The sequence below is a fragment of the Myripristis murdjan genome, chromosome 19 (genome assembly GCF_902150065.1).
Source record: "Myripristis murdjan chromosome 19, fMyrMur1.1, whole genome shotgun sequence".
NCBI lineage: Eukaryota > Metazoa > Chordata > Actinopteri > Holocentriformes > Holocentridae > Myripristis > Myripristis murdjan.
In genome coordinates, this window is record NC_043998.1 from 4,743,385 (window position 1) to 4,850,608 (window position 107,224).

The 107,224-nt window shown below is 42.8% G+C and overlaps 7 protein-coding genes and 1 non-coding gene across 14 annotated transcripts in view; 1 reads left to right on the plus strand and 7 right to left on the minus strand.

Moving 5' to 3' along the window:
• tanc2b (tetratricopeptide repeat, ankyrin repeat and coiled-coil containing 2b) overlaps nucleotides 1–6,200 on the minus strand; it is a 144,742-nt gene extending 138,542 nt beyond the window's left edge. For all 3 annotated transcript variants that reach the window (XM_030077185.1, XM_030077184.1, XM_030077182.1), the window contains exon 1: nucleotides 5,825–6,200. The gene's annotated coding sequence lies outside the window, so the exon portion shown is untranslated. The remainder of the gene's footprint in view (nucleotides 1–5,824) is intronic.
• A 10,233-nt stretch (nucleotides 6,201–16,433) lies between these two features.
• cntd1 (cyclin N-terminal domain containing 1) lies at nucleotides 16,434–20,161 on the minus strand. The gene is made up of 7 exons (XM_030077755.1): nucleotides 19,923–20,161; nucleotides 17,772–17,847; nucleotides 17,515–17,686; nucleotides 17,243–17,405; nucleotides 16,975–17,119; nucleotides 16,751–16,847; nucleotides 16,434–16,547 (listed from the first exon to the last, which is right to left on the minus strand). The coding sequence occupies exons 1-7, from the start codon at nucleotides 20,089–20,091 to the stop codon at nucleotides 16,434–16,436; spliced, it is 936 nt and encodes a 311-aa protein (XP_029933615.1). The 5' UTR covers nucleotides 20,092–20,161.
• Nucleotides 20,162–20,303: 142 nt separating this feature from the next.
• coa3a (cytochrome C oxidase assembly factor 3a) lies at nucleotides 20,304–23,106 on the plus strand. Its single transcript, XM_030077756.1, has 2 exons — nucleotides 20,304–20,689; nucleotides 21,636–23,106. The coding sequence occupies exons 1-2, from the start codon at nucleotides 20,494–20,496 to the stop codon at nucleotides 21,737–21,739; spliced, it is 300 nt and encodes a 99-aa protein (XP_029933616.1). The 5' UTR covers nucleotides 20,304–20,493; the 3' UTR covers nucleotides 21,740–23,106.
• A 187-nt stretch (nucleotides 23,107–23,293) lies between these two features.
• Nucleotides 23,294–63,336, minus strand: wnk4a (WNK lysine deficient protein kinase 4a). 2 transcript variants are annotated; one of them, XM_030077753.1, is made up of 21 exons: nucleotides 63,178–63,334; nucleotides 62,243–62,905; nucleotides 46,862–47,034; nucleotides 46,359–46,579; nucleotides 45,554–45,711; nucleotides 42,856–42,944; nucleotides 41,647–41,866; nucleotides 39,933–40,293; nucleotides 36,635–36,786; nucleotides 35,959–36,032; nucleotides 34,376–34,511; nucleotides 33,773–33,889; nucleotides 32,184–32,357; nucleotides 30,332–30,386; nucleotides 29,904–30,035; nucleotides 27,733–28,586; nucleotides 27,397–27,484; nucleotides 25,440–26,055; nucleotides 24,739–24,944; nucleotides 24,540–24,634; nucleotides 23,294–24,404 (listed from the first exon to the last, which is right to left on the minus strand). In XM_030077753.1, the coding sequence occupies exons 2-21, from the start codon at nucleotides 62,870–62,872 to the stop codon at nucleotides 24,402–24,404; spliced, it is 4,554 nt and encodes a 1,517-aa protein (XP_029933613.1). In that variant the 5' UTR covers nucleotides 62,873–62,905; nucleotides 63,178–63,334; the 3' UTR covers nucleotides 23,294–24,401. The 2 variants fall into 2 exon arrangements, with proteins under 2 accessions (XP_029933613.1, XP_029933614.1); XM_030077754.1 differs by lacking the exon at nucleotides 29,904–30,035 and having other exon boundaries at nucleotides 62,243–63,336.
• Nucleotides 63,337–65,085: 1,749 nt separating this feature from the next.
• Nucleotides 65,086–68,569, minus strand: vps25 (vacuolar protein sorting 25 homolog). Its single transcript, XM_030078542.1, has 6 exons — nucleotides 68,435–68,569; nucleotides 67,207–67,352; nucleotides 66,511–66,564; nucleotides 66,312–66,400; nucleotides 66,061–66,136; nucleotides 65,086–65,956 (listed from the first exon to the last, which is right to left on the minus strand). The coding sequence occupies exons 1-6, from the start codon at nucleotides 68,479–68,481 to the stop codon at nucleotides 65,844–65,846; spliced, it is 525 nt and encodes a 174-aa protein (XP_029934402.1). The 5' UTR covers nucleotides 68,482–68,569; the 3' UTR covers nucleotides 65,086–65,843.
• Nucleotides 68,570–69,827: 1,258 nt separating this feature from the next.
• Nucleotides 69,828–96,500, minus strand: arhgap27 (Rho GTPase activating protein 27). Of its 4 annotated transcripts, XM_030078182.1 has the most exons (20): nucleotides 96,486–96,500; nucleotides 93,239–93,369; nucleotides 92,687–92,791; nucleotides 91,334–92,237; nucleotides 81,820–82,293; nucleotides 80,835–81,074; nucleotides 79,643–79,723; nucleotides 79,004–79,126; nucleotides 78,247–78,333; nucleotides 77,219–77,286; nucleotides 76,960–77,047; nucleotides 75,968–76,069; nucleotides 75,628–75,726; nucleotides 75,233–75,335; nucleotides 74,830–74,964; nucleotides 73,997–74,095; nucleotides 73,830–73,907; nucleotides 73,483–73,614; nucleotides 71,192–71,297; nucleotides 70,835–71,012 (listed from the first exon to the last, which is right to left on the minus strand). In XM_030078182.1, the coding sequence occupies exons 4-20, from the start codon at nucleotides 92,168–92,170 to the stop codon at nucleotides 70,835–70,837; spliced, it is 3,030 nt and encodes a 1,009-aa protein (XP_029934042.1). In that variant the 5' UTR covers nucleotides 92,171–92,237; nucleotides 92,687–92,791; nucleotides 93,239–93,369; nucleotides 96,486–96,500. The 4 variants fall into 4 exon arrangements, with proteins under 4 accessions (XP_029934044.1, XP_029934042.1, XP_029934046.1 ...); XM_030078184.1 differs by lacking the exon at nucleotides 96,486–96,500 and having other exon boundaries at nucleotides 69,828–71,012; nucleotides 93,239–93,459; XM_030078186.1 differs by lacking the exons at nucleotides 91,334–92,237; nucleotides 92,687–92,791; nucleotides 93,239–93,369; nucleotides 96,486–96,500 and adding an exon at nucleotides 85,584–85,836.
• LOC115378452 (U5 spliceosomal RNA) lies at nucleotides 94,283–94,398 on the minus strand. The gene has a single exon (XR_003930126.1). It is a non-coding gene; the product is annotated as a U5 spliceosomal RNA (small nuclear RNA).
• A 560-nt stretch (nucleotides 96,501–97,060) lies between the features above and the next one.
• mfsd13a (major facilitator superfamily domain containing 13A) lies at nucleotides 97,061–106,584 on the minus strand. The gene is made up of 9 exons (XM_030078241.1): nucleotides 106,436–106,584; nucleotides 103,822–104,084; nucleotides 103,295–103,374; nucleotides 102,369–102,818; nucleotides 101,796–101,916; nucleotides 101,096–101,192; nucleotides 100,438–100,609; nucleotides 99,101–99,294; nucleotides 97,061–98,369 (listed from the first exon to the last, which is right to left on the minus strand). Exons 2-9 carry the CDS (start codon nucleotides 103,987–103,989, stop codon nucleotides 98,119–98,121), a joined length of 1,533 nt encoding a protein of 510 aa, XP_029934101.1. The 5' UTR covers nucleotides 103,990–104,084; nucleotides 106,436–106,584; the 3' UTR covers nucleotides 97,061–98,118.
• Between the last annotated feature and the right edge of the window lie 640 nt (nucleotides 106,585–107,224).

Genomic DNA, 107,224 nt, shown 5'->3' on the forward strand with positions numbered 1-107,224 from the left:
AAGTGCTGCTGCTCAGGGGGGTCAGAGGTCACCGGTTGCTCCCGACAACACTAGAGAGCGAAGGGGGTTGGGACCGCAGCAGTTGTCCCAGCTTGGAGACGTAGCTTTCAGACCCAATGACTACTCTGCCATTTATCTGCCATCAGCAGCTGGGCCCGGCTCAAGCAGCTGCTTAATTGGCTAACAGGGATCCCAGGTCCCCAGGAGGAGAGTTTGAGTGGCAGACTGATTGATACAGCCGCTCTGCCACTCTTTGTTGCCGAACAGCTAAGCCATCTTGGTAGAATCAGGTAATGTCATGTAATGCAAGACGCAACAGTGAGCATGCATTCACATACACACACGTCTGCTTGTCCAAACAGTGGTGATTAGTTCATTTCAATTAAAGTAGCAATAAAAGCTCCACAGACTCTCCAGTCACATCAGTAACTATAAAATATGTTAGTGGATTCTATGGCTAAATTAGTAGCAATGAATCCCCACACATCCTGGGCTCACAGAGAGCAGATCTGTAATGTTAGAAGAGGATTTGTTAGACTGGATAACAAGAGGCAAAACGGATAGACTTAAACAAGGTTGCACAAAAGTAGAGCTGGGTGACATAGGCAAAAATCTAATCTGGCAACGTATTTAAATAAATCCCTTGGTGATACTTTAGGGATGTCTATACTGTGGGTGCTTTGTAAGATATTCATACACTAGATCTTTGCTAAACAATCATTAGTTGTGAGGATATGATGACCAAGCAGATAAGAGGCACAGAACAGCTACAAAAGTCAAACAAGTTCAGAAAACTGCATCCCTTTACTGTAATTGCTGTAAAAAAAAAAAAAAAAAAAAAAACGCTTATGCCAGGTCATAATTCTGCAATATTCAAAATCCCAGATGATATATAGTCCCATATCACAATTATGATATATGGCCCAGCCTCAAACCAAAAGCACATAGCAGAGCACCAAAAACCAACAGTTTAAGCCTCCTAGCAGCCTGAAATATTTTGATTTAACTTGGTAGTAAAGCCACACATCTTCAAGTACAAGCAAGACGCTGCTTGATCACGCTGTAATAACCATAAGGATGTATAAGGATGGATACCATCCGATTGGATTAACACACAAATTCTTGGAACTGCAGCCTCGCATAAATCTCCCACAGTTTTCTGTAGAGTGAAGTGGCTGAACAAAGTGGCCAGTGTTTAACACTCAGACAAGAACAATTTTCATATTGCCCAGTGCTCAAAGCTCATCCTCGGCCAGCAGAAACTGGTGTCATCTGTGAGTCATCTCCGTTCCGTTGAATTAGATTGGGACAAAGATGGTCATAATGCAAAGAGGCTTTGGGAAACCCTGAATGTGAGGCAGTAAAAAGAGAAGGTCAGAGTAGCTGGAGTGTGTGAATGTCAGATATATTGTATATAGTCGCCATAGAAGGCCATCTGCCCCATATATATCCTGAATTAGCACAGTAGTTCGTTTGAAACATCTCTTATGGACGGAAAAGCTGCACTTGAGCAGTGTAGCAGGCATGCAAAAGGTTATTCCATTACAATGATCTGTAAGCAGAGGCACAGGCACAATCGAGCGCCTGATAAGACACAATACTGTGAAAAGCATGCAAAATAAAGAGAAAACACAATCGGGAGTTATTACATATTGATGCTGCATGCCAATTTATTTTTATGAAACAATAACAAGGCCTACATATCATAATGGCCTCGGCTGTATATAGCAGGCAAACACTAAAATGCTTTGATCATGCGTTGTATTTTTGGTTGTGCTGCTGAATTCTCTCTTTAAGGGTGCAAATCCAACTCCTTTGATGGGAGACAGGCAACAACACGCACAAGAAATAGAAAAACAGCCTGTCGCCGGCAGCTTTCATGGAACTTCTTCTGGTTCAGCCACTTGAAACCATAGGCTTTTACCATACAAAGGATGCACAGCCAAAATGCTACTGCAACAATGCCATGTTTTTTTGTGGGTTTTTTTGTTTTGTTTTAAACACACTCTATTGCTATAGCAAAGCTACTGACAGCAACATGAACTGGTAACTGTGACAAAAAATTACCCAGGACAACTTCAATTGTCGGATATTGAATTGCAGCAAGAGAGGGCTGACTGCTAGAGAAAATACAGACAGCAAGACCTTCATCTGGCCAAAGGCTCAGTGATGCAAGTAGGTGAGACACGCGGTCGAAACACCTCCATCAGAACTCAATGAATGTCAGCAACTCCAAAAGTCGACAAAAGGGGACACCAGATCACAGCAGTCAACCACAGCATTATTCCTCTGACAGAGAGGCTGAAAAGCCGAGATGAAAAGGCCCCGCTTACCTCTGTGAGTCGGTTCACTAACAGGAAAGACTGAGACACTAAGAAGACGCCCTTTCCGCATCATTATTGCATAATCAAAGGGCCACACCGATGTGTGGAGACGCCTGTGGAGATTCCTTCCCTCATTAATGGGGTTCAGCACAGTGTCGCCTCTTCCAAATGAGGCTAATTCAATGCGCTTTACAGGCTATCAGGAATATCGTTATCCACTGATTTCACATGTTAAAGCTGCTTGGATTCCTCTGAAGTCACTTTACTTCTATTGCCACGTATGAAGCTGCGATTTCGCTGTAGTTCCCCTTGCCTTGCATTTCTAGGAAGACTGCCTTGCCCATTGTAAAACTGAACTATTGTCCAAGAAAATTATAAACAAAATATCCATTTTAATTGCCTTTACCCTGCATGTTTTGATTAGGGTATGCATACTGTGTACATACATACGCACATACATACATACACAGTGCACCCACATACATACATACAAAACTACCCAGCCAAGCATTTTATTATTTCCATGGCGTCCGACTGAGCTTTTCCGATTTCCTTGACTGCCTTTCCTGATTAAAATAGCATAAAGACTGCCATTTGCCTCAGCGCTCGGGGAAATGAATCAAAACATCCCTGAGGACGACACCTTTATTTCCTCTCCAGGAAAGCGTCTCACGTTTTCAGCGCTGATAACATTCAGCAAGCGACACCCAGTGCTGTCTGGCTTGGTGGTTGCTGCACACCAAAAGAGCAGTATTGACATATTAAATAACAAACATTCTCATATCTGAAGGAGTAGTGTAACATTCTTGTGTGGGCAGAAATGCCTTAATCAATTCCAACCACTTTTAAGAGGACCAACTGTGGTGATTGATGAAACACTCATTAGCAGTCTAAGCTTTATCAATCGGCCTATGGTAAGCCACTGGTGAAACCTTAAAAGAAAAATGAAAAATGCAGATACTCCACTACACTGACCGATCTGTAATGTAATGTAATGTTGTTTGTGCGGTATTTTGTGACGAAATGTTGTAATTTGCCTTTTTTTTAAATGCCAAACCTGCCTCGTCCACTTCTGGTTCTGTTATTGTTTTCATACATTTCTCAGAATATCTTTCAACAACCCACGGAGAGCATGCATGTTTCACCTGTAGGTAGACAAAACAATAACCACAGTGTAGTGAAAACCACAGGGCACGTTCGCATCACGCCCCTGATGCAAATATATCTTGTGGTTGAACTGAACTCTGGTCTGCTGAGGCCACTTTCAGAGGAGATACTAACATCACTGTCTTCTCTGCCGTGGATTTCTGCCCATATGACTGCTGAACATCTGAAAAACGGAGAGCCTGGAAATATGTTCTTCCTCTTTGCTTCTAAAGGAGCTGACACTATAATCTGACATTTATAGTTGAGGTTCTAGCGAGCTGAAAATTGTTCTTCCATCAAACTCCACTGTAGCTGACATTGTAGCTAACATTGTAGCTGCACTGGAAACATCTTGATGGGACATCACGTCATCTAAATTTGGTGGGATGACAAAAATATGCTGCCAAACACCGGAATGGACCGAGAGATACAAAATACTTCACCGGTAGCTCGTTTTTCACATTGTTAAAGTGTTTTAGGGTGGATTTTTTTTTCCTGTAATACCCTGCAAATAGCCTAGTGAGACAGTGCTGCCATGAAGAGCTGACTGCTGAGATACAATCCAAGATTTCCTGTTGTTAAATGATTTTTTTTTTTTTTTTTTTTCAGTTAGGACCAACTCAAAAATGAGATGGCTCATCTAAAGGGGATAATCCTGATGAATGAATTTCCATCATCATTCTTACAGAATTCCACTCTTATTGTGCATCAAAGTTGATATTTTTAATTTTTTAAACCTATGCCCATTTGGTATAGTCTACTTTTTTTTTTTTTTTTTTTTTTACAACCTTTGACCTGCCAGTCAGCCTGCCTGGGGTGAGTGGCTGTGTCTGGCCGGGCCTGTGGAAAACAGGGCCTTATCACTCCCCTGTGGACAGAGAGATAAGCACTGAAAGACAAAAAAAAAAGTTTAGGGCCTGTCTACAAAAACAAAGCAACAAAAAAAGAAAACCCAACAAAAAAACATAATGACCTCATAATGGAAAACCTCCACACTGTGAACGCAGACGTGTGTGTGAGAGGAGTGGGGTAGAAAGAGAAAAAGGGAAGCAAAACTAGTGCATGTCATTGATGGGATGAGAGAAACCTCTGAGGATGACTGACTTTTATCTGTGCCAAGCCGAGCTGACAACTAACTAGAATAGAACAGTACAGCGAGACAGCAGTCATCTCCACCCTCATACAAAAACCATGAGAACTGGAAACCAAATCTTAGCAGTGTGCAGACCTATTTTTTCAGATAAATGCTTTATCACAGCAGTTTTTGTTGCATGCCATAAATGGCTTGCAACTGTAAACGTGTGTGTGTGTGTGTGTGTGTGTGTGTGTGTGTGTGTGTGTGTGTGTGTGTGTTTACTACGCCCCTGAAAATTACATTTTCCAGAGTGAAGGCATTGCTACTGTGCAAATCTGCACAGTGTTAGCTCCTAATCAAACAACCGTGAATCCTAAAGCATCTAAGGCAAAACCACAACTTTCAAAGCTCACAACATCCATCAGACAAAGCCGACTTTGTGCTGAATGGTGATCACAGGGAAATAAGCGTTTTCTCCATCCAAACAACAGGCATTACACGCATTAACAGTCTTTGTTGAAACATATTATTACCACATAAGTCCCTGTCAAGACAGACCAGATGTCAGATAATAGGCTGAGCAGAGTGAGGTAGGTGCTGGCCTGGAGCCACTGAGCAAGTAAGAACAGCCTCTCTTTCCCATATAAACTGCTTCACTTATGGACAGCACCTTGTCTGGGCGAGCAACTCTGATGTTTCTTGAGATGATACAGCGGACAAAACACAACATCCGTGGCTAAAAGGGTAGAGGAAAACCTTACTGTAGAATTTGTCTATTCCACAGGAAAAAGACCACCCACCCTGCTACAAGCCCAAGGCCACGTTTCAAATCATCCGCAAATTGTTTGATAAACCAGCTGGCCTGTGTCTGCACTGCTTATGAATGACTACCACGAATCCATCAAAAAAAAAAAAAAAAAAAAAAAAAAAAAAAAAATCGTGTTATTTGAAAATAAATCTGTTGCATGGTCCCGAATGCATTAAGATACAGCCTACATGTTACAATGTACGCAAGGGTATGTGCTTGATTTCGTGCACAAAAAGCCAGCTAAGTCTATCTTATTAAACACCGCCGGGGATGTTTACTGGCTTAGCTGGCTGGCTCCAGCCTATGGACAGAGGCTCGGCAGGCAATAGGTTATTGATCGGCTGCTGCAAGATCATAGCCTGACACTTCGCACACGTATATGCTGTCAAAGGGATATGCAAAAAAAACTTTGATATGCAAAGGTGAGCAGATGACAGGAGCGATCGTTTGTACCAAGGAAGGAGCGATTACCTTTCCTAGACTTGGATCTTTGTTTTCCTGGCCAGCTCTCGCATCACCTCGGTGCCTCTCCTCGTAGCAGCCGCGGCTCTCGCTCCCTCCTCTGCTGCAGCGCTCCGTGTGGCTCCTCAAACGAAATTACCCGAATTGTCTGCACGTTTCCAGTCGGGTCCGAAATAGCTTGCGTGAATGACTCCTTGAAAGTAATTGCACCCGTTCAATGCGACCGTGCACGGTTCAAGCGCAGGAGGCTGTCACTGCAGCGACACCCATGGGTGTGCGCGACGCGGGCTCTGCAGGTAGCGCTGCGGGCTGACGGCTGCTTCACGCCGGCAAAAAAAAAATACGAGCGGTGTCGGGACCATTCACAACAAAAAGTCATGTGTGTGCGGTGCGGCCAGAGCCAGTCGGTGCCCAGTGCCACGCAGCGCCGCAACATGGAGCGCTGGACCGCCTACCGTTATGTCAAAGCAGACAGAATAAAACAACTTCCGGCTGCAGCTTTCAAAATAAATCTTCACTGACGAGCGTGTTTGCATCGTTTTTGAGTAAAATAAAGTGCCCTTGTGAAAGTAAAAAACGCATTTCTTCGGTTTAATGTGCAGTGTGTGGAAATACAACTTTTTACTTTTAGATATAATATGTTTTATTTTTTATTAATCCCTAACTTCCGGTGTTAATCTCTGGCTGGATTGGCGCAGCTGAATCTGCCCAGGCGGACCGAGGGAGCACAGGAACATACAGAGACCACATACACACACATACACACAGTGGGGGGTGGAAGTAGACCTAATGAATTATTTATGAGCAAAGGAGGCACTAATACCTAAATCATTAATAATTATTCAAAAGAGAGACAAGGTCGATGTCAATCAAACCTCAATTCCTCTCCTCCTAAAGACCAAGCGTTTTACATTAGCAGTGATAGATGGAGTAGGGGTCGGCTACACTACTCTGCCCCCCCAATCCCCCACCCCCAACCCCCATCCCTCCTTTCAATCAATCAAACCCTAACCCTAACTACAAGCCTATCAGCTAGAATTACAGTCGGGTGTACTGGAAGGTAAACCCACCTGGACACAGTGTGCTGTTTAATTTTGGAAGTGACTATGAGGTTACAGTCCCTTGTTGTAAGAATAAATAGATAATGCAGTTTTTTACATTACAATAAATAGCATTGAATTAGCACACATTATGCGGACTATTAAAAGAAAGGCATTATTTGCATGTTTTCAGAAAACATTTATATATATATATTTGCTGATTGTTTACCTCATGATGACTGCTTACTTATGTTTTATTTACTGCTACACTTTATTATCATGCCATTGACTGATTAAGCTCAATATCACCTGCCATAGAAAACTGAAATTTGATTTTCATGTGTCAAAATCTCAATCAGCATTCCAAATGTGACTTAATGAGGTGCAAACCCTTTATGCAGTCTACTGTAGTTAGTTACCTCCATAAACGAAATTCAAGCCATTGTGCAGTCACGGTGGCTGGGCCGTGAGAATACTGCTGAGGTGGGAATACTGTGATCCGGCCATCAAACGGGCCAAACTTTTCAATTACCATTAAGCAGATAAGAGGCTATGATGCAGCCTATTATGTCCAGAGTAAAGAGGTGGCTAGGCTATGCTTCATATGCATGCATTAACCCTCAGCTACACACTCTACAAGAAAGAGGGCAGTCTAGAGGCTACCAAACAAGGTGTAATTCAGCCATATTAGACACTTGGGCATGCTATGTGTCAGGTGGGGCTTCTTTGCGACATCACCGCCTCACCATGGAGCCTGTAAACAGCTGGATTTTATGAGTTCTCACTGATCTTGGAGAGCTGCACTGCTACCCTGGTAAACAGAGATGCAGAGGCACACACATACACGAGAAACAAACAGACATGGCAAACATCATACATCCCAGCTTGTGTATGATGTAGCTAAATATAGCCCATGTTTGCCAGACATACCATCAAACCAGACAAGCGAGGTATATGTAGCCTACATTATGAGGTTGCCTCTCTGTGTATAGGGGGAGAAATACCTCAGGGGAATCTTGGCAACTGACTTTGGTGCAGCAAGTTCAGTGACTGAGACGTGAGGTGGAGCACAGTGATAGTGAAGTGGCTGAGTGGTTAAGACCCCCCCAACACACCTAAATCCGGCCACAGCTTTCTGTGCTGTCACCCTCTCCGCTCTCCTTCTTTCTAAATAAAGGATAAAAACACTGACGGTGAGTGGACTGCCCAGTCTCCCTTTAACAGACAGGCAAGATTAATGAGGGCTAACGTGTGATTGCGGGGAGATCAGCAGAGTCATGGGGAGCCAGAGAAGTGCGAGAGCAATAGAGTGAAGCCAGGCCCTGGATCTCCTGCTAATCTACTGAAGCTTCAGCACCTCTGGCACAGCAAAGCTCTCTCCCTCTCCCTCTCTCTCTCTTTCTCTCTCTCTCTCTCTCTCGATCTATCCCTCTGCGTATGTGGGCATGCCAAAGCAAAGTCTCACAGTGGTGGCTCGACACCCTCCCTTCACATTCTGGCAGTCGTAATCTTTCATCCACTTAGATGTTACACTGCCTGTGTGATACTGAAGGATCACACTGTATATGGGTATGAGTATGTAGCCCCCACATCTTAATTAATTCATTACAGATCATAATTGGCCTTTCGTATCTTAGTGTGTTAAAATAAGGACAAATGGATTATCTTAGCCCATGCAGATTTTCCTTAGTATGGCCTGTAAGTGTGTGTGTGTGTGTGTGTGTGTGTGTGTGTGTGTGTGTGCCAATGGCCTATTCTCAATCTTGGCAAGCCGAAATATCACATTTGAAGGATTTATCATTTTGTTTGCCTGGCAGACGCTAGGTTCTCATCTGGTGGGTACACATTTGAAAGAGTTAAGTTACAGTGAAAACTAATGTGGCGCAGACTTGTCAGAATGAGTATAGCCTTTGGCTTTTCCAATGAAAACATTAAACCGAGTTCACATCTCAAGATAAAACATAACCAAAACAGGCAAGTGATGCAGTGTAGTGGCATGCTGCAGTAAAAGATGTGAGTGTAGCAGAGTAGCCCTGCTGGACACCTTGTTCTAAGCTCATTATCTCCCCTGCATGGCTACAATGGTTTTCCTTCTGGCACATGGGCTGATAAAGTAACATATGTGTCTATGTGTGTGTTTGATAAGTATGTGCATGGAGGCCTGAGCAGCACTTAAATATTGTTTAGGACTGTTTATGTCGTGACATTATCTTGGCTTGTGTTATCTGGAATTCATGGCAGGAACACTCTTTTTTGCCATTTGTATGTGTGATTAAAATAGGACGCAAGAGCTACGCACAGCCATATGTCATGATAGCAAGTATAGTAACAGCAAAGGATACGTTGATCAACTCTGAATCTCACAGTACATAGCAACAGTAAGCATAGCAACCGGTTGCTAGGGAGAGACAAAAGGCAGATCCCTAAAGAGCTGACTTGCCCATTTGGTAAGTCAGCCATATAAAAGGATATCCCCTCAAGACTCTGCTCCGCTAATATTTCCACAATGGTCATATTAAGAAAAGAGGGAAGCGGCAAATTGGGCAGAAATGCTAGTTATTCACAAACTAAGGCGAGCCCATTTACTCAAACGAAATAAAACATCACAGCCATGTTTGACACGATACACACTCTCGGCTCCTGTGAGGGAATTAAAAAGGTTGACACTATGAATGCGCTCGGGCGGGCGCGACCTCGACACATCACTGCGCCTCATACGGGAACGCGCGCCTCCATGGAAACGCGTCTTAGGATAAAAATACGAGCGGATGAAGTTGCTAGGTAGGATTTGTTTACAGAACAACACCCTGTAAGTAAATGGCATGTCTCTGATCGATCCGTGAAGTGTTAATTGGATTTACAGCTTGACAGATTTTGACAGTATTTTTTTTTTGATAATACTGTGCTGACCCGATGTCTTCCTTTGTATGTGAGACTTGGCAAACCACTTTGACTTCTGTCACCTCAGCCAGCAAGCTACAGGTAACGTTACCTTACATCACACCTTGTTGATAATTATGCAATTGTGCGGGGCTGTAACATTACCTTTATGGCTGTAAGGGGTAACAACATACAGTAGCTGCCACAGTGGATAGAGGTGCATACAGGTGTCAAAGTCTTCATCTTTCTTTCTGCAGGATTATGTCACGGCTTTCACGTCAGTGCCTGCAAATGAGAAAGTTTTCCACACCAGTTACAGCTGCCATCTGATCTGTTTGTCTCAGGCACTGTACTTTTGCATAGATAGAGAGAGAGATAACCTTTATTTTTAAACCAATTGAGAGCAAAGCTCATAATAAATGGTAAGTTGTACAGTAGAGAGAGTATATAGCAGAAAACCAACATTATTACACAAAACACACAAAAAATGGTAAAATAAGTACATTTCACAGGGACAAAGCAGACACAGTGAGAAAAACGGGAGCATTCACTATGAAAAGCATCTTTCAACAGAAGCTTAAACTGTTCTAAGGTTAAGAATTTGTCTAACTGTCCTGAAGCTTATTCCACGTATGAGGAGCATACTAGGTGAATGCGGTTTTTCCAGTTCTATATACATGTATGGGATATCCAAGGTGATGTAGTTTTGTGAATGAGTACAGTATCCCATATTTCGAATTCTCAAAAGTGATGATTGTCATGAACTGGCTCCAGTAGATTCCGGTACAAAGCTATTTACTTACAAACAAACAACCTAACAACCAAACTAATCTACAGACAAGAACAACAGGGTGTGTCACTCAGTAGCTTCAGTGGTGCCAGGTAGAATAAATAGAGTGGCCAATGTTTTAAGTGTAAACTGAAAAGAAAAAAAATGAATGGCAAAAAGGTCAGGCAGCAGAGGGACAGTGAGATGGCATAGCCTGCCAGTTTTCATAGAGCAGGCCAGCTGCAAACAGAGTGGGGGCATCACACAATCAGTTTAATGGTAGCTTATTAGGGATGGCTTTGTAAATTAAAAAAAACAAACAAAAAAAACAAACAAAACAGACGTGGCCTCCCTACCTTCTCATAGAGGATACAATGGACGGTTCTAAAACTGTCACATAAAAGTCTGTCAAAGTGAAAAAATAAACCTTTCACCAATTACGAAGCTGTCTTATTTACACAAAATAGCATGTATATTTGAAAAAAATGTTTTGAGACCGATGGGTGTGAGAGGACCAGCCGGTGCTGGTGATGCCAGCCTTCAACACTCCACTGCAGCATGTGGAGAGTGAGCCATAGAGGAAACAGCAGTATTCCTTAGCTTAGCTGTCAGGCTACAAACAAACTCAAAGCCAAGCTAGCAACAGCTGTCACTGATCGATTTAAAAACAAATCTTCTTCAAAGGTAAAATCAGTCATAAAACCAAAAACTTAAAAGAGGATCAGAGCAGAGCAGGCTGGCGTGGTGATGAGCAGTCATGTAATTCAGGTTCTAGGTTGCACATGCTCGCCCTCTAACAAGCTTCACTATTGGTTTACCCTGTCGAGGTATCGCCTCAACACCTGGGAAAAGATCATTGTACTCACTTTGTACTCATTTTGTACTCACTCCACCTGATTGGGTGGAAGCCTCTTCCACCCAATCAGGTGGAAGGTGCTTCTACCCATCCCCTTGAAAAACCCCTGCATCAACACTGCTCGCCTCCCTTTGAAACTCAGCAACAAAGACTGGAGCCAGCTGGGCTATTGGTAAAGGGCAACACGCATGCTCATAGAACCAGAGTTACAACCAGGCAACTCATATTTTAAGCATAGCAAATGGAGCCACTGGCAGCTGGGAGTCTAACCAAGCCTGAACACAGACAGGAGGTGAGAAGGAAACTAAATGTGGACTGCCACGTACTGTGGGCTGCAGTCTAGTGACAGTTTCACAGAGAATATTCTTGCATGTCATTCATTTTATCAGTAGATATGTACACAATACTGCAGCTAAGCACAGTTGCCACAACTAACTTCAGGCTGTGCGCACATAGACCAACATTAACTGAATTTGCTTGATTCTCTCCTATGTCAGAATCCCCACCGAAAGCAGGGAAGAGACAGGGCAGATGCAGAGGTAAAACGAGAGATGCTGAACATGCAGACACGTTCGCCACCATCATCACAGTCCACTAGGCTCAAAACTAGGACATATGATAGACCTTGGGCCCATGGTGTGGCAGCTGGAAACAAAGTCGTTAAGGTAAGAACCTTTTAAACAAACACAGGAATTAGAAATAAGTAATCTCTGAAGTAGAAATTACTGTAGCTATGGAATAATTTCAGGTACTGTCACTCTGTACGTGACAGCATTTTCTTCTTTCCAGAGAAACATGCAATTTCATCCTCAAATAACACAGCTTTTTTTCCACTACACTGCCTTACTTACATTCAAAACCTCTTTGCTTGCCACCTGCAGACGTCCCCCTGCAGCTATGGGGAAAGTGCTTCATCTGAGACAAGGAGCTCATGGAACAAAGGCTCTGTGTCCTGCCTCCCGGCTATCTCCAGCAGAACCCGGAGCAAGACTGCAGAGCTGGCAGTGACTTCAAAGATTCCCCACAGAGGAAAGGCCCCACAGGCATCCAACTGTAAGTTCTCTGAGGATTAATTTTTGTGTTGCAGGTTACAGAATGATACAACTGGTCAGTTTCTTCAGCACTGGTTATTGTTTTTGCTATTTTTGTTATCTTTTCTGCGATTACATAACATTATTTTCTCTTTACTTTCTGCTGTGTTGTTACTGCAAGTCGATATGTTGGTCGATGTATGATTTTTTTTTTTGTTTTTGGGTTTTGTAACATACCTTTCTCATCTCTCTCCTTCCAAGGTAATAAAGAACATCCTGCAGAGTATCAGAACAAGCACAAGTCTGTGGATGAGAAAGGCAGAGTTTTTAAAGTATCCACCCGTGGGAAGACAAACAAACCAGCACAAAGCCAAGACATCCTGAAGGGCAAGAACAAGATGAAACACCTGCATGACAGAGCAAACATTTCCACCAGGAAAGACCCAGTTTGTACATCAACATTAGAGAGACACCTCCTCCCGCTGCCTCTGATATCCTCCCATAGATACTCTGACACACGCCCCCCGTTCCTGTTGACGCTGCACCGCCGGCCCCTGAGCCCTGTGGATCATGATGAGCCTGCTCTGCAGCTGATATCTGATCCCTTTGAGGGCTTCTCAGAGGCCAGCAGTATAACAGAAGAGCTAGAGGACATAAGCAATGAGGACACTTACAGAGAGGAATTTTCCAGAGTTTCAGATGACACCACTGTATCATCTGTGGACTCCACAGACTTTGAGAGTCTCTGCAGTGTTGGGACTCTGGAGAACTTTCTTGGAGACTTGGACGCTGTCCCACCCAGAAGTCTTTTTCCCAGACTCAGTGGGCTGTCCAGCGATTCTGAAGGGGAGATGGTGGAAGAGGACTTATCAGCCTCCTGGCAGGACAAAGATAGAGAGAGCTATTATATCCCTGTTCAGCGGTCAGGTTCTCAGTCAAGCTCAGCCAGCACCAGCCCTCCTCATAGTGCTTGTAGCCTGCATAGCCTGCAGTCCTTCAGTTCACAGTCAAGTACATCAAGAATATCAGGCAGAGAATCTGTTAGTAGTGATGGATACAGTCACATGCCTTACACTACACCACTGCCCCCCATCGCTGACAGAGTCAGTAGGGGCTTTGAGGCGTCCCCTGAGCTGACAGGTCAGCGTCTCCCTGAGTTGGTGGGGAGGCCTCAAGCCAACTGGCTCACATCACAGACGAGGCTGGCCACCCCACCCAGTCTCTCAGGGCGGCAGTTCACTCTGCCCAACAGGCTGGAGGAAGCACAGACTGCTCAGGAAGGAAACAGCAGTATCGATGACTTGTCGCTATCTCCCCGTGAGGACTCAGGTTCAGTAACCTCTAGCGAGATGGATCATCTGACCTTGATGATGCTTCATAACATCCACGCGGACCTAGAGCACTTTGAAGAGAGTGAAGCAGGAGGGGGAGGGGCTACAGCGGCCGAAGGGAGCCATACAGCAACACATAGCAGCACAGAGGCCATACGCAGACTGAAAGAAAGGTGACAATGGATGCATACATGAGGAATATATTATTACTGGTTATTTATTTATCAGACCTCACAATGCAATACATTTCACGATACAAGATTATTAGCATTACAATACAGTATTTTACAGAACTGACTGAAAATGTATAAACAGCTGAAAGAACATCCTATCGCATAACGTCTGAGTATAATAATGAAAAGCACTAAATACTATATGATAAATTGGGTGACAAACTGGCAAAAAAAATTAACAACGTTGATACAGGGAACCAGAGAACTGATACGATATTGAGAAAAATGGTATCATCGAACTAAGCTGTATCAAGAGTATAAACAAAAGCTTAAAATGCAGCACATTATAGAAAATCTATAAAAGCTGGGTTTTAAGATGTCATTTAAAATATAATGACTCAGTTATGGGAGAGGCTTGCATCCTATAATCTTAAGGTAGAATCTGAATTACATTTTTTCCTACTACTTACAGGCTGTTAGAGGAGTCATCTGATGAGGAGGAGGGAGAACAGTGTCGGATCTGCCAGAGTGGTGCTACTTCCCCGACCAATCCACTGCTGACACCCTGCCAGTGTTCTGGCAGCCTGCAGTTCATTCACCATGACTGCCTGAAGAGGTGGATCCAGACAAAAATCCTGTCAGGTCAGTAGATAATCAGAGGTGATGTGCTGAACTTGCTGCAAGCTCTGAGCCATTTAGACATCCTCACCCCAACCAAAAAAGGAATGATCGAGAAGAAGTAATGTGTGTATGCACTGTACATTATATGCATTTTTTTCTTCAGGATCAGAGCTCTCAGCTGTTAAAACATGTGAACTGTGCAAAGGGAGTCTAACACTGGACCTGGATGACTTTGATGTGCATGATTATTACCGAAGACACAGCCAGCAGCGACAGGTAAACTGGGACAATTACTCAATGAAGAATGTTGACTGAAATGTATAATGGCTAGATGGTTGAACACCACTATTATGGGAAACATGCGTGTTTAGCATCAGTTACTAACTAAGCCAAACTTACTGTAGCACTGTGCCTTTCTCCCATTTCCTCCTAGGAGGGCATCATACACGACCTGAACATGCTGCTGATGCTTCAGCAGAGGTTTGCAGATCTGCTGCAGACGACACAGTCAAACACTGTCATGGTAGGCAGCTGTCTCCTCGTGAGGCCTTTACTCATATTCAACATTATAATGCATATATTGCAAAATGTAGGTCAACACCACCCAGACTAGACAAAGACATCAATTCATAGTTAGCTTTGTAGGCAGTAAGGATTAGCACTGTGCAAGGGGATGTCAAACTACCAAGAGAAGAAGAGACATAAATTTGCATCTCATAGTTGGGACTGAGCAGCAGGTACCTTCCAGTAAGTGACAGAATGAAAAGCTTTTTTAATTTGTCATTTAATAATTACTAATGCTGGAATGGATAAATATTTATTAGCCAGAGCTTATATTGGCCTCTTTGAAATGTGAAAGTAATTTCCTTGAGGCTATGATAGTAAATGTCTAGCCACATAGATAAACAGCAGCAATTTCTTTGGACTTAGAGTTATTATAAGAACATCATATTGAAATGGTCACCCTCAGTTTATTTATTTATTTATTTATTTTAATTTAAATATATCATTCACTATTTGGAAAAGGAGTGGCATATCTTCTTATGCAGTGATTGACAGCACAAAATTGTGGCAGTTTCAAAAGGCATTCAGTATGAGTTTTGTGCCAAAATAATTACACTTTTATATGCTCTATATTTTTAAAACATGAATAACTTGAGGGAATTATATCTTTATGTGAAAAGCATGAATACAATTCTGTGCTCTCCATGTGGTACTCAGTGGGTCTTTTCATTCTATTCTCAGATTTTGAGTCAACAATTCTCTTTTACACCGAGTGTAAGAGCCATCAGAGCAAGACAGAGGAGCAGCCCCTCAGCAGAGGCATCTGACACCTAATCCTCCACGCCTCTCACTGTTTTTAAATCTTGACTGACGTGAAATTTATCATTAATGCATTATGATTTATTCATTAAATGTTTATAACACAATGCAGTGCATCTAATTAAACTGAGCCATCTTGAGAGCGGATGAACTTGACAGAGGAAGGCAAAGGCAGTGAAAGTACTGAAGCTATTTAAATGAAGTCACTGTTTATTGCAATATTTATTACAGTTGTTGTTTGCAAAGTTATTGCTGTGAGAGATTTAGAACATCTTCTATACTGATATAGGTCAACGTGTTTAATTGTATTCTTAGGTAAAAGAAATGTTTCATTTAGTGAATGCTCTTTTAAAGACACTAACTCAACATTTATTCAGTTTAGGCATTAATATATGACAGCTATTTTAGGAGCTCAACTACTCAGGGAGCTGTAATAGCTTATTTTAGAGCCAGTTCATTACATTAGATAATTCAGAACACATGTATATCTCTGTCTTATGCCAGTCACCTCACTTAACTGCATAGCATATGTTGTCAGCTTATCCAATAAACTTCACTGTAAACAGAATAAAGACATTCTTTTGTTGTCACAACTCAAGTCGATGTTACAGCAGAACCGTTCTTGGTAATATGCATCAACGTCACACAGGCGAAATCTCTGATGCTCCTCCATGAGATTCCTGTCATGTGGCTGAGCTCTTGCACCACCTGTCATGCATGAAACCAAACAGCAAGCCTACATCAATGGAAATGAACAGAATGGCTTGTGCAGTATGAAACGCTTTCATTACAGATTATCAGGTAATAATGATATAGTTTGTCTGCGAGGCTGAACGTCAAACATGGAGAGAAAAAAAGGCTCCTGGAGTCATGCTATTGTGAATGTGATGCAAATACAATCTTTCTTTCACCTGCTCCCATTTGCTGATAGTCAGGATGTATGCAGCCACAGCGATGACACCAACACCAAGAAGCATGTAGTCTTCAGTCACCGGTACAAACTTCTCTCTGTTTAATGCAGGCTCATTGTTTGACCCACCAAGAGTTAAGGAGTCAGCCAGCTAACCCACTCAGTTAGAGGTACATAATCCCCAAACATCTGGAAATATGCTGTCTTTTAGAAAGATTAAATTACCTCTGCTCCCGGGATGGGCTGACACACTGAGTGGTGACTATTAACAAAGAGTCATAGATGGCAGACCTCTGCAGGCAGGTGAAGCGGAGAACATGGTGGCACAGATTATGCAGGCGTTCCACAGGGATGGATGACTCGTTGTATCCTGGGAAAGTAGAAATGTTCAAGAAATATGACTGGCTACCGAACCCCTTTCAATCAATTTTCCTAATTCCTTACATCCTAATACCTAGAATAGGTTGCTCTGTTTTGGTCTATGATGACTTACCAAGTACCTCCAGTAGTATTTCCACATATGTCAATGGACTAGGGACATTCAGTCTGAAATCAAGCCCTCTCAAGATCATCAGTTCTGACTCCAGAAGAGTCTGCTTGGAAACACTGCAGCCTATCGAGTGAAGGAAGTGCACAGCAATATTGTTGTCGATAATCTAAGTAAAACAAGACAAAGAAAGTGTTAGAATGATTACAGCATTAGAAAGCTTCTTTTGAACTGTAGGACGTTGAAAGTTAGTGGGTTGTAGGTGCCTCAAAACTTACGCTGCTGTGCAGAGACAGTTTGCTTGCAAGTTGCACACAGGAGAAGACAAGAAGAGGGAATTTCTCCCACAGCTTTTCAAAAACAAGATCTTCATAATTTCTTGGCTCTTTGGCCGCTGCGCCTTGAGGTGTGGGTGTGGTGAAAAAACTTTCAAGGTGCTTGATCGTGAACCTGAGGGGAGGATTGTCATTCAAGCGGATTTAACCATTACATCAGAGTTTAACAAGGGCGAGGCTATTGTGCAGCTCCCTCCTACCTTTCAAGCAATTCAACGGCATGGTAGCCAACCAGCGGATCAAGTCTCAGCTCTTCGGTTATCACAAAGATATATTCTAAAGAAAACCAAAGAGGGTTGTGCGGGGTCAGTGAGAGCAGAGCACAAAACAATAAATTGCTTTTCTGCGTCCCAGGATGAGCACAGTGTGTCCAAGCATTATTTAGGGAGGTGAGATGTAACCTTTGTATCTTGGACTGAACAGCAGAGAAACAAAGATGACAGCAGTCCCAGGCCACAAACTGGGCAATCCCAAAAAACATTTGCTGAAATGAAATTTTGTTCTACCTAGATATGAACAGGAATTTGTTACATCACACATACTGCAGGCATAATAAATGTAGCATGGTTAGGTCGTCTTACATAAGCTGATAAAGGGACAGACCTCATACTGGTAAATGGATTCCGCATAACAAAAGAAGGCAGACTTGAGCCAAAACGGTCCAGAGTTTATACTGGCATTTAGAGAGGCTTTAGATTCAAATGTGAACAGTGGATTGAGTTTCACATGAGGACACATATTCTCAAAGAGAACATAACAGATATTAGTGGCTATTCATACCCATTTATGAGCTCTGTGCAGGGACACTTAACCAAATTCGTTTAGAATTACAGACTTCATGGGCAAACAAAAATCAGAAATATTTTGCATCATTTATGAGGGATACAGACTTTCCTTTAGGTGATAAAAGAAAAAAAAAATCATACAGGTCATGGTGGTCCAATTAAGAATTTATTAGGAAGGGAAAGTCCTGCAACTGCGTGGCAATTAAAGGGTATTTCTGGAAATGTTTGTTTCTCTTTTCTTTGTACAAACTCCTGTCCAAAATGACAACTGAGATCTGTGCAAGTAAAACATTTAACACTGAATCACAAACATGGAGGGACATCAACACCACCCACCTGCCAAACGCTTGCAAAATTTTATCGTGACTGGCCTTTTTTTTTTTTTTTCCTCTTGACCAGTCAGTTTGGCAGGAGACCAAGAATGACTTGGAAGTTCTTCCTTACTTCCTTATTCTAAAACTCAGACTGGGTGATTAAACAGTGAGAGTGTTATTTAACCTTACAAGCTATCAGCCTCTGGTCAATGTATTAAAAAGTTTCCTGTCCTTATTCACCTAATAAATGCCGATCAGCTCAAAATGATATGTATTTTCACAAATGAAGAGATTTGACATATCATTCGTGCACCCTCACACATACACACACTCACAACTCATGGAAGTGTGTTAGAGGGTTAAAGAAATAGGCTGCACTACAAACAGAGGCATGATGATACATTTAAATCAAATAACATTTTTGTGGGACAAGAATGTAAACTACAAGAAAGCACATGTTTGTAGATTTGACATCATTCACTTTGCTTGTCATCGGCACTTTGTCTCTGGCTGGTTTTGTCAGCTACAGAGCCTCCATGGCCTTAGAAGCCTATGTTTTCATTGCATTCATCCCCTACAGCTAAAAGAGGCTAGCACCCTGAGGAGTTTATACTGACTCCTAGCGTCCTGGTTCAAAGCTCAGCAGTCCTGGTGTGCAAAGACCCAGAGAGAGATCTTGCAGGCTGGAGCAAAGCAGACCTGCTCCACCCTGAAAACAAACTTACAGTGTGTTCACAACCACAGATACTACAAGCATTGGAGTGTGTCTTAAATAAATCCATCATAAAAATACAGCTTCACAATATGTTTGAATAACCCATCCCACAGATAAAACGACTGATCTGACCCACGGTGAACTTTCAGTGCATATTTATAGGACCTACAGCTGTAAAATCACCATATAAACATACGTCTGTAGTGTCAACATAATGAAATGAAGACGTTATAAGCATTTCCATCAAGTTACACATTATTACCAAGCCGTGCAAGGTGTGTTATAACGTTATATCCAAATAACACAACAGGAAATAAAATAACTCAGCCTTATTTAAAGAATACAACAATTATGAGAAAAAAAATCCATATTTTAAATTGTGAGAGATTGTTTTAAGCCTCTCTGCTGTCATGTTTTACGTCCAGCTGAAGAATTTAAAATGCTGTCGGCAAATGAAAAATGAGCATCAGCTGTCAACCGGATGAACCAACCGTCAAGTTGAAATGTCAAGGCTGATTAGCTCTCTAACACACTCACCGAGCAGCCTCTTATCTTTGAAAACCCCGCTGCATTTTGATAAGCTGTCCAGTTTCTCCTTGTTACTTTTGTTGAGATTAATCAAAAAGTCGGATAGAAGCTCAAAGGAGGTTTGTCGAAACTTGAGATTTTTGCTTTGCCTCGGGTAAGACAGAAATCCCATCGCCATTTTTCACTAAATGGCAGTGATTAAAAATAAAGTAAAAAAAAAAATTCAACTGACTTTAATGCCTCAGTCGGATTCAATTACAGCTAATAACAAAAAAAAAAAAAAAAAAAAATGTGTCGAAATACCAGAGCTAGATTTATATTTTCCTGAAGGTGGCGATGTTGCAGCAGTTTCACTGCCAACTGACACTAGGAACCAATGTACGCCAAAGGGAGCGGGGAGCCGTTAGGCCGTTGCACAGGCGGGTTGGATGCGCTCACAGCATGGTAGATCTGACAATCATCTGCTAGGCTGTTCAAAGCGGGGCTTGACAGTACCACCACAGCGGCTCATTTATAACCCAGCTGTGCGTTTCTTCGAGAGCCAGGTGTAAAACAGCGTCTCGTTGACTGCAGCGCAGACATGGCCGACAAGACGCCGCAGAAGTCCGACGCCCCGTTCGCCACACGGATAGACCCGACCAAGGAGGCTCTGTCCCCGGAGCAGCTGCACTTCATCAGGCAGGTGGAGCTGGAGCAGTGGAAGAAGAAAACACAGAAGCTCAGGACGCGGAATGTAGCGACGGGGCTGGCTATCGGAGCACTTGTGATGGGTATTTGTATCCTTGCCGTTTGCAACACACACACAAGGTGAACGAGGGTAGCTACGTAACGTTAGCATGCTAATGTTTGTTAGCCAATGAGCTTGACACAGCACGGTGTAAAGTGAAAGGTTATTTTAGCGAAACCTCTTTAAAGTTAGTTTACAACTGAACATCTGCACTGTGTTGACAAAATGGTATTTGAGCAGATTATAGGCAAACAGAGACATCCCCATTCATTGACTGCTAGTATGTTTTCTATCTAATGCAGATGTGCATAAAGTTGAGAAAATCATGACTTCTTTAATCTTTGGATTCATTTTGACCCCTTTCAATGTTTAACACCCCTGCATACATGATTAACACCAGTCTTTGCTTAATTTTTTTTCCTAATTTAATGGGGACAAGTGGGTAAACATCAAATTAACATGATGTTTTCAATGTCCTGTGCACATTTTGTACGCTTTGGTGTTTGTGTGACCCAAGGCTCGTTTAGCTGCATGAAACATGAAAGAAATATCAACTTGAATTGATTTGGATGACACTGGAGAACCATAACATGCCATTTATAATCATCCAAAAATGTCCCTCTGCTTTAGAGGCCTAATCTAACATAACTATACCTGTAGTATAGTTATGTTTTATTTAAAGGACTATTTTGTTTCGGTAGTCAACGAGAAACAAAGTACCTGACACATAAACTTTGGTAACAATTAGTATTATAATATTTTTTTCTGGAGGTTTAAATTGCTGGTGACAAATTGACCCTAGCAACAGAAGGGTTAAACATCCTTTTGACTTTAATTTACAAGGCAACTATTAACTTTTTCGCTCTAAATTTTTAAGTAAGTTAAAGGGTGTTGAACTCCCTGGTCCGTCCTGGTGTGGCATGCTGTTTCCATCGTTACTTTGACTGTGTGTTTCCTGTTTGGATGTGTTTGCCTTGACGGTTTGCCTCCACTAGATGGCTACACATTTTACTCGGTGTCTCAGGAGCGAATCATGGATGAGCTAGACGAGGAGGCCAAGCTTGCGAGGACGCAGGGCCCGAAGACTGGTGCCAACTGAGATGCATGTGATCTGCTGGATCGCGTGATGGTGTTTCTCCTGGAACCTCTTGCACTTACAACGAGAGGAGGGACTTGCGAGGACACTGCAGCCACTCCGTCATGTTTCATGCTGGCCGCTGTGTCCCATGTTGTGAGGCAGCACTGGACTTTGTCTTGTCTTGATTGTAAAGGGTAATTGTGTTGTTCTGTTGCTAATATAAAAGTGTCTCGATTGTGGCTGACCTCACCTGCCAGTAGAAAGGACTGACCCACAAGCCTCAATATGACCTCTTTCAGATACAAGCAGCATTTTTATAAGATGAAGAAGCTCAGAGGCCCCAGACTGTAGAGTAATCAGTCATGATAATTCCTAGGGCATCCTGATCTGATGTACACCATGTGAATATGCTAAATCACAGTCAGCCATTAATATTGAATCTACAGTGGCCTTGAACACAAGGAATTGCCGGTGACACTGCTTGGATGACACACACACATAAACCAATTAAAGATATTTATGTCAATGAAGTGATAGTGTGTCTAAAAATGTATAATGTCTTCTTTTTATTATATAATGATGTCCCTGTGTGGAATGCAATGCCTTTTGCAAGAATTAGAAACCGACCGAGGCAGTGAAGACAATAAAAAATCAGTGTAATTACAATTGCATTTATTAATTTTGTCAAAATATGATTTATGCAGCCTGATCTAGCCACCAAATCTTGAGAGTAAAAATATAAAATAAGACATAGCAAGAGAAAGGCACAGATTTCAGCATGGCAGGACAGCAGCTTCAGAAAGCAATACAATTATATATTTACATTCAAAATTTTGACCTGTAATTAGTTTTCTTTGAATATATTATATACTATGGAAATCTCAACTGAGTTCATCTGCCAGAAAATTCAGTGTGTGTAAGGACTACTGTAATGGCTATGGGTTCACAGCTTTCACTGATTTCTATATCCAGCAGTGTTTCTGTTAGTTTGAACTTGTCGGAGGGCGGATCATTCGTTAAAGTACAAATATACATTTGATCCAGTAAGAAATATGGTTATAAAACATAAACTGAAGAGTATTCTCTAGCTCCCTTATGAAAAAGAACAGCAGAAATGCTACCCATACAGGAAATATACCAGTTCTTCCTGAAGTGAACACGAGTACAGTCTTATCCACAAAACAAATCTGTGTAAGTGACTGAGGACTAAAGTAGATTTTACTAAAGTGCAGAAGGTGCTTGATCTATGCAACAGGCAACACATTTTTTGATTTTGCTTGAGCAAGAATTACTTTTACCAAAATATTTAGTTTTTCTCATAACCTGTAAACATGAACTACAAATGCATTCTAATATATACACATTTACAATAAAAGGGAAAGCCAGTAGTCTAGGTGCATTTCTTTATGGATAATCAACATTATAAAAGCCCATGTTTTAAAGTGTGAGGCTTTGTTTTTGTTTTTTGTTTGTTGTTTTTCTTACAGCTATGATATTTGAAAATGGATGTGTGATGCTCCCTAAACCAAAACATTTTCTTTTGCACGTTTTTACTAAATGTCTTCCTATTCAATATTTCAAAAAATGTGTTTTGCAAAGATTTTTTTTTTTTTTTTTTTACATTTTATGATTATTTTCTCCCCTTGCCCATGATTTACATCTTCTAATGTTGGGAGAGCAGTTAATATCTCTTCATGCTGTCCTACAGATTTAAAGAAGCATCACCAATTGAAATCCTATTCAGTTCATCTAAAACTCTCTCTCTCAACTGTGAGTGAGAGAGTGTAGGTCATTCTGTCAGGCGATGTGTCGAAACAACTGAAGAACATCATGTACCGGAATATAATGTTTTCAAAATAAATGTTGAGATAAGCCGGCATCTACTAAACTGTACAACGATGCATTTAGACTGCTCTTGTCAGCCTCTGGAAGGCAGTAACCTCAGCTATACTAAAGGGTGTGTATTCAGTGTGCAGTCAGCAGGTGCTGAGACAATAAACTACAGCAAATAAATTGTGAGATTATCTTCATCATTGTCATGTATATGACAACTGTCAGTGAAAGTGTCAGAGCCTTGTTGCAGTTCACATTACTGTGCAAAGATAGATATGTGATAGAATGGCTGCAGGTCAAACAAGCAGGAAAACGATTTCCATCATTCTGGATTAAAGTCATAGTATCTGGTGCTGTGGCCCTGCAGGCCACAACTCTGTAGCACTTTGTGCCATCACTTGACTGTCCTATGCAAAAAGCTTGCTCAGAGAAAACATTTGCACCAAACTGTTGTGACATTTTGCAGAGTACTGTGGCATCCTGTTTCAGTGTGAACCGTTGGGTCTGACAGTCGTCTCGATCAAAAAGAACTGATCAGTTTCGAGCCAAACGAGACCCGGATCAGTTTGCATTCCATGCTTCACATACATTGAAATCACCAGATGTGAGTGATGTAGGGTTGAAAATCGGATGTTAATCCTGGGTAAATCCAGACTTGTGGCTGACAGTGTATATAGTCTGAGGTAAATGACCACTGGCAGAACCCTTGGACCACGGGCAGACGGAGGTGGTTTGCTTCTTGCAGCGCCAGTGAAAGGGTAAAAGCGTTCCTCGTACAGGATGGTTTGACTACTGCAGTCACACTTCAGATGAGGTAGTCCAAATATACAGCGTGCTTGGCTGAAGTTTCTTACTGGTGTCAGGGAGAAGGGGGAAAAAATTAAAACATGATTTCTGTTTTAATTAACAACAACAATAATGGTAATTTGAAGTTTTCTCATGACATATTTGGATTCAGTTTATGTGAAAATATGAAAATTACACTCACCATTCTACTAATGTCAGCGGCAAAGGTGACCCCTTTGCTGTGTTTATCCTGGGAGCTGCTGCTACTGCCCCCGAGAGAGTTCCTCCTAATAATACCTGGGAAGACAAACAGTAAGTTCAGAGTCAAATGCACATTCACATTTGGTGATTCTAACTCCTGTTAAAATACAAACTCAGAAATGGAGGTGGGTATTCCTCACCTTGGAGTGGCAGTATGTCCAAGCGCTGGAGACTATTCCTGCGGGAAGTGGGGAAGCCGCTACCCTTGGACAGGCGCCGCTGTCGACTGGACAGCATAGCAGCAGGAGAGACGATGCCTGGTGGAGGAACTTTCCCCATCCTCTCATAAAGCTCCTCAATCTCTCGCTTTTGGGCAGCCTGCAGGGTCTGCACCTCCGCCAGGTGCCTGATAGGAGAGAAAAAGTCATGTAAGCGGGCAAAGTTCTGTCACTGCTTTGAGAGTCAATGAAACAGGGTTCCAGTGGACCTTGAGAATCATCTGAAGATGGAAAAAAGGCACTTAAGTTGTTGAAAATGAAATGATGGCTTTGGAAGTATGTCATTAAACTAATGATAATATATAGCCAACAACTGATTTAAGCTTTCTAGACATTTCTCAATCTGAGAGCCAGCACTTCCTAAGGAAAAACTATGTCAGGGAAATATGCAAATGAAGGACTTCATAGCAATCACTTAGCATAAGACTATGAGTATCCTAGAAAATTTGATTTTGATCAATGTTTTACCTTACCTTAAAAATTTTGCCAAACAATACTTTGAAAGTCATGGAAAGTGCCTGAACTTGATGGGGAATCCTGATTAAAGTTCATAACTTTACAACATATTCAATCTCATCTAAGTTTCTTCTGTTAAATTGGATGGCTCCAGTGACGACACTTACTTCTCTCTGAGTTCCTCCAGCTCCTCCAGCATGTCTGAGTCATCGCTGTCTGAGTCATCGCTGCTCAGGTAGGGAGTGCTGCGGCTGTAAGTCATCATCCATAAATGATGCAGGGTATTGTTGTACTGTGGGCTGCCAGCCCCTCCATCCCACAGCCTCCCCTCCGTCTCAGCAGTCATCACAGAGAGTCCACTGTCTGCTGACGTTCCCATCAGGCTGAGGCTGCACGCCCTCCTCCGAGTCCTCCTCCTCGACCTCTGTCGCTCCTCTGCCCCTTTTTCCTCTCCCTCTTCCTCTTCCTCCTCTTCCTCCTCTTCATCTCTGTCCTGCTGCTGCTGCTCCTGGTTCCCAGCCCACCCCGCCTGACCGTCCAAGTCCTGAAGGAGTCCTGTGGAGCCTCTGTGTGGATTGGGATGAGGTGGGGACATGGTGAGGGAAGTGCCCAGACTTGTCTCCGACTCGCCCTGTTCCTCTGTGCTGCTCTCTGAGGAGGTGCTGCTGCTGCTCACTGACTGAGGCCTGGCGGGGGCAGCACCGCCCGGCACAGCAGGTACAGGGATCTCCATGCTGGGCGTCACCTGGAAGCGCCCAACAGTCACTGGTGCAGACTGGACTTCTGCGAGGTAGAGAAAGAAAGAGGAGCTAATCAATATAAATGCTATTATGTAGTGGTTTCAACCATTGTGAATGCATCAGGATGAACTTCTCCAAGTGATTTTGTTTGTATTTAAATTAATATGTATTTGAATAGTTCACTTCTGTTTATAAAAAACACCCATGTACATCACCTGATTGAGCAACTCAGTGCATTTCTAAATTGTCAGGTTTTTTTTTTTCCTTTTGGACAGAATCCTGCAATATTGGTTAACATCACTGCAAGTCAGTTGTAATATCTCCCTCTTGTAACTGTAAGAGCCTTGCAACCACCAGCAAGTTAGAAATGATGACGTCTAACGTGTAGACAGGCAGTTTATATGGGTGTGATAACACTGAAACAAGAGATCAATCATCAGCTGGACAGCAGCCACTGTTCTCTAATCTCATCACACTCGACTGATGAACAGAACAGAGCTCCATTCATTCCTCACTGATTGGGTGAGATTAAAGAAAATATGTTCATTGACTACCCACTGGAAAGAGGTGACAAACTGTTTCACCGTTTCATATGTCCTGATCTAATAATGTGTATATCCTCTATACAACATTTCATTTCATTTATCAGTCACAAACAATCAAGTGACACATACAATTTGAGTACCTGGAAGTACTCATTGTTGCAGATAATGTAAATTTAGGGCTTTGAGTCCTGCAGTGCCTCAGTCTGCCCACTAAGTGTCCCCCTCACAGCAGACACTGGAGCGGCTGGCTCCGTACCAGTTTCTTTCGGTACCCACTGAAACAGAGGGAACTCTGTTAAGTGTAGGCCTCTGAGGCGGGTATAAATACTGACAGGTGTGGATGTGGGGAGGAGAGGCCTATAACAAGCATTGACGCATTCTGATTGGTCGGTGCCAGTGGGCAGGACCGCCATCACACCTACGTTTGTGTCCCTATTCAATGGAACATTACATCCAGACATGCAGTTACGCAATGGCTCCTGAGGCACCACTAAGAGGTGATAATGTCACCAAACACCAAAGATAAAATGGAGAGAGGGAGAGAACTGAAAACAGCTCAGAAGGCAAATTGGCCATAACAGAATCATCAGACTCTATTTAGACCTAATACATAGTAAAACTGACATGCATGAGAGGGAAACCTTGAGAAGTATGGCGTGTATGTGTGTGTGTGTGCATGTGTGTGAGTTTGTTTGGGGTGCTAACAAAAACATCATATGTCATTTTCCAACACGCTCACAGCTCCTGGCTGGTAGAACGACATCACTCTGGACATTTAAGATCCATAGACGGAGGAGAACTAGTGGGAGAAATGTGAAAACACACACAAAATGTCTTACCAGAGTCATTGGAAGAGGCTTTCGGTTTAAGACCACTGGCATTCATCTCAGGTACTGGAGAACGCAACTGAGTGTTGAAGGATGATAACTAGACAGGATGCAGGAAGAGAAAACACATCATTCTTACACTTATGTTATATTAACAGCAGCTCTGACAAAAGACTTGAGTAGATAAGCCATATTAGATACATATGCAGTTTTCAAACAAAAAGTAAAGTAGATGTTGCATGCTATCTATGAGGCTTTTACAAATCTTTATTGTGGATAAGTTCCAAGTGTAGTTTTTAGTCTCATTAAGTATAAACTGTGAAATAAACACAACTAGTGATGACTCACAGTATTTTCAGGGCTCTCTGGGGGTGACGGGGAAAGATCTGAGGAGGAGTTTGAACTGGAGCCTTCAGATTTGGGTTTGGCCTGGGCTGGATCCGGAGCTGGGTACGGGACTGTGTAGTTGCGGAGTCTGTCGTCCTGGGCCAGGCTGGGGGGGTTGGACGATCCAGCCTGATGCAGAGACTCTTGAGGAACCTGCGGAGGGACGGAAGGCATGGAAGGGGGAGAGATGGAATGTGGCCAGCCGGGATGTCCGCTCTGAGGATACACAGATGGATCCATCTGCAGCGTGCTGTCAGGGCTGTGGTAGACACCAGGCTGTGCTGGGATGCCCCCTGTGGCATACGGGACCTCTGTTGGTGAGGTCTGGTAATGCGGTGGGTAGACAGATGGGTAGCCTGACTGTGGAGCCATGTGAGGTGGCAGCTGGGGATGGAAGCCTTGGATGGAGGGCATTCCCTGGGCGGGCAGGCTTGCAGGAGGAATGAAAGACTGTGCCATGCTCATGGCCATGGAGATGACATTAGCCAGGGAAAAGAGGGGCTGGGTTTGGGGGGGCCACATATTGGGATGCTGATGTGCAGGAGGGGACATGGAGGTGCCCTCGCTGCTGCCTGGGCTTGGGGTCTCCGTCAGGGGGCTAGGCGACCCTGGAGCTGGGGAATGGGCTGTAGGGATGGTGGGGTTGCTGGCTACACGTGTGAGGGGAGCATGGATCCCTGCTGCTTTGGGGGATCCAGGGGAGTTTGGGTACGGGAATGGGAAGTGTGTGTGGCCCATGAATGGCAGTTGATAGTGTTGGTGGTGAGGCAGGAGAGAGGTGGGGTGGTGGGGCTGTTGATAGTGGAGAGGAGACCCTGGGAAACAAAAAGAAGATCAACAATGTCTTAATTATTTGTAGCTGGCAGACAATAATTTGCTTAGCCTGGCATGGAAAAATTTTCACAACCAAACCTTGTATAAGAAAACCCAGGCATGCCATAACACCTAAGAAGGGTTATTTTAGATCGAACACCCCTGCACCCATGCAATGGAATATTGGACAGAGCCGACCTAGAAAGACAAGTTATATCACTCATTCTTCCTTTCTGCTCAGGTTTTAGTCCATCCAGTTCTTCCTTTTGCCCCCTGCCAAGGCATAAGTCATTTGGAGCATAAATCCCTCCTGTGCTTTAAAAAGATCGGTTTCCATGGAGAAAAGAGATGTTTTGCTTTAACACAGTATCTGTCTGTAATTGCTGTTGTAAGCTGGAACGGTTATACACAGGGCACACGCGGCGGTGAGGGATTCAACAAGGGACACTTTGCGCATGACACATCAGCTGTGTTTAAATGGCATACGTGTGTGCGTTTGTGCGCGCGAGTCTTCAGATTTGATTATGAATTTTAGAGCGGTATTTTTTTTTAAATCACTCCTTGGGGAATTGTCAGGATGCCAATAACCAGGCCCAATTCATTGATTTGACATTTGCTTCAACAATGGCTCTACAGTTGTAAACCACGCCTCCTGCTGATGAGGTAAACCAGCCTCCTCTCTTTCCATGCTGATGGAAACATAGGTTAGGCAACACTTTAATGACGGCGGGTGGCCACAGAGCCATTGCGACAGAGACCATGCAGTGGACGTCTTGCAGAGAGGGGACACGGACAACAGGGAATGGGGATATTCAGATGGCTTCTAAGGCTGAAGCTGGGGTAGGATGGGGGATGTGTGCTCTGTAATTGACTTCATATGCCCCTCCTGTCAGGAGACAGACTTTGGTGAGGGGAGGAGGCTTTCTTGGAAATTCTGTAGGAGTTTGTGCTGGCAAACAGATGTTGCAAAGTATCACAGCACTGGAGAAAAGCTCATGCTTCACAGGGACAGCATTCACGTCTCCCTAAAAGCCAGAAAGCGCCCTTCAGGTGAGGTAATTACCCAAGAGGCCCCGCTGCAAGGCTGACACAGACCCAGGCTTTGAGGTGTGGGGAAAGTGGTTGGCGCCATGCAAATGCCTGAACAATACCAAGAACGGGCCCGGAGGAGGAGGGGGCGAGCTTTTTATGAGGTAGCTGAGCCTACTTCTGAGTTATTCTTTGCCAAAACACTGTAACAGTTTTGCTGTGTAGTGAAACAGTAAACAATGCAAGGTCTCTTCACACAGGACCAGAGGGACAAATGGAGGGCTATTTACCTGGGCCGTTGTGGAAAGACTGGGAGCGTATGAGAGGTCGCCCAGGTGAAGTAATGTCTGCATTGAAGAAGTCTCCAGTGGGTACTGGGGGAGAGTCACGTACCCCTACACCCGGGTTAGCCACACTGAAATCTAAATCAAGACACGCACATGCATGAACGCATGAACATACACAACACACTTAACACACACATGCACCGGGACCATGCACAGACAAATGAACAAACAAGGCATGCAACAAAGACATGCATGCTCATATAACATGCTGCAGCAGAGACCTAATTTCACTTGCTCTAAGTCATGAAATGGGTATTTCATGAAATGGGCAAAGAAAAAAGACCAGGAAGCAAAGTCCTACGGAATCCATTCACTTTCACTTTCATATCATATTTAATCTTAAAGAGCATCTTATCAGACTTGTGACTTACCAGGCAGAGAGGAGGAGGAGTGTGTCCGAGCCAGGCTGTGACTATGCAGATTAGGCTGTAACAGAGAACATTTGATAAACCTCAGTATAAAACTAATATACATACATAATTGTCCTTGAGTTGAGTCTATTATTTAAACAAAATATGCATGTACAAAATGAGTAATACAGGATTTTCACCTGGCTACATAATGGGAAAGAACAAAAGAGAAAAGACAACATGGGCTATCTCATAATTTAGTTGAAGACTGACTGCCTCTGATTATACAATTTTTTTGGTACAGTACAATTCATCTGGTTTAGCACCAACAGATGGGACACAGCTCGACTGGAGAGTAAGTGGTACTACATCAATCATGCTTTCTGCTGCTACAGTGTCCTTAAGCAAACAGGATGCTGATTAAGGCTTGTTGCACTGCAGGTGACCCCAAGGTCAGACCTCTGAGGATGTTATATATGCATACGTGTACAATACATATTTTGTGTGTCTCTATTGATGCAAAATATAAACAAGCTTCAGTGGACCATAAAGAATCTCCAAGATGAGGCTCGCAAGACGTTACTGTTCATTTGGCAAGAAATGTTTCCATAATAAACACCATTTTATGGAGCAATTAAGATAACCATAAAGGCCTCTTTACGCATTCACACAAATTTATTTTACAGTGAGTCATTTAACCTCTATAATCTGAATAACAGGCCCTTTTAATCTGGCTCAATCTGTGACAACCCCTGTGAGCTGAATAAGCTGTGAACGCTTCCCTGACAGTAGGCAGAGGAATCCAGCATCAGCTAGATATGCAAAGGCTTGAGCTCCATTTATAAACAATATCTCCTCACAAACCCAGCTCAGAATAGCTCCTTCCCTCAGAGGCACCACAGCCAGAATAGAGATAGCTCGATGGGTCTCGGGGCTTGCGGGTTGCATTCTTCCCGACTTAACAAGCATGCTCTGTTTTTTTGGAAGGAGGATGCAAATATCTGGGGAGCACAGCCATAGGGGGGTCTTAAGGGATGTGGTCCATGGCCTGTTTTCAATCAGGTCGTGGACTGAAGCCAGAAGAGATTTGTCCATAGCAGCCCTGGGTAATTATGCACCCAGGGGGTCGGAACCATGGCAGTAGGTGGGTGTGTAGGTGGGGGGAGAGTGCTCTTACTGGTCTCATGTCTTATATGAAACTCTACGTTGTTCCAAGGCTATTTTCCATGAACATATTAGATTTTTTTTTTTTTTAACTGAAGGGTACAAAGAGATTGTGCTCTTTGTGTCCTGGCAGGACAGATTCTTCTCTCCCTTGAGCACACCGGTCTGAATTAATCTGAGCAGCCATTAGGTCATCTTTTGTACCAGATTACATGACTGCTAACTCTATTATTTCCTGGGAGTCCTCCTCATTTTAAGGTACAACCTTTCACAGAATCTTTTCTTTATGGCATAAGGACTGAGGAGGATATAGTAATGGAGATGCGTGTGGGATCGCATAATAAAAACAGGGGATGCTGGGTGTAATTCCACAAATCACTAGCTTTTATGACATCGGTGCTTTTAGTATCATCATGCTCCTAATTAGAGTGTTACCTCAGGTGGCTTTGAGGACATTTTGTCCTTAACCCCCTATCTCTGAGGGCAAGTCCCAGGAAAGCCACTGTGGAAAGTCTACAAAACGCTTAATTGAAGGGTTTCCATTTGGGACAGATTTATGGGTCAGATAAGCACAGCTCTGGACACACTATGGTTGATGTCATTAATGATGATCAGCCAGTGCAATGAAACATGTGGCCAGGTCCTGTACTTCTTTTGTTCTCGGCTAAAATACAGCGATGTGGATGTTTGGAACCGAACGGCTTCTGACCTGTGAGGAGGACAATGAGTTAACTCCACTGTGGAAAGGAGGCCGGGGTGGACCATGCCCACTGGAATGGACAGATTGTTCTTTCGCCATCAGAGCCTCCGCCCGCTTGATGATGTCACCCATGCGGTGGATGAAGCCCTCCTTCTCTGATGGCAAGATGAATTCATTGTGCACCTTAAAGACAAAAAAAAAGAGTGCACATTCCTATTGGCACTAGACACATTTATTGTTTGTTTGCGAGTCCATCTATGCATTCATCCGTCCACCCACTCGAAGCACACACCCAGTTACCCTCAGCTATTGTTTATTGTGCAAAACATAAATTGCACTGGTCTTGTGCAACATCCACAATACAGCAGCTTGTTAGAGGAGGTTTTGAGTTTTGCATATTCAGGCGGTTTTGAGCGCTGCTGTGAATTGTGGGCTGGGTGTGGTGACTGTCTCCTGTCAGCATGGTATAATTCAGCTTGTTTAAATGCTGCACTAATAACCGCGGGAGCTCTCATGATGCCTGGTGCCCCTACTGAGCCAAGACCGAGTAAACAAAAGCCCACTGTATTTTAGAGTCCGAATAAACAGTGCATTCAGTGAACAAACGGTGCTGGTACACCCACAAAGGTAGAAACATGCTGCCTCATCATGTCTTCCTTCCACAAGCTCATGTGTGTCTCTGCACTAACACATTCCCCCCTCCCCCCCCGTTACCGACCCACAGCGCCGCTGCACTGAAGCCCGAATGACACTTGGGACGGGGCTGCTTATCTGTGTCACTCACTTTCCAATAACTTAGATACAATATCAGCAACAGCTTGGAGTGACAAACAAAAGGCTATTAACTGAGGGCAGAATTAATAGTGTGTACAGGCAACCGAGATACAATCTACCATGGGGACTTTATCAGCTCACTGCATCAGTAAACCGATAAAGCCTTTCATTTATTTATTCTGTACAAACTACACAAGAGGCACAGTCTCCCAGAGGTGATAACAGATATCAAAACTAACAAGAGTGACGGTTGTTGTGCTGTGCAAATGTTAAAAAGTTAGTTAATGATCATTTTGCATTCATATTTTCATGTTATATTTCATTCAGAACATTTCCTACCTAAACAATAACCCCAACTTGCTGTTACACCCAAACATATTATTCCTATTACTTTAACTTTGAGTAAATGGATTTCTTAACTTTTCAAACATATATTTTTTATTTGGAATTTGGAATTTACAAGAAAAAAAAACACTTTCTGATGGAGGAAATCTGAGATCTGGAAAACAACTAAGATTTAATGAATTGTTCCTTGGCCTGGAGCCCATATCTGTCCACTAAATTTCATAAGTTTTTGAGATATCCTGATGACAGGCTGACACCAAAACTAACTAACAGTGGTGGGAGCATAACGTCCTTGAAGCAGGTTATAAAATCACTAAGTAATCATCTTCCCTTATGTTAAAGTTAGATATTCAAGTTAGATATTCTGTTTTTCTCGAGGTAAAATAAAGGTTGATGGTGTGATAATCTATTATTGATGCAGTGTATATAGCACACCTGTTCCTCACTGAATGGGCGCTGACGAGGCAGCGGTGACTCACCATGACAGCGGCGATGTCCTCGGGGTTATCTCCATCCAGGTCAAACTTGAAGGTAACCATCTTGTCGTTATGGGTCTGCAGCTGACACTCCACCACCCGGTCCACTTTATCAGAGAGCTGCAGAGACAGACGGGGTCGATGGTGATGAGGGACATTTGTTTGCCATGTGAAAACACACAGCACGCTAAAACAATGTGTGCATATTCTACATGTTTATCTGCATGTGTGAAAACGTATGAGCGTGTTGCACTATCCACTCTGTGCACATGAGGATAAGTTTACAGTGTGTGTGTGTGTGTGTGTGTGTGTGTGTGTTGTACTATCTCCTGCATGCACATGTAGGTCAGCCTGATCTGTTCGTCTCTGTCTCCAATACAAGAACACTCCTTAAGAGACCACAGTGTGTCCTGATCACAAAAGAAATGTACTGTGGCTGTTCTTGGAAGAACACCATAAAAAACGATAAGATTGCGTAATCAGGGTGTAGCTTGACCACTTCTCCAAAATAATACGCATCCACTAATTCATTCATTGCAGCGGCCTGATTTATTTGTTTACCCATTCACAGTATTGTAATTAAACACAATGTTTGATTTATCGTACCCCTGTGATGCGCAGCCTTGACCGGGCCCTCCTCCTGAACAGCTTCCCGGCTGTCCGTCTGGCGGCTGTTTTCCCGCTCTTCTCTGATAGGCCCTCGTAGCCGTCACTCAACCCGGAAGTCACATCAGAGGCGTAGCTGCAAAGAGATGGATTAGGAGTGACTAAATATGTCCAGTGGTTATGGAAGCCACGGATACATTCCTCCTGCAGTAATTTAGAAGTTAATACATCAACCAAGTCAGACGTGACAAAAAGTAATTGACTATCCATCAACACTGAGTGTCTTGGCATCATGCACAGAAAGAAGCAGACCCCTTATATGTCAAATAAAATCTTGATGTGTTATAGTGAGATGTTACTGGGCTGAGTTAGGAACCAGTTGGACAGTTTTCAGGGTGGACAATACGTTTTCACTGGACCCTATGAGAAACTGGTGTTTGTTTTCAAGAAATAAACAGCTAATCCACGTGATGTGTTGTATTTACACAATGATCAAGTTTTAGGTTTCAGAGAACTGAAGTACATTGAGCACATTTTATAAAAAGCTCTGGTTCAGCTAATTGCGTGTCCTGGGCCTCTTTGGATTGCTGTGGTCACTTATTCCCTCCTTCCACTATGGCCAGCAAACATTTACAGGCCTGCTGCTTGGCAGCAGCCACTCATCTCTATTTAAAATCTCTTCCTCATAGGTAACTTCAGTTCACGGCAAAGCTTGTTTTCCCCACTAAATGTTGAGGACATGGAAATTAGAGGAAATAATTAAGAGCTTGTGTTTGTTTTGAATTCTTATTTACACTGATAGCAATGCTTCTGTTTTGTGTGTATTGTGTATCTCTGAAATGCAATACTACGGACTGCCAATGCCTGACTATTCTCAAGGGAAGAATTAAGCACTATGGATTGAAGCTTTTGCGATGTAGTGAACCCGAAATAGCACATGCCTAAGCTTTTACAAAACATGACACTCAACAGATTGGTGTGTGTTTCAAGCTACCCTGGGTTTAAATAAGGACAAGACAAATAGTGTCTGTTAACTGCAAATCACACCTAAACTTTCAATAAAATTAAAACAAACACAATGCTTTTTGGCCCAAGTACAGAAAAAAATCCATTGGCATCTCAGGTAGCGGATACCTAAGTGCCATAGCTGTTATGAAACATTATACTCTTTGAACACAGGATGGACGCCACATGACAGCCCAGCCCAACCCCGTCACCCCCCATCTGCCCACCCATAATCTGCTTTCATGCAGAGAATAAAGCCTCCCTCTCCTCACATACCACCAACATGGAAAAACAGAGCCTCCACAACATCTGAGACCCCGTCACACAGAAACCTGCAAGGGTCCACTCTGCCTCAGTCTAATAAAAACACAGAAGAGGCTGCTGATTGCCTCAGGCCTGTTGTCGCAGCCGCACTGATGTCAAGGAGGAGTTATATAGGGAACACCAGACGTTTCTACTCGATTTATATTGATTTTCAGGCGGCGTAACTTCATTAAGGAGGGGCTATTGACCTCCAATGTTCCTTTGATGGACAAAAAAAAAAAGAAAAAAAGAGCAGAGCAAAGAGCGGGGTTTACCTGTCCACAGGAGAGCTGAAGCCACTGGGGGGACCCGAGTTGCCATGATCTGTGTTGCTGGAAACCGCAATACTCTATGAATAGAAACGAGGGATACGGTTAGGTAAACATGGCAGCAGAATTTCATTTATTTTTATTTTTTTTTTCTTTGTTTTTGAGCCAGACCACAGATGGTGGACATGAAAGCTTTTTCACATGCTGTCTTTGAAATGAGGAAGTATTCTATAAAAAAGCACTTTACACCCGCTTCCTCTAAACAAATGGTTTAATAATCAAAATAGCATTAACTCAACATTAATTACATTTTTATTAACTTTGTATATACTCAATGTGGAAATTACATCAGCAGTGAACTCTGGACTGATTCTGTACAAAATACGTTACAAATAAGACTTAAAACAGTTTTTTTTTAACTGAGTGAAAACTGAAACCACCGTGAAATAAACACGTATATTTATTGATCATTGAAAGCACACTTTGTTTCACCATTTGGGTTAACGCTGTACTATAAAAGCAAGAAACTATTCTTAAACTATTCATTGTTTACGTAACCTCAGCGCTGTGTTCGAGGAGTAATGGTAATGAAGGAGGGCCAGTTAAGATTTGCAAGTCATGCTCTCCACCGTCACCACAGGCCCTCCACTTTGATAACAAGCTCTTTATTGAGGCCGCTCACCGAGGGGAAGCGTAGGGCCGGGATGGGGAGGCCATTTGCAGGCGGGGTGTCTGTGTGTGTGGTGGGGGGCGTTGGGGGAGCGTTGAGGCTGCGGGCCTCCGAGGGATCCTGAAGCCCCGAAGAGCTCAGATAGCCATCCGTCTCACAGTCAGCTGTTACAACAAAAGACATAAGCCATTAGCATGTGACCTACCACGGCTTGCATGATTGATACACACAAACACACACACACACACCTGATTACCCCATCTGAGTTATGGATTAGCATGGCTCTATGGATACAATAAAGGGAACAGAGGCTGGGTGTATTTAGAGTAGATAAGACTGATTCACTGGGATCCGCAGCGAGAATATTTGGGTTGTCTCTCTGATCGGGCCCAGCAAACATTCAACACGTACAGCACAGCATGCACACCCACACCAACATCTACAGAGGTAACACTGACAGGGACTGAATAATTCAGTTATGCACAGTCTCACATTTCACTGTAAGCCTCCCATGTGCTTGGAGATCCAAAAGACTTGCTAGTGAGTACAAGTGAGCGCCTAATGCAGCGAAAAATGTCAGCCTGCACTGCTTTTCTGGAGCACAACCAATTTCTGTGTTACACTCTTGAAGCCTAAAGTTCATGTCTGAAGGACACACCTGACCCACGCGTGACACCACAGCATGTTTCAAAAGTAGGTCAATAACTTTAATAATAATAGCACCGACAAGCAGGATGATTTTTGCCATTTTTCCCTGCTGACGGGTGCTGGTGTCTGCCCATCTGTCAGGTCAACACTTTACTTAAAGGCAACACATCCTGAAATCTACTCAGCAGACTGCCATGAGATTTAGTGAAAACATTCATGCTCCTCAGAGGATGAACCCTGTCAGTTTGTCTCTTGCATCAATTTACCAAATTTGATATCTCAAAATATAGTGAGTGGATTGCAATGAAATTTGGGTGCACATTTGTTGACTTAATTAGGGCCCGAGCACTGGAACAGTGCGAAGCCCTATTGTTTTTGCTTCGTTTCTTTCTTCTTCTTCTTCTTCTTATTATTATTACGTCCAAGTAAACCTTAATTTGACCCCCTAAACATGCTCAAAAACTCACCAAATTCGGCACGTACATCAGGTCTGGCGAAAAATTTGATAAAATGGACAAACGGACCCCCTAAGTGCAAAAATGGGCTCGGTAGCGCCACCTAGGGACACAAAGGCAGCTGGTGCGGCCCACAGGAATGTGATAGAAACACCAAACTAATGCCGAAATGTAGGTCTCATCAAGCCCTACAAATGACGCGCTGACACCCCCCACCTAAAACCAACAGGAAGTCCGCAATTTGCGTTTGAAAGTCACGTTCTCGCCCAAAATTTCGCTTTGAACGAAATCTATCTCCTCCCAGGCTGTAAATGTCAGCGGCTTGAAAATTTAACAGATGACAGAGGACACAGTGCTGAACAAAAGTTGCTAAAGATTCCGTCATTACTTGATTCGTTTGGATTTTATAAGACCTCAAAGTCGGAGTGGCCAAAACCAACACCTCGTTTTTTTCCATGGAGTTTGGTGTGAACAGGCTGACACTTGGCACTAATTAAGCCCCTGGAGTCTAAAGTAAAAGTCTGACTGCTTTGAAAACTATGCAGATGGAAAGAGGACAAAAATTCCTACAAAAATATGTCGTTTTGATGTGGATTGGACCAAGTTTGTGGGAGCTGTGAAGAGTTTTCAAACATTTTTGACTCTGGTGTGCTCTGCTCTGCACTCTGCCTGGACATGTGACTCACTCTAGCTGCCTCAGGAATGCGCAATACACACCCATTGTAAGAGCTCAGAGGGAGCAGAAAACACTCTCAAACTTAAACTGCCATAGCTTAAAAATGGTAAAAGATAGCAAAATCATGTAAATGGGAGATTTATAGATCCGAGTCTCGTGACTCGTTTAAGCTTTGAATCAAGTCTGTAACTCAAACGGTGACCGAGCTGTGACACCTCAAACGGGTGGGTTTTCTGGATTTCTCCATTGGATTGAATGAGGATTTCTCTGTCTGCCTGCATTTTGGTCTGATCATGCCACAGCTGCCAGTACTCAAGTCAGTCACACACTAGGACATGCTAAGGGCGCCATCTGCTGGAGGGGCGCTGCTAGTGGCCAGAGGGGCACCAGCAGCGAATGTACTACCAGTGGGTTTTTGTTGGCGTCGTGTGTGTGTGTGTGTGTGTGTGTGTGTGTGTGTGTGTGTGCACGTGCGTATGTGTGTGTGTTTGTGTGAGTGAGTGAGTGAGTGAGTGAGTGAGTGTATGTGCCTGCATTTTGGTGTGATCATGCAGCAGCTGCCAGTAGTCCTGTCGGTCACACACTAGGACTTCCGCGGCCTTTCAAAATAAAAGCCCAAAACTCTTTCACAATAAAAGCACCGAAAAATACCCTTAAAGCTGGAACACACGGACGAATTGTCTGCGCTTCGACACGCGCGCCGTCCCCGACGTGCACGGGGGGGCGAGGGCCCGTCCAACGCTGCTTGCAGCTTTAATTTGTCATTATAACAGCAGAGATCAGTAGTCCATAAATAATAGGTGTACCCGGAAACAGGAAATACATTTAATAATACAGTGATTATTAATATGCATAAAATTATATACCTACTTTTGATCATGCATTGTGCATATGAAGAGTTCATTTGCAAAAACAGATAAAAGCCATTCTTAAAATGAATACACCTTTTTCACTGATACACACACACACACACACACACACACACACACACACACACACACACACACACACACACACAAAGCATGATTTAGGATAATAAAAATGATGCCAGGCTAAATAAACATATAAAAATAGAAATAAATATATAGTAAATTTTAATAAAATTCCAAAAAGTTTAAAAAGGTTTTAAGAAATTCAAATGGAGATATCTGTTTTTGCAAACAAGTTCTTCATATATATTTCTATATATTTACATAGGTGCAATCTATCATGCACTTAAAGGTGTTTTTTGTTGCATAATGAGCAGGGAGACTGATCATTATATTGTCAGGGTCCGTCACTACAATGGAAACCACCAACCATCTTCAGTATATATCAAATGTACACACACACACACACACACACACACACACACACACACACACACATACAGTGGGTAAGGCTCAGTAAGTAAAGCATTGCACTAACACTGTCAGATTTATGAATGTGCTTCCTACTGTGGCCCCCATAACAAAAATGTAAGGAGCCATGTTCCAGTCTGGATTAAAGCATTCACAAAAAGACCAATGGGATGTTATGCTGTGTTGCTCACAGTTAGCAGAGGAGCAGCTGTTGTGGCGGATGTGGAAGTGTTGATCTGCCTCGGGCTCCTCTGGCTCTGCGGGGAAGTTGGAGCTGACTCCAGAGTCCACAGAGCTGTTGACAGGGGACAGGATGGGGGTCGGAGGAGTCTGGGCCGGGGTGGGGCTCTCGGCTGCGACAGGTTCGTTGACTTTCGGTGAGGGCAGCTGCAGCTCCGGCTCTTCCTCGATGGCCTCTTGTTCCTGCTTCTTCTTCTGCTCCTCTGCCTGCCTCCTCAGCTTTTCCCTCTGCCGCTTGATGGCCGTCACCCTGTCCCGTATGGCCTTTGCCACCAGCTTGAAGTCTGCCTCACACACAAAGCCCAGCACGACCTGCATAACACACAGGTGGTCAGGGCACAACACTGCAACACGTGTATAAGTCAGAGACGTGGCACAACAATATGTAGATCATTTATACAAGTCTGCAGCAATCATTTGATGTGACGAAGGGCTTTGTGCTAACAGCATTTGCTCTGTGGCAAATCGATACCCATTGACTGTGTTCTTAGTATGTCAGGCTGGCGTCTTGCGCATTGTCTCGTCACGCACTCAGAGCACGGCATTTAATAGAGTGGGACAGTCGGTCTTAATCTGCCTCTCAACACATAAATCAGATTACATCAGATCACCCAGACTAGATGTCCCCTGCTGATACCAAATTTGATCTTGATGAAAAATATCACAAAGAGGTAAACAGGGAAGGAATTGTGGCTTGAAGTTTCATTAAAAGTGACCTCTGCGGAGGTGGGTCTGGAGGACATAAGGGCTCGTTTCGTAACAAGCCAGAGAGCCATTATATTATTAAAGACGTGACCTCGGCTGCTTCCTGAGCCGCGCTCTCACATTTCGAACTGTCGATGATTAAATGTTGAATGGTGCCCTTGACACACTTTGCACAGCATTCTCTCGGGTTTATGGGCTGAGCACTTGTCAATGTCTCCGCTGTTATGATCAAACCATAAAACAGAGCCATAATGGTCTCGGGATGCATTAGTGGCCTTGGCTTTACAGTTTCCGGTCAGTCATCAAACAGAGTGATAGCTCATAGCGGAATTTCTCTTTCACCTTTCAACACTGTGGGACGGTGTGACATAATGTTAGCTTAGCCTAATTTTTCAATGGCACCGAATCCAGGTGAATATCAGCATTTCCATCTGCAGTGGATACCTCTTCTACAGATATCATATCCATAATTTCTGTGGAATGCGTATATCTAATAAAACTTAATAATAACATTTCGCCTGAGCGTAGACCTCTCCCCTAATAAATAACTCAACTTGGAATGTAAATACTGAAGGAAGAAAAGAATCAGCCACAAGATTTGAGTCGAATTGAGTCCAAATTAGGCTTTCACTTAATCACATTTCCGTTTTCTTCAAATCCCTCCTCTGGAAAGAAGGGTATTTGGTGCTTAATTGTGTTAAAAATACTGAGGTCAAGACCAAAATCCACGATTAGACTGAGTATGGCTCCACCTTCCCCTATAAAACCCATTAAAAACTGTCACCATGAAGACACACCATACAGGTCGTGACCAGGATACAGCGTCCATGTGGGTGTTGGGTGAACTTGCCCCCACATGCTGATCTGGGGTTAGTTATACAATTTTCCCCCCACTAATGGCTGCAGCTACATATTGGGGTCAGCGGAGCAGCTCGTGAGCGTCTGCGCGAGCCAGCCTACCATCTCCTGAGCCACCTCCTCGGGCACGTCCTTGTAGAGCTCAAAGAGGAACTCGATGGCGTTGTTGTCCTTGTACTTCCCGTGCAGCTTCTTGGTGTCGTCCATGCGCAGCCACAGCTTCAGGCCCGACTTCACCATGTCGTCCTCCTCGGCCAGCTCCACGTGCACGCCGTTGTTCTCCTGGAAGAAGGTGTGATCCAGGAGGTCCTGGATGGTGTACCTGTGGACGACAAGGAATCGGTCTCGTCGGTGGCCTCTAATCACGGCAGCCTTCTTAACCCTCCTGCTAACTTTAGGGTCAGTTTGACCGCATTCAGTGTTTAACGTCTCGAAATACATCATTAACATCTTTTTTTTTGCGTAATATTTAAAGAATTTCCAAGTGGGTAAACATAAATTAACATGATGATATGTTTTCAATGTCCTGTACACATTTGGTACCCCACATAAACTTGGGTAGCAATTTTTATTATAATCTTTGACGCCAATTGGTTAAAAAAAAAAAAAAAACTTAATAAACTGAAGGTAACAGGACAGTTAACACATTTTTATTTTCTTTGTGGTACACGGTGTCCATACAGATGCTGTTTGGTAGAATTTTCTCTTGAGAATAAAAAAAAAGATGAGCGTCCTAAGCCAGAGTGTTGGACACACATAACTAAAAACTGTCGGCTCTAACTAAAGAAAATCTGTGCGAGGACATATTTACTAGAAAACTGATGCAAGCAGTAAATAACTCTGAGGGGAGAGGGAACGGCTGAGTGAACCAGAGTTTGGAAAAGGTTGGGCCAAAAAATACAAATGAAAGATGTACTGTTACAGTTTATAAGCCTCCAGAAAGCTCCAAACAGAGTGCTGGAGAAAAAAAACAAAATGGAGAAATGGAATAAAAAGTTGGAATTGGTTACCAGTCAAAGAAACAGGACAAATAATCCTGTAGAAATTAAAGGTGCACGATGGAAATTTTTTATTGCCTGGGACTGATTGAAGTGAGGACCCTTTGGATGCAACAGACAAAAAGCAAGGAATACACATATAATTTGATTTTTGAGTTGTCATCATAGTGACTGTCTCACTTAAAGATTATGTATTTATTGTACATTTTTGTATAAAGGCCCCTGGTTTCATCCACCTTTGGCAATTTTGCATAGCACCCCATTACAAGATACATCTTAATACCCCTTTTCTCCGTGTAAGAGCCAATGATACCTTTCATCTTTGTTCATACGAATGCAGCCCTCAATGATCTCTTTGAGCTCTGGGACTTTGACTTTGTAGAAGCTGTCAGGTTTCATTCCCTGTAAGGAGAAGCAAATGAAAAGATTAATTTACACTTCATTTGGGGCACTTCATATCAACAAATAGCAGAAACGCTGTTCCCGAAAAGTTGTTATTCGGCTGGTCAAGAGAATAATTTATCTCCTCCTTGCAGAGCACAGCTCTCACGTCAGAGGGACTCACTGAACCAATAACAGCGCTTCCCACCTGTGCTGTACATTAACGTAACTCCTTGCCTGGTGACATCTGCCACCAGCCAGCATGACATTAGGCTCTGCAATCATGTCAACATAAGAGGACAACAAGAGCAAGGGGTCATTAAAAAGGAAAAGACCACAATGTTCCTTCTGGGCTCTTTCATCTCTCCTCACCACAGGCCACCTCAGAAATCACTTAAGGGCTTTTAGCGCTCTCATGACTGCTGCAGCTACAGCCACTATGAGGAGATTAGCTCAAGGCAGAAAATAGTCATTTGGGACTTTTCACTTTCACGTTATGTAATAAGCATTGTGTTTCCGTCTCGGCGGTACAGCCGGTAAGCACAGATTTCCTAAAACTGTGATGCAGTTGACCGAGAGCATTTTGTACTGCAGCTGTTTCAAGCTCCCATCTCTGAGAAAACACTGATAAGAAAGAGGGGCAAATCGCCCTGGTTACAAAGAGCCAAGGTCAATAAGATGTCTGGGCTCAGATGCCCGAGCAACATGCTTATGTTAATTCAAAACATCCAAATAAATCGCCTCATGAATAAAGGCTGTGTTTGTTTATCATAAACCTATCGCACAATAACTGGCTTCTTCATTTGTTATGACCACAAATTATTTCTGAAGATTGTCCCCGCTTCCTGTTTAAGTGAGACAAAGGGCAGAGCTGAGAAAGGGAGTGGTTTATTGAGTCTGAGGGGATGATATTCTCATTTCATGTCTGGATGGCACAATGTGATAGCTGCACTGACTTTTCTGTTTGTTGTGTTTGAAACTCCAACACTGTTGTGACACTGCACAACTTTGCTCCGGGAATAACTTCAGTGCATGCGACTAATACATGTGAGCCACTAATAGAAAACGGAAACATAAACTGGAACATCAAAAAATCTGTTTTGGTCTTCTTCGCGGTCACAGAAATGTTGCTCTACATTATCTTACATGTTTAGACATGATGTTGAGATACATGGCAGTGTTGTGTTGAATTTTCTAAAGTATCATCTTTTGAGGTTGTCGAGGAATCTCATCTATATGTTTGGTCTAAACAAAAGAAAAGTAATTCCGTTTTGCTAAGAGATGAGACTAAAGCATTATTATGGCCTATAATGGCTTCTCTATGCAGCTCTACTATTCCATGCATCCTAGCTTCTTTAACTTGGCCTATGGAAACATGAAAAGGCCCACAGTATTTATTTTTGCGTCTAATGGCTGGCTGGGTAATAAAAATACACTATGAACATGACCGAGGCCAAGTGAAGTCTGCAGACAGCCACATTGAAGAGATTTATGAGACTCTAACAAGATTTGTATATGTTCAGGCTTTCATGTCAAGCTATGTTCCTTACTCTAGTCAAGCGGCAGCTTTCATAGCAAGTAACTCATAAGCCGTCAATACAACTCAGACCTTACAAAAAAAACAAAATACTCAGAATTTCGTATGAATCTTGTTAAGTTATATTGAGTCACATCTATACGATTAAACTCAATGGTATAAAAGAGCTAAAATAGATACAAGTCATAGAGGGCAGACCTAGTGTGAGTTTTATGAAATCTTTCTATAGGATTAGGCTCCTCTGACTGTAAAGGGAACATTAGCATTATAGATTGCTGGTGCCTTGAGAGTTTAGGGCCTGTGTCCTCTCCGGCTCCCTGGCATTGATCCTCTCTCACTCTACAGCCGTGATCAAACGCTTTCCATCTGTGGCACGAAAAGAGTCTGCCCTGTTTGTGAGGTAAAACAGCGAGACGTCATTTCCCCGAACATAAAATTCTACTGTCGTCTGTCCTCGCCCACCGTGGCGTCATCGCTCCGCTCGACACTTGGGAGCACAGCTTTAAATGTGGCAGCCCACAGCTACTGCCGTGCTGCTCTGCTGTTAAAGATCGCCACTGTGCTTCTGGGCTTTTGAAGAATTCCCCGGGATTTCTCTGGATAAGGCTTTAAGATATGAACTGGATCCAACGGTCGAGTTTATGTAAGAGGGCACTGGGCTGGGTTTCAAATCCTCTTCATCCCGAGAGAGGCGGACGCAGTGAAAAGTTCTCTTAGAGAAAAGTGAACACGATGGAACCACTGCTCCCAGATAGGATCTTTAAAATGGTAACGCAATCAGTGAGTCAAACATCTGCTATCATGCGTCATGGCTGTAGGTTGAAAACAGCAGACTAATCATATAATGTCATGGTTCTGCACTGTGAGCTTGTAATGGACAAAACTGAGCCTTTAATAGACAAAATGGGTCTTTTATTCCATGTGGGGGCCCATTTCTTCCAAGGATTCACGAGGATATCCAGACACGTATACAGGATATCCTGATTCCTCCTGGTCTGATCCCATTATGCACAAGGATGAACGCACACACATGTGGGCAATTACATTAAACACATGTTAGAAAATGAGGGCGGCCTCCTCCTCTCCTACTCACACTGGTGACTTTGCGGTAGATCTGGGCAGCATTTTGGCACTCAGAGTATGGATACTCGGAGGTGGCCATCTCCAAGATGCACATGCCAAAGGCGTAGACGTCCACCGCTTCGTCATACTTCTCCTCGTACATCTCCGGGGCCATGAACTCCGGGGTTCCTATCAGCCGCAGAGACAAAGGGGAAACAATCAATAGTTATGCTTTTACTAAAAAAATCAATGCAGGACAGTCAAACATTCTCAACGAGAATCAACAAGTTAACGATACCGCCTCGGTTAGACGGCACCTTCTGCTCGTACTTAGCAGAAATGGCGTGATGTGAACGGCTGATTAAAGGGAATCTGATAGATATCATTTGAGCTGATGCTGTACTTTGAAATGCAGGCAGAAATTTCAGAGTAAACATCCGTGGTGGCATGCGTGCAGTCACCTGATGAGTCCCGATATGAGGGGGACGCAGGAGAAACGCAGAATAAATGTTAAGGATCTTGAGCAAAAGCAAGAATTTCAAGCATTTCAATACAATTAGAGGCTTCATCCCTATAGCCATGCCTGTGAGTGTCAGGGTTGGTGGCATTTTTACAGTAGTAATTACAAGAGGGAGTAGCTGCACTGAAAATACTTGTGGAGTTACAGGAAATAAAACTTTAAAGATTAATGGGGGTGACGCAGCTGGGATAAGATGAGCTTTGTTAGCTGCTGATTTAAGTGGAAGCTGTTTTTTTAGGTTGATTGCTACTTACAAGCTCAGGGCAGTCGTAAATCACTCAAACTAAGAAAAGACACAGGCCAGATTTACACTCACCAATGACACTTTTAGCAAATGAGGCACTTTTGAGAGTGGCCAAGCCCAGGTCCCCGATCTTGACGGAGCCGGTGGGGCCGGTGATGAAGATGTTGTCACACTTGAGGTCCCGGTGGATGATGGGAGGCGTGCGCGTGTGCAGGAAGTGAAGCCCCTTGAGGATTTGACGGCTCCAGCGCTGCAGCAGCTTCAGCTTCATCTCCTTGAACCTCTTCAAGTACCTAAAACAAAAGAGAGGGGACAGTCTAAACATGCCAAAACACTGAGAGAAGAGGAAGCTTTTAAGCACCACAAAACAATACATCTCCGATTTTGACATCCAATAGGAAGTCTCATCTAATTCCCTGATACTCGTCCGCAAAAAATCTATCACACAGCCCCATAAAAGAAAGGGACAAAGTGTTCAGACATGACAAAAATTAGTTTTTTTTTTTTGGTATGAGAGAGGACATGAAAAGCTCTGCACGGAAAGGAGACATCCGGGGCTGAATGAGGAGCCTCACGTTTTGAGGGTGCCTGAGGTCATGAGTTCAGTCACCAGGAGGATGCACTTGTGGCCCTTCACCGTTGACTTCCAGGAGTCGTGGAAGCGGACGATGTTGGGATGCTGGAGCCCCTTCAGCATCTCCACCTCCTCGCTGAAGCGCTGCCGCTCTGCCTTGGTCAGCTTCCGCGTCTGCAGAGGGAACAGCATGTCAGTTCAGTCGGAAAGTAACAAGCAATAAAAAAAATATATATGCAATGAGATGAAAAGTTGGGTTATGTGGTTCTGACGCAAAAAAAAAAAAAAAAAAAAAAGGTCCAGTCTTGTTAGGACAGGTATGGTTATGCAAGAGAGTGGCAGCATACAAATGGGGGTGGGGGTGGGAGTGGGGGCCTGCAATTTGACAAATCATGGTTACTTTAGCTAATGAGCTTGCTGTGGGACTGGAAACCACAGGTTCATCCATCTGGGTGACCCTCTGGTTACATAATCAGATTTTTTTCCAACGAGGGGAGCTCTGACTTTACAAATTTGAAGAGGAGTTTCCGAAAGCCATGTAAACCCGAACCAAACACTGCAATCACACTGGACGAACAAAGCCATTTTTGTGCTTCCTCTAAAATGAATGGCCCAACTTAGCTCTTGCTGGAGTAACTCTGCCTGCGGTTGGTGGTTAGTGGAAAACTCCTGAGAGGCTTCAGGCCATGAATCCTGCATTGAGGCAGGCTTCTGGGAAAAATGCTGTGCATATGTTTATATTTACAATCAACTTGACCACTTCTCTTTCCCTCCTCTCTCTCTCTCTCTCTCTCTCTCTCTCTCTCTCTCCTCTATCCCAGCAAGTAAGAAGCTGCTACTGCTAATGTTACACTGCCACTTCAACACAGGAGACGGACTGTCTGAGGACCTGTGCCGGCTCAAGTCACACAACACCAGACCCCGTTTACCCACGTCAGTCACTTGTCAAACTGTCATATTACAGCAACAACACAAACATGAGACCCAGGCCTCAAACGCAGCATATCCAGGAGACTTCTGGCTGTGTGGTTTGGTTTCCATGTAGGTAAGGTCAATAGTCATCAGCGTGATGTGAGCACTGGCTTCATCTTTACCTCGCATATACACCACCTCTATAAAAAAAAAGGAAAACTTCTTGCAAAACTTTTGCCTGAAAAACAAAAAAAAAAAAGGGTATTTATTAACCCGATGCCTTCTGGCAAATACATCGATCAGGGGTTACATCATATCAACATCTGCCTACCTCGTGTAAGTGTGCCTTTTTTCCAACTAATCTGACAGTGTGCATCAGAGTTTATGATCCTGAATAAATAAATGATCCTTCTGTTTGATTCTGCTGCGCCACCGTCTGTATTTTCATGCTGATACGCCCAAATTACAGACTTGAACATTCAGTTTTATTGGCACAGTAGATGAAATCACTGTGTACCTATAAAGGAAGGTAACACACCCAACATGACACCAATAATTGTGTGTATGTGAGAGCGTGAGTGAGCACTTGCATGGGCCAGAGTGAGTGAGTCAGTGAGTTTACGGCTTGTTGTGATGGCTTGCTGTGCATCTGGATATGCTTATGTATCTGCGTATCGCATTCATGGTCAATCAGACCTCTACGCAGAGCGCTGCGTCTGGTGCAGATAGCTGACTGTGCGGTGCCAGAGGAACGGAGGCTGTTTGCTGCACAGCGCTGATGTATGTGCATTCACTGTGGCACACGGCCTACCCACTTGGAGACCCTGACACATCCAAAACCGCAGGATTTACTAGACAGCTCTGCATGCCACATGCCATAATCACAAAGTACTAAAATGCAGAGGTCTGGCAGCTTCAGAGGAATTCTTGGAAGAACCAATATCCAGCTCTGGCGATTCTGAAACAAACTGTACTCGCCTTAGCCTAAAACCAGAGCCGTTTACAAAGTGGAGCTGATAATGGAGAGTGAGCATATGTGTGACTCATCGCAATCTGTCCTCAATAATCCCTATAATTACTGAATTGTTAATCTAATGAAAATGTCACAAAGAGTGAAGTGGGAAGTTAAGTAAAGCTTGGAAATATCAGTTCTTGACTCTGTCATGCTGCATTGCAATTTCAAAGTTTGCCTTTTAGCACTAAACAGATTCACCAATAGCAAAAAAAAAGTGACAACATTAATATTAATAATAATAAAAACATTTAACTGAGAGCCCTTGTGTTCTCAAATCATGACATCCATTTAAAGGCCAATCAGCAAAGCACATCAGAAACAAACACTGCAAACCAAATTTTGGTTGATTTCTATCATTGGGTAGAATCTGAGAAAAAAAAACAAAAAAAAAAACAACAACAACAACAAAACAAAACAAAAAAAAAAAAAAAAAATGCAGTGATGCAGAAGAAACCAACCCATCCAAACCAAAACCACTGCAGTAGATGCCCGTTATTTGTTGCAGTCCATCAGAATAATAAATGTACTATACCTGTATTGACATGACAAATACATACATCCATTGTTTAGATTCAGAAGTGTGTGTAATGACCCTCCACTTAGGGTGCTCATAAGTTGTTTTTTTTTAATATAGTCCAACCTGAAAGGCTCAATTTCTTCCTCTCAGTCACTCATCTCGCCCAGTGGATGATTTATTCTTAGCCACAGGGAAGTGTGTATCTTGGGTAGGGGGTCTGCAAAAGCTGGGCTGGAAATATTTGGGCATGGTGCCACATAAATGGAGTTACATAAGCAGTGTTGATGGTAGAGGAGCCACTGGTATTAAGAACTCCCTGTCAGCGCCCCTATTATGACAACCGGGAGACGAACACGGTGTGTCAGCCAACATTAGCACCAAACCAGGTGTACATACACACCGGCTTAATACGGGAATGAAGACGGTTGCTTCACACTGTCCTAATGTAACGCTCACACAAACGTCCCAACGGGATTCCTGTGATATCCAGTCAGAGTGGACAGACTGCAGAATCTGCAAAAATCTCCACCAAAACCACAAAGAAAAGCAAGGCAAGTGAAAGGGGGATCACACTGCTTCAGTCTCAGAGGAATGTGTGTTAAGGGTTAGAAGCTGTTTGTATTCATTTTCCACATCCATACTTTCCAGAGTGGATCTGAACAGCCTGATCTGCCTTTAATATGTTAAATACCAGCTAGGCAATACAACTGACATAAAGGCCGCTTTCATTACATGTGAAGGAGCATGTCATATTTTTAGATATTTTGTGATGTTCCTTGTGAATTTTATTATTCTCTGTGGAGCGTCTGTTGTTTGAAAGTATAAAGTATTAATGGTGGTGATGTCACTGACAGGCACTTGTTGTAACCTTGGTATTCCTACCAATGAAGGTTGAGTAAGTGAGTTGAAAAGGTCTTGCGCTTTTTATAGCAAATTAAAAAAAAAAAAAAGTAGCATATTTCCATGGGTCTAAGACATTCTACGGGTCAGATGACTTGCATTTTTTTATGTTTTTTATTATGTCATCAACTGGGAGAGAGAGGTAGCCAATCATTATTGAGAATCACTGGCGGCTGAGCATGTGACAACGCCACTTATAGACAACTGTTTCTATTTAAGGTCAAGGTTAATGTTTATTGTCGATGCCCTGAAGAATGCGAACTGCCTAATAGACGAATAGCTTTGCTTGGAGAGAAGTGTGCAACCCACAGTTCTTTAATTATTGCAGTTTATTTCCCGGCCCTGACAATGATCTAATTAAACAAACATTTCCGACCTCCCTGACCTGCGCAGGAACCCTTTTAAGGAGTAAATAGCAAGGTAATCTCTTCTCCTTTTCTTCACGTCATCCACCCATAATTGAGAGTGCTGCTAATAGGCCATAACTCGGTGTGTGCTCCAGATGCTCACGGCGAGGAGCCCTCCAGTTATAGACGAGAGTTCATGGAGACCTGATGACAGTGCAGGCAGGACAGAACGTGCGCCGTCCGTCAGAGGCGGTGACGTCTCTGGATGCAGGTCAAAGGCAGCGGGGGTGAAAAAACTGGTTTGACCTCAGCTGACGTGACCGTAAGACCTGGCCTGCGCTCCGTACGAGCACCAAACCAGGTCACCGCGGTGCATGGGGTCCTTCCCTGAGTGACATGCACGTTGTGTGGAATCCTGAACACGCACGTAGGCGCGCACAGCGGCACAGAGTGGCATTCAGATGTTTGGAGGTGAGAACTGAGATGCCAGTGTGCTCTTTCCAAGGAAAACCTGACATGTTCTGTAAATGGAGCGGGCAGAGGGAGGTTAGCCATTAATCTAATAAGGATTGAGGACTCAAACCGCCCTCTGACTGCTACCCTCACACTGACAACCTGGCTCCACTTGTGGCGCCTAACTAATTACCTGCACGAGCAAAAACCTCGATGCAGGATTACAATCGTTTCTATTTATTTCAACGGTGAGACATGTCAATATTTAGCAAGTGCATGGCAAAGAGACTGTGTAAGTAAGACATATGATTTACACAGTAAGATAATTGCACGGGTTCTGCTCAGAGCCACTTGAATTGTTTGAGAAACTATTGCATCACCATGATGGACAGATTGAGATTCTTTCACTTGAGATCTGACAGATACACTGTGTAAGCCTGAAAAGCCATTTACTTTGTCACTGTTAAACACTGTTATTGTTATCCTGCCTGGTATCTGCTTTTAGTGACTCACTGGAACCTCAGGTAATGGTATTTTACAAACTGTGCTGCACTTAACTTACAATATGCCTTCAGTTTTTACTCCTGAAAGTCCCCGAACCTTTTTCGAGCAATGTACTTTTATTTATTGGATTACACTGTTGTTATTTGTTGCACTTGTTACGTAAAGCTGTAAATTATTGCGAAATTCTCTGGAAAAGCATATCCATTAAAAGCTTCAGTTGCAAACTGAATTTGCTAAGCTTCTCTCAGAACAGGAAACATTTGCAAGACAATGCGGGCCATAAATAAAACTCCAAGAACCTGGCGAGAAACTAAAGTATGAGCTAGTGTGTTAAAATTCAGTTCATTCTTCCCATGACTCGAGCCAAATTTTTTAGTGATGGTGCAAGTGATACATGAAGGATAATTGGCTTTTCTCTGGGCTGACGATCATGCCAGTCGCTGACCACTGAGACGCTTTTCCGACATCTGCTTATCTCTGGTCAAAGAAAAGAAAAGAGGAGAGGAGAGGACATTCTACTTTTCATCTGATCTGATAGTGCTGTGGGGGGAGGAAGCTTGTTAAGTGCGAGCGGAGGAATAGATAAAGCGGTTGTCTTGATGTAATAACTTCTGAGGAGAAGAGTGTGAATGGAACAAACACTTTGTCCTCTTCATAAAACCCTGTGAACCAGAGAGAGATCACAAGATGTCGGGAAGTTACAGCCTTTTGGGGGTTTTGTCTTCAAAAAGAGCTCTGAGGAGTCAGGCTAACAAGATAACTTAAGGAAACAAAAAGGGGTGGAAAAGGGGTTAGTTATGGTTCATAAAGTCATGCATTCACACATCTAGTGGCCTCTAGAGTTTCAGTGATGTTGTATTTCTACTATATTTATCCCTGAATACTCCCCTCATTCATAACACCTATTCAAATGCTGAAATCTAGTTATTGTATTATTAAGCAAGTTATTACAAAGCTGGAGGGATACTGAGCTGGTAATTTTTTCTTATGCAAGATTGTTTGTCACGCTTATCCGCTGGTGTGAAGGGCTGACTAAACGGAGCAGCTGTTTTGAAATTCAATAAACAAGAAATGTGTCACGTTAATCGTTGGCATTGCACTTCCAGAAGCAAATAACACACATTTGGCTGTGCCTCCGCCCCGCATGCTGAGGATCATTAAGACAATTGTGCGTTTGGCACAGCGGCACAAAGGACTTAACGGCCTGTCATGTTCCGTCACAGTTACGTCTTCCACCGCCATAAAGAGGCAGGGAGAACCTCGCGGATTTTAAAACTGATTAAACCGACTCTCCCGGCCGGGCAACTGCACCGAGCAGAAACATGAACGCACATGCACACAGAGGAGAGGCGAGCCTTTTCAACAACAGAGTCATCGCCATTAATCACCGCTAATCTGAAGTTGAAAAAGTCAAATTTGCCTCTCATTTTGTACATTAAATCACCCGTACGCTGTGTCATTTGCTTAAAAGTGTGCCAATCTTGTTTTCTGATGCAAACTACACCACAGTTTGCCAGTGGCTTTTCCAATTACCTCTGACATTAATGGCAGAGCCCAGCCATGCAGATCATATCAGAAAATTAACGTTGATGGCATTAATCACCTCAGACCAAACTGTTTAAAAACAAAAAACAAAAAAACACTCACAGTCATTATTGTGAACTGCTTCCAATTTTCAGGCTGCATATCTAAACAAGTGCATGTCTGGCAAGATTTATAGATTTGTCCCTCTGGACTGGATTGTTTGGATCATCTGGCATCAGTTTTGTAATATCTGTGTTTTATGGATGTGATTTAGCTGACTTAGGTGCACAATTGGTGGGTTTTGCCACACAAGACAACATGAGAAAATTCAAACCACCAGATGCATTTGAAAGTCAAATAAGTACATATTTCTAAAATAAGTAAACAAATAGAAATAAAAAGAGGATGCTGGGTCAAGTGCTGGAAATTCAAAAATATTCATTAAAAACAAACAAAAAAAAAAGTGCCTCACACCAACAAAGCTGTAGACCCGCTTGGTGAATACACGATTTATTCCAAAACGTGTTTTGCAAGTAGAAGACATGTGCACATTTCTGCCTCACCTTACCCGACGCTATCTGTATTGTCTTGATGCAGCAGACCATACACATCAAAGCAGCGTTATGTGCTAAGAATTCCCTTTTTTGACTGAGGTCTGACCAGGAAAGAGTTACAGTAAAGCCTTTTATTTATTATGGCCCCGGGCCCTGGAGCAGCCGGTGAGCAGAGGAGGTGCTTTCATCTTCTGGGGGTAGCTGTATCTTATTTTTTTTTTTAGAGTTCTCTTTTTATGAACTTAAAGTTGTTACAACTCCTTGAATTTCCCTTAATCGGTGAACACAGGGCATTGAAACATCTGGAAAAATGAACATTATGAGCTTCTTTTGCTTCATAATTCAATTTAAAAGTTACTATATTGCACTGAATGGATGTTTTCATGGACGTCTGAAACACTGAACGGGATGAGACGTTTGACCCGAGTGAAACTCTTTGTGCTGGCGCTACATGTTCAGACGGGATGTTTGTTTGCTGGTTTATGAGTACTCCACTTTACTCCTGGCTGCAGAGGGGGTGGCATAGTGTTACACTGACAAACAAGGATATGCTATCAAGTGCCACTGCCAACTGGGACCGGATACAGTTTACGATGTGATGGTATGCAAGTGGCACTCCTGTCACAGGAAAGAAACAACATGAAAGATTTATGTAGAGCAGACTGGAGACTCACCTCTTGCGAGTCTGTCAAATAAATAGTCCGAATGAATGATGTTGTGACAGCATGAAAGTGAACTTTAGAGACCCACGGAGCTCGAGGATAAATGTGAACTAGGCAGTACAGTACACATAACGGTGAGGAATACAAATTACAGTTTGCTGCACCCCAAACAAGCAGGGCCATTACTGTCCCGTCAACTAGCAATGACCAATTCATCAGTGGACTCACATGGCTACTTAAAGCACACTTTACACTCCTGACACCTCTGCCCTACACACTCCGACACACACGGTCAATTCACTAATGACCACAGGTTAACCTGCAGAGCAGCTTTTTCCCTTACCAACTATGGTCCCGTAGCCCCAGCAGCTATTAAACTAGAGGTCGCAGATTTGTTTTGGAAGTAGGACCCGGGCCTGTCTAGGCTCCATGAAGGAAAAGCTATACAGTCACACACATACACTGTCAATGCCAAAAAAAAAAAACAAGGGAGTGAAGCCATTTTTCCAGAATGCATCAATTGATTTTTCCATGTTTGCATGATTTTGATATGCGTTGGCACACCAGGGAGAAGCAGCTACTGTATCTGGGTGAGGCGCAATCACAGAAGTAGATGAATGCACGCACGCCCTTGAATTTGGGCCCATGCCAGATCAAACAGTAGACAGGGAAGAAGAAGACAAAGTGTCTAAGTCATACCCAGCCCATTACATTCGCTTGAAAAGTCACAAACTTGTGTCAATCTTTGATGGCAGAGCCACTGAGATTACTGTAAATACAAAATATTCCTCCAAAGGACAGAGGCTCCGACTGAGAGCTTTTTCAAACGTCCCACAAGATAAGCTCAACGATAAAACACAAGCTTGCCTTTCAGCTCCATCTGAAGAGGAACAACTAGCGATTACGTAAAATATGGGTCACCAGAACACTATTTCTACGAGCTGGAAAAATTTATACAAATCCTGGACAGCTTGCTGCAGCCTCCCACAAAAACAATCGATCCCACAGAGGAACTCCGGTAAAAGCGGTGACTCAGTAGAGACATACAGTACTTTTGCCAGTGGCACACTTGTGTACGTACGAGCACAATAGCTCAGTCATTACAACTGGCAGATGCAGAAACACTTTCTAATCTGTTCTTTCCACTAAGTGTTCCCATGTCTCTGCCTGTGGTTAGCATCCGCAGAGTCAACTTTACCACCAGGTGAGACGCTCTGCACCGTTTTATTGGCTTGAAAAATAATGATCGGCTCACATATTCTCCATTTGCTCATTATTATGACAGGAGTCAGGGTAATGGCATCTGTTTACCAGGCAGACTTTTATTCAGTGTATTACAGACATTTGTTGCTATGCTCAAAATATGCTGTTTTTACACATTTTTATGCCCTATAGGCATATCTCAGTAATATCTCTCGACACATGAATTCACAGTATATTCTGAATATTGGTTACAGGCTAAAACAGGAGGCAGAAACAAACAGCAAACAGAAGAAGGTGTTTACCCAGCCACTCTTGGCATATCCAAAGTGCCTAATAATCAAAAGCTCATGAGTTTACGTGGGCTTATCCAGGCTATTGTAAACAATTTATGGTGTTCATATGCGCCAGCTCCAAAAGAGAACAATAAAGATGCCTGGAGAATATGGGAGTATAAATACACTCAATGAAAAAAACATGTTTTCAAGGTTCTTTCTCGCCCATAAAAGAGGGATATCCTGCTTGGATTTGGCTACTGTATTCTTCTTCATAAAGTAAATCTTACCTGTTTTAATATTGGAAATCTACAGTCAAGGGAACACATATATATATATTTACAAATAAAAATGTTGCATGCGAGACTAAAGAAATGTCCTTGAGCGATCCTGATCCTGTAATACCCAAAAGCCTCTGTATCCCTCTCCTGTATCCTTACAGCAGCAGGGCAACTTGTGCCAGTCCAACTAAAATAAGACACTTACTAAAATATCAACGTCAGCCTATCAGATACCGTTATCTGCTTTCTGTGCTATGTGCACATTCTGCTGAAATATCTCGGGCAGCAAATCGTGCATAAAAACAGATTGTCTTCAGCTGATTAGGGAAGACCGCCAGCAGCTCCATGTCGCTCAAGTGAACGCACATTTAGTACAGTACATGTTTTGTAAGGTGACACAGTCTGGCCTTCCCTTTCGGACTGGGCAGCGCTAAGTCAAACAAACAAACATCCCTCACGTCAAAGTGACACGCCGGCTTGTGTAAATGTAGGCTATCTTTGTGGGCCTCCTTCACTTTCTCCTCTGGCCCTGATAAGCTGGAACGGGCTCTGCCGAAGGCCCTGAGAGGAAGGCCACTGTTGATGTTGGCTACAGTGGAGCTGATAGGGAGCCCTCAGCTTGTGTTATGACACTGAACATTAGCCACATTCAGATAAAGGTTACACAGGCAGGCTTGTCTTAGGCCCGGGCTAGCATGCGAGAGAAGCGGGGCTCGATTTATGTTGTGTTGTTTCACCTCATAACTCCGAATACAAACTGTGCAGACCTGGTAGCGAGACATTAATAAGGTTTTATGGCTTCGGTTTAATCTGGCGCTATTATATGAGCGTTAAAAGTCAGAGCTAAAACGTAAATAGTGCAGCTTCCAGCTCTTTTAATCCCGAGAGACCACTTTCACTACCACAGTAATGGCTCCAACTCTGACAGCAGCAGGGGTGATGAAAATCGACCACAACACACCCTCTTTCCTTTTTTTCCTCAGGTAGCTGCTTCCTTGAGACCAGTGACGACACCGAGGACAGGGGATCTTGAAACTGAACAGAAAAGAGAATCGTGCACAGTCTTGTTTGCACTTTAGCGGTGATATGTTTTTATTTTGCTGCAGAATCTGTGCTGCGGCCTCCAGTTCAGCCTGCGGTCATGCATTACAGCTTATATGATCCTTATGATTTAAATTTATTATCAGTCCCAAGCAGCAGCGTGCCAACCTCCTCTGTGTACCCGGCACCAACCAACAGCCAAGTCTACCACCCACCATCCCATATCTCAAAGGCACAATGCAGTGATTCTACAAGTTGAAGGAGGGCGTTACCGCAAATATGCTGTCTCATTAGCCCCAAGAAACGAATTCTCCGACAAAAGCACGTTTTTTGACCATGTGCAGAAAATGCACCCACGGACCGACCCTGGCATCTTTTGTAACTTGGTATGTGATTATCGGCAAACACTGACTCCCAGTCTGTACTCCTGCATCCAAGGAATTGCCTAATTGGTTTTGGGCAGTAAGCTTTGAACAAGCTCGAGCCAATCTCACATTCAGCATGTCCCTCATAACCACTGCATGTGCTGAAAATACTGCCGGTTGCAGAGGTACACACCAGGATAATTAAAGAGTGCCTGTTTGTAACGAGGGCCACTTTGTAACTATTGACTGACGGCTTTGGGCTTGTAAATATTGCACAGCTGGGTTTTTGTATTAATTGCACTTTCAACAAACAACAACTTTGCACTTTGGAGGCGATATTTGCACTTTCACAAGATGTGCGCAGAACATTTTGCACATTGCATTTTTACACATTTTGTAGGCCAGTGTTTATTGACTCTATTTACTGAATGTTTATAGCAGATTTATTGAACATTTTAAACCATGTTTGATTGTGTTGTCTTCTGGCAGGTACTAAACGGGGTACTCAGCTCTGTGTAGAAGACAGTGGAGGTAGATTAGGCTCCTATGATACTGTTTGTGCATACAAGGCTGCCCATAAGGGGGGGAAAGGGGAAAACTTTTGGGGGAACAGCTGCAAGGAGGGCCTAACGGGAGAAGGGAAAATACTTGGACTTGTGTGACAAACTGAAAACCTTAAGAGAGTCATAGTTACTCCTGTTCTTTACCTGTGGTTCACTGAATTTCTTCACTTTGACATTCAGAGCACTGGGCAGAACCCAAAAGAAAAAAAAATGTTCCCCTGGTACTCTGGGTGGGTGTCATGCCCCTGGTACAACCCGGGACCATTCTACTAGTTCTCCATCACCTCCAGGCCAGTGAGCCAGGCCAGACCCTAACCGTAACCCCCCAATGACCACCATCCAACCCCTCCACCCTCCCTCCAGCTGTCCTGGACCTCCAGATATTAAAATGAGTAAGGCACATTTGGGGAGGGCCAATTCACTGGACCTTTTCAGGGGCAGCCATTGTGCACACATATGTCCATCATTTGCAGACAACGGTTAAAATTCAGTTCTGTTGGGTTTTCTGCAGTATCATCTATGTGCTATAAAAAAAAAGTGGTATAAAAGTGTGTGCTGGTGCTTTAGATGAGGGAAACACTGTTTAAGTTGTTTGCATAAACACCTGCCTGTCCTGACCTGTGACTGCTCCAACCAGAAGAGTCCCCCAGGGGTTCAAATACCAACATAAACGTTCTAGGAGGGACCAAGTGATGGGATAAGGGGGGTGGGGGTTTGGTAGTTTAGCGTACATGTATATTTACTGTAATTATGCTTTATGTATTTATTTTGTACATAAAACATTGTAAATATTATGTGATAAATTATATTGTGTATATTGTCTATGGTAATTTAGTCATGTGATATTTTAGCACCTGGTAATGGAAGCATCCAGTTTTGTATCCTGGTGACAGAGTATAAAAGGTACCAGTTTCTATCTGTCTGGGTTGCAGTTTAGGTCTCACTGCCTGCCATTCAAGTTGTTTGTTGTTGTTGTTGTTGTTGACTAAAAAGCACATGGTTTGGCACAGTTTACCATCACCTTGGCATCTCTTTCTACCGCATCATCCAGCCGCCAAATGCTCATCCTAACGCTGTTGAACAAGTCCTGATGAAAGTTTACAAAATGAAACATGAGATTATGAATGTATCTCACATGAGCACCGCAAACGCAGGAAACCGCTGGAGGTCTATTTCTGAATCACAACGGGTTTGTGCAACCATTGCGCTTTTGCTGGTGGATCAAAGAGGATATGTGCCACCGTGCTCACTACTGTTGACTTTCTGCAATGTAGGACTTAAAGCTCATTCCGCTGTAGCTCTGAATAGGTAGCTCTTATATGCTTATATTGTCACTGATACTACGCAGCGATGGTCAACATTTCATGCTGTTGCTGCTTTAAACAAGTTGATGATGGCATATGACCTTAAGCACAATTTGCAAAATCTTCCCCCTTATGAGCACAGCATTGACCTATCACTTTCTATATGAGTGAAACAGGACCACAATGACTCATGCATTTTTTATCACCCCTACACTTCCTTGAATGCCCAGTTCGAAATGCATGTATGCCTGGGTCACCTCTGGGGGGAGGGTTGCTAGGTAGCTGCCTCCCGGGTTTTTCTCCCATCTGCTTTTGGCAATCATGCAAGACTCAACATAAAGCCATCATGTCTTTGTAGCTCTCATCATCTGCGTGAATTTAAGAGGAAGCCTACTTTTTTAAAAAATATATAAATCATAAACATAACAACAATCATGATGCTTTATTGCTGCAACAGTGCAAGGAAATCAATTTGTTAATATTAGAAACTAAATTTAATGTTTACTTTTTGTGCCACAACCCATTGGAGACTCTTCTCAGTGCATCTGTTCAAGCAACATGTAACACCTCAGTGAGATCCAATAAGAATTATATCAAATCCAGCTGATGTACATGAGCATGTTTGTCAGGTCAGTGGGATGCTGGTATCGTGGATGTCATCTGAATCCCCTTCACATCCCGGCAAGCAGATCTTTACTGCCCGCAGATTACAGCTCAGGCTCTATGATGCATAGTTCAAAGAGCTTTAGGCTTTTCTACCTGACTTCTAATGACGCACTGTCAGCTGCTGTACCATCAACATTACAGGGCTGATTGTGTTTGGCCACCAACAACCAGCTCCTGTGTTGATTTAAGTAATCACGGGCACTTAGAGAAAGGGGGGGTAAGGGAGTGAGGGGGTGGGGGAGGGAGAGGGGAGACTGAGGCTAACAAGTGCCACTGCAGTTGAGTCTGTCTCTCTGAGGTCTGAGTTATCACAACAGTAACCATAATAACAATGGCCACCTTTAAGCTTATTAGAAGTGATTAGGGAGCTTAACCGAGCTCACGTCGCATGTGAAGAGATGAAATGGCATACTTGTTTGTAAGGTGGCCCGCAGCCAAAGAGAGAACAAAATGTATTAAATTTTTGACTTCATAAAGACCGGCCTATATACTTGAGGAAAATCCACTGTTGTTTGACTTGAGGGCAGAAAACCTGTGTGCTGCAACAGGGCAGCCACGGCGTAGGTGCTGGGACATCTGTGCCTCTCAGAGCCTGGGAGTGACAGTGCCTCTACTCCCCCAAACAGACACCTGTTGTGTGAAGTGACAGGTGGGCTCTCGGGCCAGAGTCCCCACCTGCTGCTGCTGCAGCTACAGCCTTGAGGCAGATTCACTTCACCACATGGAGTCCCTGACTGTGTGTGTGCTGTGGAGCACCAAAACAAGACAAAGCCTACCTCTGCACATCTTTCATCATTATCATTATTATTACATTTTTGTTTGTTATTATCAACATCACATTATTCCTATGTATTTTGTTTTTTTGTTTTCCTACTCATTACGTTGTGTGATATATGTAACTGCTGAGAATATTGTAAACCTGAGTCAAATTCCTTGTATGCATAGGCACACTTGACCATTAAAGTGGAATGTGATTCTTTTACTGAGATATATTTTTTAAAAAATCACCAATATGAAAGTCACTGTGTGTCTAGATGCAGCAAAATAATAAAGTAACTTGGAATATCTGTATGACCAAACTGAGCAAAATACAAGGGATTGTTGCCAGCAGCCGTGATCTGCTATGACTGGCACCAGCATGTTCTGACGCTCAGAGGTTTGGATGGAGAATGTTTTCACTCAGAAAGGCTCACCTGGCCACCTGACACTGAGACCTACACACGTCAGACAGCACGGCAACTACAAACAGTTGACATAAGCTTGAATCTTTAAATCCTTGACTGCGCAACCATGTAAGCAAGAGGAGAGGCAGCTGTTACCCAGGCTGCTTGGTGCCCGCATGCCAAATACCATGGCACCGAGCAGGCAGACACCTCTGCAAGTAATCATCAGACTTGCTCTGCACAGAATCAGAATTTAGCGGACCCAACTCGCTCTGCCTTGAGCTGCCATGTCACCTGTGGCACACTGGAATAAACCCCTGCAGAGGTCACCTGTTGTGCCCTTTGATATTAATCTCATTTGAGAGGATGGAGCTACTCCCAAAGCATTTGAGAGCACACACAGCTGTCTGTCTCATCACCGCACAGGCATGTATCAGTCGATAAACAAGTCGTGACAATAGCTCGTCCCTGCAGAGCTGAATATATGGATCTATAAGTCTATAGGCCATCAGTTGTTCTTAGTTTGCACGTGAGGCAGTCAGAGTTAACGCGGTGTCACCGGTTGTTAATGAAAACAGAGATTAGAGGGGATCATGGCAGGCAGACTGGTTCAGTGGAGCTGACCGTTGACGGGATGACCCGGGTTACCGTGCGTGAGCCTGACACAACCCAACTCAAGGTCACAGCCAGACAGAATGTAGATTAGCTGCCTCACAGAATGCGCTGGAGATTTTGCCTGAAACCCGTGTGGCCTGCTGGAGGGGGGAATTAGAGCTGAGGGAGAGAAAGTCAGGGATTTGATGATGGGGAAGAAAAAGTGGCATGACAAGCACAGTGGGGAAATATCCAGTGTAAAACTTGGCTGAACATGCAGTAATAGTAGTAGTGGGGAAAGGGGTCAAAGCCTACATTTCATACAAGTAGCCTAACATTATTATGAACAGATAAATAAAGCTTCATTGTTGCTATGAGCAATTCTCCAGTTTCAATGCAGCATGTAAACAATGAGAGGAATATAGTATTCCCTTAGATGAAACATATTAAATGTCTATTGTGTCTAATGTCTAAATGACTTTTCCCTCACTTGCAGACGTTAGAGTGCAGGCTGATAAAGCAGTGGGGAAACAGGCACTCACCTGTAGCTCACACCATGCTACCTCCACTGTGGTCTCCGTGTCCAGTCCCTTGTAGACTGTCTTGAAAGACCCCCGCCCAATCTCTATGTTGAATTTGAGATACCGTCCGTCAGGTGAGGTTGCCACAGCTTTGGTCTCCACGTCCTCTTTCTCTTCCTGCTCCCATTTCGCATCAAACTGGATGCGCGACAAGATCTTATGCTGTTTACTCTGAGCGGCTTCATTCTCAGAGTCAGAGCTGGCATCATGAGCAGCGGGTCCCGGGACCCAGTTGCCAGCCCGGGGCCCGGCGTCGGTGCCCTGGCTGAAGGGGGGCGTGTTGGAGCTGGTGCCCGGACTGGAGACGGGGGACTGCGACGGGAGCGACTCGTCCGTTTTCTCGTCCTCCGCTCTGGACTCGGTCAGTGTTACAATATTCTCAGCTGACCAGGACAAGGCTTTGGAGAGGGCGCCGCCATAAAGAGGCGAATCAATGTCCATACTGATTTTGTGCAGCCCGTAAGAGTTTCTCCTTGCGCCCAAGGTGTTCGTCCTCAACACCGATGGGACCCGGGGTAAGCAATCGTCGGTCATATCTACAGAGAGGCCGGGGAAGCTGGGTCCTGCGATTTCAACCTCTGCATGTGACATTGTAGCAGTTTCGATGCCTTATTAATTCCGAGCCTAAAAAACAATTCAATAATGCCATAAGGACTCCAGCGCACCGTTACGCTCCGTCTTGGACTACTTTTCCGTGATGTCAAAGGATTTAAATCAAATGACGAGCAAGAAACAGACCTATTTAATTGGTCAAAACAGGTGCGTTTTAGCAGAATTCAATGCAGTCTACCAAATATCTGAGCTTTGGCGTTGATTGTGGTAAAATTAACCCTTAAAAATATTTTGGAAACTAAAGATGCTTCTAAAACATGGAAAAGTAAGAGAATCAGACTTACTCTGTACAGCCTTTGTCTCAAAACATATTGCATGAATGCAGTGCGCAAATCAGCGCATTATTTCTCTCCAAAAATAATCCGTGTGTCCCTGTTCTCTCCTCTTTTCAAAGTCCTCAGCCATAACCTCTGGTGGAAGGGTAGATCTGGCCAGATATCAACAGAGGGCTGTGCGTCCTGTGCGCTCCAACTGCGCGTCTCCAACTCCGCCCCTCGCAGCTTAGAAGCGCTTATTTAACCAGGAGAATGACTGCAATTGCACTTGAGGGGAGATTCTTCAAAATCATTTTCTTCAATTTGTCGTTGCTTGGATAGACTCCCCAGTTTTTCTAAGTATTATGCGACCCTGAAATAGCTTTTCACTGCGTGGTTGGCGAATTTAGAATAAGAGGCTTATCAGTATTACGACCATCTAAAGATAGGAGCATGAAAAATGCTAAATTGTAAGGTTTATGTGTTTAGTTACATCACCACGTCCTCGCAGAATTAGATATTTAAAGGCTAAATTTGTGTCTTTGTAGGGCCATGTTACAGGTGGCATTCATGGATGTTTTTTTTTTTTTTTCAGTGACTTTTGAAATAGCAACAAAATGCACAATTCATGTTAAATAGCAGGATAAATGTCAGGAGAAGCTGCAACTGCGCACGGTTATAGTCACGTATGTAAATTACAGCTGAGTGTATCTCTTCCTCCTTACTGCCTTGTTTTGCAGACGTCATTCCATAGAGTTTCTGTGTATTTTGGCACACAGCAGCTTCTCAGAATAGATGAGTCATTTCACTATCTTTTCTCATCCTTGATGTGATTCAGACATACAGGTCTGGCAGTGTAGCAGATGCGCCTGTAGGGGGAGCCAGAGCGCCCACAGCCGCAGAAACAGGACACCTTTATCAGCCAAGGCCACAGGCAGCCCCACCTGTCACCCACTGGGTGTTATCAGCAGGCACACAAGCCTCTGGAGCTGCAAGAGGCCTGCAGGGACACACCACATGACCGGAGCGGGCCATCCAGCAGCCGTCCCGGTTCCTGCTGCTCTCTCGGTCCAGCTGCTGATACAAACTGTGTCACAGCATCTCAGCCAGCATGCAGGCCGGTGCAGAGAAAAACAAATTCTGGGAATCACTGACGTCGCCCCCTTCCTTGCGTTTCAGTAATGGCTTGTGCTGTTGCCCAATTTGTGTGAACGGGTGTAATGCTTGTACTCACTACACTAGAGGGCGCTGTTACATTAGGATTATCAATCATGCCTCATGCAGCCCCAAAAGAAATTAAGCAGTGTGTCAACGCTTTCTAATACACGGGGTGGACTAAATAGCATAAGCATCTTACATTATAATGCAATCCGATACAACAGGATATCCGTGCAATCAATAAAAACTTTGTGAAGCTGATTATAGAGACTTATTTGACAAAGTAGCATGACTCACTCCTGTAGCTGCCTCTGTAACTGTCATTTACAGCAGATTGACAAAATGTCAGAAAGAAATAAAAAATATCACTGGCAATTTATAGTAACTAAATCGTAATTACAAATGCTGATTACTAATTAGCAGAATGTGTTGGGTTTCACAGAGGCCTGACAATGCCTGTTTTTGCAGGACAACACAAAGCAAAGATCATGAGGACACACGTGAACCACACAAACTGCGAGTCAAGCGCTTCCAAACCACAGCCTCAGAAATGACCTGTGTGGTATAGTGCCAACAACAACAAAAAAAAACATTTCGATCTTCAAAGGGTTGGTATTTACTGCAGAGCTTTTCTATGGGATTGGATATATAATGTAAGGTGTGGACATTATTTTGCCCACCAGTTGTTTATAGACCAACTTTGGATGAAAAGGCATTTTTACTCAATAACAATTAGATCCTATTGTTTCAGGAATTCTTGAAAACAATAAATGAAACAAGTTTAGCAAATTTCTTATTTATTTTCCTACAGGATACCAAAAAGGAGTTTGAATACAGAGAGGATGACAAGAGTGTCACAGCAGGTTCTGTACTATAGGATTACAGCGATCTGTACGAGGTCCACCATTATTACAGTCAGCTAAGCAGAGCCGGGCTGGGAGCCCTGGTCCCTGTGGTATTCCTCTTTTGGAGGCATTTCATATTTCCGATACTCCCAAAATAATTGTCTTGCTGATGTTTTGTTCGGGGATTTCTTTGGAACGCCTGATGCGATGGTACAGAGGAAAATACCCATGAAAGCTGAGCAAAGGTCCACAGCTAAATATACCAAGTAGATATGTTAAAAGGGAAAATAGAAGTAAAACTAGTCATATATACAACAGAGAGTGAAGTTACAGCTGGTGGGAAAAGTCTTTCCCCAAGAGAATTCAGATATAATAGTTCTAACTCCCCTGATAGATTTGCTGTGAGTTTAACTGGCAACAAATGCTACGAATAGCAATGGTTACCTTAAACAAAGCGACAACTTCACAAGTTGTGCCACCGCAGCTGCTGTTTCCCAAAGACTTACATACGATATTGGTTCCCTTCCAATGAGAAAAGGCTTTGAACTTGGGTGAACCAAAAGGCAACAACAATTACCAGCATCCACTGGATTGGGCATTGAGGTGCACTTCATGTAGCCTTCAGTGGCTGGCCTTTTAATGCCTTTACAAAGGTACGAGTTCACAGATTTAGGGTTGGATTCCCGTATGATTTCAGAAGAACTTGACCCCCTTCCCATCATCCATGGTAATGATCTCCGCCTTGCCCTCAGTCTGTAACGCCTGCAGCGAGCGCAGCAGCATCCACTCTTCTAGACCATGAAATTCTGCAGAAACAGATTACAAACATTTTTAAAACATTTGCATCTCTATCGTAAATGATTCAAGAAGGTCAATATTGATTTATGGCAGCACTTTACTGGTGTCATACCTTCACCCTCTGTGTCATCGCCATTGGACAACTCATAAAGCGTACACACTGTGTTGACCATCCCATTTTTGGAAACCTAAAATGATGCACAAACAGAATAATGGTCACTCTTCGAAAAAAATACCATCAAAATTGTGCATTTATTGGGTATTAAACAGTATAGAATGTAGAAATCACCAACCAAACCAAAGCTCTGCACAAAGTGTGTGTCCTCTTTATTAGAACAATCCAATCATGACAAGATGACTCACCCACTGGTATATCAATTTGCCCCATTCCTCCGGCCGTCTCCACATGACTAAACACCGAGACTTGTTTTTGTCCAACCATTCAAGGTTTCCTGCAGCGGGACAACAGAGCAATAGCAAACAAAACACTGGTTTCCACACACAAAGGGCAAAGCATTCTTCATCTTAGCCGTGCACAATCATCCAGTCACAAAATCAATACCTTTTTTCCTCAGCTCCTCAAACACAACTTGAATGGCCTCTAATGACAGTTTTCCTGGAACTCGGTTAAGAACCAACAAAAGGTGGCACATTTCGAGAAGCACGATCCACGTCAACAAGTGTAGGCTCGATGAAAAAGCCTTTTAAGAGTCGTCATATCGTCTGTGGTGTATATTAAAAGACCTGAGAAAACACCTGCCTTTACCACACAGCAACAGTGTGAAAACTGACTGATACTGTTCAAAGATCAAACCGACTGTGACTTTGCTTCCTGCGCTCTTCAAGTTGGATTTCTAAAATCCTCGTGAGAAATCAAGAAAATCTTGTTCCACCCAGACCAGAAGAGAAACCCTACGTTTAAATAACTGGAAATTAAAATTAGCATGGGCTGCTGGGAGTAACTTGTAAGGTGGAATTGTATAATGACCTAAAAACTCGCCCTGCTTGTAACGTGTAATATTATTTTCATGCAGATACAGGCTTATAATAATTTTACATCCCAATAAGGGAGTTGGCCTGTATGCTGCTCTTATTCAAACAAGCTTAGTAAACATCACTCAAGACGACAGACAATATAGATGCCATAATGATTTCTTTTTTGCCTAAATATTTAATGATCTAATCTTGGATCAAGTTTTATGATCTAAAACTGCAGCCTTGAATAAATCGAAAGCTGACTGAGTGTAATTCAGGATACGTTCTATCTTCTTGTTGTTGAACACCGGGCTCTCCTGGGCCTCCATGACGTCCAGGGTGTAGAGTTTGTGGTGGCGGCAGTAGGACAGCGCCAGGGAGCACCATGCCGCCAGCTGCTTCTGTCTGGTGTCAACGTTGGGCTGTAGCCTGTCCACACGCAAAGGAGGAAAACATCCACTGGTTACATCGGGAAACAGCCGACCTGCGACCTCACGATGCTGACAACACCCTCACTGACACCTTTCAGCTCTGTTATTTCCATATATGAGTGAAGAATCTCCTCCTTTTACCTGAAAATATATGACTGATGCTTAAACCATGTTAGTAGCTGAACAGGCAGACTTCCACTGGGGTTAAAAAAAAAAAAAAAAAAAAAAAAACTCGGATATGTAAATAACTTAAAAACTCCTCTGCTGTTTTACATTTTCAGCAGCTTTTCACATTTGAATGAATCTCTCTAAGCAGAGGGAAGCAGGTGTAGGTTATTTTTTTTATTTTTTTAAACACATAAAACATTTCTTGATTTCTTTGGAGAATCAAATCCACAATATCAGCACACGAACTGCCTACCTAGAACACAATCAGGCCTATCTGTGTGTGTGACTGCGTGTGTGTGACTGCGTGTGTTGGGACACAGGGAGAACATCTGTATGCTGCAGTGTGGTTATCTGGAGGTTTCTGTACTTGTATTGGCTGTGAAAACACATTTCCTGCGGGACAATACAGACTATATCAATGTAAAGCATGAAGCAGGCATCAGTCTATCACATTAAAAAATATCTGTAATAATTAATAACAATCTGTGTTTTTCTTGGCTTTGAATCAGTGCAGCAAAGCATTAAGTGCAGGCAGCCGAGGAATTGTTACCCAAAGCATAAGTTAGCTGTCGAGCGAGCTAAAGCTAACATGTACACCGATCGTTTTCTTACTTAAGTGATTAAATGATTCATGATTACATATTTCAAATCGTACGCATCAACTGGAGCCTTGTCGAACAGGTGAATGTGAAAGACAAACGCAGGTAATGTTACACGGACTGAGGAGAGTCGGTGTGTTGAAGCCACTTCCCTAGCACCGCCGCCTCGCCTAGCTAGTTAGCTAACAGGATGCTAGCGAGCAAATCAAGCCTGCCGTTTGATTTTCTGTCCAAACGGAGCGCCGTGTGCCAAACCGAGCGCTGCCTCGGAGGTGTCGCTAAAGTGCAGCTGAGGGGGGGAAAGGTGACTCACGTGAAAAACGGAGGGAAGTTATACTGCCACGGCCACTCAAAACTCATTGCAACTGATCCCGCTGTGTCCCAGCTGACAGCTCCCGGAAACGAGTCCCACCTCCAAAATATTCCGGAAAAAACGTTTCTCAAACAGGCACTTCCGTGTGCACTGCGGAGTGATGAACCAACTCATTAAACTTGCAAGACATTATTTAGCCTTTTAAACAGACAGATGTTGTAAAATATATTTCGTGTTCCTGCTAATCTCATTTGCCCCTAAGTAAAATATTTCTACGCTTATTTTTTTAAAGTATATTGTATATTTTGGATTTTATGAGTTGTATATTCCCGGATGTATTCCCGTTAAGGTGTGAAAACGCGTCAAAATGGTAAATATTTAAATGTCTTATTTAATGGAGGGAAGTGATACATACTTGTTTTTCCTGGTTATTTACATCACACATCCTAATTTTTAAATTAAGTTTCTAATCATTTCTATCATGACACTAAGTTGTACCAATCCACTTCTACCATGTGGATAGCAGCCCCATAAAAAGTGACATAGGCCTAAAAACAAAAGTAAGAACATGCTTTTAAATATTTTAAATTTTAAAAAAAAGTTTAAAAATATTTTTTTGCAAAAACAAAAGTACATTTCAATTCTGTTTTTCAGCTGACTGAAAAAGGATGAGGCCTCTCACTTCCTCTCTATTCATTTTTTCCCTTCCTCTTCCTCAGTAGAACTATCCTAACTCGCTGACTCTGATTCTCTGTTGATCTAAAAATGAATTCTGCATCTTCATCACTGCAGTCTGTGTCTGCAGGGATCTCGCTGGGATCTTCTCTCGCTCTCTGAATCCTTTATTCGCCTTTCTTTTGCTATAAAATGAGCTGTGATGCCCTGCAGGGATACATATGGTTATAGTCATAATAATGCCTGTTTTTGTGGCGAACATGATCATATCTTCCAATTTCAAACCACTTTTTTCTTCATCAGCATATTAAGACAGTGGTTTTAATTAGTTTATTAAATTTGCATTGTTGTTTCATTGAAAATAACCATGATTCATATATAATTACATGGCCAGCATGCCCTGTACCACTGGTGGCAGTTATGATTTATGATTTCAGGCTGAATAATCAGTGACAGATAAGCTGAACCAAAGAGTGTGACACACTGACCTACATACTGATTCCAGAGCAGACGTTTGAGCAATAACAGCTTGACTGCCTGAAAATCCTCAACCTTCAATTCATCTTAATGAAAGCTGTGAAATTGATGTCTTCAGGCTTTTCTTGCAAATATATAATGCTATATGCATGTAATGTTATATGCATTTTTTATGAATCCAAAAGAATTTGTTTCCCAAGCTGGAAAAAAAGACCCGTTTTTTTAAACAAAGTTATTTTTTTTATTAAGGGCAAACATTCATTTTCAGCATTTTTTCCAGCATAAATATGCTATTTCTATTTACAGGGCAAAAATCTCTTGTAAGATGCACATTTCTTCTCTAAAGCCAGAGACCTCATGACTCAAAAATGTATCACTATAGTTTATCTTTCTATGGTGTAAATATACATAGTTTCTTTAAGAACAGCATGGCTGGGGAGCAAATGACGTCTTAAAATCCAGTGGAAAATAATCTAGAAGTTGTACAAGTACGCTATGTCAGTATCTACTTCATAGCAAGTTGTTGGTATTAATATTTCTTTTACATTACATTACATTTCTATATTACAATAAAAGACTTTGCAGGTAAAAGTGAGTCTGAAAGGACATATAATATTAGCATACAACCTCAGTTATTGCCGTATATGATGCTGTAACTTAAAATCCCACACATTTAAAAGTCATTAAAATCCTCTAAAATAAAGATGGAAGCATTCATTGATTGTTTTTTGTTGGTTTTTTTTAAGAGAGCATTAATGCATTTTTCCAGGTCTGCCTTGGGTTCTACTGCCCTACAGTCATGTCTGCAAACAAAACATACCAAAAAAAAACAAACAAACAAAAAAAAACAAAAACAAAATAAACGCACCTTGCAGAAAGTGACTTCTCAGATTAAGAAAACCGAACAATGAACTTCCGCTGCTTAAGCAACTACATCAGAAGCTCTGAGACGGGAAACCAAACCACATCTGTCCACGCGGTGCGGCTTGGTTTCCAATTAAACAATACTGCCGAAAATATTTCTAATGTTGTGAGCCTCCAGCGGTGTGAATCTGGACAAAACAGCGCTTAAAATGCTTCAAATATTCTGACACAAATGGTGAGGAGCCCTTCAACTTACAAAGGATGTTCCACTTATGAAGCTGTTCAAGTGCGTGAAAAGTGTAACTAAGCACTCGTCAAGTAGTTCAAATAATGCAAGGATTTATATTTTAGCGCAGGTTTTGCCCAGGAGACTTTATGACTGCTTTAGCTGGAGAAGAAGATGACTTCATATTCGTTGAGGATGAGCTCCACTATCTGGTTCTGAAACACCATGTGCATCGTGATGTTGGCCGACTCCGTCTCTGGTCGCAGCAGCGTCGGGCCGAACACGATCGCCACGTTCTGCACACTCATACGGTTTTCATCTCCGTGTCTGATGACGCTGTCCACAGAGAAACACAACAACCATGTGAGCAGTAAAAATTTGCCTCGTTTTTCAGTTTCAGGTTTCACATCACCTCTGAATTATCCATTTCAAGATCTCAAACTATGACATGAAAAAACAGAGGCAGAAATTATAACTGAATGACAGTTATGAGGAGGAAAAAAGGTCAAACATACTTGCGTAAATGCCCAAACAGGAGCTGCATGGTATCGTGATTTGGTGCAGGGAGTGACTTGACTAGATCACACATGAAAGACACTTTTGTGTGGTGATCTACAGTTCCTACAACAAGCAGACAACCATATATTTTCAGTCAGCATCATGAAAGTTCCAGAAATATGTCCACGTTAAGGTCTATCTCTGTATACCACTGGTATAACTGGATTAATAATAAGTTTAATGTACATATTTGTTATAGTTAACAATGGCTGTATTAAACTTAGTCCCTCACTATTATGTGGTGCTGAAAATCATAAAAGGAGTGGCACAGTCTGTTCATAGTAGCTGGACAAAAAAACCTTCTGTTGTGGGGACGAGGGGTTTGAGGAGAATTAATACTAATGTTTTTATTATACAAAATACTGTCAAAACTTTATCCCTCACTCTCTAACAGTGTTATTCTAATGGTTAAGGGTGACGTCAGGCTTACAGGACTGTAAATCAAAATGTGAGCACATGATCAAAAAGATATACAGTACAGGCCAAAAGTTTGGACACACCTTCTCATTCAATGCGTTTTCTTTATTTTCATGACTATTTACATTGTAGATTCTCACTGAAGGAATCAAAACTATGAATGAACACATGTGGAGTTATGTACTTAACAAAAAAAGGTGAAATAACTGAAAACATGTTTTATATTCTAGTTTCTTCAAAATAGCCACCCTTTGCTCTGATTACTGCTTTGCACACTCTTGGCATTCTCTCGATGAGCTTCAAGAGGTAGTCACCTGAAATGGTTTTCACTTCACAGGTGTGCCTTATCAGGGTTAATTAGTGGAATTTCCTGCTTTATCAATGGGGTTGGGACCATCAGTTGTGTTGTGCAGAAGTCAGGTTACTACACAGCCGACAGCCCCATTGGACAACTGTTCATATTCATATTATGGCAAGAACCAATCAGCTAACTAAAGAAAAACGAGTGGCCATCATTACTTTAAGAACTGAAGGTCAGTCAGTCCGGAAAATTGCAAAAACTTTAAATGTGTCCCCAAGTGGAGTCGCAAAAACCATCAAGCGCTACAACGAAACTGGCACACATGAGGACCGACCCAGAAAAGGAAGACCAAGAGTCACCTCTGCTTCTGAGGACAAGTTCATCCGAGTCACCAGCCTCAGAAATCGCAAGTTAACAGCAGCTCAGATCAGAGACCAGATAAATGCCACACAGAGTTCTAGCAGCAGACCCATCTCTAGAACAACTGTTAAGAGGAGACTGCGCCAATCAGGCCTTCATGGTCAAATAGCTGCTAGGAAACCACTGCTAAGGAGAGGCAACAAGCAGAAGAGATTTGTTTGGGCCAAGAAACACAAGGAATGGACATTAGACCAGTGGAAATCTGTGCTTTGGTCTGATGAGTCCAAATTTGAGATCTTTGGTTCCAACCGCCGTGTCTTTGTGAGACACAGAAAAGGTGAACGGATGGATTCCACATGCCTGGTTCCCACTGTGAAGCATGGAGGAGGAGGTGTGATGGTGTGGGGGTGTTTTGCTGGTGACACTGTTGGGGATTTATTCAAAATTGAAGGCACACTGAACCAGCATGGCTACCACAGCATCCTGCAGCGACATGCCATCCTATCCGGTTTGCGTTTAGTTGGACCATCATTTATTTTTCAACAGGACAATGACCCCAAACACACCTCCAGGCTGTGTAAGGGCTATTTGACCAAGAAGGAGAGTGATGGAGTGCTGCGGCAGATGACCTGGCCTCCACAGTCACCGGACCTGAACCCAATCGAGATGGTTTGGGGTGAGCTGGACCGCAGAGTGAAGGCAAAGGGGCCAACAAGTGCTAAACACCTCTGGGAACTCCTTTAAGACTGTTGGAAAACCATTTCAGGTGACTACCTCTTGAAGCTCATGGAGAGAATGCCAAGAGTGTGCAAAGCAGTAATCAGAGCAAAGGGTGGCTATTTTGAAGAAACTAGAATATAAAACATGTTTTCAGTTATTTCACCTTTTTTTGTTAAGTACATAACTCCACGTGTTCATTCATAGTTTTGATTCCTTCAGTGAGAATCTACAATGTAAATAGTCATGAAAATAAAGAAAACGCATTGAATGAGAAGGTGTGTCCAAACTTTTGGCCTGTACTGTATTCATAATTAAAGTAAGGCATTTCATACAGTTCTCCTTGAATTTGAAAAGATTCATTTGTTGGGCTGCTATTGAGATCTGTAGAATTTTGCTGTCACAGGCACCCACTGACATAACGCTGGTAATGTGACTGGTAAATGTGCTTACTGATGGCTTTGATGAAACCGTTAAAATGGCTGTAGGGGAAAAGCGGCTCGGGGAGCTCTCTGAAAAACAGCTTCAGGGCTCCGGTGATGACATGAATGTCCTCCCACTGGCCGTCCTCCAGGTCCAGCTCCTCTGCTCAACACAACAGAAACACAGCCCATTAAAGCACAGGAGGGGGCGCTGCTGTACACAGTGAGAGACGGCAAAGGACTCTGCCTTGCAAAACACAACTTCCACTTTCCTCCAAGGGTGTGAATTCAGTCAAATACTCACCACATTACCTGAGAAATCCTCATCAGATTTCATTCTAAGGTTTGCCAAATGTGAGAAATCTTATGCAGGCCTACCGTGATCGGCCTTGAAGCGTAGTTTCTGAATGACCGCTAGGTTCCCACTGACTCTGTAGATTCCATCAATGTCTAAACCTGTGAACCAACACATGAGCACCAGTCAGTGAGCGGCTCCTCAGCGGCTTCAGACTGATTCAGACAATAAAGAAATCAAGACGCTTTACCTCTCTTTTCCACCGCTCTGATACACTTCTCCACAAATCTGGGGACTGTGGTCTTCTCCTGCGCACACAGCGTGGCCAGATGGCACCCAAAGACATTTTCTGCATTGAAGTAGAACACAGGACGGTAGTATGCAACAGATAGTTTGTCAAAAAAAAAGTCCTGTAGAGGTCATTTATCTCCCTGGATCAAATAAGATCAAAGTTAAAATCAAGATCCCTGTGCGGTTGTTGCAGCAGCAAACAATAACGGGATATAGCCAAGACGAAAATAAAGATAGCAAATGAGACAAAGATAAGTAGTATAGATGAAAAAGTTAAAAGCATGGATTAAGGACATTATTTGAGCATGCACACCACAGCAGGACCTAAGAAAATAATGAATGTAAAAAAAAATGTACATTAAACAAATTATTAAACATATCAAAATATGTGATATGTGATAAGCAGTGTGAAATTACTGGAAAATAAAATTTTAAAATCCATAAAAATATAAAACATAGAAGAACAGTAAGAAAATACATATGCAAGGATTCAGTAAATATACATGATGTGCAATTCGGTTTTGTATTCACACTTACACAACAACAGAATGCATATTGACTGTGCAGAAAGAGAGTAGGAGTGTAAATGTGCTCAAATGTGTGTATAGTTGCAAATTTATACCTAAAATAATTGTAATGGGGTATTGTCCAGCTCAGTCAGGGAGGGTGAAACATCAGGATTTCACACCAAACTGTCACCTCTGTGCTTTTCCCATTAAATTTCATTGAAATCAGTCACAGCCCAGAAAACAAAATGTCCTTGTTTGAAATGGAGCAGGGACTTGGGCGTACCTCGGATGTAGCCTTTCTCCTTGACCGACTGCAGCGTGGGCCGTTTCAGGAGGAACTTCATGAGCTTGGTTCGAACCCTCTTCTGGTCTGTGTCTCCTGCATTGCTGGAGGAGCTGTGGACACTGGGCCTGGAGGCTGGGAGAGGGGGCGTATTTTATTTTAATGAACACTTCTTACAATAGCAAAAAACATTTACATGTTCCTACAGTTCAAACGTATTCCACCAATGACAATGTTCAACCTAAAACTCTTCATCAAACAGCCGTTATGAGACGTTTATAATGGATTTGAAGCTGGCTCTCAACTGGTGAAACATATTTAACTGGGCTGCAACATAAATAAATCCCACATGATCTGTGGGCACAAGTCAGGTAAATGTATATAACCTGTTTGTTCCATTTACCTCTCCTCTTGTCCATCATTGTCCCAGACCGCTCCTCTCGCTCTGTGATAGAGGAGTTCTCACTATAGTCCACATCCTCCTCTGAGTGATGGTCCTGGTACTCCTGGCACCAATGAATAAACACAGACATACGTGCAAAACGATTCAAGGAAACAGGAGTATGAAATAACGTATTGCACAATATTGTTTTGATTGTTTAGTCAATCACACAAGAGTATTTAATGTCAACTCAACAACCTTGATGTAACTGACAATCAATCCATTTCTCTTTTTTTCAAAAACAAATCTTAAATTTAGCCTGAACCTGAACACTATCGAGCACGGCTTATTATTAAGGAAGTCTCAACCACTGAGACAAATGTCAGTGGTGACCAATGGGAAATGAAAGGACTTACAAGTTGCCGTATGGTGTCCACTAACACTTTGTGCCAGTCATTGATGATACTGTCTGTGTCGTACTGTATCAGAAACTCAACACCATTCTTGCTTTTTAACTGTGGGAGATGAAATAACACATTGAGGACAGGTTAAACTCACAATAACTCACGATAGCCATTTTATTACTAGACAGAAATGCATGAGAAAATTGTTTGTGAAGCACAATAATTACACCTTACTTCCCACTGCAGCCGCCAACATTAAAATGTAACATGCATATGTATTAGATGCTTTGAATCAACGTGTCCACCATATGATGTACTTTGCATTACGTTCCACAGCAACAAATGAACACACCTCTAAAACGTTCTTTTTGCTGGATTTGTCTCTGGACGCCCAGGTAACCACTGCCCCCCGCAGGTCCACGGTGACCTCCGGGACGATCTGATTGGTCTTGTTCTGTGCGAAGAAAAATACAGCTGCTGGTGAAACTGACGGCGCTGCATTCCAAGAAATGAGACGCTCAAACAAAGCTCTGAGTGTCCCTGAGTGTTCATAACCCGAGGGCTTGTCTGTGCTGTCACTTGTCATTGTGGTGCCACGACATCCTGCACGCAGCTGACCGTCTGACGTTTCATTTCCTCTATCAGGCTGATATGGCACATGGCACCAAACTGGAGACTACATGAATCAGTTTTCCAGACAGTGTCTACAAACTTAAAATCACTTAAAGGGGAGTCAAAGGCTAATTGTGTTTTTTTTTTTTACCCCCGGCCCTTGTTATAACCCTGCCCTCCCGCAGAAATGTACAGAATGCACCGTGAGCAGGAATGCAGAATCTCCAGTGAGGAACTCATATTCAACTGTGATGTCAGCATGTTATCGTTTCAGGGTGAGCGCTTCTCAAATCCCTCCATGCGTAAATGTGAGTGCATCTACACTGCAGAAAATCTTCGTGTTAAGTCTTGTTTTTCTTATAACACGAAAAGAATCTGTCGGTGCGATGACATAACCAACTTGCTACCAATGCGGTTTCACTGTTTCAGGATGTTTTTTTTTCCCTTCTTCTTCTTTTTGGGGGACAGAGTATAAATAAGTTGAAACAAGACAGAATAAGGAAGATGAGCCCACTAGCCCACTCGAGAAAATGACGCTTGATTCCAAAAAATTCTGGAAACAAGGTGATTAGCATTGGAAACAAGTGGGATTATCTCATCCCGCTGGCAGGTTTTTTTTTTCACTTGTTTTTGGAAAAACAAGATTTTAAGACAGAATATGCAACTGAGTGACTTGTAAAGATGATAAGAGATTTTTTTTTGCAGTGTGTTATTTCTGAGTGCGGCTTGTACCGAGGCTCCCGTCGCTGTCGACTTCGGGTCTTTGTGGAACGTCAGCACTCCTCCGTGGAGAACCGTCCACGACTGGACCCAGTTTTTCCTGAGGAGGAGCAGAATCAGTATCGCGAGACAACAAAGCAGTGCAGAGAGTAAACAGGTGGTGGGGATGACACATGACACCATGAACACACACACACACACACGCACACACAAAAGAGAGTGAGAGAATTTTATAGTCTGCTGCTCGAAGGTAAGTGGAGTTTCACATTACCTCACTTTCTTGCCGTTCTCAGACACTTTTGTTTTGTTGAGAATTCCAGCTTTCTCTAAGTTCTGCACCTGAAAATGCAATACATCACAATATTTCATTTGAGTTTTACAGATTAACTGTTAAGATTATCAATAAAGTTGAGATCTCTGGAGTACACGATGATATGAAGGACACACAATTCTGGCTCCAATGTTAAATACAAACTTCACTGACACCATTATGAGTGAGGGGACTGCAGTGAATAATAGTGAATTACATAACATTGCTCTAATGATATCAGTGGTAACCAAACTTCTCCACTACGCTATGTGCACAATTATTATATCCATGCATGCCTCATTTTTTAAAATTATTTTCAGTATTTGATGAATTGTGACAGTAAAAGTTGTGCTGTGTTGTCACTATAACTCAGTTACAGTGCTCAGATGTGCTATGTATCAATGCAACTAGGAACATTTGAATGTAGGCAAATATACAGAATCTTCTTTTCTCTGTTGGTCTTTTATCATGAACTGGGACAACATGGTGAACATGTAGGTTTACCAGGCTGACAGTTTGGTGGTAACGTGAACCCCAACAGTAAAATCTCTGCATCAGCACGTGGCAAACAGGATGATTTCACTGAACACTGCACTTCAAACAGTCAAACAGATGCAGGGGATGAAACACACACGTTCCAGTGCAACAAATGCTCCTTGAATGAACTGGTATTATACCTCTGGCCCGTCATAGATAGACACTGCTATCTATGCATCAAGCTCAGATGAGTGCTTAACCTAACAACCCACGTTGTAGCGTAGCCACTGCGAGGTCAGATAATAGGGGCTTCTCCAGGGCCGAAACCCAAAAGCCTTCAGAGGGAGACACAGAACACCATTCAGACAGGGGGCGGGTCAGAGAACTCTAGGGCAAACTTCACAGATGACTGGGAACAGAGTTGCCTTTTTCGTTTGTTTTGTTTTTTGTTTTCAGGCTGCAGCTAATCTGGTGTAATCAGTATCAGCAGACTGGACAGGCAGGCCACTCACGTGATGCTGCGTCTCCGGGGAGTTTCCTGCACTGGAGCTGTCGCTGCCATAGTCTGATGCATTCCTTCTGTGAGTTGGAACGAACCTCTGAACCGTGGGGGGAGAGGAAGAGAGCAAAATTTTAGGATGTGCAGTGTCATGCTCAGTGAGCGTGAGACGGCAACATCAAGTTGATAAGAGTCATTTGCATAATGAGCAGGTCATGTCAAAGTTTCTGCCTTTTGCAGCTGAATTAGCCGTACACTGTGCACTATAAATATCTGTTAGTGTAGTTGCTCATGACAAAGAAGACCTTAATACTGAAGGAAATGGGACAGGTCTCCCCGGTTCGCCACATCACCTATTAAAATCTGGGTGGAAGAGCTGAGCAAAAACCCAGTCCTTCCCCCAACAACTATAACTGGAGTGCCCTTGAGCAAGGTGCCGTTATGTCTGAGCTGCCTGGTGGGAAAAAGTACAGAACTTTATTTGTGTTCAGCAGCTACCAGGTGTGTTTGTGTGTGTGTGTGTGTGCCCTTGGGCCTTTGCTGTAAATAAGGCTGTGCTCTGAGTCAATTTGCCTTGCGAAATAAGGGTTAAAATAAGCTGGGAGTGTCAGGTGTTTCAGACTCACCCTCACTACTTCTGCCTGACTGAGGCTGTCTGTTCAGGCCAGCTGGCACACCCTGTGCGTATGTGTGTGTGTGATACAGCATGTACATGCAGGTCTGCTAATGCATGGCTCTGCGTGAGTGTGTGCGCGTGTCTTAATGCCCACCCCATCTTCCTGGACTGTGCTGAGCTGTGCCGGTCCCATGGTGTGTCTCCAGTTCTTGAAGACTGACACACCGTCCGCCTCAACACCGTTCCCAACCTTGAGCTGGCCTGGACCGACAGGAACCTGGGGGAACCAAAACGGAAGAATGAACGCTTTCATTTTACTTTACAGTAAAAGTCAATGAGTCGATTAAAAAGGTGGAGTTGAAAGTCTCTTTTTTGTGTTTGTTTTTTTGTAGTTACCAGGTACAGCAATATACCAAAAACACATCACACTCTCTTAAAAATGCACTGGGAATACACTGAGTTGATTCATTGCACTGAAAGGCTATGAAATTATGAGTCAAATACAGCCCTAACACAAACAGCTGTAATCAGAGAAATCACACAAAATACCAAGATTTATTTTCACTATGCCTGTTATTTTAATCAAAAAATAGACAAGTAAATCTGAAAATGATACTGTGTATATTTATCAGGGTTCAGTCTGGGAGTCTGGGATCTGATCAGAAAACCAATAAAAACCTGTGTTATCTGAAAGAAAGAAGAAAAACTCAGCCCTGATTAAGTGTCTCTTGCAGTGTGATGTGCAGATATTTCATGGTAATCTAATAAATTCATCAGCAGAGCGGAGCTTCACCTCAGGCAGGTTCCACTGGGACTTGGAGCCGTCTCTCAGGTAGTAGTAGGTCTGCCCTCGATCATCCAGCGATTTGATCCACTATTACATAACACAAATTTCCTCTTAAAACATTAAATATAACAGATTTAAAAAAGCAAATGTCTATATACTGTAAAGCAAACAAACTCCAGTAGTAGTAGTAGTAGTAGTAGTAATAACAGTAGTAATAGTTTCCTTCAAAGTGTTTTCACAGGTACAGTATTGTTGATCTCATAAAATGTGGATTAAGACCACTTATTCTTCGAAAGAGAACAAAGGTTAAAAAAAAAGTTAAAAGTTAAAAAAAAAATGGCACCTATCTGAAAGCAGAAGAACACTTTTCAGATATTAGAAACTCTTGAAAGGAAAAAAACACCCTTGGGCAAATTTACAGTGTTACTGTAAATTCTGTGATGTTCAGTGAAATCCAGAGGTCATTGTGTAAATAAGTGTTGTAATTCACTTTTTTCTTATGCCCATTCTTTGCCAACCAACTTCATTCATTTCTACTTCAGTCAGTGATTGCCTGCATTTCCCAGAAAGCCAATCAAAGTTCATGTGCCTGAACTTGTTGAATCCTGGTTGAAGTTGGGCGGCAAACAGTAACACTAACAGCGATAGCAACAGCATAAGAAGAGTAAAGAGAGTGAGCTTTTCTAGTCAGGAAAAAGTGATAGTCACACCCCTTTCATAAACTGAGGCTGCTCTGGTCTATTGAGGCTGCTGTCTGCTGAAACTGGTACCTCTCCCTCTGTTTCTATGATGGATTTCTCCTTGCATGACCTCTGAACATTGGCACCAAAGAGAGAATCTATAAAGAAGGACTTGCTCTTTGATTTTGAGGGACTGGCAGCACTGATGTTTACTGTTGATGTTTTAGACAGATGTTTTTTTCTGCAATTCACTGTAACTGCCTTGGAAGCAGCTTGGTATAATGTCAAAGGTGTTCACAGTTAACGAAAAAAAAAAAAAAAAAAATCCACGGCCAAACAACAAAAATGGTGCCAGAAATGAAAGATACTTTGCCAGTAGCTGATTTAAGCATCTGAAAGACCTTTTTAAAACTGTACTTAAGAACCTCTGAGTGCTGGGGATTAGGTTTCGCAACACCACACCCTTTCATCTCCCCTCATGCCACCCGCTGCCCCTGTTGGCTGAGCCTTGTAGCTACCTGCTCTTGGGAGTGTTCGCTAGTGAAGATCCAGGTACCATCGGGGTCCACAGTGAGGTTCCAGCCAGACGGGCTACTGCGGTCCAGGTTAGCCCTGGGGATGATGGCCCGGTTGACGTGGCTGAAGGTGTACTCCTTTGGGAGAGTCGGAGGGGCTGCAATGGCGGGCTCCTCCTGGAAATCAGGTGGGTCAATGACCGGATAGTCCTCTGACGGGTAGTCCTCTTCAGGCAGAGGAGGCTGGGGATGTATACATAAAGAGAAACATGACACATACATGCACAGAAACACACACAAGCACGAAGAAACTGTCTGCACTGTACCACAGAATAATGGACAGGACACGAGCGTGCTAACTCTCATTAAGGGATTTCAGTCAAATCATACATTTCTAATCAGGGTTCCCACTGTGGCCCTGCTGTTAAATTACATCACTTCTCTATGACTTTCAAACTAAGGCGGACTGCTTCCATGACCTAAAAATCCTGTTCTTTGCTGGCTTGTTAAAGTTGTTTTTCAACTCAGAAAAGTTGGGAGAAGATAAGAAGTCTGGTTTCCACTGCAGTTCTATACTTTGTTGTAGAAGGAAAAACAGCGGAAAAGCAGCATGTAATGTGATGATGGTGTGACACTATTTGGAAAATAAATGTAGGTATGTTCCTGTGAAATGAACCACTTGATTTTCAAATTCCATGACTGTCTGGTATATTCCATGGATATTGCAGAAAGAAATTCCACAACTGGTCATAACCCCGTCTAATCTTTTTAACTAATTCAAAACGAGGTCAAGTATCTTGCTTCTTTTGAACTTGGGGACATGCTGTGGGGGACATTCTGTGAGCTCTTCCTGCCTAATGGAAATGAGTCCTGTCTGCTATGTAGGTGCAGGAGATTTAATTCCATTAAAAGCACACTGTATTTACAGCTTTCCCCTGGGTGAAGCTAAAACAGGAGACAGAGAGTGGCTAAGTGGAGCAGCCCTTACCGGCCCATCCTCCTGGAGCCTGTGCGCACCCAAAGGCTCCATCAGAGGGGGGTAGGGGCTCAGCGGCTCTGGGGGCTGCCAAGACGTCTCCCCAGACATTGGGTTATAGAAGTAGAGGCGACCGCTGACCTCATCCACCAATTGCTCCCAGTCAGAGGTCCACGCAGAGGGGGAGGCAGTGGATGGAGACAGGGCAGGGGACTGTGAAGGTGAGGGGGAACAAGGCTCTTCTGCAGGAAGTGCCTCAGGGTCCATAGGGGAGTCGAGGAAGGGGTTGTCCCAGGTGGTGCGCCCCGTGGCAGGGTGGTAGTAATACTCCTGCCCACTTCCCTGATCAACATGCACCTCCCATCCCTCTGGGTTCAGATATGAAGGAGAGCAGGACGAGGCGGCTGAGGGGGGAGACTCGGAGATGCTTTGACGAAGCTCTGCTACATTGACGTACACAGCAGATTTGAGGCTTTCATTCTCCACCTGTGAAATGCCAACAACGCACAGTAAGGCACATGTCAAACACCAAAGACATCTACAGCTTCACCAACAGGCACTTCAATTACTGTCCGTGCAGTGTGTGTGCTACTATAAACAAAGACGTTGTGGGGGTGAAAAAAGTTTGCAGACAGAAGTCATGTATTTCACCTGCCACTTGTGGGTATCTGAAATAGTGACGCATATGTCAACAATGAGCTCTACAGCCCACTGCTCTTACTATAGCTCTCAGTTTGTCAGCCTTCCGGATCAAAATGAGCACAGGAAGTAGCCAACAGCTAAATAACAAAAACCACAGAAGCATGCAACAATGATCAGTACCTAATTCTTGTCTCTTTCACTAATGCAGTCAAAATCATGTGTGTAAAAGTGTCATCAGTCACAACTGTGTCAATTGATGCCTGGTAGAAAAATAGAGAGAGCCGTTTGCTTATCTCTTGTGTGGTTTAGCATTATCACTGTGATGGGTGCCAGATACAAAAAAGATAAACTACCGTACAAGGGAAACACAGGAACAGCAAGTGACCACGAGAGAAATGCACGAGAGTCTGAACTAGGCTAAACATCACCAGTATCACCACTGTGTACTGCCCTGCTGCAAACAGTGTGCTAGATACTGCACAGCAACTCTGTCCTATTATGGAAAACACTCTTTTCAGTGTGCGGACTTTATTATCCCGTGCGGATAATGGCTTCAAGTAAAACTAAATCCAATATGAGTTTCTTTTTCATTTTCCTCTTATTGAGGGCAACTCTTGAAACCTCCAAGTCATGCTACTTTCATGAAACTAGCTCCACATGCTTTAACTTGCCCCACGGTAGGCACACCATTATGCAAAGAGAGTCCATCATCACAACTAATTTGGTTAAAGAATGCCAATGAGAGTGAAACTGAGTGAAATGAATGGCTGCCTTTGTCCTCCACCGTCCTGAAACTCTGAAGCAGTGGCTATCGTCACAGTCATGGCTCCGCACTTGAAATGACCCCTGCCAAAATTTAAAAAAAAAAAAAAAAAAAACAATCTCATCATGTCGTTCCCCTCTCACCTGTGTCGTGGTGAGGCGATTCCTTCTCACTTTCATAGTCCCGGGATAGACCGGCTTGCAGAGCCCTGCGTATGCTGTCATGATGGCACAGATACAGACACTGCTGCCTCTTTCACACTAGCCTCTAAACTACCTCTTATTCTCCACACCTCCCCCATAGTCTATATTTACCAGGGCTTCAATCATGTGTCTGTCTGTGCTACATCTGGACATCACTATGCGGTGCTATACAGGAGAAACAACTTGGACCGTCTCAGTGGCTGAGAAGCTTTCAAGATATAAGTTGTAAGTTAACTGGTCACTGAGAGTCAAACTTCCTACAATACAACTAATTAAGTCCATTTCTTTATGATCAACCTAACAATCAACTGCATTTTCTCATTATTCATGGTGTTAATTTGATGCGTAGTTCATTATTGATCTCAGGACAACAATGTGGCAATCAATATACACAACCAGACAACTGACCCCAAAATAGATTGATTGTAAACAACAATACACCATGACTGGACCGAGACAGAGGAAATGAGAGAGTTGCATCATTGATCTCCGAGCTTGCTACAGTGGCATGCCCTGAACGCTTGGAAAGACATCAAGCCCCAAGGAACACAGCAAGCTAAAAAAAAAAAAAAAAAAAAAAAAAAAATCACACATGCAATCAATGGAAAACTGCACAATGTAGGCAAATATGTAAATGTCACAAAACACTGATGCAGAGAAGCATGTTGGACTGTCACATCTCAGCTTTGAAGGGAAATATCTGATGACCAACAACCTATGAGGCATGCCAATGCAGAGGTGGCAAAAGTACATACATTCTTTACTCAAGTAGAAGTACAGAAACCCGTGTAAAACACTCTGGTAAAGGTAGAAGTGCTTCTTCAGCTTCTTTGCTCAAGTAAAATATACTCAATGTACTAAGTAAAATGTCAATGTACTATGTACTATGTGCAAAAGTACTCAAAGTACTATCAAACTAAAAAGTAACCCTTTGGAGGACATTTCGACAGGACTTTTTCAACAACTGGCTGTTTCTCTGAATCTACTCCACTGGCAGTGTTGGCTGGTTCACTTCCATCCATGGTGCTGCCAGTTCTCCGTGTCACAGACATCACACTCAGTAGATGTCATTTCTCTCCAGCTGAGTCTCCATATCTTGTCCGTTTCGTCGTGTTACATCTGTCGTGTGTGATATGCACAGATGTATACACCGAGGGATTGCCTTTTCTATTTTTGTCCCATCTCCTTATCTTGATATGGGTCTTTATGTTGGGAAGGCATGCAAAACAAAAACAATCAATAACTCTCTACAATACATTAAAACTAAAGAAACAAGCCTGTTTTGAAAATGTAAGGGTATCAAGTAGAGATATTTGTGTTCAAATGCAGGGACTAAAAGTAAAAAGTTGTCAGAAAAATAAATACTCCGGTTAAGTGCAGCGACAAAGCATCTGCACTTTAAATTTTTCACACCACTGTGTCTGGGCTAATGAGCACATAATAATAACACAGTGAACAGGCCTACCAATGCCATGCCTATTATATAATGCTCACTGCCATGTACAAGTTTAATCACTCCTCCATTTTGAAGCAGCTCCAGGATGTATATCAGTTCGACATCCAACATCACAACTGTAGTTCTCTGGTCTATCGCTCTGATTTAGAGAGTTGTTCATGCTCAGTAGAGATTGGAAAACACAGCTGGAGCAGATGTGAATGTCAACAAACAGCAGTTCATTGGTACAAGGTGACAAACACACTGAAACCCATTAAAGCTTCGGATGAACACCGAGCCTCTCCCTGCTGCTGACAGATGAGAACTGCAGTTTGTAACGAAGACTAACTTTACACTCTTTTTTTCAGACTGACGCCAGCGCATGTTCAACATTATTTAAAGGGGTTCTGAATGTGTAACATGAGCCACTGTGTACAAACCAAAAATTTCAAGCGTCAAAACTGAAATAGTGAGGCTTTCATGCAACAGCAGCGCAGTTCTGTGTCAGTTTCACCATCTGCTGAGCTTGTTGATGCATCACAGGAAAAGAGACAAGCGCAGAAGTGACATTTGTGTAGGGCTGCACAAAGCAGGAAGCCAGTTATCAAAATATATATGCTGCCCACAAAGAATGGAAACTCATTACTTAGCAATAAAAAAACGAATCAGTGTGAAGGTAACACTTTAGGTAATCAATCCTTACTGTAGCGTTACAGTTTGAGGTTAAACCTACCTGAGGCGCCACAGGCAGAGACAAGGCGTTCTTGGCCCGGTGACTCGGCCATACGCTGGCATACATGTCCACCATATTTAAACTACTGCACCAAGAAGAGCCATTATAACCGCACAACAACGGATACAGAAATATACTGCTCACACACACAACCACATTCAATCAAACTGGGATGAGAAGGGCAAGCACACACACATCCTTTAACACATGAACACGCCCTCGTGCACACATCCTCCTCTCACGGCAGCTGTCACAGTTGCAACCCAAATAGAAAGGAGAACTATGCACTCTGTTACAATAACAGGGGGAAGCGGCTGTGTGAGGAGAGGGTAAGATGTTTGTGTGTGTGTGTGTGTGTGTGTGTGTGTGCTTGTACGCCTCCATGTCTGTGAACAGGAGATGGAGGCAGAGTGTAAGTGCCAGTATTTGCTAAGAGAGAAAAAGAGAAGGACAGAGTGAAAACTAGACAGAGAGAGACAAGTGTTAGACACAGGGAGTGAAACAGAGTTCATGAGCCGCTTCAGTCTGTTTCCTGCCCACGTTGCCAAATGATGACAAAGGAAATGTCAGCTTGGAAACAAGTCTTTAAAAGAGTCCATTCCGTTTTTGTCATGGGTAAACTCAATTAACTGGCAAGGAAACGTAATGGAAAAAAGCAATACAAAAAACAGCTTCCGGTTTCGTCTATTTCCCCTTGCTGGAGCATCCACATACAGTGGCTACTGTAATTTGTTTGGTTGGATTATTCCACATTTACAGTATGCCCCTGTTTAGGTAAATACAAAACAAAAAACAGTTAACCCTGTATTAATAGGTCACTCAGCCATTACGAAAAAGGAACTGATTATTTCCCATAATGTTTTGTGGGAACTCCTCACAGGCTACTACTTTGATCCCACATCAGATGAATTTCGAATTCATGGCAGCGAATGCCTGAAACAGGAAGTTTGTGTTTCAATCAACACTTCCTCCCAAATGTGAAAGTGTTGGCCCTTCTGTATAAGCCGTACAGTGCAATCTGGAGGGTTCAGGGTTACTAAAAACTGCTGTACTCATCTTCATTCCACTATTGGTTTTTGAGGCAGGTGGGTGGCTCTTACATGAGTTGTGCTGACATCTACTGCCTTCCAAGTTCAAGTGTGTATGACTGGGGTGGCTAACCTCTGTAGTTCCTGGAACATCCGAAACATTTTAGCTGACTATCAGGCACCTGAGCAGAGGTTGTTTGTTATTCAAATGTGCCTGAGAAAGGCCTCGGATACATTACATAATGTAGGGATTAAGATATACATCCAAGTCTGGTGAATGGGATCTCCCTTAAACATTACAGATCAGCTGTGTTATGTTGTTATGAGGAAATTCTTAGCTTGTTTTATATGCAAGATACAAATTGCTATGCTTTAAGTTCCAGCATCCCAAAATTCAACAAATGGAAAGAAATCCTAAGTGTTAAACAAATTTTACAGGCATGCGTTGGGGCGGTAATCCTTAAGTGCAGATGATTCTGCCTTCAGCAAATGCATGAAGCAGCAATCTACTTGATTACTTAACCACATTAGCAAACGTCCATTCACACAATGGACTAGCAAATTGGGGCCCAAATCACGCCACAAAACACACAGTTGAGCTATTGAATCAGTCTGGCTCCACCCCGCTCTTACATCACACTCCTCATGGCCCAGAATCCTGGATTACCGGAGAGATGCCCAATGCTGAATTCCACTTTTTAACACATGTAAGGCCTGATCATATCTTTATGAGCACTAAAGTACCAGTATCTTCAGAAGCAACTGTACTATGAGTTGTTCAAAGTGAAAAGCCCCAGCATCCATTGAGAAGCCACCTCAAAGAAAAATATACAGCCAAATGTGCCATATGCAGAGACAAATACATGTCAACATCCAGCATGATGCCAATAAACTGAATAACAATGGTCTGAAATTCATGTGACTTCAATATGATTTGGGTTTTGGAAACCTGCTGTAGTATACACACTGTACTACTAATACATGCACCGAATGATAAAGTCACAACAGCAAACCCAGGATACTGCACCAAAACACCCGCTGGGAGTTTAAAATACATTACTGAAACAACAACACAAAATATTTTTCCTTGCTATACTGAGAGTATGACTCCTGCAACTTGTGTCACGTATCACTTTAGACTTTATAATCACTGATCATTAGTGCTGGCAGTAGGCAGTGGCAATAGGACCCCTTAGGAGATTAACACAGAGTGTAAGCCCCCAAAAATGCTGACTTTCAACTTTCCTTTCTCTTGTCTTGATTGGTATGTTGAACCTAATCCCTGCTAGACTGTCCTGCATCAGTGCTCTCATGTTCAAACATAATTCTGAAGGCCAGTTTTAGGCCGAGAATTTTCTCCACTGTCATATTTTAAAGTATAAATGAGGTGCATCCCGTCAACAACTCAAATACAAAGTGTACACACAGGCTTATTTTGCAAAAGCTCAAACTGTGACAGAATGTACCAGCAAGAACTCCCTCTTGCAAGCCAGCTGGCTAAGTGGCAACAAAACATCCCCAATCACAGCAGCCCCAGCAATGAGACCCAGAGGGGTGAGGATAGCCCTTTTTAAAGAGAGATCCAGCAATAGAAAACCTGTCATTATGCTGGCTTTATTTTTTTACACTAAACAGAACAAAGCTGGCATAATAATGCTGCCCCTCAGTGTGAGAAGCCGAGGCATAATGTGTGCCTTTACACACACACACACATCGGTTCAGCTGTGTGACTACACTCTCACACTACCTGTCGGAGCAGTTTCCTGGCATTTGATTTTGCCTGCTCCACTGAGCTGCAGGACTTGCTGTGCTCCTGCGGGTGAGCACTAAGGTTCCCCCAGTGCCCTTCCTAAATCATGTTATGGAAGAACAGACACAGTCAGCTGATCAGTGTAACATGCCAAACATACAGAGGGAGTGGGGCAGAGATATGCACCTGAGGTCAAAAAGTATGGTCGACATTTCTTTTTGTTGCCTAAGATCAATGAGACAATGGACCTCCTGCAGCAGTTATCTGGGATTTGATTGAGAAAGCTCCACAGGTCAGGCTGTGCTCAATATCCATGATTAACCTTTACTAGATGCTCCTCAGACAGATGTAGGAGTACAAAAGTACAGATGTAGTGTTTATACAGGAACACAATGTTTGCACTAAACAGTTTGAACATACAACCACTAAAAATAGTCTGCAGGCTAAGCCTGAGTAAGCATAAACCACCATCATGCATTCATGCATGTTATTCTGCATATGACTTGTAAAGTGAAAGCTACATGTAAAATTTTGGATTCATACAGCAAAGCCACAAATAAAAATCCATCTTTAGAACATGGCTACAAGATTTGCCATCACCTCTTTACCAAAATTAATATTCCAGATAAAACAGTCAGGTCCTTCATACAGGCTTTGACCCTGCACATTAAGTGACCTACATTTGGGCTAATTGCTGGTTTTGCACATGCACATACAAGCACCAACTGCATGGCACTGCTTGCACCAAAGCACCAAAGCCCTGCTTGTTGTGAGTTAGACCAAACCTCACACATCACCATGGAGATGGCCCTCCATTGTGGGGCGAGAATTGGTGCACTTGAGGGGTCCTGGCACGTCTACAGGAGCTGCAGCAGCTCAGTGTCCGCCCAGAGAAAGTGAGGGGCTCATTCATCCTTCCCCGGTGGGAAAGTGAGAAACACACAAATAATAACTGGCCATCTTTACAGAAAAAAAAACCTGCGCTGCTTTCCAGCAGCGTCATTACACTTTTGTTGCAGTTACAGAGCATTAAAGCCGCTGTGTTTTGGTAATTTCAGTGTTATGATGCACATACAATCCCAGGGCAGCCACTCACTAAACTGACACGAGACTTTTCAACCATTACATGCCAGTGTTATTAAAATGTTAGTTCAAATGGATCTTACATTTTAATCTTATTAAAAACTCGCTCCGACGACCTGTCTCGCAGCTGACGTCACCTCACCTTGCAACAGGTGCGAAACCGCGGTGAACTCCGGTAAAAACTTACCTGTCACAAAAGATTTTTGGCTTTTGATCAAATGTATCCTGAGCAGAAAACTAGATGAACTATATATCTGGAAATGTTTCATCGTCTCTCTGCTGTATCATAATAATTCCCAGGAACGTCATCGGCGCTCGGGCAACCAGGTAGCAGCTGGAGCCTGGAGGCTGTAGTTTGGGAGTGGCTGGCAACTCTCGGATTAACTCTTTCCTTCCTTATACCCTGCAGCCAGCCGATACAACCTGTTTAGAACCTGTTTTGGTATTGCTGCAACCTGAGAATCCCAATCGACCTATACGTCAGCTTCAAAACTGTACGTCTCTGGCTGTTGTAGATCCTCCCTTTCCAATATAAAGCCGATACTTAGCCTGCAAACCTCCAGCTCCAAGTCAACAACCAAAACCAGGAGCTACAGCGCACCATGTCAATCAAAAATGTTCAATCAAAGTCATACACACCAGGTAAAAAGTGATTCCGCACCCGAAGAAACAACTTTCGCCGACCAAAACTGAGATGTTGAATCAGCTGCTTTCACCGAGGTATTCAAGCAGCAGCCCCTTGCCCATTGAAATGGCATGCAGAAAGGCACGGCCGGGCATTCATATGCTGATGAGCTGGCACACACACTATGAACTCGGCCAGCACGGTATTCCAAGTTAGGACCTCCAACTGCAAAAAGTGTGCGTCTTAACTCTTAATCTTATCACTCAAAAGAGTGTAAATTCATCCAATAAAAATCTTGGAACAAGCAGATTTACATTAAAATCAAGAGATAACGCCTCGCCCCTTTGGTAGATATTATTATTGGTTTGGAGAAAGGTAAGATTTTCAGATTGAAGGTTAAACTAAGGGGCTTATTACGACGGATGTGTTTTTTTTTGTTTTTTTTTTTGCAGTGTTGTCTGTCGGATGGCTCCAGAGCCCTACATGCAGGCCAATGCTAAGCTAGCCCTTTTTTATTCTATGAATTAAAGCCAGCAGGGGATCGTATACATTTATTGACTGTACTCAACACAATGGGCCTACCTTGCTTCAAGACTATATTGATCTCTTACAAACAAACCACTAATATTGTAGTTTTCTTGACGTTTTCTGTAATCTTTCATTTTACCATGTAGTCCCCCTACAAAACTGAGATGAAAAGTTCCACTGATGGCCAAATTCAATTCATGCTTTTATAGTGATTTACACATTGTAAGTACTTTATGCATGTCAGTTTGTGATCCGACTGGTAACATCTATTGATCCCATGAATAATTGATTTTACTCATATTTTTTGGTAAAAATCTATCTAAATCATATGCTTATTTCCTCCAGCTTGGGTTTGGCGCTTAACGCTGATATTTCCTCCTATTATTTAATAACACCGAGGTATAAAAGCCCAAACTGATGTTTTCATCCCCAAATACGTCAAACTGATGAACTTCTCTAGCATCGTCAGATATGATTGATTAAAAATATCAAGGGACCTTGCATGTAACTCTTCTACTTCTCCTGAGTTGGCGGTGAAATTACTGATATACTGTATATCAGTTACTTTATAAACAGTAGGTAAAGATTTCAAATAAGGCCTGCCCAGATTTTTACGTGATAAAACTGCGCCCTCTTGTGGCCGTAATTTATAATGACAACATGATGTGAACCCATGCTTGAGTTAACATCCAGTAACACAGTATGACTGAGGTGATAAAGCACTTTAAAGTCTCACCTGCTCCTTGGCACCTGCAGAATGAGCTGGTTCTGCAGTTTGACTCTCACTCTGCTGAAGTGATAATGTGCTGTCTGAAGCTTTAGCACCTGACAACTCAGAATATGGGACTTCAGATGCTGGCTCTGTTAGATCCGGTATGGTCTCATAGATAATCGAGTTATCAGTCACAGGGAAGTTTATAGATATATCTCCTTTTGTTTTTATTTGGCATCTCGAGGTGTTTGGCAGTTCTACTTGTTCATCCTGTAGTGAGCCTGCCGACAGCCGCTGGGGATGACCACGCCTGGCCTTGGGCACAGGTTGTGTGTAGAGGCTCTGGCCATCAGTATTCAGAGGTGTTGAGGTAAATGAAGGGCCTGCTGCTGAACTGTGTGTCCGTACATGATGAAGGACATCTCCAGATCTGGAAGAGGCGTGTCCTCCTGTCAGCGTCTCTGTGTGCTCGCAGGCTGCGACGTTCGGGAGGTTGTCACAGAGACCAAACGTTGAGAACCGGAAAGTGTCTTTGGGAGGCTCCTCGGCCGGTACACGAACTGTCGACATCTCTCCGTCTGGCTTTGCTGCTGGCATATCCACTGGCTCACTGTTAGTCACAAACTCAGCAGGATGACAGCTGTTAGGCCCTGGATCCAAGAGGTCTTTATTAAGCGAGGGGATCTCCCGGACATACTGTGCTGGGATGTAAAAGGGCTTGCTGTGCTGGTCTTTGCAGACGTGCCACCAGTGGTCATTAGTCTTTGAGATGAGGATGTAACTTTCATTAGGCTTGATGGACACAAGATGACCATCCCTGGCTTTGTACTCATATTTATACTGCACTGACACAAGCTCCATGCTGCAGTCCACCTCTGTGGCCTCTGTGTTGCTGGGCAGTCATGGATACAGTGTCACAATCTTGGAGCTGGGAAGAGAGGAAATGTGAAGTTGTTGTGGCTTTTCAAAAATAACTATTAAAATGTCAAAGCAGCAAGAGGATTGTGATTAGAATGGGCAGACTTTGATTCTTTCAGCGTTTAAGCGCTTTGTACATGACAATGTGCATTGTTGCACGCTTCCACCTATAGAAATATGTTACACTTATCTCTGTCGTTGTACCTTGGTCACCTATGGCATGTTGATGTTTGATATTATCACTGAACAGAATGCAGACGTACCAGAATAGCTGATACGGCCTCAAGATTTGTGTTAAAACAAACGTGAACAATTAGCTGGCAAAGGTGACAGTCTGTGCACAGAATTTAAGTCACAGGAAGCCGCCTTCTTTTGCTGCAAAACAAGAGCTTGATCTTGCAGACCACTAAAATAGCAGACGCAAGGCTGCTACCCACAAAACAGGAAACATGCACCAACCTGGTCTGAACGTCGATCCAACGTCATCCAGCAATCTCAGTTTTCCATATCAGGCCCTGTGTTATCCATGAATCACTCGGAGTATTTACAGCATGTTGCTTCACCCTACATCATGTGTGATGCCAAAACAACAAAACGACAGGGGACAGTGCTACATCAGATATAATAGGTAACATTTTAAGGTTTTACTGTGGCCATAATGTTCAATCATAACATTTTCACCTAATTTTTAACAGTGACTGGGCACTTTCATGAGTTAAAGCCTTTCCTATATTGTGTATACAATGCGAAAATCAATTAAGTGTTAAAGTGAAAAAAAAAAAAACCCTCATTCACAGGAAATTACTTTGAATAATGACACAACTCAGATATTCAAATCAATAATTTTCACTCAATGTAACGCTGCATCTAGCACTTTAATGCAGTTATGTGAAAAACTAATTACACCACAAAAACATAGGAGTAACTACAAGATCTGTACAGTTTTAACACAGTGTTAAATTATAAACAAAGCTGAAATAGACGAGGTGAAGCAATCGGGAGTGTCTGTACCTCTATTTGTAGCGGCTCTCCAAAGCATCTGACTTTTGTACACACTGGATGGTGCTCACCACTTGCCTGACTTCTTTTTCAAAAATTTCTTCTGACACGGGAAGTCTCTCATGCAACCATGAAGCTGTTTTCTGCCAAATAAATCCAGCGTTACAGAGCCTACAGGCTGTCTCTTACACCGCTGCTTACATGTATCTGCTTCGTTCTCATTTCCTGTTCCCTGTGTGTGTGTCAGTGCGACTTTGACAGAGCCTGTGACTCTGCGGCACACAAAAAGCGTGACAAGTGGGAAGTCTGACTTTAACCCTACTTCCCAATGTATTCTTGTATCTGCGACTGACTACTTTATGGCCTCTTAGTGTCATAAAGCGGCCTGGAAATAGTACATGGACACGGTGATTCATTTTCTCACTACACACAGAGTGTGATTACAGCAGTATAATAAATATAGGCAGTTTCAGGCTAATGACATTTCAAGCACTTTATTCTCTGAGAAACCTTTAAAGGCAACAAAGTGGCATTTCTGAATCAAGGCAGATTTATGTTAGAAAATAAACAGTTTAAGTAAACAGCAGAGGCACCTGCAACACAATAAAACAATATCTCATCTCAGTCTCAATAGAGCAATGTGTTAACTGGGAAACCACACACACACACACACACACACACACACACACACACACACACACACACACACACACAAAACTTGGATTGAGCTCTTTGTAAAGCTTGTTTAATCGAATTTTTCTCATAATTAATCTCATTATGTCCATCAATCAACCATTCACCATGTGAGGAGTTTGCATCTGCACTCAGTTCGCACAACATCAAACAGCAAAATGTTTTGCTTCAAAAAAAAAAAAAAAAAAAAAGTGTCAGACATCTGATAGTGTGAGATTTGTTTGATAGTAGCGGATCAGCTGACATACCACCAACTACCATGTGACTAACACCCAAACAGAAAAGTGACAGAAAAATTAGAACACAGTTCGCACATCTTTCCATCACCATCATTTGATTTACTTGTTTTTTGACATGATTGGAAGCCCCGCCGTTAGGCAGGGCATCAAAAAATTAGTTGATACTCATAATGTTCCTCTCCACGGAAATCTTTAGTAAAAGGCGAAAGATTTATACGATCTGAAGAGAAACAAGAGTGTACTGATTTGACGAGGGAGCCGCGAGGGGAGTCACTGTCGCTGCTAGGATTGTCGATAACGGTGCAACTAAAACAGCCACACAACACACACTTCATTTCAATCTCGGTAACCATTCATTAGCACTGGCAAATTATAGCACCCAGTAAATTAAGTTATAATAACAGACATTTTAAAGAGAATTCAGACATTATTCAGACATTCGAACCGCGCAATGCAGTATGGGTAATGAGCATATGCATAAGTTGATATTTCTGTCTCATAACACGCTACAACGCTTACTTTTTGCTTAGCCCACAAATTCTAACAGGGAATAGGTAATTACAATATTGTCTTGTGTTAGGAAAAGGCACAACAAAGCAGGCAACGTACAAAGCGTATATAAATCCCACGCATGCGCAGTGCATCTAGTCCCGACACCGCGCGGCTGTTTCAATGTACATCCGAGTCGTCAAAGTGTTTAATGTCTCTGCTGGAAAGTGTATGTACGGAAGCCCTAAAGGGCCATACATAAATACATTTTATTTCCTCCGTTTTCTCGTGATAACGAGATAATTCCTCCGTTTTCTCGTGATAACGAGATAATTTTCCTCCGTTTTCTCGTGATAACGAGATAATTTTCCTCCGTTTTCTCGTGATAACGAGATAATTCCTCCGTTTTCTCGTGATAACGAGATAATTTTCCTCCGTTTTCCCGTGATAACGAGATAAATTTCCTCCGTTTTCTCGTGATAACGAGATAATTTTCCTCCGTTTTCTCGTGATAACGAGATATTTTCCCTCCGTTTTGAATGAATGAATGAAACGTGATAGGCCTGAGATTTCCATCATACGTGACATGTCATGCTGACTGACGTCTCCTTGGACACATAAAGCAGGGGTCACCAATCATGTGCCATGGAGGGCCGAGAGGCTGCAGGTTTTCATTCCAACCAAGACCTCCACCAGGTGATTTCACTGATCACCTGGAGCTAATCAGTGAAATCACCTGGTGGAGGTCTTGGTTGGAATGAAAACCTGCAGCCTCTCGGCCCTGCATGGCACGTGATTGGTGACCCCTGACATAAAGCATAAAGCTATTTCAGCCTGTGTCAGGCCTTGATTGAACAGATAAGTGATGCAGTGATCAATACTCTCCTGCTCCTCTGACATTGCTACACTGACTGATGTTTCCTGCAATAATTTAATAAGACAATCGCTTTGTTTTCTCGAGATCTCGATTTAATTATCTCGTTATCACGAGAAAACGGAGGAAAATTATCTCGTTATCACGAGAAAACGGAGGAAATTTATCTCGTTATCACGGGAAAACGGAGGAAAATTATCTCGTTATCACGAGAAAACGGAGGAAATAAAAATATTTATGTATGGCCCTTTAGGGCTTCCGTATGTATGACACCACTATGCCTTTTTTTATATTAACACAAGTTACCTAAATGCATGGGTGACTCAATATCTCTGACTTTATTCACTTTATTACACACGCTCCAAGAAAACAGGCTGCAGCAATAGAGCTTTAAATAAATATTAACTGGCCTTCTTCGTAAATTCAGTCTCCTCACAAGCTTTTCGACAAGAGGAGCTAACTGAGGCCTTGTGGTTTCACTCAACTCATAATTTTTCAACCTAAATAATTCAGACCTTTTACAATTACCCTCGAAAGAAGGTGTCGAAAACTGTTTTTGAAAATATATGGGCCTCTAATTGGCCCAATATCAGTTTTGCCCGAAAATTCATTCGCTATTCTTGAAAACTAAGCGCATTTTCGTCCTATGTTCTGTGGCGGTGACCAGTCTACAGGTGGGCCTTGGCTAGATTAACATCAAAACATGTTTTGGTCCCTTAATATTTCGAATGTCAAAGAAATAAAATACATCTTTGACCTAGTTTTCATACACTGAAACACCTCCAGGTAATCTGTACGTGGTGAAATCTATTTTTGTCTATTTCAATTTCTCCAGCTGAAAGCGGTTGACCTCGGAGGCCACAGGCTGAAACTAAATAAAAAGACAAAACGACAAAAAATGGTATTAACTAACTAATTAATAACAAAGCATGCGACACACACAGCTGTGACTGAGTGTAATTACCGGCCCGGTGCTTCCATCTTCCCCAAACTCGCCAAAAGAAAAAGAAGAAAAAGTTGTGTAAGGTGAGCCATAAAGCTCTCGGTCCTGATTGGACAGTCGGCCTTGCTGCATAATAAATTGCTCATTAGAGTAGAACTAGTTTTGGCATACGGCTCATTGCTTTCATCGCTGCCATGCTCCACTAGAACTTACTGGAGCACAGCGATGTGATGCAGATGAGACTTGTTTCCAAGTGCTAAATGCAGTCTGAAGAGCTTTATGGCAGCAGCAGCGTTACAATGATGCAAAGATACAACTTCAATTTGTACCTGTGTTTTAATTTAATTCTACCTGCATGATAATCTGGACCAGGCAGGCTATGCTGGGCATGGAGTGCATCAGGTTATTAAATGACTCACAAAAAGGACAAAAATTAGCTGTCATCCCTGTTGGAGTTACCAGAATCAACCTTTACATCTCCAACCAGGGAAAGGATACTGTGGTTACAGATAAACCACATTTATTTATAATAACAGTTATTCATTAAATGCATAGATTTGCTTTATACTGTCATGCAAGTACCAGAGAGGCTTGTCTTAAAAGTTATGGAATGTTTTTATTGACAGGAAAGAGGTACAAACATGTCATGGCACAGCAGTAATGCTTTTTTTTTAAGTTGATGGCTTCCGACATTGATACGATTTATTTGTAAAACCAAACATTCTTTGTATAATGTGGACAATTACAAAAGTGAACTGATAACCTTGTGAAGGGCATATTTTTTGAGTACCCATCTTAAATACTGTACTGTGAAGGCTACAATCATACGATGCTAGCGGTCCAACAGACACATGGCAGCCTTGTGCAAAAACCTGTCAATACCAGAGATGTCTGAAAATACACGTCTTAGCATATAAAAAAGGATTGGTCACTCTGCATTAATCTAAAGAAACAGTAAAACGAGAAAGAATCCATTTTTGTGCAAGTTCCATGCAGTATCAACTCCACTTTTAAACACACGTGTTCTGTTCCATATTCTTCATGTTTTTCTGTAACTTCTGTATCATTAGAAATCACAACTGGGCAAAAAACTAGCTGCCTCTCTCCTTAATGAACCAGCTTGATGTTAGTGATCACGTGATTACTTTGAGGCAAGAGAATTCAGACTGTGACCTACACCAGAACGATGCTTTACAAACAATATAAACATAAGATTTCATTTCATCTTTGGCCCTTGCTCTGAAAATTGTTGCCTTGGTCCTTCTGGTTCCAAAGGATTGATTGTTTGTACTTGATCTTTTGGTCATCAGTTCTAATATAAATATAAGTCATTTGTTCTATATATCAAAATAAGGCAGGTTTCATTTTTTTTTTTTAAAAAGTGGCATTTTATGATTTGTCCCACTGAGACTTTTCAGTCTACTGTCCATGTTTAGCTGCACACTAAGTGATGAGTTGTGTGACCGCTTCTTCCATGGGCACAGGACGCGTTTATATCCTTGCACACAAGGTTTGGCTGAGGTTGCCCTTGAGTGTGGATGTTGGAACAGTTTATCATCCCAAATCCTCAACTAAACCATGACTGAAGAAATTGCACAACTGGCCTCCAACCCCTCAAAGTGTCTGCGTGCAACTTCACCCTCCTCTGTTTGGCTCAGATAGCCTTGACATCGATGAGGTGGCCGTGTTGGGTCCCTTGCCTCTGGGTCTTGATGCCTTGTAGCTTGCGCCCATGAAGCGTGAAGCGAGACCAGGCAGTGAGCTGGAGCAGGGCGCAGGTAATAGGTACAAAGACCAGCATGTAGAAACAGCCCAGGCGGAGAGGGGGGGTCCCTGCACCAGAGGCAACAGCAGGCACTGCAACCAAAGAGTCTTTCACGGGTTCCCTCTCAAAAATATCATAACCTGAGGAAGAGAAATCCAACATTTGGAAAATATATGATGTCAAATAGTTACATTAGCGCACATGGACTTGATCTATCAAGATGTGCAGCCACACATTACAATCTGATTTTAGTCAAATCTAATGACGCAGTTCCATAAAAGTTTAGCAGATCATAGTGAAAATCCCACTCCTACATTTTAGTGCACCCTGGACTTACAGAATAATAGGACAGAGCTAAGCTGGCATAACACAGGAATTATTGGCTTCTAGATGATATGAATCACAGTTTGGAAAAATAAAACCTCATCCCACAGGCTGTTTGGCAGGAGAAAAAATGTTTTTGTTCTCTCTAGCCCAAGAGAGAAAAAACCAAAGTGACAAACAATTGTTCACTTATAAAAATATAAAAATGTTATGAAAGCTCTTTTTTTTTTTAGCTGTGATATTTTAGGTGAGACATTTTTTGGTGGGTAAAGGGGGAAGCTTTGTCTGGTTCAACCTGTTGCACAAGGCACATCTACTTTATCTCCAAGATAGAGCTACTTTTGTTTTAGAACAGTTTAGCACAACACCTTATCATGATCATATTGTTGTACAAACCTGACAGTTAATACATTCATTCATGTACATATTGCTGATAGATACGGCTGGAATTCAAATAATTTGTTGGGTAAACTGTGCTATTTGATACTGCAGCTGTAATATGTATCCCTCACTACTCAGGACCCAGTCTGCCCCGTCCTGTCAGTACCTGCGTAAACACACAGCAGCCAGGTGCCGATGAGCGGGGCGAATGTCTGGCCAGGTTTGGTCACCAAGGCGACCATCCCAAAGAGGAGGGCAGAGGCAGCCTGGTGACGTCGATTCAACACGAAATCTTCGTCCACCAGGTCGGAGATGACCAGTTTCAGCAGCTTGCAGGTCCCTTCTGTAAACACCCGGTTACTGGGAGGAATGAAAGTCAGCTTAGTTTCTAGCCCCAACAGCACTGGGTGGTTTAACAACAGGAAAATACTAAATCTACTTGCTTGCCATTCACCCTTTGGAATCATAAGAATAATTCTGCCACACTTGGTTAACAATTATTGGTGACACTTAATGTGTAGATATGATTTTATAAACTAAAAGAAAGCTAAACTTTACATTTTGGCTTCTTCACCAAGGGTAGATTTTGTTCAGTTTAGTAACAATTACACATTATATGCAGTTCATTAGAGCTGTGTTGTCAGCAATCATCCACCAAGTATGGCTTGATTTTTCTTTTTATTTCCCTTTTCAAAGCCCACTCTCCACAGTCAGAATAAATATGGGTGTAAAAGTCTCTTTTCCAACAGTGTGTGCTTACATAAGGCCAATGTTTTTGTGTGTGTGGATAAAAAACAGGATTCACAGGATTTTGTGACTACATCAGTAAATTGTGGCTGACATAGATTTGTATGAACTTATGTTGGGGTTGGGTGTTGGTAAATAGACAAAAGAAAGCATTCACTACTGAGAATTATCACAACTATTTGGTCACTTGTTGGGCAAGATTCACCACAGGCTACATAAGGGCTTAGGTGGTGTGTACTTGAGGCACGCGTTCACATGCAACTACTAACTACATTACAAGAATAGCACGGTACTTTTCCACTGATAATCCCTGTGTTGTGCAAGTGCTTTGTCCTTGAAGAATTAATTATAGCCTGAGCAAATCAAAATCAATCAAATCAAAAGGCCAAGGGACTGAAATTACGTAACATTAAGGTGAGAGCAAACAGAAACCAACCACTACCCTGGTGACATTTAGAGATCAGCTTCAAAGGCACCAGAGGACAGGGACATTTAGCACTCGACACCTTCCGTGTTTACAGAGTCAACAGACAAGTAATAAATACCTATTCAGTCGAAAGAGACAGAAGCTCTCTAAACTGGAAGGTAAACCTGTACATTTTTCTAGCTGTGGAAAAGGACTTGCAGCAAAGACAAGGTATCAGAACGTCTGGACACCAGACGTGATGACTGTGTGTGTGCTCAGCTTTCATAACGACAGCAAGATAAACAAAAAGCTATCAAACACTGGATCCATGACGTGTGTGTATGTCATACCTAGCAATGAAGATGCACAGCAGATATATGTGGTCAGCCCCTGCAAGCAGCATGGCCACACTAAGGCCCAGTTTGAGCATAAACAGCCAGCGGATAACATGGTAAACCCCGTATCGCTGGCACAGTGTCAGGAAATACAAATTGTTGACGTGGGGAGCAATGTAAGAGATTCCTGCATGGAAGCAAAAGCAGAGCAGCATTACAAGTGAAGAACAAAATAGTGAAAACGTTGAAATCAAGGGGGGTGGGATGTCCATAAAGACGGACATCCAGAAAAATGCAAATTCAGGCAGCTTGGTTGTCTCCAAAAATTTCGAGAATACAATTTCTGTGGGTTTCTCAGTGCTTTCTGGCATTTAAAATTGGGCTGGGATGACTGAAATTGTAACTGTGAGCTGCTGAAAAGCATTTATCATATCAAAAAAGATTTTATACTCACAAAGCTTGCATGTTAACGGCAATGGAATAACTCCATTGAGTGTTAACCATATAACCCTTTTATACTCAACTGCACAACAACTGTACCTAGTATAAAATATAATAATCATGCATGCTTGTCTTGCAATATCAGCGCATCTAAATGAATGAAATCCTAGTCAGTATAGGAAATTCCCTTTACATTTTATCTTTGATGCTTCACCTCTTAAAGTGATCTTACCTAGTAAGATAGAACCTGTAGAGGCAGATATGCTGTCAGATAGGAGATGTTCCAGGAAAAGAGGGAAGAAGTTGTTATTGAAGTGGCAGTGAAACACCTGCAGGGGGAGCAGGAACAACGTCAGAGAGAAACTACAACATACTGTAAACCCAGCACAGTATCAAAGAGGAAGGAGGACAATTAAAAAAAAACCCCACTTGGGCCCAGTTTCCAGTTCCCAAGATACCTTCCTGATTTAAGAGGATCTTATTTGTTGGCAGATCATCTTAGTGCTAGAATGCTTTTTAGAAATGGCTCTATACCAAAAGCAAAAAGATGAAGCAAAAGTAAAAGCAAATCAGGAAATACCACAGCTATCATGTCACATGAGAAAGTGCCAAAAATAAGTTTGTTCAATATTAATGCAGAATAGCAATGCTAGTGGTCCCTTCTTCATCTGTTAGAATGGCTGGTGAAAAACAAATTATGACAGAGATGCTGGTTCAATATCATCATGACGGTGAATGATGACTACATGAAGACTACATGAAGATAACATGTTGCAAAGCTTGGCATGACTCATCATGCCCTGACTGGCTGTAATAGTTGCTCTTGTAAATACAACATAATGAATTAAGATGAAAATGGACCTGTTAACAATAGGCAATGCACGTGCTCTTCAAGTTTTAATGACATAATTGTGCCATTGCCATTAACATACCTGAACAAGGTTCATAGAGACAAACCACAGGAAGTTCCTGTGTTTGGAGAGCTGCCTGAGATATTCTCCTATAGTGACAGGCTTTTCAGCCTGGGTAAGTGGAGCATGGCCAACACTCAGTCTGGAAAGAGAGAAGAGAAAATGAGAGTGGTGAGACAGTACAGTGATGCAAGCACATCAGGGGTCAAAAAGGAGATTAAAAAAAGACCAGACAGATAAAAGCTGAGGGGGTGGTATGCTTTAGAAAAATCAGTGTTTAAAAGACTGCTTGTACTTTTTAGATCAAGTTTATGGCACTATGACATCATTCTAACAGTAACAAAAATACAAAGGCAGTGAGCAAAGGAGGGTGGCAATACATCATGCATCACTTCTCTTAACCCTTCCAAATGATTATTTTATATCATCGTGTTCCTCCAAGCAGCTAAAATGTGACAAATTTGCATTCCTACAAAGAAAAGAAAAACAACGGCAGTCCAAACACATCTCAACCAAAGGCGCTGATCGTTTCCAGTCATCTCAAGGCCTTCTGCAGTCTATTCATGCAGACAGGGCAGGGTATTTTAAACTTACTCTTTGAGGATCAGCGCCTCGTCTTGTCTCATCCGAACCTCGCTCTCAAAACGGCGGCGCAGCAGCTGGGACACTAACACAAAGCCCAAAGTGGAAAAGGCCGCCAGTGTCACGCAGAACAGACGGAAGGAGAAGAAGTCCTCCTTGTCCCAGAAGGAGTAGGACAGAAAGACGGAGATTGAGCCCAGGGCGCTGAACACTGAGCAGTGGAAGTTGAGGCGCGTGCGGTCACTGGCGGACACGGCAAGGTCGGCCAGCAGGGCGCTGTGGTTGAGGTCCACAATGGTGAGGAAGCCATCGTACAAACACAGGCACAGGAGGAACTGCAGGCCCGGTCTGGCCCACGCCACCCAGAAGGCCAGGAAGGACAGAGCAAAGAGGGGGCCATTCCTGGACAGGGCCTGAAGACGCTTCAGCACCACCTCTGGAGACGTGATCTGGGAACCCACCCTAAGGAGCAAAAAATTCAAATTCATAATATGTATTTGACACGTATAAATGTTGATTTGTTGGTGAAGAAACTGCAATAAACAGCAATGAAAATGTATTTGTTGACTTAATAATGACCCAGGTGTGGCATGATTGGCCTGAACTATGGTTCAATCCCAGTTCAACAGGGGCTTTGGACATTCTGAGATGTTGAAGCCAAAGGGTGTCAGCATTTTCTAATCAGCTTTTCAGAGACTTTCCATTGTTTTGTGGATTGGTTTTCTGTTTCTATTGCAACCTATTATGTTAAGACACCTGCGAATTTACTTCAACTCAGCTCATAGCAACGCTATTGATACATATTTTGCTTTTGGGAACATTTCAAATGTTTTTTCGTAACTCTGGTACTTGTTGTTGATACATGTTGATACATGCGGTCACTAGGTCAAAATGAGCTTCCTCTGAGAAAAAAGGGGAAGGATGGAGACAGAACTCACTGTGGAGAGCTGAGGAAGGCGCGGTCACTCAGCCAGCCAAAGAGAGGGTCATTCAGACTGTTCCAGATGAGAAACACTGTCTGTGGACAGACATAGAGGAAGACAAAGAGACAATGAAAGGCTTTGTAAAAATCTGGCAAAGCAAAAATTCTACACCATGACTGGAGGCGGGTGGTTTCTGTGCCAGAAGATGACAAGTCCACACTTATCAAGCTTCTAAGAGCTGACATAGGATCACTGACGAGTTTACTGACCGTGAGTAACTGTAATCCAAAAGCAAGGCCTGAAATTAAAAATATCCTCTGAAAATTACAAACTTTCACTGTCAAATTACTTTTTAAAGACTGAAAGAAACACAAGTTGGCTAGTAGGACTGACACATACAGACTTATCAGTTAGTCCTAAAATGTATCAGTATTGGGCTGATAAATCTGCACTAAATATCAAACCTAACCTATGAAGTAACATTTTGATCAAAATTCCCATGGTTACATGACACCTACAGTGCCAGACCTCCTCAAACTCACCTCCCCCACCCAGAAGGAGATCTTGTCAATCTTGTAGACAGACACAAATGTCTCCACGTAGTAAAGCAGGAACACATTGTGGAGGATGGAGGTAAAAAGGGCCAGACAGCCGTAGAGCAGTGCAGTGGAGAAGACGCCTTGCCAGCAGACCCAGACACTTCTGCCCATTCTTCTTTCTCACTCGCTCTGCTCCGCCTTTTCTCTGTGCCGAGCTGCATTCATCCCACGGCCTGGCTGGCCCAATGTCACCACCTCGCCATCATCTGCAAAATCAAACAGGCACAGCCCTAGCTGATAAATCCATTAAACTTTTTTTTTTTTTTTTTTTTTTTTTTTTTTTAATTTGGTGGCCAAATGAGATAATCTCTTATCCTGACAGACACAGGAGAACACACTGCTGTTAATGTCTGGACCCTCCAGGCCCACAACACACTGAGGTCATGTCCAAGTTACTGGAAATTTCCATTGCAACATATCAGGGTCCTATCTCAGCAAGAACAAGTTACAATACAAAATGACAAGGCTATATTAAACTTCAGGCCACTATCTCTGCAATGGGATTCAACGAACCAGAAGGGAAGTGTTTTCATAGCGACTGTAAGTGTTCATTATAGTTAGGCTCTGGGCAGCTGTTCCTCTCTCCCTGGGCCCATTTCCAGCTGTGTGTGTGTGTGTGGGTGTGGGAGTAATTGTAACCTCCCTCAGTCACTTTTATAACCAGTCTCAGGATACTCTGCTTTACTGTCCCCATAAAACCCTGATCCTCTTGAAAAAGGACAAGCACAACAAAAGAAAAGGCATTCAGTCTCCCTTTCAACCTCACTTTCAGGGTTGGTACTTTTATTGTCCTTAGGTGTCAGATTCAGTTTTGCATTCTGCCCATATTTTGCTGTCGGCTGATGAGAAGGTGCTGTGCTTCAGAAATGATAGGCCTATTAGACAACAGGTAGTGTATAGTAGATGAGATAATTTACCTCTTGCCTTGAAATGTATCTACAATGAGTGCCAAGAAACCCTATAATGGCTTAGTCACTGACTGTCATTATGTTATTGGTCCTTTTGACACCTGAGTGGCAAGCGGAGTCTCACACGTGGCACCCTACACGTAGCAGGAAAAAAAACCTTGTGAAAAACACCAACAGGCTGCCTGCTTCACACTTGACTCCCACAAGCTCTGACTTGCCTTGGCCTTGTCATATAATAAACCATATAGCTACACACATACACGTCTCCTCAAATGCAATGAGGGGAATGCAATAAAATAGCTAACAAAAACAATGTCTCATGGCAAAGGGATAGGGGGATTTTTCTGTCAAAGTCACTCGCAATGTAGTAGATAGGAACAAGCATGAAACTTCAACTTCACACCCAAGATTGCAGTTAGATAGCACACTTGGCATAGGAAACTCCCTTGGAGTGCGACAACATGCTCCTAAACATTGCCCCTATCTGATCCAAGCAGTGAAGCAGGGTAACTCTTGGCTCCCTGTACCGTATCACATCTCACTGTGAGCGAATCTCATCTCACCTTATCAGAAGTAGCCTGCTTGGGAACAGGTAGCAGCTCACAACTTGGATTTACAAATATCCGATTCATGTTCACTCAGCCAGGACAGATTGGGGGCTGTTTTCAACCCAGGGCAAGGTTTCTTGGCAAAGAGCAGGAGTGATGGCAGTAAAGCCTGACTGTGCACCTGTTGTGTTCACACTGTGATAGGCGGCACACAGTGTGACAGAGCTGGGGATCATGGCACCTGACCTCATGACAGATAAGCACCACAGACCTGTTACAAAGTGCGCAGGCAGCCATAGACCTGATTTCCATCATCATCAAGTTTTGATACTATGAAAGACATTTCAGCAACAACATCGGTCACAAACTTAGTAGTCAACATGCTGAGGGGGGCAACTACACTCAAAATTTCAACCAGTGCCTGTTAAGGATTATAAAGAGGATGTCTGCTGAAACAGATGCTATTCTGAGTATGGCTGATGGAGAGGACATGGCAGTAGCACTGATAGGGTTAGCCAAGCTACCCTGCTGACAAACATATGCACCAAAAATGACATATTGGGTGTACAAAAAAAAAAAAAAAAAAAAAGTCTGGCCAGCAGTGTTGACAAGGGGTGTCTGGACTCTCTTATGACCCAGCTCCAGCTACCAGGGAGCAGCTGACACAAACAACAGCTGAATGAAGCTGATCCTGTTGAAAACCCAAACTGGCAACAGATAGCTGCTTCCTAATAGTAACTCACCACGTCGTACGCTTACTACTAGCAACAGCTAACGTTAGCCTGGGCTACGTCGGCTCGGCTGTCGACGGCTTGGCTCAGGAGGCATATTTAAAGCTCCACGTAATAACCCCACAGGTTGTCTAGTCTGCTGGCAGTGTCTGTCTCGCTGTACAAATAGGGAAGCATCTTTATTATTATTATTATCATCATTACTACTGAAGTCACCAGGCAGCAGGCTACTAGTTGGAAAGCTAGCATTAGCCATCGCTAGCTGGTTAGCGGTAACCAGCTGGCTGCCAGTCTAAGAAGATAAATAAAGTTACGATTTACACTTCAGCCTGAAATAGACTCACGACCGGAGGGTTTTAATGTTACTCACCGTCAAGAGAGTCGGTAGCCCAGGTGAAGTGTGGTGCTCGGCTGGCTGGAGAGCTAATAACCCATCCGCTGTGCTGCTAGTCAGCCGCTCCGCCTCGATCACCAGGAGCCGACCAGCAGCGGGCAGGCGGACGGACCACGTCATGACAGCTGGTTAACACACCCGTCACGACTCGCAGCACACCGCACAGCCACTTCCCAGCGACGTGCAAACAAGGCTATAGCGCCACCCAGTGGTCCAAGTTACCAGTGAATTGAAGAAGCCATGTGTTTCATGGAGCAGTCTGTTTGGATTTAGCGCCATGAGTTCTGTGGAGTTTTTTTTTTTTTTTTTCTCAGATTGTCTGTGCTTACTTTCTTTTATCTTTCTAGTCTAATGGAAACTATAAACTAAATCACACTTCTGTAAACTCTTTGTTAATTATAGAATGGATATAGGTTCATGTATTATGAGTGTGTGTTCTTGATGTGTGTGTTTGTGTCTTTTATCGCTTCATTATTGCATTGTCATACATTGTTGTCAAAGCGCCATGCTATGTTACGTTTCTTTTTCTTTTACTTTTTTTTTTTTTTTTTTTTTTTTTTTAATATTGGTATGGCATACAAATTATGTATACTTATTTTCAGTGATATGCTGCCCAGAGAATGCCACTTTTTAAGCCCCTTGAGGGTTTTTTACTGTCCCTCACAATTTTATTTTGTACCTTTTACAGTTCTTATATGTGTAAATAAACAAACCAAACTGAGGTACAGATAGACTGAAGTGATTGCCTGTGCGGTGATGACTTGT

Coding starts and splice junctions, on each gene's coding strand:
- coa3a (XM_030077756.1), top strand. CDS start 20,494: ATGGCCGACAAGACGCCGCAGAAGTCCGACGCCCCGTTCGCCACACGG. Junction 20,690..21,635: donor AGCACTTGTGATGGGTATTT/GTATCCTTGCCG, acceptor TGCCTCCACTAG/ATGGCTACACATTTTACTCG.
- cntd1 (XM_030077755.1), bottom strand. CDS start 20,091: ATGGCGATGGGATTTCTGTCTTACCCGAGGCAAAGCAAAAATCTCAAG. Junction 17,848..19,922: donor CAAAGATAAGAGGCTGCTCG/GTGAGTGTGTTA, acceptor GGTTTTCTTTAG/AATATATCTTTGTGATAACC. Junction 16,548..16,750: donor CTATCAGCAAATGGGAGCAG/GTGAAAGAAAGA, acceptor CATGCATGACAG/GTGGTGCAAGAGCTCAGCCA.
- arhgap27 (XM_030078184.1), bottom strand. CDS start 92,170: ATGGAGCTTGTGTCAGTGCAGTATAAATATGAGTACAAAGCCAGGGAT. Junction 82,294..91,333: donor CTGCAGGTGCCAAGGAGCAG/GTGAGACTTTAA, acceptor GGCATTTCACAG/GTGGAGAATGAAAGCCTCAA. Junction 73,615..73,829: donor ACGCTTCAAGGCCGATCACG/GTAGGCCTGCAT, acceptor TGTGTTGAGCAG/AGGAGCTGGACCTGGAGGAC.
- wnk4a (XM_030077753.1), bottom strand. CDS start 62,872: ATGTCACATGCAGAGGTTGAAATCGCAGGACCCAGCTTCCCCGGCCTC. Junction 45,712..46,358: donor ATTTGCTAAAAGTGTCATTG/GTGAGTGTAAAT, acceptor TGCGGCTGATAG/GAACCCCGGAGTTCATGGCC. Junction 24,945..25,439: donor CTGGAGGAACTCAGAGAGAA/GTAAGTGTCGTC, acceptor CTCTCCTATCAG/GCACCTGGCGGAGGTGCAGA.
- mfsd13a (XM_030078241.1), bottom strand. CDS start 103,989: ATGGGCAGAAGTGTCTGGGTCTGCTGGCAAGGCGTCTTCTCCACTGCA. Junction 101,193..101,795: donor TCTCTATGAACCTTGTTCAG/GTATGTTAATGG, acceptor CTCCCCCTGCAG/GTGTTTCACTGCCACTTCAA. Junction 98,370..99,100: donor GCTGCTGTGTGTTTACGCAG/GTACTGACAGGA, acceptor TCTCTTCCTCAG/GTTATGATATTTTTGAGAGG.
- vps25 (XM_030078542.1), bottom strand. CDS start 68,481: ATGAGTTTTGAGTGGCCGTGGCAGTATAACTTCCCTCCGTTTTTCAC. Junction 66,565..67,206: donor CAACAACAAGAAGATAGAAC/GTATCCTGAATT, acceptor ACCGAGTTCCAG/GAAAACTGTCATTAGAGGCC. Junction 66,137..66,311: donor GCAAATTGATATACCAGTGG/GTGAGTCATCTT, acceptor GCATCATTTTAG/GTTTCCAAAAATGGGATGGT.